Source organism: Corvus moneduloides, chromosome 1 (genome assembly GCF_009650955.1).
Source record: "Corvus moneduloides isolate bCorMon1 chromosome 1, bCorMon1.pri, whole genome shotgun sequence".
Classification (NCBI taxonomy): domain Eukaryota; kingdom Metazoa; phylum Chordata; class Aves; order Passeriformes; family Corvidae; genus Corvus; species Corvus moneduloides.
Window position 1 is genome coordinate 55,285,893 of NC_045476.1, and position 144,179 is coordinate 55,430,071.

At 37.9% G+C, this 144,179-nt stretch overlaps 1 protein-coding gene and 1 long non-coding RNA gene across 10 annotated transcripts in view; both read left to right on the forward strand.

Moving 5' to 3' along the window:
• The first annotated feature begins 549 nt into the window (after positions 1 to 549).
• SNX13 (sorting nexin 13) lies at positions 550 to 67,881 on the forward strand. Of its 8 annotated transcripts, none has more exons than XM_032110389.1 (26): positions 550 to 824; positions 21,697 to 21,809; positions 26,394 to 26,496; positions 31,457 to 31,546; positions 32,005 to 32,126; positions 34,489 to 34,610; positions 34,757 to 34,858; positions 35,525 to 35,613; positions 36,073 to 36,156; positions 38,503 to 38,641; positions 39,099 to 39,187; positions 39,838 to 39,937; positions 41,350 to 41,543; positions 42,586 to 42,690; positions 44,157 to 44,289; positions 45,031 to 45,068; positions 49,414 to 49,483; positions 52,062 to 52,201; positions 54,606 to 54,713; positions 55,447 to 55,557; positions 56,857 to 57,018; positions 58,235 to 58,306; positions 60,573 to 60,718; positions 62,499 to 62,567; positions 63,722 to 63,834; positions 64,315 to 64,618. In XM_032110389.1, the coding sequence occupies exons 1-26, from the start codon at positions 813 to 815 to the stop codon at positions 64,560 to 64,562; spliced, it is 2,874 nt and encodes a 957-aa protein (XP_031966280.1). In that variant the 5' UTR covers positions 550 to 812; the 3' UTR covers positions 64,563 to 64,618. The 8 variants fall into 8 exon arrangements, with proteins under 8 accessions (XP_031966280.1, XP_031966273.1, XP_031966304.1 ...); XM_032110382.1 differs by having other exon boundaries at positions 599 to 824; positions 52,029 to 52,201; XM_032110368.1 differs by lacking the exon at positions 550 to 824 and adding an exon at positions 1,401 to 1,484 and having other exon boundaries at positions 52,029 to 52,201; positions 64,315 to 67,881.
• A 53,909-nt stretch (positions 67,882 to 121,790) lies between these two features.
• Positions 121,791 to 144,179, forward strand: part of LOC116444746 — a 23,509-nt gene continuing 1,120 nt past the window's right edge. The window contains exons 1-3 of one of the 2 annotated variants that reach the window (XR_004240470.1): positions 121,791 to 121,939; positions 142,142 to 142,251; positions 142,692 to 144,179. The exon at positions 142,692 to 144,179 is cut by the window's right edge and continues 1,120 nt beyond it. This is a non-coding gene — a long non-coding RNA (uncharacterized LOC116444746). The other variant, XR_004240472.1, reaches the window with a different exon arrangement.

Consider the following 144,179-nt stretch of genomic DNA (forward strand, 5'->3'; position numbering starts at 1 on the left):
ATATCCAACCCAAACCTCCCCTGGCGCAGCTTAAGACTGTGTCCTCCAGCCCTGTCGCTGGTTGCCCGGGAGAAGAGACTGACTTCACCTGGCTACACCCTCCTCTCAGGGAGTTGTAGTGAGCAGTAAGGTCACCCCTGAGCCTCATTTTCTCCAGGCTAAACAACCCCAGATCTCTCAGCCACTCTACACAGGGCTTGAGCTCCAGATAGGACATGCGCTCTTCCTTAGCATCCAGAACAGGGAAAAACGCGCAGCGTTGCATACGTCACTGGTGGATGAGAGACCTGCTGCTTGGTCAGAAATGTAACAAAATATCTCGATTAGCGTCCGCAGCACAGTTGCCTGACACCGAAGAGCTCTGAGACAGGTCACAGCAAGGGAGACAGGGCAAAAACCCCAACCCGCAGTTTCGAGCTCGGTGCCCTGCGGCCGGACCCCGCCAACGGCCGCCGACACCGATACCGGTGCCGGTGCCGCCGGGCAGGCGCAGCGCGGGCCGGGGCTGGGCGGGGAGCGGAGCGGAGCGCCGGCCCCGGCAGGGGCGGCCCCGCGGCCCCGCTGGGCGGGCGGGGCGCGGCGGCGGCGCACGTAGCCGTCCCAAGATGGCGGCCGCTCCGGACCGGGCTGCGAGGGCGGCGGCGGGGCCGGGGCCGGCGGGCGGGCGCTGAGCGGGGCGGCGGCGGCGGGGGCTGGCGGCGCTCGCCTCGCCTCCCCGCGGGGTGCGGGGTAGTTTTCCGCGCGGCCGCCAGGCTTCACCATGCTGCGGGGCTAGAGCCGCCGAGGCGCCGCCGCAGCGCAGCGGGGTAATAATGTTAACAGAGGTAAGAGCGCTGCCCGCGGCGTGCCGGAGCGCCGGGAGCGGCTCGCTGTCCGCCCGAGCGGGCAGCACTCAGTGCCGCGGCTCAGACCTCCGCCGGGGGCCCGAGTTGTCTCGGCGGCTGGCAGTCTCCCCCTTGGCCGCGGAGGGCGGAGGCGCCGGCCGGCTCGCCCCGGGCACCGCCGGGCCCCTGTTATCAGCCTCTCTCCTCTCCCGGCCGGGCGGGACGGGAGCGGGGCGTTCCGCCGTGCCCGCTCTGTGCGGCGGCTGGGCCCGGTCCCTGTTCCGCCGCGGTCCGCAGGCGGCCGGGCTGTGCTGCCCGGCGAGGGGCCGTGGGGCCGCGCCCCCGCGGCGGGCCCGTGTCTGGAGGAGCGGAGCGCACCTGGTGACGGGAAGCCCGCCTCGGCCCTGGGCCGCGCCGGGGAGATGCCCCCGCCTGGGCCCCGCACGCCCGCTCGGGCTTCAGCCCCTCTGGCCTCCTCCTCCGCGGTGGCTTCGTAAAAGCTCCGTGCTTGCTTTCTTCTTGGAGGGCTTAAGCCGAGCGATTCGGCTGTGCTTGCAGGAGTTTGTGTCAGTAGGTAATCCTTAGAAGTTGGCTGCCCCGGTTCACCTCTGCCTGATGGAGGGTTTCCGTCCCGAAGCAGCCCGGCAGCTCGGCTGTGAGGCAGGTATTTGAGGATCAGCGTGGGCTATAAATGTCTGCTGTGTCCAAAGGCATTCTAAAAGGGGGAATCTGGCAGTGCTGTCTGGCAGTGCTTTCCCGTTGCTGGAAATTAGACTTTACCCTGTATTCTGTTTTGTCTACAAAGAGCAATTGATTTTCTATTTTTAATATGTAAGCAAGGTATCCTGAGTGCAGATATTTCTCCATCACAATGACTGTGTTACCCATGTTTTATAATTTGACATTTTATTCTACAGTGGAGGTTATTCATCCAGAAGTGAGTTGTGTTAAAGCTTGCTTTCCAACACCTGAACATTTCAGCTCTGCTTTCCTGAATGATATTAAACAGTATCTTCCACGTTTCAATTTGCATCAGTTCAAAGTTTTAGGGCATTAAGAAAGCAGTTCTGTAGAGCCATGAGCTCTCAGATTTCCCCAGGAGGGTAAAATTTGCAGAATGAGTTAAACCTGTAAAAATATATGACCTAGTTTTGCATTGAGGGTATTTGGTGGGTGGTCAGGATTAATAAGCTGCATTGAAGAGAGTTGGTGAGTGTGATGCGTAAGCATTAGCCATAGTAATTTAGATTATTTTAAGGGTAGCATAGAACATTCTGGGTCGGTGCCTCCTACTGGACTGTTTGTTCCTTTTGATGGTGGCTGTGTGTGCCTATCCAAGACACTTTATATTGGAACTGAATTTTTTTTTTTTCTAACAGTGCTGAAATTGTGTGAATAGCAGTGTGAATGACACTTAATCCATTGGCTTTTTGAGGTAAAGCTTAGTGATTTTATGTGTTAAGACCAGTTATGACACTTACCCTTGGTGTCAGGAGGAGAGGGTTCTGATGTTCCCTACTTCTAGTTCCTGTACATAAATAGACAAGATGCTTCAAGGTAAAGTATTCCAGCCTTGGTCTCTGCCAAGCAGAGGAATTTAAATTTTAAGGGAGTCTAGCAAAAATGCAGGCTTTGCCTGCCTGAAAAGCAGTTGTGGGGAGTTCTTCAGGTAGTCAGACAGCTCTAGGCTGTCAGTAGTACCCACCTAAGGTGAGCTGGAGGAGTCCTTTCCCGGTGCACTTTTCTGGGTATTCCGATGGTGACAACACCCTGGGGAAACCGCACACAGTCGCACCCATGAACCCTTACCACACTTTGGAGGAATATGCAGACTGTTTCAAGTCTACTGATAGATGCTTTCTTTATATATGAAAATTGAGATTGACTGTATGGTGAACTGGCATTAGAAGCAAAAACTGCACTAGTTTTTGGTGCTTGATATTTGTGGACTTTTCAAGTTTGCTACTGTCTAGAATGGCCAAGATCACTGTAATTTTTTTTTAGCCATTAAAAATTTAGATCAATTTCCCCCACTATAACTGGTAGTTTTATAACTTAAGAATGTAGAAAATATTTTTTCTTAAATATGTTTAAGCATGAAAGAAAAGCAGATCAGGTTTTACATGTATTGTAATCATGCAGTTAAAACATAACGTTGAGTTTCTCAAGGTCAGTTTCCTACATCCTTTGACTGTATCCATATTGCAGACCCCAGCAGATTCATTTCAGTTTTGTGTGAATGCAGTTAAGATTAGGACTTTGTAATCAGTAATTTCAGGGGAAGATCACACTTCCTGTCAGGAAAAAATACTCTGTGTGTTTTTTATTTGACCCTTTCTGCCTGTCTTATTTTAGTTGCATTCAAAACCCATGCTGTTGGATGCCAAGCACATACATTTATTTACCTAGCTAGCAAATGCCATTTCCAAATTTTTCACCGTAAAACTTATTTCTGCAGTAGTGTCAAATACATTCTGTTGGCATGTATTCAGAGTCCTGCTGTGATGATCATTTCCCTAGTCTGTCGTGTTGGCCATTCTGTGCCTTTTCACTTGTTCCCCTTTTCTTGTTCATCGGATCTCTCGTCTGCTTTTCAGGCCGGTGTGGCCTGTCCCCGTGTGACTTACTGTCTGATCGCTTTCTCATCTGGCGAGGCCATGATGGACACGAGTTGCAGTGGTCTTTCTCTTGTCTTTTTGGAAAGCTGGCTTCATCATGCTCGCCTCTTGTGCGGTGGCAACCGCACTGCACTGGCTGCGGGGAAGCAGTTGGTGTTTTACAGCTCTGGCTCTTGGTGGTCAGTAGTGTCTTAAATTCTGATGGAACAAACATTCAGTAGGATTTTGACTTAGTTTTAGATGTTTTAGAAGTTTTAGATGTCTTTAAAACTGATGGCCTGTGCTGCCTACATTTGCAGCCTGTGTTAGCTCTGGAGAAGGCATTTTATCTCAACTGAGAAGTAGATTCCTTTTACTTTTCTCCAGCCACTCATTAAACTGCTTTGAGATGCTTAGGGAGGACTTCCTTCAGAATTTATCAGCAGCTAAATTTTTGACAACTTAATTCTCAGCAAGAGTAACTTGTTGCAGTACTAGTGACAGTTGAGAAGATTTTTGAAATTTGACAAAGTAGGAAAACTTTTTTTCTTACTGACAACTGAAAATGAGCCATACTAAATGAGCTCTGATGTGTTGGTATTTCTTACTGCAACAAGTCAAGATAATTTACTAACTACATGCAATATTTCCATTAAACAATCCACATTTTGTTTATAAGAGAGGTTTAACAACCTTTTTTCTTGTTTTTGGTTAAATTTTGGTAACTACTAGCCGTTGAGAACGGTTTCTGAGCAAAACTAAGCAAATTAGCCTGTTTTTTAAGAATAAAGGTTGACTGAGCAGCTTGTTTTAACTTGCTCTAGAATAATAGTGAATTAGCCTTCCTGCAACAGTAGCACATTGTAAAGTATATTAGGACAGCTCTGAAAGATGCAGAACACAGTTAACTGCTTGATGTACTGTAGCATTAACTTCTTCTGTTCCTTGATACATGGCAGTGGCAGATTGCTCTGGTGCTTTATGTATCTGAACTATGTTCTGCTGGAAGCACCATTTTCAAATGTGTAGACATTTACCAGGGTGCTGAAATAAATTAATTTCTGTCCTTTTGTGAAACTTGTGTGCTGGGACTTTCTTTAGTGCCAGTGTTTTGCTAGATGAGATCTAGCTGGAGCATTAGTTACAAGCCCTTGGGAGGAAAAAAGCCTCTTTCTCCTTTAGTATTTTCTGTCAATGAGGTTTCCCGTACTGCTGGTTTGTGTTGTGTCCCTAATTGTTCCTATTACAGCTCTTTTAATAACTCCATATTTTATGAAGTATCAGTTAAAAGTATGTGAGAAATGCTAAAATTAAGAAAACTAACCTTTTACAAAGAACAGTTATCATGTATTCCTAAGTACTTGTTTTTAAATATTTTGCTGGCTACTAGTAAAACGTAGTGTCTAAACACTCAGGACTATTCTTAGAGTGTACAGTTGGGCCTAAACTGCTGAGACTGAATGCAGAGTTCTGCATCAACTCTAAAATATCAGTCTGGACCATTCCCCAAAACAGTGTGTAAAAAGAAAAGCATGAAGTTCCCTACTTCAACAAAAATAGTAATAGCTTGTCTGGTTAGATAGCTAAAGGAGCTCCACATGATGGTTTCCTCAGTCTGGTTGCACTCTAAGGAATTATCTCTTTTTTAAATATGTTTGTTGTCTTCTCCCCACCCTTACAAACATGACAAAGCATGTTTTCTTTGAACTAGCATTGAGAGAATTTCTATTATTAGAAAAGAGAAGTCATTGGTATTATATCTTAAGTTATTTGCAACACTGGAGGAATTAATATTTAGAAGTCCCACTAGCAGTTTTCCCCATTGCTTGGTTGAGAATACCAGGGCTCAAATGATAGCAAAATCGGTTGCAGTTGGCACTTGCAGTTATGTGAGCAAGAAGCTTCAAGAAGTACAAGGCATTGTAGTCTTGGGCCCAAATGCTTGCTCTTATGCCCCTACCATGTGATGTCTGATTTCTGAACTAATAAAATGAGGCATTATTTCATGATGTAAACATATTGACAAGTTTTAATAAGAGCACTCTAACCTTGTTTACATAATTTCTGTGGAATCACACCTTAAAATGATGATGGCATGATTGTGATTTACAAGTATGGGGTGAAATGGGTGTTTCTTTTTATTGTGAGTAAGCATAGATTATAGGTATGTTCAACTAGGGAAACTCCTTTTATAAATGCCTTTTGTTTTGGACAGGTCAATTCCTACGCTGTCACAAGTTTGGGAGGACCTGTTAAAGATTATTATTGCTCTGAAATGGGAGTAGCTGTAAAATCCTCAGAGGGTGGAGATGGATTTCTGAAGAAGTTGCAATGTTGATTGACTTTGTGTTCTGTGTGGAATGGGATGTGATCTCGGTGTTGCAGTTAAAATAGTGTGAGCCAAATTTATAGCTGTATTCTAACATTGACATTTTACAGACATTTAAAAAGCCCCACAAATTTTTAACTGGTTTTTTTCAAGTGGGATGCCATGAAAAATCTGGGATTTCCCAGGATGGAATACAGAATTTGACCATGGTGGTTAATGCAGGAGTTTATTTTGAAGCTGTTTTACCAGCGACACTGAAATTTTTTCAGTCCTGCTGTTTTGCCTATTTTCTCGGACAGTGAGCACAAGACTAATTTGATTTGAACCTCACCAGTTTGTCAGTCCACCAGTTGCCAGCAGAAGGAGATAAAATCATCTCTGTTGGCTTGCATTCCATTAAATCTTTTCATGCATCAAATGGCCTGTATGATGTCCTTTCTGCAACTTCACTTGGAAGGATTTTGTGATAATCAGAAATACTAAATTTCAAGAACTTTTTCTTTATTTCACAGGTGGAAATAGCACTGTGTTTATTCATGTGAGGGCTAATATGGCCTAATTAAAAGTTCACAGGTACCATTGTTGTCTGAAATGCTTAATTCAGGATCCCATTGTGGTTGGAGTTTTGAGTAGGAGGATGAGTTTTGCACACATTTTCTTTCCAAGAATGCTCGTAAGTTTGGAAATGTACTTTGAAGGATATTAACTGCTTAAATGCACTTGTGCTTTTGTTACAGTGTTGGGTTTTTTTTTAATGTCTGTTCCTTTGCCTTTCTTCCCTTAATCTCATGCTTCTTGGAGGAACGGGGTGATCCCAGTTCTATTTTAATCAAATCTGTTTGTGTCAGAATATTTTTATTTCAGAAATGTCACTATTGTAAGACCATGTATTCTTGTTCTTCAGTATATTTTTGCAATTCTAAGGAATGAGTACTCAGCCCTTCTGGTTGTGCCTCTAAGGCAGTGCAGGTTAGCCTATCTGTTGTGATGTAAGGGAGTGAACTTGAGCCGGAAGTTTGAGTTGCTACATATCCTGTAGGACACCCTGCATTTCTACTCTTCCAGCGCTGTTAGACAAGGCCAAGTAGAAAATAATCTAGAATTGCAACATTCTTGCAGCAGCTGTCCAGCTGATTTTGAAACAGTGCCTCAGACTTGGGATGGTTTCTCACCTGCCTCTTAATTGGTACGGAAAGCAGTGGGGAATGAAAGTGTATGGTGTTCCCAGTCACCCCTTATTCAGGATTTGGCATTCCAGACTGCATGGATGAGTTGAAGATCTGGTGATGTACATACCGTGGGAAACAAGTGTCCAACCTGTGTTACTGCAGAAAGAGTGATTGGTTTAAAGTCTTGCTGATTGTCAGAATGGTCTTGGAATTGTCTGACTTGGAGAGAAATGAGGGAGCCTTGCTTGTTGCCATGCTGCTGTTGTAACAACAGCTGCTGCAGGCTGAGATATCTCTGAGGCTTGAGTGTTTTCTCCTGTGTGAGGCCCACTTAAACCTTTACACTCCATGTCCATTATAATAAATCAAAACTTTGTTTAGGTTGGTTTTCCCCAAAGGTTGTGGTGTTTCATACCATTGTATCAGCTTACTTCTCTGAAGCATATGTAGTGATTTTTTGTGATAGCTTGAAAATAGTAGGATCAGTAAAAATGATAAGTATTCCTTATTCACTGAAGGAACTATTTGTGCTTGAAATCGCATCTGTGTTTTACTGTATGATTTTTATTTTTTTTCTAAAAATCCATGCAAGTGGTTGTGGTTCCATTCTCTTCCCACCCACCCCCCACCAATGTATCTTGGTGTATTTGTTACTGATAGACATCTTAATTTTTCATGAAGCCTATTGGGGATTTAGGTATCCAACCTCTTTTAACATACTTGGAAGAAAAATACCTTTTTTTATTGTTTATATACTCAAATTAATATTTCTGATCACAATGCTAGCAAATGTAAATTTCATTAACTTTGTAAAGTAAAATCATATACTATGGAAGTCTTAAGTCTTGTGATTTAATGCCTGAATTACAAATTTAATTTGATGGTACATATAATGAAGTGGTAATTACTTTTTATGCTTGTTTATTTATTTTGTAAAATTTAAAAATTCTTGTCGAGAATGAATTGTTTTATGTGAATATAATTGTTGTCATTTTGATAAGAAGTTATTTATTTACAACATTAGGCTAGGACAGTAAGGTTTTATCTAAAATTTTCATGCTAAACAAAGTTTTTCTTTTCACAGTCAGCAGTTTTTCTAAATTGAATAGTGTGCAGTAGGTAGGTGTGTTAAAAATAATTTGTTCTTACTTTGTGTATACAAGCACTTTAGTACTGGTACTTTGCTTTATGGTCTTACAACTATGTAGTTCATTGTTTCTTTTGTGCTTTATGCTTGACTTGAATGTGTGCTTAAAACTTTGAAATAAGTTTTATATTTATTTCTTTATGTTGTTTTTTAAGGTCTGGACTTTAAATGGTACTGGTCTTCTGTCTTTCAGTTGGCAGTTGTCCTACTGCAGCTTCTTAAAAATTCTTATGAAGATTATGAATTAGCAGTAGAGAGACCAACAAGGAACAATATTTCTATGAATGTTTCTAAGATCTTCCATTACTTTATTGGATATTTTCCTTTATTGAATTCTCCAATTAATGATGGTTGGCTGTTGCCTATCACTGTTTCTTTTAATTGTGCTTTATTTTACTGGCACCTTTTTTGTTTGAAATATTTTTTCTATTTTAACAATCTCAATATAACATGATGCTTGCTGTCTTCTTAATTTTTCTCTCTAGATTTCTAGATAATTGCCCATAACTCCTATTTCCCTTATTCTCTATTTTTTGATGCATTATGCCAAATGTTTTTTTGTTTTCCAGTGATCAAAGTAGCTGCATTGTGCTGTGTGGAGTTATGTACCTGGGTTGGTCTATGAATACTTCCACCTTGCTGTCTGTGTAGTTCTTATTTTCTTCGTTCTTTGTTTCTCTCATGTGTTGCCCTCCCCTTTATTGTTATTTTCTTTATGTAGTTACCTTTGTTTTCCTGCTGCAGTCACTGGGATGGCCATGTATTTTCCTTTAGATGTCCTTCATGCACAAAGGCTTTAGGATGCTAGGAGTGCCATTTCATGTTTGGCTTCACTGGGTGTAGCTTGGGTGCTACTAAAGAGGTTTTTCTCCCCTCCACCAGACACAAGCTGGTCTGACTGCTTCTTGTTTCAGGTCTAGCAGCTAAGTAGCAACCGCATGAAGAATTCTTTTGCCTTGGTGAATGAGTCTTGTGGAGGGATATGAGGGTGGGAACACAGGATAAGTTGCCAGATCAACAGCTGCATGGTTTGGTGCTAGGGAAGTGCATAGTGCTATTCTGCGTTTCCTTCCGCGTAGATCTAAACCAAGTCAATATCCAAAATAATTCCTGTACTTTGGAAAGCAGGGAATGTCACTATTCCCTCAGTGACTTCTGAATGCATCACTGCTTCCAGAAGAAGTTATGAGTAAGGTTTGTTAGCTCCAGTTAGGTTTCTTTTTTTTGTTCTTGGCCATGTGGCAATAATTGAAGTTTTCAGATATCTTCTCTAAACTTGCCCTGGGAGCTGGATACTCAAATGACTCAATTAGTTTAATCTATAATAAGTTTCAGTCTATAATCTTGAAGTGGGAAGAGTTGATGCACCATTTCTATGGTTTCCTTCCTCTCCGAATTCATTGAAATTTGTTGGAAATATTCCATGCCCTGATGTTTGAGAATGAAGTGTTTCAGCAAGTTCATGGAACTGTCCCTTTATGTAAATGCTATTTGTAGATATTCACATTGCTTTCCCTCTTCTGTTTCTTAATGGGAGAGGTAGTATGTGAACCTGGAGATATCCAGAAAATAGTTGAGGTGCTGATTCTGGGCCCAGATTTAGTATGAGGAAGAAGATGACTACTTGAGGCTAAAAGATTAATTTAGGATACTCAACAGGCTCTTTGCTTTCATAGAGAGGCCAGATGGACAGAGGTTATAGAGCAGTGTCTTGGAAGAAGCTGTAGGAGGCTCCACGCTAGTTACACTTACCTGCAGCGCTGTCAGCAGTGTTCTGTAGCAAACCACTTGATAAAACTTGTGGAGTTTCTCAGGGTTGTGTGGGCAGCAGACAGCAGTTTTCTCAGTAACAGTATTAGGGAAAAGGCAAAAGTGCAGAGAACTGTGAAAGAGATGCACAGAGTGAGCAAGCCTTCCCAAATGCCTTCCCCAAACATCTCTGGAAAGCAAGTGGGTAAAGCACACAGGCAATAAGGACTGTAAGAGGTTTTGGGAAAAGGGGATATTAAATACATGAAGGGGAAAGATTTGATTTGTTTCTGTTGCATTCCTGTTACGTTTGTTCCATTGGAAAAAGACAATAATATTTAAATAATTTCCCCCCCTGTTAAGTAAGGGCTTTTTTTGCTGATTAGAAGCAAAATCAGAGTGCTGATTTTTTGTGTTGGCACTGTCCATTCTGTGAAGGTAGGCATCAGCTGCTTATTAAAGAAGTTGCAGATTTTTTTGTATATTGTGCAGTATTGAAAAACTTGGTGACACTGAACTAATCTCTTTCTCTTGCTTTATTTTGTGCAACTGGATGATGTTATTCTGTCCAGAAAAACAGTTGCAAGGAACAGGAAGTTTTTAGGCTTACTCTAGCTTTGTAAAGGTTTGTGTCATTTTGTATAACAGCTGTTTCCATGGTTATTTTGTCTTAACCCAGTAAGCATGCTTCATATGAAATTTGGCCTTGTTGGAGTTCAGATGTACTCTCAGAGACCACTGGGAATTTGTAGTGAAATAGTGGTTTTATCAGAGTTTCTGTATTTAGTAACTGGAGAAAACCTGTGGTACTCAAAGAACTGCATAAAATTTAAACTTTGGAAGAAAACAGTGGAGTAACATTACAGTCTCCAGAGGAAGGTGCTAGTATTTTGTCAGTGGTTTTAAGTTTCTTTAAAACGTACTATATTTGCAGTTTGGGATCCTACTTATTATTTGTGTACTGACAGCAACTTCTTTGTGGTGCATACTCTGATCTTTGGAGTTTTTATATCCATTTCATTTTCCAGTTTGTTAATTATAATACTGATTAAAAAGCACTACATAGTTTTAAAAACTATTGTGGAACTATCAGTGCATTTTAGACAAGAAATTAGATATAGCGAAGGGTTGACCATTGCAAGCAGGAGTCCAAACTGAAACTGGTTCATGCTGCTGGCACTGGTTGAGGTCTTGGAACTAAAAGAACAAAAAAAATCTGCCAAAATATTAAAATCAGTGAATACAGTGTTGGTAGCTGTTTCTTCAGAATCTGGTGTTTTGGCAGCAGATGCCCTTTATTACTTTGGTGGTAGGTGTGTAGAGACTACGACTCTTGTTTATTTTTGAAGACAAAGGTGAGCACCAGAGAGAGGAGGAGGGGAGTAATACTTTTAAAAATTGTGTTACTTCTCAGTCACATAAAAGAGGGTCAGAATGTTAATTGGGAGCACCAACAAGCTTTCTAAATCTACCCTTCTCTTGGTGGCAAGTGTCACCAGTGGCTTCATAATATGGATATATTTTGTTTCAGCACAAAATCCTTTGTGGTGGAATTGGATATTGTACATTGGTTTCCAGATTGATTTGGATTTTAATGGGAAGGCCAAAACTGGACACAGGACTCCAGGGGTGTCCAAATGGAGAGAAAGATTCACTTTGCTGTCTCTGCTGGTGGCACTTCTGTTGATAGAGAGTAGAATACTGTTGGCCACCTTTGCTGGAAAGGCACACTACTGGCTCGGATTCACCTTACAGCCCACCTCGGGGTCCCTTTCTGCAGAGCTGCTTCCTAGAGAGTGGGCCCCAGACAGTATTGTGGCCCAGGGTTAGTCCACCCCAGATGCAAACTTCTGCTTGTTTTTGTTGAACTTGATGAGGTTCCCGTTTTTCCAGCCTGTTGATACACCTCAGAACCCTCCAGTGTAATGAGCGCTCACCCCACTTGAGGGTTCTGTGCACACTGAGAGTTCACTGTATCATATCACCCACATTGCTAAGGCATCATTGGTCCCATATTGATCCTTGAAGGTTTCCACCTAGTTACTGGCTGCACACTGAACTCTGTACCGCTAGTCACATCTTTGCATCCAGCATTTTTTCACTTACGTTTTAATCTACTCATCCAGCCCATACCTCACCAATTTAGTGATAAGGAAGCTGTGGGATGTTGTGCTAAAGGCAAAGTGCACATCATCTAAGGCCCTGCCCTTGTCCTCAGTATCACTCACCTCACTGTAGAAAGCAGCTGGGTTGCTCAGACACGATTTGCACTTGGTAAATCTCTTGGTTGCTCACAACCTTCTTAGAGACTGAGGTGATTCTGACTGGCATGTATTTTTCCTTCCTCCCTGGCCTGGACCTTCTCTCCTGTTGATGCTCTTCTGCTGCCAATACAGTCTGAATAATCATTTATGTTGGCTTCTGTTAAGCTTTGTGGTTTTGGATTCCATGATAGCAATTACAGTACTGCCTTTAGTCAAGGTGGCCTTTGACATTACAGTTATTGCCTACAGCTTTTCTCCTCCTTTTTAATAAATTAGGAAAAAGAGGAAAAACTTTTTTCAGGGGTTGTAAAAAGGGTAGGGATGTTTTAACCACATTATTTCATTTACCAAAATAATACTACAAACATAGATGGCATTACTGTATTTAGAGACAACAGCCTTGATCACTTGGGACAATATGAAAATTAATTTTTAGTCTTGTTCAGTCTGTTACTGGAGAACTTCTTCTGGCAATTATGATATATAATATGAAATAGCTTCTTCCACTTGTATTCTTTCACATTTGTAACCCAACTTAATAAGGCAAGTAGAGTCAATCTTTATATTTAGTACAGTCCTTGATAAAAATATTCTGAAGTTACGTTTTTAGCATAGTATTTTTAAAGTAACTTTTTCATCTAGATGAGGAATGTTGCTTATTTGGAATCTATTAGATTGAACGTACTATTCAAAGAATAAAAACCCCACAGTAAACCACTATATTGCATCCAAAGCAGTTGCATCTTACATTTAGTGGGATAATGCTGAAAATTGTGATGCAAGTAGCAAATAGCAACATAATATTAGCAGTGGATTAAAGAACTAAACAAAACTCTTGGATGACTAATTTTATAGGCTGAAGAAGCCAGAGTGCTAAAAGGTTGATCAGAATTAATGACTAAATCTTTCTGCAGTAAATTTAAGTACTGGATTTTGTGTGTATATATATAATATTTATGTATATGTGAAATATGTATGAACACATATAATAAATTTAACTCTCAGTAAAAAAAAAATCACACTCCTGCAGATATATATTGAAACATATGGTTTATCAGTCTGTTTAGAAGAAACTACTGGTTTTAAGGAATTTGCTTGAAAACAATTATTTGCTTATGGCTGCTTTCAAGCAAGTCCTCAAGTGGTAGAACAAAAATCTTAGTATTTTTGTCAGTATAAAATTTGAAGGTGTTGTCTGCTGTTTACATGTGATGAGTTGTTTAGGAAAAAGCAAAAAAATAAAGCTCAATAACTGCTGTTGCAGTGTGCAGTTCCAAAATGTTCAAAATTTTATATAATTTATCTTATTTTATACCTCATGTCTCTGACACGTCTGTATTTGCAAAAACTTTGCACTTTCACTTAGTTTCACTTTTTGTTGTAGTGGGGTTGTTGTTTGAAGTTAGCGAGATTTTCCAAAGCAGATACTGTATCTTTGTGCATCTTTTTTATATTTATTCTTTTTTTTAAGCTGATTCTATCAATTCAAGATTGCACAAACTGTTTTGCACACAACCACTGCTGTGAAATTGTGTGGTATCTCCATAGGAAAAAAAATGGATTTATTTTAAGAAAAGTAGTCATTGTTCATCAGACCGCTTATAACCCATCTTTTACCATGTTGTCCTCCCTGTAAAGATCATAGACAATAATGATTTGCCTTTGAACAGAAGACTCTGTCCAAAATAATGTTTATATAAATAATCTCTGTATAAATTTTTTTTGTAATGGTATAAATTGGGGAAGTGTAACGGAGATTTAAGTTCCAGGAATAGGCAGATGCTTATTGCTTGGCAAAAGGGATGCTTAGTTGAAGTTACCACTATGACAGAAGAACAGCATAGAACTAAAGAGATTTCTTCTCTACTTCCCAAAACCACAGCTCTCTAGGTATGAAGAAACCTTTCTAAAAACGTGTCCCAAGCAACTGTTTCTGTAGTATCCGTGAGCTCTGCCTACACGTTTTTATTAGAAACACAGAGAGATGACCACTAGATCTGATTCTTGTGGGGAGAGACTCATTTAATGCATACAGATAAATACTAGGAGCTGGAGTGGTAGAAATTGTTCTCAAAGCAAAGCTCATGATTCTTCAAGTTCATTCAGTGGAATCAGGTTTCTTTAGCAGTGAAAAAAGAAAAAAATGTTGAAAAGAACGTTTAGATAACTCCTTGCTGCCGGAAAATAAAAAGCTTAAGATGCTACTTGAGCAGTAGTCAAAAATGAAATAACAGTTTCTTGACCTAGAGCATGTGACCTCATTATTTTAGCTATATAGGCGAACAGACCTTTTTTTTCACCTGCTAAGGATTCTGGGGGCTTCCCCCTCTGTCCACTTTGCCACTATTTTGCACCAGAAGAACTTGAAATAGATGTAATCTGTTTATCCAGAGGCTGAATGTAGAGCAGTCTAGATTATCTCATTGGCTTGAATTCAAGATAGAGGGATTATTTTATTCTCTCACTGTAGATCACCTTAGGCAATCCTGAAGCCTGGCCCTGTTTCAATCACCTAAGGTGATCCAAGATGCTTTTATCTTTTTGTCTTGCTTTCTGTCCAAATAAATAAATTAGCTTGGATACAAGTCAATATGTATTGTTACAAAGGAAAAAGATCACTTTCTTGGATTTTGTATTAAAGATGAGTTTGATTATGTCACTTTCATATTCAAGAAAGTAGCAGAAAGTGGGACTTGCCTCTTTTATTTCTCATTGCTATCCAAGATGCTCAAGTGCCTCTTTTAAATTTGACCGAAATTTCATATCCTTTAAGTAGAACATGATTCAGACTGGATTTTAATGCAAGCATGTTATCAGAAAGAGTGTGCATCTGTGAAGGTGGCCTCTTTGTTTTTCATAGCAAGATAAGTACTTGGGCGATTCAAGAAAAGGTTACATGAAATGAAGCTTTCTGTCCGTTGATGATAGTTTTGCTATATAATAAAGTAGCTGTTAGCACTGGAAATAAAGGTTAATAAAATGAAGGTCAGTTTAAAATTAAACATTTCACTTCCTAATCTCATGTAATGATCAGCAATGGTGGCAAAGCAAGTGTGAGAGAGGAAGAAAAATAATCTTGACTCTTGACTCCAGGCTGAATTTTACTCTGTTTACTTGAGAAGAAAGTTTGACATTGGAAATATTTACCATTTCTTATAGAACTGTAAGTGATAATCACAAAAACGGTCTTTTTCTTGCAAAAACCCCAGTTGTATCAAAATATGGAACTTCTTAATTTTTAATTATATTACAGATTGTATAGTAATATTCTGTTTATTGCAAACAGTCAAGTTTTAGTAATGGAATTTGTTGCTCTCTGGATAAATACTAAAATTGAAGTAATGTGCACAATAACTTTTAGTCTTTCTAGTTACACACTATAATGTTACATATTTTAAGAAACAGTTAGAATGTATTTTCATTTAAATATTTGCACTTCTAAAAAAGAGTTTCAGGAATAGCCAAAACCGCAGTAATAGTGAATACAGACAAAAAATTACTGCCTATCCATTAGAGCTTAATGCATTACTCCGCCTTGTATAGCTGTAGGGGAGAGTAGGGGGAAACGATCCCAAAAGCTTTACTGTTTCATGCAATGTGAGGAACAGCAGGAAAACCCAAACTCAGTGCAGTTAGACATGATTGTGTTTGAATTAATCCAACTGTTAAATAATTAAGCCATTTGACATGCAAAGTGTGCGTTGAATGGAAGAAGGGGAGGTGAGGTAGAGAGGAGACAGATGGACTCTTGCTTTCAACAGAGAGTTTCCAGCCTCTGTAACCAGGAGGGATCAGCAGGAGTACTGCACTTACCTAGAAGAAACTTCATTGGCCAAACTTCTTAACTCTTAACATTAATTAACATTATCTTTTTTATTTATGTAAAAGATTATTAGTTTATATTTATATGCTTTAGTATTTTAAGCTTTCTTTAGAAAAAAAACCCAATCTAAATGTAGAATGACAAAAGCAAAATAGACTATGTAAAGTTCTTTAAAAATTTTTTTAAAATTTCGAGAGTTTCCTTGGAAGTACTGCAGTAAATTGTTGTATAAATTCACCACAATTATTTTTCCATAGTGTGAAGTAGGAGTGGAGGTTAGGGTGTTGTTTGCCTTTATGGGCTAGGGAAAGAAAAGGGCAATAGGATAAGAAGAAAGAGCTTAAAAAAAGACCTTTAGTGTTGTTAGGATATCATGATATGCAGAACTCAAAACTCTGTTGACATGTCTTTCAGATGACTGCTTTAACTTTGGCAGATAGGAGAACGTAACTAGAAAGCTGCTAATGGTTTATTTCACAATTGTTAAATATTTCCCTGAGTAGTGTAACATAAGAATTTCACTGTGCTGAAATTGGCACTCCAGTTGGTACAGCTTTCCAATTTTACTTGTCATGCTAGTGAAGAGACAGTAATTTGAAACCTAAAATAATGTTTTTAATCACTTGACAAAAGTGACACTCACCTTAATTATAGAAAGGTTTATATGTGAACATGTTCCATTTGCACTCAAAATGGAAGTCAAATTAAAAGGCAGATGTGTGGAATTAACAAAATTAAACTTGACATCTACTGTAAATGCAATCTCTGACAATTTTTTTAATGTGAGCCCAGAGGAGGCATTAAAAAAACCCACCAGCCTAATAATTTAAATTACTCAAATGGCAAAAGGTAGTTTGATTATCAGTGTGTGTTGGGAACAGATCAGCTACTGTTACTTTTTAATGGACAAATGTAATTTGATAAACAGAGTAAAAGTTGAGCAGAGAAACATGTTTTTGTTTTTAAATGTTGCTTTTCTTTCGAAGTTCAGATGATTCTGTTGCAACCGTTAAATCTGAAAATAATCACAAATTATAATCTTCCAAAGTAGTATTGGTCTTTTGGATGCTGCGATAAGACTTACATCTTCTGCTGCAGCTTTAAGATTGACAAGCAGATGATTCCAGAGCCAGGCCTTCCTATATGGGTGTTCTTTATTTCCTCTTGATCTGTGTCTTCAAACCTGAAACCACAATTACTGTGAATGTGTGTGGGAATTGTGAAGAGAGACAAGTGCCTGGAACAGGAGCTTCTTGCTGGAGTAGGAGCATGGTGGCACCCAGAGCCTCATGAGTGGAAACACTTGTCCGTTGTTCACTGGCAGAGGGGGACTAGCAGGAACCTGTCATCTGGACTTGTGGAGTAACACTTGTTTTGCCCTGAACCAGACACACGTGTTACCTTACTGCCAGTTCCAAGCTAAAATTGACAGCACTAGTTTAAATCCAAACAACAAACCTACATTGGTGAATCATTTTTAGAGAAAGATGTGTGAAGACTGAAGATCTTGCTTAAAAATGGGTGTGGGGCAAAGGTCTGAAAGATTGTCAGATGGATTAAGCAAATAAGAAACCTATTGAAGCTACTTCTTAGTAAGACGTAATTGTGTTTGTTTCTGGAATAAGTAATTGCTGTGGATTGTGGATTTCTAGAAACTTCTGTGTGAATGGTCGTGTTAAGTTACATAGTCAGTGTTAGCTCAGCACTATTAGCCGTAACGGTGTGCAGCTTCGACCATCAGAATGTTGCCTTGATTCGGAAGCAGAAACCAAAGAAAAAGCAAATATGCATAAGAAAGCAAATTCTTTAGGTACTATTAGTACTTGACTGTATACTGTGGAAAAATCATTCCATGTGAAAAATGGACAAAACCTAGTCAGAAAACCAAACAAACAGGTCATCGAGGTGATAGTTTTTTTATCTGTTAAAGCTGAATCAAGCACATACGAATATTCACCTTTGTGTGCCTTCTCTCACTTGATGAGCCTCTGCAGCGTGCTGTTGGAGCTTACAGACACCGCTGTACTTCAGCTGCAGTTTATTTTGCTGAAGCAACTCCCAACTCTGGGAAGAAAATTACTGTGTGTGACCACAGTGCTACATTAACCCATCATATATTATATATATGACCTTAGTAATATACTGCAGAAGTCCTTGTAAAATCTTAGACTTGAGAGCTACGGAGTGATGATGGTGAGACAAACATGGAGTATCTGTAGTGGTGATAAGCAAAAGTGGTTAAAACTGGTGAAGTGTGGAGCAGCTGCTGACATGGAATAAACCTCCTTTATCCATGTGTATGCACACGGTGTATACCCGACCATGCCTACTGCAGAACTGAGGCTTGTGTTTCTCTTTAGCCTTTAGGTAACTGTCCCTAATTCCTTGAAAGTCAGTGAACAGCACTATGCCAGCTCAGCTTGGAAGTTTGCTGTGCCAATATAGGGCATGTCAGCTTCTTTTGAAAGGTCTGGATAGCTGTGACTTAAACACTAGCAATTAGACCATTTCTTTAGAAGACTGGTTTGTTCTTTCTGTCAAGAGTGATAAGCATTTGCCCTGCAGCTAACTTTAGTAAGACTAGACAGAGCTTTAGTAAATCTGTGAATCTTCTAAAAAATTACCATTATGAATAAAATTTGGAAATAAGCTGTAAGTGGGGTTTGAATTTAAATACCTGAACTATTTTCATACTGACCAGCTGCATCATATTTGTGTATGTTTGGACATTCTATTCAAAAATAGTTGTTTTTGATGTATATAGAACTTTTAAAGTAAGTTTTCATTTTTTTTCCTAGGAGTTATATTGCTGAAGTCCTGTCAAGAAGTGTGGAGTTAGGGGAAGTTCTGTTTACAGTCAGCAGAAAGGGTACCATCCTGATGATTTAATCCCTTTGAATGTCTCAAAATCCATAATACTATAAACTGCTCATTTAGGATATACAAGAATTGGGTCAGTATCTGTTGTACTTCCTGCAGTGTACCAAGTTGTACAAATTTTAAGAAATCGTATTAAAATACCAAATGAGATTTGAATCTCTGTACCCATGTGCTAAACTGCAAAACTAGAGCATAGGACAAAAGGTCACTGTTTTCTTTATTAGAGTTATAGAGCTTTCTTTGTTAATTATGCATTCATCCAGCTCTGAATATACATCCATCTAGTTTAATTAAGTCATTTAGAGTGCTTATCCCATATTTAGAACTTAAACTTTTTTGAATGATGTGATTAAGCATAATGGGTTTTTGACATAAAAAGACCATCATTAAATGCTATCTTCTGTGTGCATATCTTCCTTATCATGCTTGTAGTGCTCTGCAGAAGTTTTAAAATGTATTTCTGAGGGCATGAATATGCAGAATCTTCTTTTTGTATTGAAATGTAGATGTGCAATGGGATCTCATGTTTTAGTTCTGTTGCATTTGCCAGGTTTTTTTGGTTTCTTTTTTTTGACTGGTGTGTCTCTCCTTTCTATCTTCCAAAGAGTTTATCATAGAATCCTAGAATGGTTTGGGTTGGAAAGGACCTTAAAGATCATCTAGTTCCAACCCCCCTGCTGTGGGCAGGAACACCTTCTGCTAGACCAGGTTGCTTAAAGCCCCAACCAACCTGGCCTTGGACACTGCCAGGATTGGGGCATCCACAGATTTTCTGGACGACCTGTTCCAGTGCCTTGCCACCCTCTTGCCTAGTATCTAATCTAAACTTAGTCTCAGTTTGAAGCCATTCCCCCTTGTTTTGTCACTACATGCCCTTGTAAATAGTTTCTCTCAATCTTTCTGGTAGGCTCTCTTCATGTACTGGAAGGCCACAGTTTACTTACACACATTTACTTACTATGAGTCAACAAAACAACAAAATCTTCTACTCAGTTGTGATTGAGTTTTTTGTTTTTTTGTAGTGCCAATTCAGCATTTTAGTGTTGTGGCTTTTATGGTTTATATTATCTATTAAAGCATTTCCTCAGCTTAAAGAGAATTGAATAACTTGCAATGTGGTTTTTTTAATTGCGGTACTTCAATTGCACTCATCTACATACTAGTATGTTTTCATTTTTCCTAGACTGAAACACTAAGAACAAGGCCAGTACAGCTTTTATCTCTTGCTAAGAAAGTTCAACTAGGAGAAAATAGAATTTCATCTCAATGTTCCATTAAACTTTTAACTAAGAAGAATGAAGTAATTCTGATGACTGCAGTTTAGATCGGCGAAACAGTCTCTCTTCAGAGCTGTGATTTTGCTTTTTGGTCTTGCTCTCAGAAAATAATCAAAGGTGCTTTATATAGGAGTCTTAGTTTGTATTATTTTTTATTGTCTATAGGATTTTTAAAATGTTTTTTGAAAAAGTTGATTTTTTAAAAACCTGTACCTAAGATGAAAAGATGAAATCTAAATAGTCCTTTGAGAGAAATGATCTGTAGCTCCTTCGTATTAAAAGCTAAAAAAGGGCTCTCTGCAAATCTGGTGTTCAATCTCTGTTTGTTTTCTAAATGTCAAACTGCGAGACAAGTTTATTTAAATACTTTCTTAGTGTTACTTGTTGACACAGTTGTCTGAGTTCGCATCAGGGTGTCATTTGATCACTGTTAGGAAAGGCGTAAATTCAACAACAACAACAACAACCAAAAAAAAAAATTGAGAACCTTAGAGCTGGAACAGTTTTGGTGGCCTATAAATACTTGTCATCGTTGTGTTTCACACTCTTGGGACTTGGCTGAAACATGCTTTCCATATTGAACTAGAGACTAGATTGAATTAAATTTATATAAGCTTTGTTGACTGCACTGCAGCATTGTGATGGTGTAAAAACTATTGTCAGTCAGGTTTCCCTGCCTTGCTTTTTTAGATTACCATGCATGTACGTATAGGTATGTACAGACACGTGTGTCTAGATAGATAGATCAAGTATGTGTATACATGTATGTATATAAATGCACTTACACTATAACCTATATTGGCACAATAACTGTAATCTTGCTGCCTTTTTTGTACTACTGGTGGTTACCAGTGCAGGTGGAGTTTTGCCTGCTGCATTTATGTCAGACATCAACCCCAAAATCGTGCCAGGCCCACATGTGCTCTTGTGGCTGACTTTAACCTCGTCATGGGCTTTTCAAACAACCCTCAACTCCCTACCACTGCCCAAGTATCAGTTTCTGAAGTTTCCCTCCCTTTTATTTATGGGGAAGAGTAGAAGTATACTTGTGCCAATTATTTGGTGCACCTGTTGACCCGCCTGTGGCTTGACTGGAGAAAGGGACACCTTTTTAGTCTTGCACCTGCTTTGATCTAGGGAAGAAACAGCATTGCTTGGTTGTAAAAAATAACATGCTTAGATGTGTAAAACAAGGTTCTATTCTGTCTCTTCCTGTTCTGTCTCAAAGCCTGCTTTTTCTGAGGAGGTGGTGGAGAACTTTTCACACGGCAGGGATGGGGGGAGAGGTGTGGGGGAAGGGATCTCAAGAAACAAAGTGTACAGAAAGAGAATAGAGAAGAAAAAAGTGGTGCCTTGAAGGACGATAGTTGCATCTGAAGTGAGAGATGAGGAATAGTATTTGAAAGAAAAATGCTCTAATGTTGGCTAAACTGGATTACTGACCCACAATATAATGGGGGACATATTTGATAGCAATATGCTCTTAAAAACAAAGGTAATTTTTATTTCATCAGGGAGAATTTATATCTGGTTAAAATGTATCAAACATCGTAGAAACTACAAGTATTGCTCTGGAGACTTAAAAGTTGTATGAATATAATATTAATTATTCCTTTTCTATGTGTTCTTATTTACAGACCAGTCTTTCCATTTGGGGATGGGGAAGTCTTGGCCTTGTGCTTTTTCTAGTAACTTTTGGACCCTTCGCTATATTTTACTTTGCATTTTATATCCTCTGCTTTGTGGGTGGGTAAGTACACTGTGTAGTGTTTTGTTTAATTTGCTGTGAAAGAAAAAATTTAATGTGTGTATTAGCAGAGAGCTTGCTCAGAAAATCTGAAGTGGCTTTATGTAATTAATATTCCACATTTGAGCACCTCTTTATGAGCAAGATTTTTGTAATTGAAATCTCAACTTAGCTATTTTTAGTGGGTGTTACGAGGACAAATGCTCACATAAAAATAGTGGTAATTTCAGTTCATACTTTTTATTACTGTGTCAGTTCTTTTCCCAGGTATTTCTAAGTACTTATGTTTCCTTTTCTATCACAATCTCATTTTCCTACCTAAGGCGCTTGATTCATGTGACTGGATGTTGTCCTTGGTGTATGGAAATAATGCTACACTTTGAACAAGTAGATCAATTCAGCAGCCGTAGACTTTTCATGTGTTATCTTACAGGCAGGAAGGGAGCAAACAGGTGAAGTTTAGCACCATTACTACATTGTATATTATGGTGTCTGCATTGTAACCATTAAAACATTTTTAATGGCATGTTAGAATGTCTCAATGGGATATTCTTTTCCCCTTGTTACTTGATACCATACAGAATGTACGTATGTTCCTGTATATTTCATCAAAAATGTAGTAGCGTTTAGTAGCCAGAATTAGAGCTGCTACACTTGGGTTTCAACTGTATTAGGCTTGGTATTTCATCTCTGAGGAATCAGAATAGTCAGTCTGCTAGAAAAGGGATTTAGTTAAACTAAATTGAAATAAATGCTTTTGTCTTGTTAAGTCTTGATACAGGTGTTGTTGGCATATTTTGCTATCTGTTTGTCCAGGGCAAAAGTCAGAGTTCATCCAAAGGGCAAGAGTGAATCTGCTCTTTGTTTTGTCTTACCACTTCCTTAGTACTTGCAGTATGGAAAATAACATGGGATGTAATAATTTCTTAGGAGGTTATCCTTCCTTCATTCTTGCAAAGTTTCAATTGTTTGGCTTTTCAAAGCTAACGGTTAACGCAGTCTCGTAGAGCATGTCTGAAGTCAGCTACAATTTGGCACCATTAAACTGCATGTGGTGCCTGAGCTCATTCATTCTCAAGTCAGCTCTCGTATCTCTTTGCCGTGGTTATTCTGCTGCTTTGGTTCATTTTTGTAGCTAGTCAGTAAACATTGATCTTATTAAGGAAAAATTCATCTAGTGGTAGTGTATCTGCTAAAGCAGAGTGTTTACTTATGTATGTAGATGTGAGGTCTCAGCCCTTGCAGTAGAAAGTCATCACTTCGTTACTTTGACATATACACCTTGGCTAAAGCTGTGATCTGGCCCTTTTTTACACTGTTAATCTTTTTCAGAGTGACTCACTTACTGTAACATTCAGCACACAGAACTGCGAGTGCTAACTAGGCCAAATGGGTTTGTATCTAAATTATTCTTGCCTGCTTTTTTTTTTTTTTTTAATTAATTCCCTTGAAGTTTCACAAAGTGCTTGGTCATGCTTCTGTTAGAAACAAACAGAAATTGTTGTGAAGTAACTTTTGCACTTATGATTAGCAATTATATGTCATAACATCATATATATAAATTTAGAAAACAAAACTTTAGTTTTGGTTCATGATCATAGTAGAAATATAGTTTTAGTTCATGATTGTAGTAGTGTCCGTAATATTTACTGTACCCTTCTCTGGAGCAAAATAACAATTTTGGACATGGATTTTTATGGTTGAATTTTTTGTTGAAACTTGGAGTTCTTGTCCAATTTGTCACACAGTTTTCAAGGTTTTTATATTTCATTCAGAAAAGAAGTGGCCTGTATGAAAAACTTCTGACTTCCACTAGGTGGAAGTCCAGCTTCTGTCCCATTTTGTAGTTTTAGCAAGAGAAAATGATGAATCACAGCTGGTCATATTCTTAGTATCGACCTAAGCATCTACATTATACGCCAGTGAGCTGTGCAGGAAGACAATGGTGATGCTATATCTGTGTCAATGTAATCAATCTGTTTATACTGTTTAACTCCTATTATGTGCTAATGACTTCTTTTTGATTTGCTCTCAACTCTGTGTTTGCACAGATGTCTTGTAGTAAATGTACTATTGTTTTTGGTGGACATGGAAGAATACTGAAACCATTTGTATATATGAATAAAAGTTCAAAATCACAGTTTTTCTTTATTTCATTTTGTTTCATGTCAAGACTCATTTATAAAATGTTAGCCTTTTTCTGTTAAGGATCTGGTAACTCGTTCACTTAGGGAACTGAGCTCAAAAGCAGGACACTAAAGAAAAATATTTTTTAATTAACCTGTGTAGAATATTACAGGGTGTTATTCTTCTTTTTCCCTCTCCTTCAAGTAGTGGTGTAAACCCCTTTATCTGAGTGCTGAGACTGTCTGTTGCCATCTGTCTCTTCTGCTAAGACTGTTTCTTATCTTACTCTCTTTCCTTCCCTCTTTCAGTCCTAAGGAAGTAAAATAAAAATGATGTGAATTGTGGTTTTGCCAAATAAAAAAATTGAAATTTCTTGGATCATCAATTGCTTTGCCATTTAAAAGAATTTGCTCTGTCATCAAACCCCATAATTATTGATACTCAATCACATCCATATGTATATGACTGACTGGCTCCATTAATGATTGTAACTGCTGACCAAATCAGGAATGGTTCTGTAGCTGCTTTTTGACTTTCACAAAGCATTCAGCTGAGACTTACTTTCCAGATTTGAGGGGAAGATGATAAATCTGTGGTCTTCATTTTTCTCTCTCTTTTACCTTTGTTCTGTTGTTAATCTGCCCTTGAAAAAAAGCTGGTCATCCAGTAATCGTTGGAAGAATTTACAAAAAAATTAAGCAAAATACAATCTTTTCGTTTTTGTGCTCTATTCATTTAGGGAAGACTAATATGATTTGTCATTCATGTATTGAGAATCATCTTAATGAATTAAATAAGCATTTACACCAGACAATTCAGGTTAGCTAGCAGATGCCCTGAATGGTCAGACTATGTATCGTTCTCTAATACTCACAAGATTTTACATTAGAGAATAAAATGTATTAGATTCTGCCACAGAAGAAGCTCTTAGCATTTCTAGGATAAAACTGAAAATACTTAAAGGCATCTAAGAAGATGAGCGTATTTTTAAACTGTATCGGTAGTATTAGTATTTTAGAATGAGTCATTAACTTTAAAAGCATGAAAATATTTGAGAGAAAACAGAGATATAATGTATAGGTAGTTATTTCCAAGGCTTCAGTCCTTTTGAATAAAGGAGGAGAAGCAGCTTGCTGATGGATGTTTGAAGTTAAAGTTGATTTTAGACCAAATTTGAGTATACTGTTTCTTTAAAAGACAACTGAGGTTTCTAATAGAAAAGTCATAGAGGATCAAAAGCAAATCCAAACTTTAATAATTAAAAAAAACCCAAAACTTTAGTGAAACATGAAGTTCTTGTCTGTGAACTCTGATTGGTGTTATGATTTTAAAGTGATAAGGAGCAGAAGAGCAATTAAACCTGCTTTTGTTCCTTGCTGTCATATGTCAGGTAAAGATTGCTGCAAGGGAATTAGAGTATCCAGTAAACTCCTCTTATGCATTGTCAAGCCTTTTTTTTTTTTTTTTTTTCTTTCCCTCTTTCATGGAGTTAACCTCCCAGCTTCTGAATTACTGGGCCTCTGGGGGACTTAAAAAGAAAAATTTTAATTCTGGGAATCAAAACCTTTAAATGGCATATTTTAGCTTGGATAAGAATTTTTCTCTAATCTTACAAGTGAGAGAGAGTATCATATATCAACAGCTATGTATATTAAAAGAATGTATTACTTCAGCACATTTCAAGCCTGGAATAGCTTTGTGAGTTCCTGTGGTCACAAATGCTGGTCAGCTGGCCTTTTAATTGAATGCTTTGAAATTTGTGTAAAAAGCTGTCTGTGCTTAGCCATCCCAAGGCTAATCTATTTTCTTTTCCTCTTTGCTTGATATTTCAAAGGCTACATGCTCTGCTTATGCTATAATTGGGAGAGACACTAGGTTTTCATCTATTTCTCAGTAAAACCAGCTTGATGTTCATGTGTTTTTGTCCCCTGGTGTCATAAGCTGTAAATAAATTCTTACTGTTGTAGCAAGGGTGAGCGCAATGTCTAAACATATGCAACGGTTAGTTATGCTTGCTGCATCAGTTTATTCCTGGACTGTGATTTTGTGGCTTATGCTACAGTGAAGTAGCCTACAGAGTTTATTTCTTCATAGTGTTGAAGTAGGAGAATCTTCATGTAAATACAACCAGAGCAACTTCTGTATGTACCCCTCTTCCCACGTGCTAGTATTTATGAACACAGGCAATGTGCCATCAGAGCAGGCACACTGTAGCATAGACAATGCTATGTAGATCTGCTGTGTGGTAAGAATATATCAAGACAGATAATACAAGACTGGGAAACTTCATACTTAAGAGTTCTGTCAGTTATTTTGAGCAGCACGTTACAGTGTGAAAAAGCACAAGAGTAAACAGTGAGAACTGTCATATATTGTCATTTTATAACTTGCTGTTGAATATTTTCTAGAGGTCAGAAAATGTGGCTGTTGTTGCACCTGGTCTTTCTTTTTCCATTTTAGGGGTTTTGTGGTTACTCTTTTATTTGGAAAAAGCAATTCAGAAAAATACCTTGAGCAGTGCGAACATTCGTTTCTCCCTTGTACATCAGTTGGGATCCCTAAGGTAAGGAAAGTTTTCTGGTCTTAACTTCTAGATCAGATTTTATAACTTGGTTAGAAATAATCAGTTTTAATCTAAGAATTATTCCCATTTCTTAAGGTAAAATAGCCTGCTTTTATCTTTTGAGTCAGCTGCAATGTGCAAGTGAAATGCAATATTTTTCCTTTATGAAATACAAGGTTTTTAATAGGTTATGGAAAGTTCGTTTAAAGTATTTTTTCTTCATTATGAGAAATGAGTATGATATGACTGGCTAATATCATCTGTGAGGAAATGACTAAACCATTCTTTTCTAGACTACTCATGTGTGTTGGTTTGTTCTGGGGGGTAGCTCTTCCTTACTTTTTTGTGCAAGATTGTCATCACTATTTAGGTGTCTTCCATCGCTGCATCTGTAGTCTCTCCACTTTTGGTTGTGGTCAGAAAGTTGCTTGCCTATGAAAGTCAAACTGTTACAAAGTCTACATTTGCAGTACTTCAAGGATGTAGAGGTTATCTTTGGCTCTCTTCAAGACCTACCAAAATTCTGGAAAGGCACAGATGAATAAAGAGCAGCAGTGGAATCCACTTTTCAGCTCTTTTCTTTTCTGAGTTCCTAACAGACACGTCATTTTGGTTGATGGATTTAAAGTTCAGGGTTCCTAACTGGATAAATCTGCATCTGTTTAGTACAAGAAAATGTTGTTAATAGCCAAGAGGTAGAATTTCTAGGAATTCCTGGTGTATGAACCAATGCATCTTGTCAGCTGAGAAGTTCATATATATCTCTTGGTCCGATCCATTTGTGCGCATCAGAATTCAGAAAACCCAAAGATTGCTAATTATTTTAAGTTTAATCTCACAGCTATTCTGACTGAAACATCCTGTTTGTTCTTTCTTAGCTATTAGTCACTACACTTCATACTGTCTCTCAAAGGGGGTGAGTGTTCTGCATTATTAGTAACACAGAAATTTACCTTGTGATTCAGCAGTATGTTTTCTAATCACAGAACTTTTTCTGTGTCTGGTTCATAGCTGGTTTGGTAAGTGGCCTTTTAACTTAGGTCTTTGAATCTTTTAAAATAAATCTGAAAGTATATCCTAAAAAATGTAAAGAAAGGTCACTGCTCCAGATGAAAAATACTGAGGTTAAGGCTGAAAAAGGAGAAGTCAGCAGTCAGCTAATGTTTCTGTTCTGTTAATGAAACCTCCTTTTAGATGGCTAAGATTCTTGGTGCTATATAGACTTTAGTGCTTCTGTTATATAGGTTGTGGAGTGTTACTTATGTCCTGTGTTTTGAGAGCGGATTTAGAGAAGTTTTTCTGTCTTTTAAATTTCCTCTGCATGCTGAAACTTTTTTTAATGTTAATGTTACTTTTTTGGGGTTCAGTATATATGTATGCTCTGGTTGCTTTATAAAGGACTAAATTCTTGTGGAGTTTTTTGTGTAATCTTTGCAAATTCAGTAGTTTGACTTCTGATTTGAGTATGGACTATTGACACAGCACTTTTCCTCAACTGACCTGTCTTGACTAATCTCTGGGTTTAAGTCCTGTAATACAAAGGTATTTATTTTTAGCTGACGTATTAATTGCTGTTTGGAGCTGTTCACCAAATAAAATCTGTTTGTCTTCTACAATAGTGTTTTGCATTTCTCTTTTGCCACCGCATTAAAGTAGCGTTAACAAGTGCAGCTGAGCTTTTCAGTAGCAGTGCCAGTAAAGATGAGTCCCAACCAAAACCAAATGTGATGTTTGCTTGTGATTCCTATTTGCTATATCTGTATTAAATTTCTGCTGACTTGTATGGAAAGTAATATTTTTAACTTGAAGTTTTTTCATGTTTAAAACCATTGTGGCCCTAAGTGGTCTTGAACAATGAATATTTTTTCTATGGCTGGTGTGTATAGATTATACTTCTTCTATGAACCAAGTACAAACTGAATTCACCTTAACATTAAATTATTTTCCAGTAGTCTGAGGAGTAATCTGGTGATATTGGTTCTTTATAAGATGGTCTTTTCATCAGAGTTCTGTTGATAGTTTTGGGTTATTTTTGGTACTTAGAGATTTTCTTTAGGCTAAGATAAATGCTCAAATGCTTGATTTTACAGAAATCAGTTGTAATATAGACCATCAAAGTTGTGGCTGGATGTAATGTGTAGAACGTACCATATGTTAGAACACCAGATTTGGTGCTGATTCCATGATTGCTGCAAATTTTACCTATTAGCAAATATATAATGAATACCTCACATTAAGGAGAATACTTAATGTACATTTGATGGAAGATTGTATACCTTTCTGCTATTTTTTCTTTGTTTACATACACATAGGGAGGCTTAAAAATTACACTTAGACTTGTTTTTCTTTTTGCAAGTCATTATATAACTTTTGTGTCAGAAACCTACTGGATGATGCAATAATGTACTGGCTCTGCAAGATACACAGTTGTCTGCAGGCTTGTGTTAAAACAATGTTGAATGAAAGGTAAATTTAGAGCCTTCTGAACTGTTAACTTGAATGCTACTTTCAATTTAACTTGCAGATTCACTCCAGCTTAAACAGAAGTGTGAAATGTTTCGTTCTTGTAGTTGATGTCTCTAAGCTTTACCCAAAAGACAAGGAGTTTCTGTAGGCTGGGTACAATATTGCCAAAGAACAGTAAGATAACAGTGATAACAACTTACAGGCTGTAGTTGCATGTTGGGTCCTTGAATAGTCTCTGAGTCTCTTGAAGTCACTGGGTCATAGCCTATGTCACAGATTTGATGCAGATGTGTAAATATCCTGTGTCTTGTCCATTCATGAAACCCTGTGACTGCAATAAGGGAAATAGTAGCACAGTCCAAACGAGGCATACCTCATATTTGACAGCTACCTAACAGTTTCAAAAGAGGACTTCAAAAATACCCATTAGTGCAGTGAAGCAAAAGTCTGAAGTTACTCAGTCAATGCAGTTAGATGCTTGTGGAGCCTGCATTTGTTTGTGCTGCATCTCACTTTGTGGAGTTTGTGTCTCGCATTCCTCCGAAGTGCTTCCTACCTGCTTAAAATGAAGCAAGGAGGAGTCAAATGTAACAAAAACACGTGATAACCGTTTTTCCTGACTAATAATTTCTTACTGGTAGAGTGCATCAGACTAATTGTGAGTGAAGTGCCGTCAAGTTGGACAGTTGTCATGTGAGTTGGATCCTTCCTTGAAGTCTGTCTTCTGTGTCGGTGTCTGGAAGGCAGATGTAAAACCAGCAATGCTCTCCAAGTGAGACTACAGTCAGCTGTTGTACCTATAGTGAAATAGAAGCACATATTCTAAATTTTAGATGTCTTCAGACATATCAAAAGCAAGTTAAATTATACTGCAGGCACATAAAGATTTCATTGGAGAAAAAGAATATGAAAAAACGGTCTAACCTTGTAGTTGGCTCTGCTTTGAGCAGAAGGTTGGACAAGATGAATTCCTGAAATCCAGGTGAAAACCTGGATTCTATGAGCATATGAACATTCAAATTTTTACCAAGTAACCTTGCATAGTCTCTGTGTCCCTCTCTTTCTTGTGGCTGCTGCTTTTTTTGCTGCTGTATATTCCTCTGTGTTTTCCAAATGTGGTTTTATGCATGCAGTCCTTCAAAAGTCTTTTGACAGTTTTGTCTGGTGATTTGTACTATGCTGTGCTTAGTAAAAATATTTCATTATTTAGTTCTGTATCATTTTGGTGATTTTGACATGATCAGCACAAAAATACTTTGCAAATTCCTTAGTATATGGATGGAATATACTAACTGTTTGGATTTGACCCAGTCTTACTTGTATTAGACAGTTTCCCTGTCTTGAAAGTTAAAGAATATACAGAATTTTGCAACAAAATATTTCTGTGTTGTGATAGAGAGTTGGTTAAGTAGGAGGATGATTTTTTTTCTGGCCTCAGGTATTTCACTGCCTTATCACTGTTAACTGCTTTGAATGAGAGATACTCGGGGCGAGTCACATAGAATAGATTCCCTGGATATATGGTTTATAATTCCTTCATTTATGGTTTTGGCAGTTCTTCTTTGTTTCCAATATAGTCATAGCTTTCTCTCTAGATCAAAGAAATTACTGGTTTATTTGAACAATAGTGTAAGTTGTTGGGTTGTTACTTCTGTGAAAATAGAGGAATTTATTGCCTATTTCATTGAAATTTTGTAGAAAGACACTGCATTAGTCCACTTGAGAGAGGCACTGATAAAGCGAGTTCTTTTTTTCAGTATGTCACTTGCCAAAAGTCACCTCTGATGAGGTCATTCTTGGGGTTAACTGCTCTGAGTTGCAAATCCTTCTATAAGTAATTTCTTTCCCTCCTTAATTACTTTTCAAAGGCTCATTTGTTGAGTAGCAATGGTACAAAAAAGTAATTTCTCTTCTGGCATATAGAATAAACTGAGGTGGATAAAGAAACCAAAAGCCCAACTGAAAATGATCTGCCTGAGATTGCATGATCGAGTTCACAAACGAGTGAGGAACTGGAGTCTTGCACAAAAGCTATCTTGTGCTGTTGTTGTGTCTCCCCCTTCCCTCCTTTTCTAACTATTTGAGTTTTATTTCCTTCTGATCCAGTAATTTAGCAAACACTTACTCCTTTATAATAAGCAAGAAGTAGGTTTTCAGGAGATCCTCATCATTATGTACTATATAGTGAAAAACACAGAAAATATTGTGGTGGATGGATGCCCCATCCCTGGAAACATTCCAGGTCAAGTTGAACAGGACTCTGAGCAACGTGATGTAGTTGAAGATGTCCCTGCTCATTGCAGGGGTGTTGAACTACACCTTCCAACCTATATAATCCTGTGATTCTATGATTATATCTTCTCTATAAATTATAATAATATGGAAAATATATAAGGTCATTACTGGAAGTGTGTATATATATGTCATAAACAGTAGAGCTGTTTTTTAATTAGAGCTAAATCCTACAAAGTTACATTTCCCAATCTCTTTCAAGTGCATAGAAGAAATGAAACGTGAAGCCAGACCTATTAAGATTGACAGAAGACTGACAGGTGCGAACATAATTGATGAGCCTTTGCAACAGGTAAGTTCTAACCAGGACTATTTAACCTACTTTTATTTTCTTTGCAGGTATTGACTATGTAATACAGAAGTAGTTGAGTGACAAATAGAATTTCAAGCTTTTATCATATTTGAGAGTGATAAATGAAAAAACCATGGGAGATGGGCCAGCATATTGGGCAATATTTGAGTATATTTTCAGTATATTATATTTTCTCAGTGTAGTGGTGATAAAAACATTATGTGCAAACCAGTCTGAAAAAGAAGTGATAAAAACAGGGTGTGCAAACCAGTATGAATAAGAAGTTTCAGTGTGTGAATTTTATTGTTTCACTCCCAGTTTCCTAATGGTAAGGGAGTATTGTTCACTCTGGTAACCTTTTAAGATAACTGCTATTGCGTTATCAGGCACAAAAAACTGTTGTATATTTTTTTGTCCTTTGTCATTAGTTCTTTTTTTTTTTTCCTTTCCAATTTCAGGTAATCCAGTTTTCCCTGAGAGACTATGTGCAGTATTGGTATTACACACTAAGTGATGATGAATCCTTTCTTCTGGAAATTAGGCAGGCTCTTCAGTATGCACTTGTTCAGTTTTCTGCCAGGTAAGGTTTATTTTTATTTAAATCAATATACTGTGAATTGTATGGTAGTAGATAAGTGATTAAGTTTATCTACTAGCATAGTTCAGTGCCCTTTACAGTAAGAACATGTAAAAATTTAGGATTAGATTGTGAGAAGTACAGTCTTTTGCTGATCACTTAGGGAAATAGTGGAGATGATGGTACTTGTAGTCACGATCTTTTGCAAAATGGCCATTTCAAAATTTAGATTAATGTCTAAATCACTGAACTGCCTTCTTTTTTTTTTCTTTTTTGCAACTTAAGCATTAAGTTTGTGAATCATGACCTCTTTGTATTGAGGTCTGTTTCATGTACAGAGTAGTGCTACTCCGAGGTAAGTCAATCTGAAAGTCTGAATTCAACACATGTATCACCTCAAATGATTTTTAGAAGTGGTGTGGCTCTTCAATATGTAAGAACAATGGGTGATTTAAGAAGAATAGTAGTCTGTGGAATGAAATGGAATGCCACACATGCAAATACTTTTTTTAACACAGGATTGATTCAGAACAAGTGGGTAGTTTCTTATTTACCCCTTATTTCTACTGCTGTTCCCCGACTTCCTGCTACTTGATTAAGCAGCTTGTCTGGGAAATTCACTTATTTAGCATGGCTGATTTCTCAGCCCAGGTACCACATGTCTTTATGTCCATATACGCATTTATTAAAGTTTTTGTTTCTGGTACTCATCCCACTGTGCTTATTGTTACTTGCTTTCTCTGCACAAGAGGTTGTTCGTCACTTTTAGCAATTTTAAGGTGTTGTTATCCCCTCCTTCTTGAAAATGGAGGTTAGTGTGCTTTTCTGACAGTGAGAGTCAAAGATAGAGAGCTGGGTTTAATAACGAAAAGTTAATTATAATATAATCTTACTAGTAGTAAAATAATGACAATCCTAGGAAACAGTATTGAAATAGTGAAAGCTATGCTAAATAAACTGTGTTACAGCAGCCAAACTTACGATTGCATGAAATGGACCTGGCTACCCAGCTTCAGTGTTTCTTTGTTTAGCAAAGTTACTTCATTGGACAGTGTCAAACACTGAGTTTGTATCAAAGTAGGTCAGGTTCTAGCAAGTTTATTTTTCTTTCCGGCAGTACTATAGCTCTTCAAAAATAGTCACTGCTCCTGTGCAGTTGTGTTCTGCTGTACAAAGCAAATCAATTTCACAGGCCTGCAGCAATTCTTTGTCTGCAGAAAAAATGATGTAGTGTATTTATAATGCCTGTAGTTGGATATAGCTGAGGCAGTTGAGATTAGAACCATCGCCTATAGTTTCATTCAGCCTGTCAGCTTCTGGGGAGAATGAGTACAGTGAGAATTTTTTGTTCCCTGAGGGCTGCAGCTTTGGGAGCCTGGTGTAAGGCTGCCACCCAGTGGTTTTGTGCTGTTCTGTCTTGTGCGGATGGGGGATCTGGATCAAACCATAGGAATGGTTTGATCGACTGCCCTTTGGGATAGCTCTGCTTCTTATTTACACGTCTAGATTTTGCAGTAGCCTTCCCTTTCTTCCAGAGTTCCTTATCTCTTTCCCTCTTCTCGATGAAAGAAGAGTAGGTAAGGGAACAAACACAACAAAAGGAAATGTTGTAGAAGGATTCCTGCTATAAAAAAGTGGGCATCTTGAGAGAGGTCAGGCGATAAAACACTTAATGCAGGATGAGAGCTATTACTAGCATCAATATTCATTGAACCTATAACGCAAAAATCACATTTTTAGTTTGCCTAGTTAGGCCAGATATCATAAAAATTTCTCTATCCTTTTCACACCACTAAGGAAGTCATTTTATGTAAATCTAACAGTGACTATTTTCTAACCTAAACCTATATGTGTTGTTGGAAGAGTATGCTAAGTACCTCATCTAAGCTGTGGAGTCAAATGTTGATAATATTAGAGTGCATTTAGTTTCATGTAAAATGTGTGTTTTCTCAGTGGTACATTTTCTTCAAATTCAGAGGAAAATTATTTTGATTAGATGCCTTCCAAAATGGTAGGAAGTATGGCTGAAAAAGACCTGGAGAGTATTTTAGTTTTACATTGTAAACTGGTTATGTCAGGACTTCTCACAGGTATTTGACAATGTCATGAATCAGAACACTATTCCAGATGCAAGTGTTGACTTTCAGCTAAATCAAACATTAATATTAATATGGTGCAGGAGTGATATTTTACAATATCTGTTTTTTCAGTGGATAGGCAATTAGGAGACTGATTTATTTCTTTGCTTTTGCATGTTTACTATCAGTGTGGCTCTTGGCAGGAAGGAAGGAGAAGCAGAAATTTATTATTGTTCTTTGTGTTCAGAATAAAATAATTCATTTCCGTGGATGTCCTTTACTAATAGGTCAAAGGAAACAGACTGGCAGCCTTATTTCACTACACGACTTGTTGATGACTTTGGCACTCATCTTCGAGTTTTCAGAAAAGCTCAGCAAAGGATAGCAGAGAAAGGTGATCAGATGAAAGGTAAAGTGAAATATTTTTTATTTGAGTCTGAGTAGGCTGGTATCTTCTGTGTGTGAAATACAGTTAGCCTTATTTTATAATTCAAGTTTGCTCTCAAGTTTTCAGTCTTGACAAAAACATGGTTTTTTTAATCTTCTTTTGCATAGATCAAGCTGAGGAACTTGTAGATACATTCTTTGAGGTTGAAGTTGAAATGGAAAAAGAAGTCTGTCGTGATCTAGTCTGCACTTCTCCCAAAGATGAAGAAGGTCTCTCAATATTATCTTCTGAGTAAATATTTTAGTATGGGAGACTAAACTAAAATACTAACAGTTGTGTTCATAATATGAAATGCATTAAATCTTAGCTTGTGACTTTCAGAGTGTGGTTATTTACCATACATATATATTTCCTCTGGTTTGTACATAGTAATGCTATAATTAAAACAAAGCACGTACATATGTAAGTCTTCCTCCTTTCATTGGATGAATTTTAAGATAGAAATATTTTTTCCTGGGAGGGAGGGGATGGTTTTGCAGATTCTTACTGCTCTTTGTTAGATATGCCTTCCTTACCCACTATTCTGTAGTCTTCCTTCAAAAAACACTATCTCTTTTGGCAAAGTGTTGAAGGAGGGGGGGGAAAAAAGCGGTGTGTGTTATGTAAGGAAAATGCATTAGAGTTAGGTTGTTGGGGGTTTTTTTTATCTTGGAATTTGACTTTTGTTGTCTTGGGTTTGAGGTAGATCTTTCTCATCAGTGATGCTTATATTCCATCTGAAAGTTGCTACTGTGATGCTTGGACTGTAAGAGATAAATGATTATATACTTGAATTCAAAATTAAGGATTTATCTATGGGATTTGATAATATTAGGTAAGATATGAAGTAAAAGAATATGAAATTGTGCTGAGGGGTTTTTGTTTTCCTTCTCTAGGATTCCTAAGGGATCTGTGTGAGGTTTTACTGTATATATTGCTACCTCCTGGAGACTTCCAGAACAAGATCATGCGATACTTTGTCAGGGTAAGTACAGACTTTAAAAGCCATCCCAATTCTTTGGTTTAATGTCAAAAAAATTTTTTTAGATCTAAACTGCTGCTCTTATTTTCTAAAATTGATCTAATTTAATATTAGGGTATTTTAAAAGCTGTAGAGTCTTGATAAGTATTTAATAGCAGTGAACAGTTTGTGCGAAATGTTTTTGGAGGTTCTTTCAGCTCTACTAACATGAGAAAAGCATTAGAAAATGGATGTTGTTTTTCTTGAGGTTGTTTTTTCTTGGGGAGGTTTTTCTTGTAATTTGTTGTAATTACAAATTGCATTTGTAATGTTAATTGGAAGAGAATGTGGTAGTGCCTATTAAATTTTTTCTGTAATTACACTTTTGTGTTTTAAGCTCTACGCAGTGATGTTTAAATTGTTGCAGTTATACTAGCTTTATGAGTAAGTGTATAAAATAATCTATTATCTTTTGTTTTTTAGGAAATCCTCTCCCGAGGAATTCTTCTTCCATTAATAAACCAGCTCAGTGATCCTGATTATATTAATCAGTATGTCATATGGATGGTAAGATTTAAAATGTTTAAAATTAATTATATTTCCAGAACATTTTCTTATAAAGCTTTACTTGTGTTCCCTATAATCATGATGGACAGATGTTTGGTATTAGCATTACCACTGGTTATGTTGGCAGAGACAGTGAACTTTATATTACATTTTATACACACATAAACACACAGAATCTATATTATCCACACTCCTCATTTTGACTGTTCAGTAGAAGCTGCCTGACTGAGGACAAATGTATGACAGAATGTAAAGTTCACTCCTCTGACTGTTTTGCTTGGCTGTTCGGGAAGTATGGTAACAGTGGAAGTGTTTTCCCCTGACTGTGTTTACAGTTTGTCCTTTCAAGCTTAAGAGGCCTCAAGAATGAAAACTAGTAAGATTTACTTTCTGCTAAGGAATTGCAGGGCAATTGTTTTAGGACTGTTTGTATTAACCCTAAATAATTCAACTGAATGGGAAGAAACAAATTTTTTACTTTGATAACTCTCTAATGCACCCGCAAGAAAAGCCCCATAACTTTTAAAAGTCATATTGTATAGTAAAGCTAACATAAATAGAATAATTGTGCTTTAACTAACATTACTGATTCTTTGCAGAGCAAGTTAATATTTACTCTTATACTTTATTATCCTTTATAGTTCATGAATCAATTTTAATTTTCCCCCCTAACTTCTCTCTTTTTATTTGTAGATTTTAATCTTATAGTGTACATTCAAATGCTGTACTGAAAATACCGTTCCATTTCAAAGTTCTTGTTATGTATGGAATATGGAATGGATTCAAGTGCACGTGTACAATGTTTCCTTCACTCCAGCCTCCTCTATTTCATGTAAAAGTTTGCATGCTGCTATTCTACAGGAACTTAGCTTTAATAAGAAAAAATATTGCTCATCTGGACCAGAATTCTCAATTTTTGATTCCCTTTTCCTTCTACGCATGTTCTTTATTTATTTACCGAGCACTGCCCCCGGCTGCGTCCAGTGATAGGATTCTGAGTTTTTTATAAAGCTTTCTGTTGTGATGGTGATGTCCCAAATAAGTAATTTTCAAAATTGCTTTCTGAGATGAAGAAGCAAATGTTCTGGGCAAAAGATAAGGAAAAAATTTAATACAAGTCTTATGAAATGGAGATTGTTGCAGAAATTAAGGTCAGAAGCAGAGATGACTGAAATAAATCCTGGCTCCTTTTGGAACCTTTGACATAAAGTCAGACTTGAATGAAAAAATCAGTTTCTGAAAAAGAGAAGTTTAATTCCAGGTTTCTAGGCATACCACAGTTCAATACTAATTCTGTTGCAATAAAATATAAAGCTTCCGTATAAAATTAGAAGTTAATTCAAACTTCTCTCTTCACTGTGAAATTAATATTTTTACAAAATGTTTGAAGTTCAAGTATTCCTTGTACTCTTACTTATAAAAGGAGATTTCTAGGGAGATTTTTCCATTAACTTTGATCAATGGTATCCAGTCTTCATTCTTTCTGCTTCGTGCAACTCATGTCAATGCACTTCTGTGGTACAGACCAAGTATTACATTTCCGTATCAAAGTAAGCATTTTTAAGAGATGTAGGTGAAGTGACTTTTTTGGCTTCAGATGGTAAAGACAGCATTAGAACTCAACCCTAAGCACCTGCGTGCACGTGTTGTAAAGCTGCCAGCCTTCCCCTGATCTCCATGCTGCATTCACAGCACAGTTTCCAGTGATCTTGGCAGCACAGCAGGCTTTCTTCACTTGCACAAATTCCTTTGAGTCCCTAGAGCAGGTTCACTCTCTGCCAATACTGGTAAAATAGTATGTATTTAATTAGCTTTGTAGCATTTGCCAGGGTATCCGAATTAGGGTTCCAGAGCAGAGTCATTTAATTTTTTTTCCCCTCAGTAGGTTATGATTACATTGTAGAATGTTTTAACTCTTTTTGTAATTTTGTATCTTAAGAAGCCATTACTCTGGGAGTGTGTATACTTGCATGGGATCTTGGTAAAGCCGAACCCTTTCAGTGGCCTCACCGTTTTCTGCCCACTTAGCTTAGGAGATAATAGAAGAAGAAGATGGATTGGATTTTGGAGAAGATCTTAATTAAGAACATTGATGGACTTTCCATGTGTCATTGTTGTACTTCTTGAGAACAGAAAGTGATGGTGTGAAATAGGTTTTGACTGTGCATACTTTTTCTTTCTTAGTTCATGTAAAATTTCAGTACCAAAAGGAAGATTTAGAAACATCAAAGAATTTTCAAAATGCCACTTTGCAGTGCTGTATCAAACTAGTTCACATGAAGAAAAATCATGTCTTGTGCTTTTAGCTGTTTTGCATTACTTACACTGTAAAACTTTGTGTTTCAGATTCGTGATTCCAACTGTAACTATGAGGCCTTTATGAATATTATTAAATTAAGTGATAATATAGGAGAGTTGGAAGCAGTGAAAGATAAAGCAAGTGAAGAGCTGCAGTATCTTCGATCTCTAGATACAGCGGGAGATGGTTAGTGCTGCATGGTTTTGCAAAATATTAAACGCATTTACCAGCATGATCTCTGTAGAATATTGCAACAATTAGAAAATAAAAGCTCTGATGCAGCATAGTATAAAGTATTTTATTTAAAAAAAATAAATTGCGTAAGAAGTGTTAAAACACAAATTTTCATTTTTGTAAGTGTTTTGTTGGTTGGCGTGTGTTTGATTACTTTTTGTAAGTATAGAGTATTTGGTTAGCTAAATGCATTTTAGTTAAATCAAAACTGCCTGACTGGTGGTTCTGAATTTCAGTAATATTTAAGGTATTAATCAAACCTGGTAGTCAGTTAACCATTAATCTGAAAAAGGGAAGAGAAAAATATTTCTTCTTGTTCACTTCCATCAGTGAGGTATTTAAACTGAAAAAATCTCCAAGCCTTCATTTAGTTATCTGCATTGCTTAATTGTCTTTTTTTTGCTTTCAGATATCAACACTATAAAAAATCAAATAAACAGTTTATTATATGTTATTAAAGTATGTGATTCAAGAATTCAGAGGTTGCAGTCAGGAAAAGTAAGTGTTTTAAATTTTTTTTAGTTTCGAAAGAGTGAGGTTGCAAATGACTGACTAGTTGTTTGATTTCCATGTTTGATAGCTCTGTCTGTTTGATAGAGTTGGTATGTTTGGCTTTACTTTTTGACTCTCTTAATTTGGCCTGGGTGTGGTTCCAAGATAATGTGATATTCTGCATATATTGACTATTAAAATGATTAAGCATTCTATAGGTGGACCTGAAGGCATTATTGTAACAGCAAGAAATGTCATATTGGCAGAAGAAAGTGTGGCAGACATGAATTTAAGTTGTGGTGAGCTGCAGCCCATCAAAAGCTGAAATTAATTCTTGTTAATTAATTCTCTGCCGCTGTCTCTGTTGATGAGGGATTTGGGGTTAATTTGACCTGTAGAGCATTACATGAACAGCAGTTTTAAAATCCACCTTATCATGTAGCTGAATAGCTGCAGCCCGTTTTGAAGACAAATAATTATGGGAACATGACCTTCTAATCTAGACCTTCATTTATTAGTGATTGTGAAAATAGCTAATCATTGAGATGCTACTTTATTATATGTAATTTTTCTTATCCTATCTGTTTTGTGGTAAGTACAGGTTTTAAAAGTTAATGTAAAAGAAGCCTATGAACACACTGAACTGTGTCTTACAGGAAATAGATACTGTGAAACTGGCAGCAAACTTTGGAAAACTTTGCACAGTCCCTCTGGACCATATTCTGGTAGACAATGTTGCACTACAGTTTTTTATGGGTAAGTGTTAATTTGTCTGATGTATTTTATTTATAAAGAATATGCTAACTCACAGGACTGTGTACTTGGAATTGCTAAATGTCAGTAGTGAGAATATCCATCAGTTTTGTCGGTGGTTATAGTCCTTTTAATGCAGTAGATGGAAACGGTCCAGGAAGTTCCTGGAGCTCATGGAAGATACTTCCTGACACAATTGGTGAGTCAGCCAACCTAGAAAGGCACCTGTCTGAACCTGTTGTTTGCAGACAGGGTGATGTGATAGTTGGAGGCTGTCTTGGGCATGAAATGAACACCCTCGGTCAGTTTGCCGATCATACTTCAGCTGGGCAGGAGTCTGCTGGAGGGCAGAAAGGCTCTCTAGAGGGAAGAAGGCTGGAGTGATGGTCCAAGATCAATTGTATGGGATTCAAGGCCAAGTGCCAGGTCCTGCACTTCTGTCAACCCCAGGCAACGCTACAGGCTAGGGGCAGGGTGTCTGGAAAACTGCCTGGCAGAAAAGCACCTGGGGGTGCTGGTTGACAGCAGCTAAACATGAGCCAGAAGTGAGCCCAGGTGGCCAAGAAGGCCAATGGCATCCTGGCTTGGATCAGCAGTAGTGTGGCCAGCAGGACCAGGGCAGTGGTGAGGCCACACCTCAAATCCTGTGTTGAATTTTTGGGACCTTCACTACAAGAAAGACATTGAGGTGCTGAAGCACAGGTCTTAGGCAGAGTGGTTGAGGGAGCTGGGGTTGTTTAGGCTGGAGAAACGGATGCTCAGGAGGGACCTTATTACTTTCTACAACTACCTGAAACGAGGCCATAGTGAGGTGGAGACTGGTCTCTTCTCCTAGGCAGCTAGCAACAGGGTAAGAGGAAACTGCTTCAAGATGTGCCAGATGAGGTTTAGATTGAGTATTAGAAAACATTTCTTCACCAAAAAGGTGAAGCATTAACTTGACAGGCTGCCCAGGGAAGTAGTTAAGTCACCATGCCTGGAGGTATTTAAAAGACATGTAGATGTAGTGCTTAGGAGCGTGGTTTAGTGGTGGACTTGGAAGTGGTAGATTGGCAGTCTTGAACATCTTTTCCAACCTAAATGATCCTATGATTCTAAGAACCTGCTTTTTAAAAATTCGGTTTGAACTTCATTTGTATCATGCTGTACAAACCTGTTATATTCTCATGGTAACAGTGGATTCTCTTCTTACATGTGCATGTGAGGATTCAGTGCTTAGTTCCTAGACTTTGCTCTCACATTTTTTTAGTGATTATTGCCAATGCGTATATAGTATGTTTTTAATTGACTGTATATGGTAAGTATTCCAGATGTATAACCAGCTCTTGGTGTTCATTTGTAGTCAACATCACAGAGAATTCCTATTCCAGGATGTACCACAGTAACCAGGGTCGTGTGGTGTCTGTTTTCTGTAGATTACATGCAGCAGATTGGTGGCCAAGCACATCTGTTTTTCTGGATGACAGTGGAAGGATACAGGGTTACAGCACAGCAACAGCTGGAGGTACTTCAAAGCCGGCAGAAAGATGGAAAACATCAGACTAATCAGACCAAGGGTCTATTAAGAGCAGCTGCATTTGGAGTTTATGAGCAATATTTATCAGAAAAGGTAGGAATAACTTAATTCTGAAATATTTGGTGTTTATTCTTTGTTCAGATACTTCTTTGTAGTTATGACTAAGTTAATATAAAATGGTTGTTATATAGCACAAGTTGCTTACATGTTGACATGTACACTATTACTTGTGTATCTTCTCTCTCTCCTTATGTCAAGCAGTAAGAAAGTCTTCCTCTTTTGTGTTCCCCCCATTTTAAAGGCTCATATTGCCACTGACTGTCCTGTCAAAAGCACTGAACGTGTTCCTGAGAAGTTGACTTTTTAGAATAGACAAACTAGAGACAATGCAAAGACAGAATAAAAGTGTCTCTCTGCATATGCTGTCCTTTTCCTTCCTTTTATTCTGCCCTCCACCCTTGCCTTGCCCCCTTAAGAAGTGTTTATACAAAAATGGAACCGAATATTTGTCCAAAATTGGATTAAGATTGAGTTATCAAATGAAATCGCTTCCCGTGCCTCTCTACAACTGTTTGTGTAAATTGCTCAAATATCACCATTGGATGTCTTGCAATAGGCAGTAATGGATTCTCTGTGAAAGAAACCACTCGTCAACTTGTATTCACAAAACATCTTTCTTCTTAATTTGTGTGTGCAGAAAATTCACCTCTCACTCAGAAATGGGCAGAGTTAACAAACTGTTAGCCTTTCCTCAGATGTTTCAGGACTTTATCCTGTTACTTTTTTATTGGCTTGTTCTTAATTTCTGAATCTAAATCTTTTTTCAAAAATAAAAGCTGTTTTTAAGTCTGAGTAAATCTCATTTAGGTACTGCTTCAAAATGTTTACATAATTTTTTTTGAGGCAATTCCTAGTGTTTAATTGTGAAACTTCGAAGTTTTAATACAAACTCTGAACTTAATTTGGGGCTGGAGGGGATCTGACTCCTGTTGTATGTTCTAGACAGTTATAGAGATATTTGTGAAGAAGAAATTTAGTTTACTTAGAGAGTTGCAGCATTGCATTGGATTTTATTTGTGAAAGTAGAACTTTCTTAATTTTATGCTGCAAAAGTTGATTTAGATCTCTATGACAGGCATCTCCAAGAGTTAATATTGATGACAACTTAGTAGCAAAACTTGCAGAAACACTGAACCATGAGGATCCAACACCTGAAATCTTTGATGACATTCAGAGAAAGGTATACTCTATTGTCCTTTATTTCATAAGAACTGTTAATGCTATAGAGTATAAAACATAATTACAGATACTAAAAAAGAAGGAAGTAAAATACCTAAAACCTGTGTTACCATTTTTCTATTCTATGGAAAACACACTCTAAATTGTCAGCTTTTGCTTTACTGTTTGTTAGCCCATAGTTTTCAAAGCAGTAGACAGGAGTAGGTGTCCTGTATGAACCTAAATATGAAGCACAGTTTAGAACTATCATATTTTTATTTGTGTTAATGCAGCAATTTAAGAAAAACATTATGAGTAGACTAAATAAGACGTACCATTTTCGTCCAGTTTTACTTCTCTTTTCCAAAGGTGAATGTAATGGTCCCATATTAAATTCTATAGTTGTTCCCAGAAATTATTTTGGCTGGTCTATTTCTGCAAACTTGGACAGTGAAGCAGCAAGTACGGATGAAAAAACCAGTATTTTTACTACCTGCATATGTAGACTTTATCACTCAAGTCTAATATATGTATTTTAAAAGGAAAAGTAAATGATTGATATTCTGGCAGTAACTTACATACCCAGTCTGAAATATTTTTTTTTTTTTTTAGATCATTACTTTAATGTTCTCATTCATGCTAAAAATTAGTGATATGAGCTGTAGAACTTAGAATCACGCTGTTGTATTTGAGGCTCACATTTAAGACTAATGAACACCTTGTGAAATCTGTGTTGCTCAAAGTAAGTTAAGGGCCTTGCTTGTGAATTCTGCTGAAGAGTATAAATTTCCCATGTGTTACAAAAGAAATGAACTTCCTCAAACATGGCTGAATTGGGTTTCTTTTCTATTTGTACCAGATGATAGTACTTGAACAGTGATGCATGAAAAAAAAATCATTAAAATATTTTAGAGTTGACAGGAGTATCCAAACATCATGAATTAATTCCTGCTGTGTATAGATACGTGTATGTTTATGTATATACGTTGTATAGGCTGTGAAGGTAAATTGAGCTGGTGTGGTTAAATCTTTGAGAGTTAGGGCTATATTGTATTGGCTAAACTGGAAATTGTCGCAAAGGTCACATATGGTATCTTCCTTCCCTTTCTTTCCCTCTTCTCACCTCCTGCCCTAAGTATTTGCAGGTCTATGTTTATGGTTTATCCACAAGGAAGGACTGAGATAACCTTTTATTAAATGGATAAAGACCAGATAGGTTTATAGTGCAATTGGAAGGGTTAAGAGCAGAGGACAGAAGCATTTGCAGCTGTTGTGCTATTTCCCTTCCTAGATGTGCACGACTGAGTAGTTAGATATTTTCTGAGACTGTGTTATACTTCTGGCACAATGAGTTCTCAGAACCTTTTCGTTAAGTCAGAGACACGTATGCACAGATACTTCTTGTTCAAGTAAAATTTATGAAAACTAGTCTGGTCAATTGAAAAATGGAAAAAGTGTTTCTGAAGTTAGCGTTTTTGTTTCAATAAGGTGTATGAGTTGATGCTGCGAGATGAGAGGTTCTACCCTTCGTTCAAGCAGAATGTGTTGTATGTGCGTATGTTAGCCGAGCTGGATATGCTGAAGGATCCCAGTTTCAGAGGATCAGATGATGGTGAAGGAGGTGAGCTCTGTATCTCTAAAGGGTATTTCCTGGGACCATTCTTTTCTCTGCTTTAAAACGAAAATAAAATAATTATCCACACTGTTTTTAGAAAATTAAATACTTCCTATGGTGTCTCTGATATTTAAATTAATGTTTCTTACTTGTGCTTTTGTGTGTAAATTGTTTTAGGACTCACACAGGGTTTTCCTTGTAGTAAGTTTATTAATCTCATAGAAATTCTTGTCAGGTCTTGGTAACAAGTTTGTCATTTAAACAAATAGGCAATTCTTCCATTCTACTTTCTTCTTTTAAAGTATTTAAAGCTCTTCAATATATTGTGGTCTTTTAATACATAACTCTACTCCTCTCTGGAAATAGAAATGGAAAGTATACATAGGAGATGCATCTTTCTAAAGCAAGTAAAATCATTGTTCTTGTTAACTGAAGTACAAATCCAGTGGAAATTTTTCACTATTAAACAAGCTCCTTAATGAAGCAGTATCAGTGGAGATATAAACTTAAAAAAATGTTATTTGAAGTATTTATTTAGGATCTGTATCTTTATAAACTTATATTTCTTTAGGTATCTTTATTGGAAATTTGAAATGCTTGCATGTTGCGTGCAGCATTTGTCCAGTGCCAAAGTTGTCCTTCCTTTTTCCATAATGTTTTGTGGATGCATTTTATTTATGTGTGGCCCTACAATGGGGGAAAATCTTCTAACCTGTTTTTTCCTTTTCTTTTCCTCACTGCTCCCAGAATCTTTTAATGGGTCTCCTACTGGCAGCATAAATCTGGTAAGTGCTTGGATTTTTTTTTAATTATTTTTTTCTCCTCAACAGTAGAGAAAGAGTGATAAAACAGATTAACTTATGTACATTACAGTTTTACTTCACTGCAGTTGAATTTCTGAAAAAGTTCTTGAATCAAATTGAAACACACAGGTTATTAATTACTCTGTAAGATAAAACTTCTCCTTTTGTCTTTTCCCATGTTTGATGAAATTTTACATTGTTTCTCACAGAAACAGTTAATTTATGGAAAGCGTCAGTTTATATCCCTGTTTGGTTTTATTAAATAGATATAAATTTGGGGTTACATAGTAATAGGTGAAAACAAATCCTTGAAGGATTAAATTCAAATAGACTGTAAAATGTGCAATTTATTACATTTTTGTTGGTTGATTTTTTTTTTTTTCTCATTAAGGCTTGATTTGGAAACATTAAAGTATCTGGAGTTCATTCCAGCCATGAGTCTTTGTTTTTTAATCTGACCAATTTCAAGTTCAATTTTGTAAGTGGTTCTTGACCTGTGTCAGTTTGTCAAAACCTTTCCTTCGTTAAATGAGCGTACCTAAACCAAAAATGCAAATACAGTTACTTAAAAAGGAAAAATCACGAAAAGTTTGATATCTATCCTCCCCATGTTTCTGTAGACAGTGTGTAGCTGAGCCACAAGGTGCAGAAGGTTCAGTTGAGCATATCAGAGTATGTTTCCAAACTTTTTAGTTTTGTGAAGGTTTACATAGAGATTTACAATCTACATGCAATTTCCTGACTTGCATGATGCCTGGGCCCTTCTAGTTTGTTCTTGGAAGGTGCTATAGCTCCTTAGGAGTTTTACTGCATTTGATAAGATCCTGCTTGCGTGCAAAAGGAATGAAGGATTCTGAAGGAATACACGTAACATTAATGTAAATGTATTTCGGTGTGGGGGTTGGTTGTTTATGGGGTTTGGTTTTTTGTGGGTTTTGGGTGTGTTTTCATTTAAATTGGGATTTTCTTTCCTACTATTTTCCTGTTGTTTACATTTTGAAATGCAAAGAAAAAGGGAGGTGTTTAGCTGATACAATTTATGCAAACTCCTGGTAGATGCAGAAGAAAAACTTAATTTAGCCATGTTTTTTATGAATTTACATACAATTCTGGTAACTTTTCACAAGAGTCTTTTAACTGACTAATCTCTTTAAAAGATCTTTCAAATATCTTTCTAAGTACTCTTTCTAATAATGTTGTGACATATCAGAGTTAATTTTATGGATTTGTCATTGTGGTGGCTCATCTGGCTGGTGGTTATCTGCTGCTTCATTTCATGTGACTTTCCAAGCTAAGTTAGAAAGTCCTAAAGTCTTCATCAAGCACTGTTACAATACAAATAGGTATTTTCATGGGACTCTTCAAAGTCTTGACTTTTGTTTTTGTTGTGACAAGGGTATTTATAGAATACTACATTTATTCAAAAGAGTTAAGAACATTCTAGCAGAAATACATAAGTAAATTTCTCTTTATGCAGAACTACTTTTGCTTTTCTGTAGTCCATATTGTTCAGAAAAGAACAATATGAGCTACACAAAAGTAGTCCAGGTGTTCAGTGCTTTTACAGGTGTTTGAATACTGGTAGATTAGTTTTTGCTGGCTGAATTCCATGTCAAGTGTAAATTTCTGTACACATAGTTTGACTCCTTGTGTTAGTCCGTTACATAAGAAAAATAGACCTTGGAGAGGTTACTTCAAAGGTCAAGGAATTTCTGTACTTGTAGCTAATGACAATGTATTAAATAAGATTGAGTTGTGATATGATGTGATATTTTTAGGTTTTTAACTTGTGCTCCTGTGAATGTATTTAATGGCAGAGATACTAGCTCATATTAAATGTCTGTCTGTTTTGTTATCTGTTCAGGTTTCAACATTTTAATTTACTTGTATTAATTGTTGCTGTATAGTGCCTTGCCACAGCAGTTGAGTGTTTCCTAAAGTTCGTATTATACAATAAATTGCCTGCAGTTCATACTTCCACTGGAAGAATTTGGAAGACAGGCTCAAAACTGTTTTGAGGAAAAGTTGTTGTACCAAAATATCTTAATTTCTGCCTTTTGATTTGATACATTACTATATTAAATCAGTAGGTCACATTTTGGGAGTATAAAACCACTGTTAATATTTATAGACTTGCAGATTTTCTCTAAAGGATCCATAATGGGAGCTTTGCACTGAGTAAATAGAAGAAGTTACACCGGTGTTACCTATCCAAGACCTTAAAGGGCAGCAGAAGTGGCTGGGTTGAACTTCTGGCAGTCATTAGCTTGAACCCCAGTCAGTAATCACAAAGAAATCTGAGCTTGAGTGACAGTGAAGGGAAGCAGGAAAACAAGAAGTAATTATGCCTTTAAAAAAATACAACCGTACCTTAATGTCCGTATTTTGTAGCAAACAAAACGCTTGAGCAGTTGACAGTTACTTGTCTTCTTTTATAACATCACATCCCTTCTATCTTATTGATAATCAAATCTTAGAGCTTTCAGAATATGAAGTACTTACTTTATTCAAGCTTCCACAAATGCCTGCTGTTAGCCAGTCTCAGGTGATATTCTGCTTCTAAACTGGACACTGCAATATAGAGCAGCACACTTTGCAGGGTCATTGCTGTCCAAGGGACTTGCTCAAGAATGGCCTAAGTCAGAGTCCTGTGTCCAACAATTGACTGAAAGCAAGTGTAAAGATTAAAGGAACAGCCTACTTATGGTGCTACTTTACCAGAATACTCTCTAGCATCCAGTAACTTAAAGATTGGGAAGTTCTTGAGGTAAAGATGATGTCTACTGTCAAAATATTTCTGCATAAATTCATCTGTTCTGCCATTCGACAGACATAAACTTTTAGCACTATAGAATGTAGTGGCAAAACAGATTTCCCAAAAGGGCTTTTCTTTCTTCTACCTTCTCTCAGTCTGGGACCTTAGTACTTTAAGTCTACAAGCTGTGTGATAAAGATATTCAGGAGACTCCCTACTGTAACATGTATTCAGACACTTTAAAGCTGCCTTCTATTCGGTATCTAGACTTTATCACAGAAATGTTATTTCCCTTGCCTTCTGTAGTAGACATTTAGGCAGAGACTGGCTGAGGTGGTTGAGGCAGAGAAGAGCCATTCCTTGTAGAGAACTAGAGGAGGACGGAGTGGAGTATTATGTTGGGATATTGTGGAGTTGATGAAGAAGGAGCAAGAGCAGAGTCTTTAAATAAGTCATGTTTTCAAGTCCAGCGTATCTTTTGGTTATAATCTCATATATTGTTCTATGTTTAAGAATACAGAGTAGATTTAGAAACTGAATTGATGTAGGTAGAGTTTTAGTTTGATATGGGTATGGCACTGCTAATCGGTAAGTCCCATTCTAGGTAACTTTTTGTGGTAAGTCACTATTGAACCGGCTTGGTTAAATTATACAAGATAGCAGATAGCTATATTTATTCTGAATGTGTTTCTTTGAAGAATTTTAGAATTCTGGAGAAAAATACATAAAGTAACTGGGATCCCAGTGCCTGTGAATTCTACTTAGGTAGCTCCAACTCTTTTTTTTTTAACCTGGTAATTTAAGATTAGGATGCGTAATGGCCCATCCTCTGTTTTTTCAGTTGAGTCTGCAAGTCTTTCAACAGTCTTGATTATGTTAAATCTTAGTAATCAGATGTATTAATTTTAACTAAAAGCAAAGCTTCTCTAAAAGACCCATTAGGCTTCTTTTGATCCCAGTAATTATTAGATATCGAGACAGAGCATTAACTAGCTGAGGATGTACCTGTTCATTTTTTACGATGGAAAGTATTCCTGAGAAAAATGTTGGCTGGTTTTTTTTACATAAAGCAGAAAAACTTCTTGTTTCTACTGCTGTGTAACATCTGTGCAGTGTGTAAAGACATTTGAAAGAAAACAGAATGATGTGACGGTAAAAACTAAAAGACCTGTTAAACAACATCTGTATCTCCTCAGTTGCTGGGGAGATTTTCTGCTTTAGGTCTATTTTTTTTTTTTCTTTCCTAATGCTCAGTAAAAGACCATTTGTAGCTGTACTTCCATTAGAGTTGAGATATCAAACCAAAGTGGCAAATATGTTTGATCAAATATGAGTGGTCACAAAACTATGTGTGAAAATGATGGGGGAAATGAAAGGCCCTATATTGTGCAAAAGAACAGCTTTGGTAACCAGGTAGTACAAACACCTGCATTGTTACAGTGCACCAAGCTTTTAGTGTAGTGAACTGGAAGTTTGAAAATTAGATTAATCAAAACACTTCTCAAATACAATGTATTTCTGATCATATTTTTTCCCATTTTTTCCTCCTCCATTATGTCCCCCACTCTGCAGTCCTTAGATGACCTTTCAAATGTCCCTTCTGATGAGACAGTTCAGCTCCATGCATACATCTCAGATACTGGTAAGTGAATCTGTTATGTCTGCTTACTTTTTTCCCACCATTTACTTTGAGTTTTGTAATATTACAGGTCCTTGAAATCCTGATTTTCTCTTTTTTTGACCTCATAAAACATTTGAATTCATATTTTCCATTAAGTCCTTGTGGAAATCTTTACACTATTTCTTCTGTAGGTCACAGACTATGTATCTGTAGTTAAAAAGTCATTTAATTTTTATGGTTTATGGTATTATTATTATTTTTACTGCTTTTATTGCTGGAGAATCATTCATTAAACTTAATACTGAGTAGGATTTATTTTAGCAATTATTTAAAAAAATTCTGAAAGCCATCTCTCTTTCTAGTCACAGAGTTATAATGTTTGACTGTTTGATTTTCTTAGTATAATATTTTTCCCTTATTCTTTGTGCTTCCTGACTTAGTTTAAGGAAGTGACTTCTGTCCTTATGGTGATGGCATTTTTGGTTATCTTTTAAAAAACTTTGTCTAGAAAGAAATTACTTTTCTTTATTACATGAGAGTAAATAAAAAAATCTCAGCTATTATTTGCAAATACTCTAGTTAAATGAGATTGCATTGGGTAATTAAATAGTGATCTTCAGATACTTTTTTTAGTAGATTTTACTATGCAACACACTTTTAAATCTATGCATTTATATGGTGGACACATGCTGTCAGCAAGCATTCAGCTACTTTACATTTTAATTAAACTTATTCCAACTCAGTGTGAGAGCAGTGTGCAATCCAAGTGTCATGGTAGTCAGTCCTCGGGGAAAGGGGAAAATAAGAATCGAATTCTGCTTTTTTGTTAAAATGACATGTGATACTTCTTTTCTGAATTAAATGTAGAAGTTTCATCTTTTTGACTTAAGAAAAAAAGGTAAACTTAGAACCACACGAACTGTAAAATTTATAGATGGCAGTCTGTATGGATAACTATCAGCCTGACTCTGTGAATACATAATGCTCCAGGTGTAACAGGAGATATGTACAGGTTTGTATTGCAAGATAGTATTAAACTGCATCTGTGAGCAGGTTCTTTTTCTCTGCCAGTTAATATCCTTTACTGTGCTTGAAGGTTGTATACAAGCAGGATTATCTCTGTGTGTTGCAGAATTCACATTGTCTTGGGTTGCAAAATAAATACTAATTAAGAGGCTAAGACATAAGGGGCAGCAGAACTTCTTTCTTTTTCTGCCTGAAGTCGTTCTCCTAAGGGTGCCACTTAGCAGTGCCCCTGAGATGTAGTCTGGTGGCTGCAGGGCCAAGTGGTCAATGTGAACGTAGAGGACAGGGCTTGTGCAGCATCTGTGGGGCTGGGCGTTTCTGGTTCCACTCTCTGGGCAGTCTTCTGGCACCATCCTGACTGCCTGCTCTTTCCCTTGGGGGTTCAGCACTCAGCATTGTTTTTTAGAGGGTAGATCACAAAGACAAGATGCTCTGTGCCCACTCTTCACCTTTCTAGTGTGTAATTCTTGCATTGGCAGCAGCTGCCACTACCCTACAGGTGCTCCCTGGCTGCTTAGACAAAAGCGTTATAATTCAGAGAAATCAAGACTGAAAGTACTACAGAGAATGAAATTGATTTTCCAAGAGAATTGTATTTTATGGTGTGTGAGTGCATAGAAAACTTCAGAGACCTGGGTTAGAAATACTTTCATCTAGCCACTGGAAAACTGTAGGTTTCCCAACTGAGTATTGGCTTACTACTTAGAGATGCAACATGTTGCCAATTTAAATGGTGTGCAGTGTAGACAGTATTGGATCAAGGTTATTCTCTAAATAAAATGGAAGGATTTGAAACAAGCTATACTGGGGAAATTCTGTGAGGGAGGAATGTCCAAGAAGACTTAAATATTTAATGGAGATCAAAAAGATGTTTGCTTCTATTTTGGATAGCCTGTATGTGTTCATTTCATTTATGAATTGACTTCTCCATACAAAGTGTATATGCACACACAGAGAATGCATTATATATATGTACACACACGTCTGTATATATAGTTTCTGTTGACTAAAATAGCATGGGGAGTTTATCTTACAGTTAATAAAAATCTGATGATTTAATAACAAACTACTGATGCCAGTAACAAAACTGAATGCTTGCAGCTTGCTATCATTGTCTTGTATTTATAGACTTTTTTGATGGGCAGACTTTTGCAATATGATTAGACTACTTTGCAGACCAGAATTTCTTCTGGTTTCACAGTTGTCTTTCACCCCCATCTTGAGTTCTTCAGGTTAAAATTTTTTTTTTTTAAAGATCTATTTACTATTTAAAAGTTGAAAATTTTTCTGTTTATGTTTTGCATGTCATTGAAACTTGCCTAACTTTAAAGCTGCTTAATCTCTATTTAAGTTTACGTAGTAAGTTTTGGAGGGTATCATACAGTGTTCAGGATAAAGGGATAGCTTAGTCTTCTTGCTTGCATGTCCATTTTTGTCTTTCAAGTCTGTCATTCCAGACATTTCTTCACTTCACATTTGTGTCCTTTCGTCTTCCTTCTTTCTGTTTGTTCCTTTTTTGTTTTGTTTTTGAAACTACTAGTCTATGCTGACTCTGACCCATATGCCGTGGCAGGAGTGTGTAATGACCACGGCAAGACATACGCCCTGTATGCCATCACCGTCCACCGACGAAATGCAAACGGTGAGGAGATGTGGAAGACATATCGGCGCTACAGTGACTTCCATGACTTCCACATGAGGATCACTGAGCAGGTAACCAAGCTCATGAAAATCTTTATAGGTGCCCGTTTCTATACTTTAATAACTGATGACTATATGATTGCTCTGTGAAAAAGAGATGGAAAGTCTTCCCCCTCTTCCCACACTGCTTAATTTTACTTAAATCTTTGTATGGAAGTGCTGTCGGTCTCAAACAGTGGTGTTTTAGTTACATTTGTCACAGAGATTAAGAAATAAAAGCTGAGGTTGGGAAATAGGTATTTGGGTTTTAAGTGAATGTTAAGAATTGGTGGGGTCCCAAAAGGGAGAGCTGGTAGCACTTCACTATACTACTAGCAATCTGCCTTTTACTGCTGTACTTGTATTCTCAGACTCTTAACCCTCCTAAAATGAAAGAAGGAAGAAATAGAGAGTTGTAATTCAGCAGCTGGTACAAAGTAGAACCTGCTGACATGAAAAAATGATGAAAACGCAGTGCTTTTAAAAGGAGGCTGAAGTGCTTTTAAACCAAGCCTTTGGAGAAGTCAGATTTGACTGCATAACCTTCGAACTAGTCAGAAGTGTCGGTTTATATCCCTTTGATCTGTTATTAATTTAGAGTCATAGAGAACAAATTCTGTGCAGGTAAGTTAGCATTTTAAAGTTACAGCAGCAATAAAAATTGAAAAGGCTTTATTAAAAAAGCAAATGTGTTGAATATTTGGATTAATTATAAATGAAGTCTGACTTCCCTTTGAATTTCTGATGATCTTAGTGTGTTGTCAATAAATTTGAAATACCAATTTTTGTACTCCTTTAAATTGATTTTTTTTTAAATTAATTCAGTGTTCTGAAGAATCCTGGATCTTACCGTGAATTAGGGTTCTGCTGATATGGGGCAGTCATTTAAAACCAACATAGCTCTACATGAGTAGAAATGTATAGCAAAAGCAAAGATGTTCACAATATGAAAGCTCAACATTTCTGATGGCTAAATCTGAGTAAATTTACAGAGAATAGAAATGTTATCCGAGAACACTAAGATTGCAAAAAGTAAACAGATTTCTGTGATTCACTGTGGCATCTCAGATGCTCCCTACTTTTGCTTTGTCTTGGCAATAAAATAGACATTCTTACTGTCTTGTGTGCTTGTCTGAGACATTTTTATTGACATGTTAAGGGTAAAAAGTTAGAGTAATTGATTTAAAATGAATAGGAAAGGCAGGGACTGTTTGTTTTTCAGAGAAAATAGATAGTTGATCCGAAATGGAATTGAAGTTAGCAGTTTGAAATATTTACATGAGTTTTTTTTCCTTAGAGTACTGAATAGATTCACACCAGTTCCTTTAGTCAGTCATATAATAAATGTCATTTAAAGTAAATTCCTATATTTAAAATAGAGGCTGTTAGTTGCTTACATTGCTTCTGCTTAGATATAAGAGCCCAAATGAAAACTAGACCATCTTCTGTTCAGTTATTTTCCCATGTGGCCTACTTGCAAGGGAATGGGATTTATAAAGTTGTAAAGAGCTACTTTTTGGTTCTTCCTACAGACCATAAATTTTATATGATCTTCGTGGCCTTCCAAAGTTTAATGATGCAAGAAGAGATCTTGCAGGGGCTGAACGGAATCCATATCTTTAAATCTGTAGTGTTGTGGTCTTTTCTAGAGAGAAAAGGATGCAGCCTGTTTCCAGGTTGTTTCTTAAAGCCTAGAATACTGTATGTTTCTTTATCACCTTAAGGTTATTTTTTACAGGTAGTCTAGATTCTGTATGGGGATAGTCCTGATTTTTCAAGTTTTGTTCTTGTCACTTTTTCATTTTTGTGCATTTTACCAAATATATTCAGCCTTGTTGAGTGTTAGGGCCTCTTTCCCTTCTGGTTCCCTGGGACTGCCATTCTCCTTGCAATACTAGAACAGTGGAATACATGTCAACCAGTGCCAATACTGTCCTTACTTGGAGAAAAGGCACAGGTGATGACATATAGAGCGAGCATATTTTGATAACCTGTGTGTACACTGAGTGCTGCCATCTCTCCAGGGATAAAAGCTTAATTTCCTTGATAGGCTTGATCACGGTAGGAAAGGAAAAAAATTTTAGAATGATACACAAGTTCTCTTGAAAATCTTTATATAGTCTCATAATCCTAGTAACTTCATCCCAAGTAATAAGCCTTTTGCACACTCTATTGGTCTATATTTCAAAAGTGAGTATTGTGTGCAAGTTCAGAAATTAAATTCTACCTTTGATAGTCTCTTGGGAATTTTCACGCATTTGTTCTTGACAGTGTACCTTTCCCTTTGGCTTCTCCAAGGATTCTGAGTCCCAGGCATGATGCAGAATTTTTTTGTCAGGTGTTAGATGGTATATAAGAATAGGTGAATATAATGTCCTTATATGAAGACTTGAAACTCTTTAAAACAGAACAAAAAAATCTTCTCTTTTTTTTCCAGTTTGAAAACCTTGCAAATATACTAAAACTTCCTGGCAAAAAAACATTTAACAATATGGACAGAGAGTTTTTGGAAAAGAGGAAAAAAGATTTAAATGCTTATTTGCAGGTAAGCTGTTACAGGTTTTTTTAGCTCTGTGCTTGGTATTATTTTTTCAGAGGTAGCATGCCTTTGTGTTTTTTTTCTTTTGGAAAAAAAAAGCTGTGTTGTTAGTGGTACACAAAACTAAATAATATATCATAAGAACTATCTCTTAAGTTTGCATTTTCTTTGGTGTTTGGTTTATTCTCAGCCAGTTCTGTCACAGCTTTTCTGAGCTGATGAGGTTCCAGCTATGTTGGTTTTGAGCTTTATGCCATTGACCTTCTCGTGTTGACACATGTTTGTGGTCACTTTCTCTTGTGCTGTTGCATAAGGATTTCCGTGGCACTCACTCCAGCAGTGTAGCAAACCGCACAGTTCCTCTGTTCAGATAAGGCCTGTATCAGCCCACACAAAAGAATTCTGTTGTCTTCTTTCCTAAGGACTTTCTGGTCATTTAGCACTAAAATATGTTGATCAAGTCAGTGAACATGTTAACAATGAATAATGAAGATGAGTAAAACACTGTGAACTGACAGTTTGAGTGGTCATAAAGGTGTATCTTTTTCTATGAGTTGCTATAATTAGCATAGTGGTTAAAATTATGGGAATTACTAAGAGGCCCCTTGTTTCCATCTCGAGACAAGTGGAATGTTGGAATAAAATTCAGGAATGAAAAGATACATTGCTAGATGTGATGTCTTTGGTTGTGTCTTGTTCGTTATTTATTAAAATAACTTTTAAAAATTATTTTACTCAGCTCTTGTTAAATCCTGAAGTGATGAAAGCTTCTCCAGCTTTAGCCCATTATGTGTATGACTTCCTGGAGAATAAAGCCTACAGCAAAGGGAAGGGGGATTTTGCACGGAAGGTAAGAATGTTTTGTACTGTCAAGGGAACTTCAGAGCATTCAGTCATGCAATGATTGCATTAAACAGAGATGTTGAACAGATATTAAGGAGCTGTGTAGCACTTTAAAAACAGCTTGTAAATGAGTTGCTTTAATATTTTGAGTGGCAAAGTATCTGAGGGCATACGAAACAAAAAAATTACCATTTTTATAATGGGTCAATTTGTTTGTATGACCAAAAAATAAAGTTTTGAAATAGGGCACAGTGAATTGCGCTGTTCTAAAAGTGTGTTTGTTGCAAGTTGCTTTCTGTGAGACATCTGTGATTTTTTTTTTTTTGGTGGTCTTATTCCTTCTGATTTCTTTTTTCAGTTCTTTCCTCTGTATTTGCTGCTGTTACCATGCTTTCCACTTTTCAGCCCAAAACATGATATGCGTTTCCCTTCAAAAGCACCTGTTAAGTATTTAGGTGTAACCCTCCAGAGTCATTGGTCAAATTCAGAGCTCTGTGCTCTGCATCCTTTTTGTTAAGCCTCCAGCACTGTGTTCAGACAAGTGGTTCTTTGTTCAGTTGACCAGTTTGTGTGAGCATCTGCTTTGCCAATGCAGCCATTTCAAAAGTTTTAGTGATTTTGATACAAAAACCATCTGCAACTCTATTGTCACTTCAAGTTACTGTCCTGCCTATGTTCCTTAAATATTTAACAGTGAAATAGTTAAATATTTATCAAGGTTTATATAATGACTAAGATGTATTTTCCAGCTTATGAGATGCTTTATAAGCATAACTTTTTAAAGGGCATCACGCTAGTATTTGTGCCTCTGTTTGGACTGAATTTAGAGTATATACTGAAAGAAAAATCGTAACAGTTTCTTTATAACTATTCTATGTTTTTAATTATACCTACCATGATACATACTATTCCAGTGCTGTTTAAAAGAGGCATGTTTCAAAGATGAAGAGTTGAAAGCAGAAGTGAAACATCTGGAAGTAGAAAGCTTGGAAGGGAGAAATGGTATTGAATGGAGAAGAAAAGGAAAATAAATTCAAGCTAAGAAAAACCAAGGGATGGGAAATGGAAATGACTCAGGAAAACATCTGTTGAAAGATGTAAATAGCTGCAGTAGGGCTGTAATGAATGAGAAATATAAATGGAAGTAAAATTAAAACTGTATTCTGCATTCTGTAATGAAGTTAAGTAATTTGAGTTGTTATTTTATATTATTGTTCTCTGGAACAGTGCCATACTTCTCATAGTGTATTAATATGCTGGTGTCCTCATAGATTATACAATTTTGGTTAAACATCTTCCCCCTCAGATGGACACATTTGTAAATCCACTGCGTAACTCTATGAGAAATGTATCAAATGCAGTCAAGTCTATCCCTGACAGCCTGGCAGAGGGAATGACTAAAATGTCAGACAACATGGGTAAAATGTCAGAGAGATTGGGACAAGACATAAAGCAATCATTTTTCAAGGTAAGAAAATACTGGTGGTTAATACATACTAGTAGATTAATAGAGGAGTCACTATTGACTCACTTAAGCTCATGTTATCTAGAATAGTCAAGTCGTTAAACAGAAGACCAATCTGTTTTGTACCTGCACCCTTTTAATAAGGTCCAGCAGTCATTACAGGACAAAAATGGAGATCTTTGCTGTTAAGTAACGTTTTTAAGATGGCGTCTACAGACTGTTACAGCTATCCTTCACTTAACTCAATGCAGGAACTTGAGAAGAACATGAGATTCACTGATGTTCTTATTTTTTAACCAGGCATTCTCATACAGCTAATTTCCTGCATCTGCTGTTTTCATTCGGGAAAAAACCCTATATATTTTGAAACTCAGAATAAGGAGATAGCCTCTTTTCTGCTTATTCCTTGCTGAATTCTGGTTTAAATTAAATTTTCTTTGTCTCTCCTGCCATCTTTCATCATCTCTTACATTCATAAAATATAGTACTTTAGAGGTGGGAATGGTAGTATGACATGCAATAAGGAAGTCCTGTGAAAATAGTAATCTTCAGAATATGCTCATCTTCACTGTTTCTCTGGTCCTCCTCTTCCTGTGTGTAGCTGTAAGGTCTGTGATAAGGGATTGTTCCATTTTGTGCTACCAAAGCAGTTATATATGGCAGATGTAGAACAGCAGCTGAGATGAGTGAATTAACCCTTAAACCATGAAAGGGAATAATAAATTGGGTCCGGGGGGGATTGGTGGGTTTTTTAATTACTTGCAGAGTAAAATGACTGTCTCTGGGCTTTCTCATTGCTAGTAACTTCCCTTTCCCTGTGTGTGACTAATAATATATTTACACTTGTACTCACTGGGACTAGGTAGGACTTAAGATCAAGAGGAAATACCTGAGGAAATACCAGTCTCATAAGAGTTTTTAGGTGATTTTCATTTGAAGCATTAGGCACTTGATGAATTATATGGTTTGTCTTAATGGTAAGGTTTGTCATAATGATAATTGTGTTGATTATTTTGGTAGCTACACAAGAATATATGCAGACTTGATTTTTGGTTTTGGAAGGTGAAAGGACCACTGTGTCTTTGCATTAGTTTGCAATTGACTTTTGACCAAATGTTGTTTTATATTTTCATAACCAAATTGCTGATGAAATTTTTTCTGATTTATTCATACTCTAACATACTTTTTCCGTCATAAACATAACCTTTTTTTATTGTAGGTGCCGCCTCTGATGCAGAAAACCTATTCAGATCCAGACCATTGCCGTGTTGCAGCACCAATTGATGACAACGTGAGTCTGACATTGTCCTTTCAAAGTTGACACCTCTAAAACAAAACAAATGAGTTGCTTATTCTGCATTGAGCTACACTTTTATTGTTTTCTGACACTACACCAGGCACTTCAAAACAGTTCTAAGCTTTTTAAAAAGAAACCTGCATACTTCCTTTTAAAGTTAGCATTTTTGCTAGCACTGAAACGGTTTGCACAACATTGATATAACGGGGAGAGTGCATGTACTACTGCTTCTGTGTTTTATGGCTGGGGGTTTCATTTTCTTGGTTTTTTTCCTCTTCTCCCTCCAATTTCTGTCTGTTCAAAGATAGTGTGGTACCAAACTGCCAGCATCATTTCAATTGGCATTTTATGGATTTGATTTCTGATGTGACCTTTTAAGGACCATTTGTTTAATGGATCAAAACAAGCGTTTGCTATTTTGTTGTGGAAGAACCCTTCAGAAAGTGTTCCGAAATAAAAAATTTCTATTATGTGGACACCTAAAATGTGTAAAGTAGTAATATTAAAAACTTGAAAGTGAAGTTTAAGCTCCTGACGGTATCATAAGCTGTGGTATTTTACCATTGTTTTGATTGAAACATTGATCATATATGTGCAAACAATTGGAAAAAACCCATTTATCTCTAGGTAGGACAGAAAAGCCTAAGATTACTCATCAGTATATGCATTTTGCTATGCACCTGTTCTGCCCTTCATGTTTCAGGCTTTTTGGTCACATAAAAGCATTTCAGTTTGTTTCCCTGTACACAACTGCTGTGGTCACTTTGTTAGATGTATTTTTACTCAGCTAATTTCTCCTTGAATTCTTCTGGATTTTCTTTTTCCCCATTACTTTTCACTATATAAGACTGAATCCCCAAGTTTGTAATTACAATTGTAATTACAAATATATTTGGTACTCCTGAAGCTTCTGTTTTGCACAGGGAAAACAAAATAATATAATTCAAGTACATGAGCAGCTTCTCTGTAGGTATTTCATTGATCTTCTCTAAAATGATTAGATGTTGCAGTTCTTGATAACTTTAAGTTAACATATCAAGTGTTAAAGGCAGATTTCAGATATTTGAAAACCTTTCAGCTCTCAACTGCTCATATAAGATTAATTGCTCACAACTTACAATCACTAAGACAAAGAGAAGGCAGTTTGAATGGAGCTATTCTTGGAGAAGCAGTACTGTAAAAGTGAGCCATGGATCTGTACAATCTCCAACTGGATTATGAACCCACTGTCTGTGTTCCAGTTGAATCTAAAGTCCACCAAAAGAATAATACTAACGTGTTTTTTGTGGGCCAATCTGTGTAATATTATCTGTTAAAAAATAAAATTATGATCCTTTTCTTAATCTTCAAGCATAAAAGCACTGCATAGTTTTTGAAAAAGTTCGATGACTTCGAGGGGGGAAGACATTGCAGAACAACCAATATGATTGATAAAAGCAAGCTCCGTTTATTAGCAATCCAGAGGCACTTACGTAGTATATCAGCTTGTTAACTCTTAATTGGCTTAAACCTATCACAGCGCATTTCTGCTCCTACATAATTAGACTACACTGGCAAGCTTCTACTAGTTATGTTATGATTAAAAAGAATTCAGAGCTCACCCTCCCTTCTCATGGCCAGTACATCTTATCTGCACAGCTGCACATCCTCAAAACTCCCTTTTTGTTCTCAGGCCTGTTTCTCACACAAACCTTTGCTTGCAGGCCTTTTGCTTGTACAGTTCTTTTATTGATTTGTTCCCTTTATCAATAATCCATGTCCCTGATCCTCTAATCATTTTGCAACACATAGTCATGCAGGTTACAAAGATGTCTAAATGAAAGGCACTTCATTGCAATGAAATGTCACTGTTTTTAGCATCCATAAGAAAATGGAAAAAGCTCCTTCCAGAAGTTTTTGTGTAAGGCAGTTGGAAGCACAGCAACCAAGGAAGAGGTCAGGGATCAGGTCTATCTTAAGGACATATTTACGTGTATTATTCAACTTCAGTAGTAACTGTTGACTTTTGAAATAGCTGTTTCTTCTTGTCCTATTTTAAAAATTCAATGTATCTGGTTTTATATTTAATTTTTAGTTTTTCTTTGCTACTAATAGTGTTATAGAAGATTTAGGGAAGATTTCATATTATAGTAAAATACAGAGCAAAGTGTTTGTCATTGTGCTTATACTGAAGCATTTGATGCATAAAGTAGCTACTGAATCTGTAGCTTTCTTGAACTGAACTAAAAGTTTGCTGTTTATTCTTTTACTTTGTGGTCAGGCGGATGACAATATTCCCCTGAGAGTAATGCTCCTACTTATGGATGAAGTCTTCGATTTAAAGGAGAGAAATCAGTGGTTAAGAAGAAATATAAAAAATCTGCTTCAGCAACTTATTAGAGCAACATATGGCGACACAATTAATAGGTACTGTTTTTGTTATATAGAGCAGTCATGTCAGTGACACTGTACTCTACCTATGCATCCTTCTTGGTATTACTGAATTATTGTGGTTTAAATCTGCATGCATTCGTCTTTGAAGAAAATCAATAAACTGAGTACAAATGTGGTGTAAAGTGGAGATAAATGCAGCACATTACTGAAAAATACCAGTAACTCTTAGATGTCAGAGAACTTACAAAAGAGCTTTCACGTACAAGAGTTCACATTTCTGTGAATGTAACTTCATATTGATGCTTTTTGCCCTGTTTTACACGATACCTTTTTTTATTAGTATTATTTATTACTTCCTGCACTATTTCTGCTTACATCTCTTTCATGCCACAAATGATCCCCTGGAACTAGCAAATTATGTGAACTTTACTAAGTTGCAGTGTTAATGTTAAGTTTATGCTCTCATACTTTAAAAGATGGAAATGGGAAAGGAAAAGGACTCTTACGGGGTCTGTTTTGCCCTCTCCATATTCTTTGTAATTCACATGTACCTTTATTCATGCAAATGCGAAGCCAGTTAATCGTGCTAATGAAGTAGTGTTTCTTGCCCTCAGCTTAGAAATACACAGTTTCCAGGTTTTCCTTCTAGTAATTTGTTTCTGAAATGTAAACAAAAATCAACAACAACAACAACAACAAATTCTAGATACAGGTTTAGAACTGCATGATTACTTTCGATTTAGTGCCATGAATCAAAACCCTAATATCTAGCAGGTGAGAAGTAGCTCCCTATTACTTTTTTTTCAGGACATTCCTCACTGTATCATTTCTTTTTACCCTTCAAAAGAATATCTGTGATGTTTTCATCTTCACTGTTAAACATACAGACTTGTGGTAGCAGTAATGAAGTAACCATATAATAAAATAGCACTGGGTCTTTCTCAAGTGATTCCTTGTGGCCAGTTGAAAACTGTCTTGAGAACTGTGCTTCCAAGAACATGCTGTACTGTTAAACAGCTCTGAATACTTTTTACTGTTTCCAGATTGTTGTATAAGCAGCAGAGTTGGTGTGCAGGCTGTTGCTTCCTTCTTGCAGAGATGGCTGTGTAGTACTAGTTTGCTTCTGCATTTAGAGCCATTCCAGACACTCATGGCTTCCTGTGATCACCAGTCATACCTTGTCCTGGCAAGTTCTTGGAGTTTAATGGCATTCAGCAGAAAAATTGTCGTCTTCTGTTTCTTAGAAAACTAAATTCAAATTGTGGTTAGGGAAACAGTCCTGGGATTATGGTATACAGGGATGCATATATCATTTCTGTAAGCATTCTAGATTTGGATATAGAGCTGTGTATATGGTTGGTGAATGAAGGCCTGATGAATGATCAGTCTGTATCTCCTGTTAAGGATTGTGAAGTAACTGTACACACTGCAGCAAGTATTTTGAGATTCTGAGTAGGTCCTTTGCTTACAGAAGCAGAACTTAGAGTGCTCCATGAAGAGGCGTGCTCTGCAAGCAAACCAGTTTTTTAATGCTGATGGGAGATGCAACAGCAGTTTTGCAGCCAACTTCATTATCATATATTCACCCAAAAAAAAGAAATCTTTAGCTTTAGGGAGTGATCAGTGAACTTAGATTTCTATCTTGAGAATCAGTACTTGCCTTCCTATTGTGCAGTATTATAGAACCTACTTACGGAGTTGGAAAAAGTTGAAATTATGCTTTGTTTGCCCTAGAATGCTCTTTAAAATGATTCTTCACTTATGGGCTCTCTACTTTAAAAATTAAATGAGAGACCTTTTGCTTTGATTTTAGAAAAATAGTTGATCATGTTGATTGGATGACATCTCCCGAGCAAGTAGCAGATGCAGTGAAACGCTTCAGGTATGTCTTTTATCATAATTATTAGATATGAAGTACTCACCAGTTGATGTCTAATATCTATCTATATGTCTTCCTATTCTTCTTACGTGAGGAAATTATTATCACTCTCCAGAATACCAGTTGGATCATACACTGCTTTTTACATACATTAAGTGACAGAAAGCAATTGTCACACAGAGAAGACTATTTTGGAGTTTTCTCCTCTACCTTACAAAACTTCTCTGTTAACCAGTCTAGAAGAGCTAGAGTACAGATATACTTAGAAATGTCTTATCACTGTAGTGATGTAGTGTCTTGGTTGCCTTGATGAAGGCCGGTACGTGCCTTGCTTTTAAAGGCAAACAAATTAGTGCTGCAAGAGCCTGAGCTCTGAGATACTGTTTCACTTTGAATGGATACAATGGAAATGAAGTCTGAATTTGAAACTATCAAAGACTCTGTCTTTCAATTTCCGTGAAGTTTTAATGGCTTCTACATTGTTGTTGAGAAAGTGTTACCCACCTTGGTTTTTTTCCCCTATAGTTTGGGGTTTTTTTTGTTGGGGTGAAAGTCAAAGTAGGGTAATGTGTTCTCCAAGGGGTCATAATTTACAAGTATTCTGTTATTCTTTGATTAAACTGTGGGAATGTGTATGTTTTATTCAAAAAAAAGATTGTCTTTCACTGGAGGAAAAATAGTTACTAGACAGAGGCTTGTCTTTTGCATTGGGCTTTCTACTACACTGAAAATATTTCTTCTCAGCTTTAGCTTGTTGAAAGGCTAACTGCTAGTGTCAAAATTCTGATAAAACAATTAATAGACCTAAGCCTAGAGTCTCAGTAGCAATAATCTGATTGGGAAAAGCAAGGCTTAGGTTTTTTTTATGTAAAAACTGTGTGGTATTTGAATGGTTTTGATTTGCATTGTTTTATTAAAATTTTATTTAATCTGATTCCTGTACTAAAAAATTATAGCTACTGATAGATTGAGTGTATTGCACTACTTGCTTTTGATTTCTTCAGTTTTTTTTTTCTCTTCTAATATTTGAAGTGTGTGTTAGGTTTTGTGCAATTTACTTTCTTGTATTTATTTTATGAGATAACCTTAAAAGATTTAAAAGAGCTTTTCACTTGATAAAATGTTAATGTATTTTGACAGATTTGCTTTTGTTACAGAGATGCTTTTTGGCCCAATGGCATTTTAGCAGAGACTGTTCCACGAAGGGACAAAGCTATTAGAATGAGAACAAGAGTGGCAGGGAAGACCAAATTACTGGAGGTGATGCCAGGTGAGTGAGTCTGGGATTAAACCATAATAATCCTTACCATATGTTGTTATTGAAATTAATGTCAGTATTCTTGTTGATTGTACTAAGTACTGAAATGAAATGCTGATGTATGAACTGTATTTAAATAAAAAGGTTTCTAATTATTAAAGCATTGGACATTTTCACGTGTTCTGTCAGTAATTCTTTTAGAGCCAAGCCAGTATTTAGCTTCTAGATGATTTAAGTTGTGCCCGAAGTAGGTATAATCCCAAACAGTATGATTTCTTGCAAACATGGTTTCCACATATATAGGTTAAGAGTGAAGTAATTTTCAGAAATACTCTTCTGTAAGAGAACTTTTTGTTTAGTCATGTTGTGTAGAGGCACTGTTACTTCAAGTTTCAGGCTACATAGTTTGAAAGACTTACATTCAGTTTAAGTTTGTTGTTAACATGGAAGTAGAATTTAGCTTAAACTTCTTTGTAACTTCTGTTTTTGTAGATGAACTGAAGCACATCATAGGCGCTGAGACTACGCGGAAAGGCATCCTTCGGGTCTTTGAAATGTTCCAGCATAGTCAGCTGAATAAGAGAATGGTGTATGTGTTTCTGGAGAGATTCCTAGAAACCTTATTTCCACAAAATAAGTTTCCTGAGCTCTTCAACAAACTGCATTCAAGGTCAAAGCAAATGCAGAGATATAAGCAGAGACTACACTCTACTCAAGCGCCTTCCTTACAGAAAAGGTGACACTTCAAATCTATTAAGCTGGTGTTTGTTTGTCCAGGATTAATTACTTGGGCAGATTCTCTGGGGCTTCAAACTCACATGCTGTCATTTCTGCACCAGTCTTCTAGTGTCACATATTAGATTATTAATGCATCTGTAAGACCTGTGGATCTTCTCATCTTCACTTGTAATTCAACCACTACCAGAATGGTTTGTGTGTCTTAAATGATTTGGTGCATCTTCATGCAACATTGAGAAGAAAACTGGCCCAGTATATCAGAATGCTGTTCCCTTCCGTTCTGAGTCGATGTTTTGCCAGCAACGAAAAGTGCCAGACTGTTCAAGTAAAGCACAACTATGGTGATACAATTGAAGAAAAGGCTGTTTTGGCACTGGGAGATAGTGCAATGTGTGACAGTCAGGTGGAATTGTTCTATGTTACAACTGTTGAGGCTCTGTAGGGCTATTTTAACATTCCTGTAAAGGCTGAGTTAACCAGAAAAGCAGTCTCTGGAATAGCAGGTTCATAGGAGAGAGGAGAAATAGCTATAGCCCCATCATAAAAGTACATTCATTGAATAAAAGTTGAGGTAAGGTGGCTTTTATGCCACATTTGCATCATCTTTCATATTTTGAAAATTAAACTAACCTTATATCTAATGGGGGTTTTAGTAAAAGCAGAGGTGCAGTAGAAACAAACCCTTTATTCTGATTATTGTGTAGCTTTAAGGGCCATATGCTGCTCTTACAGCGCCTGGCATACATTTTGCATGTTACTTCAGTGGAGAAGGAGCATCATATTTGTGTTCAATTGGTCTATTGGAACATAAGTCAAGTTGATAGTTGTAGAAGGAAAGGGATATATATTTCAAAGAGGATAGGTATTGTGTTAGAAGATGAGGAAATTGCACTAAGACACAGTTTACACACTACTCCCCACTAAAATCTGGAACTTTTTTGGGATGTAAAAGACTATGTCCTATTTAATTGAAAGATTCCTTACCTTTTAGTGTGTAAGCCTCATGTGGAAAAATGTTAGAATTACTTGGTTCCTTGCAGGTAAAAGATTTCATTAGTCATATGCAAACACTTGGAAATTTCTGAATGCATCTCAGTGTATATATGAAAATAAAAAGGAAATAAAACTACGATATTTTTTTAAATAATTTTTTTATTTTTTGCATAGTGTAAAATTTTAATAAAAATTTGACATCAAGGCCCCACATCCATCTGTTTAGTTTCATTGAAGAAGTTCTGTCCAATTAAAAATACAGTAACATCTGAATAATCCTGTTTGGCCACAGCATATCTCAGTTTGTGTTTTCTTTTCCATAGTCCCCAACTGTTTGAGCATTACTATCTTGAGTGAATAGAGGGTAATCTTTTAGAGTCCCTTTTTTTCTGAATGCTAAACACAGGGTAAGATACAGCTATGGATCAAGGATCCCAAGGATCCTTGTAGTAATTTGTGTCGTAATGGGAACAAATGGTCCTTTTATGCAAGTGAGACACAGACCTTTGATGAAAGCATTCTGAGACAAGATAGAAAGCTCTCAAAGGACCTCGTTAAATTGACTGACACCTCTATATAGATAATTTTTCTCATGGACTCTATTAATGAAATGTAGCCTTTTATCATACTGCTTAATGATGATCATATTGTACTGTTAACGTTCTCATACAGTATGCATGGGCTCAAGTGCACTTGTTTTTTTCTTTATTGCAGAACTAAATGCTGTAAATTAAATCCCTTTCTTTTGTAATCCCTATGAAGACAACTTGGTAAATGTAGAAGAAGCCCTCTCCCTTCCTCTCTGCAGGTTCTCTGGAAGTGTGATGGTTAAATGCTTTTGAATTTAACAAAACTCCTGAGTTCTGTGTGAAGTAATCAACATAGCCAGCTCCTATTGTTTACATGCCTGTATCTTCCTCTGATGTCAGGGTGCTCAACCATAACTGATATCTGACTGATGAAAGATCATTCAGCAGTTGTTCTTGGTGATACAGTAAATATCTCATTAATCCTACCAAATCTAATTTATGTCTTTTAAGTCACTGAATTTGTTAAGCAGTATGAAAGTTGGAAGTTCACATACTGTTTCGTCAAATCTGTGGAACCTTTTAACTATCTGTAGGTACCATGAAAAATTTCAAGAGGATAGTGATAATATACAAATTTGGCTTTTTTTTTTTTTTTAAGTTATCTGGTACATTTCTGTACAAAAATAAAATAATATCTCTAGGAATGTGAACTGAACATAATACACCGTGTTTATTAGTCGTTTTACTTAATGAATTTATTACATATACCTATACACACATTTATATACGCATGTGTGCATATGTATATATGTATTGAAATTTTGTCTTCTGTATTTAATTACAGAATGTGGCTTCCTAATTCAGTGGTCCCTGTTGGCTGGCAAGAACCATCAGAAATGAGTACTTTTTGTTAAAGTGAATTTGTATGTCTCTTGATTTAAAAGGTTTTCCTGTCAACGATTTAAAGTACCCACCCTGTAAACCCATGCAGCCTAGTATCCTAGGAAGTTTCCAAAACTGAATGTTAATACACAGCAGTCTGGGTGTTTCTTCTGGCCTTTAGGTGCTGTGACTGGCCGCTGAAAATTGTGCCATTGTCAATAAATGCACTTGTTTTAGCCTTAATTATTTTTAAGAGAAAATGAGCAATTGAATTTTTCATTTGGTCCATCCTCAAGCTTGTGCTGCTGGTGTTTGCTAGAACTAAACAGTAAATTTTAAGTGCTACCAGAATGTGTACCAAAATGAAACTATATAAATTCCACAATCTAAATTTTAATTTTGTGCAATATTTTCATTTAATGCATGTGTATTTGAATAGCTGTAAAATAAATGAATTTTTAATGTTCTGAAGTCTAGGTTAAAAATGTCTTCTCAGCTGAACAATTCTGCATTCTGTTGTTATGTTAGTTTATTTAAGGACTTGTTTTAAAAGTCTTACTTGTTACTCCTTTGTTAATTCCTTTGTTCTCAATGATCCTTGCTCTCCTGAGCAAAGTTCATATATTACAAGGGAAGAATCTGAAGAACACATCTCATAAACTCATAGAGCTGTTCTAAATTACTTGTGCATATCATTGTACAGTAAGTGTCAGCTGTGTGCCTAATTGTTCTGTTGATGCTTTTTCCCTCCCTTCCCCCTTCTCTCGTTTCTGTAACAAAGAATGAACATGAAACGGGCTGCCATGGTCACTTCTACTGAATGGCAGAGGACTCTGAATTTTTTTTTGGAGTTTGCATTTATGTTCTGTCCAATAGAAAGCTAAAAAATTACACTAATAAAGTATTAACAGGATTACTATGAGTCTCCATTTATTTTTCAAATAACTGTCTCACTAGCAGGTACAAAAGGTCACTAAAGATAAAACTACTGCTATTTAAATAAAGCAACCATTTTTTGATTATTTTTTGACATATAAACTGGGTTTGCTTCTAACAAATTAATCTCTACATTCATTTTTGACCAGTGTTTGCAGAGAGTCCTGTATTTTAAAAAGAAGCAGAAATAATGGGATTGTATGATGGGGGGGGGGGGGGGGGGGGGGTTTATTGGTGTGGATTTTTTTACTCTTTGGCTTTTTCCCCAGGGTTTATTTTTGCAGCAGCTGGATCTACCATGGGATCACAATTGTTACCCTTGATATATTTATTCCAGCTGTTTCACATTCATCAAAAAAATGTCCTGAGCTACAGAGATGTTAGTTCTTTGACCCTTGAGTAAAGTGTTTACCGCTTTGTCTTGCTACAGGATATAGAGACATACCAGGAATTTTACTAGCTGATTGGAAGTTCTTATTTGTTGAACCTGTTATCCTAGGGTAATTTCATGGCAAAAATACACTCCATAATAAGCTTATTTTTCAAAAAGTTTCTAAAATGTCTGCCCTTTGCTCACTGAGGGTTATATGTGTCTGTGGTTTATTTAAATCTTCAGTCTATCAGATTACTTAATTTTGGTTTTGATGTCTAGTGCAGTGTGATTGCTAAAGTTTTCATGGAGTTCAGTAGTCAGCATCAGTCTTCCTTGACTTAGCTACAAATTCCATAATTTATCTCTTGAAAGAAAGGAAATTGTATCATGAAAAGAATTAGTTCACTTTTGTTATGTATTTCAGAAGAAATTAAGCTTTAATAAACACTTCAAACATGTATGCCACTACAGTGTGTCCTTCCCCAAAATACGTTTGACTACTTTTGTATTCAGATATCTCAAACAACTGTTTCCCAGTTATTTGAGATATTTGCCATGTCTCTGAATTACTATGGTATGTTGGGCTTGGGATAATCTGCACGGGTCTGTTAAATAATTTTATCCTGGTTCAGCAAGGGCTACCTGGAATTCTCATTTGGCATTTTAGAATTGGACTAGTACATAAATTAATTCTGAGGTTGGGCTTAAGTAGTGAACAAGATTATATTGAATTTGTTGGCAATCAAGACCTACTAAATGGAAATAAGGAATGTAGATTTCAAAAACTGTATTGTTCTTTCTGACCATAACACTTTTAAACACGAGTCCAAAGTAGTCTGTTGAGGTTTTGTGCTGCATTTTCTCAACTTGAGCTCTGGAAACATGTTAATTCTGAATTAAATTGAGAGATAATGATGAAATTTTTCTGTTACCAACTTTTGGGAGTTTGAGGTAAGAGATTCTAAAAATTATTGAGAAATGGGAATCTTCTTCTTCATTTAGAACACGTGAAAGATGGTTCTGTGAGTTACCTGGTAATTCCACGTACAGAACAGCCAGAACTTTCACTTCTTTTTGTTCTTGTTCTTAAAATAGCCAGCCTGTATTAGGGTAAATACAAAACTCTGCAGATGTCAGCTCCCCTCAGCAAGCTACAGGTTTGTTATTTTTCAGTGTGATGGTAAGGCTGGAATTTGATTATCAAAGGCAATGTTTTTGTTACCAAGAACTTCATACAAAACATTCCTTTATAGTCTGTTTAAAAAATTGTTTTAACATCTTACTCAATTGTATGTTATCTATGTTGATTTAAAACACTGGCTTCCCCATTAATCCTGAACATCATTTCTGCAAACATGATGCCTTTCCGTGCTGGGTCCTAAAGTCCTGGTCACAGTCTTAGATTGTTGCTCCGGCCCCCCTGTAATTTGCCAGCAAAGAGAGGGGCAAAGCAAGATGTGTTCCAACCCAAGACTGCGAGTTTCAAGGTCTTTAGGGTCCCTTCGTGGTCGCCAGCAACTGATGCCTTTTCCTGGTCTTAAAATCAAGAGGCATACACGGTTAGAAGGGGAAAAGGGATTTTACCTTGGTATTTATTCTTAAGGATCCTTAGGTGTACACGTCCAGGTCATATGCATCGAGGTGTACCCCACCAAGTCTTTCCCTGTGTCTCTGTGTCTCTCCTCTTGTGTCTTCCCCCCCCAACACTGGGTATAATATTATAGGCTTTACTAATTAGCATATCTATCAAAGATTCCCCAATGAGAGGTTCAAGTGAACCCCCCCCCTCCCCAAGGAACCTTCCCCTGGATGATTCTATCTTGGTTTACAGAATATGTTCTGGAGAGGACCTTGGGGTCTGGGGCACACTGATCCTTAGCTACGAAGCTTCTAAAATGTTTAGTCTCTTAGCTTAACAAACAAGTCCAAGAATGTAGGCAAAAAGCACTAGGAATACAGAAGCTGTAAAAAGGTATAACAGGGGTATAAGGGGTATAAAAGAAAAGGCAAAAATCTTCATGGCATCACAGACAAGACCTATTTATATCTAAGGTAAAAATGCGGGTATCTGAGCGGGAAAAGGATAGGAGCTCCACGCAATGTTCTTCCGTCTTGGGGAATTGGATCACTGCAAAAGTGAAAGTGGGATGTCATGCATTTGGAAATTCACCAATTTTGCTGCCTTTGTGCAGTGCCATGTCATGGAAGCATGGGCTCATGGTTCTGTGGACCTCATGGAAAATATGTTAGTTTTTATTACATGTGGATTCTAAGTGTTGCTGAGGCTAGCGGCGAGTAGTTGTAGTAAATGCCTCTGAATGGGTTGGAGTCTCGCCGTTCCCTCTAAGGAGGGAAGTGTAGCCCCTAGAAATGTGAGTGTTACTGACAAGGTTCTGTAGACCCAACACATGGGGTGTCACCGCTGAAAGAACCTCCTGAAGCACCTGAGTGATGCCGAGTGATTTCACATAGAAACACCTGTGCTGTTCCACTTGCTGTAGAATCCATCCTTTTTTACTTTCTGTCAGTGGTATTGCTATTGCCAAGGATATCGTGGTCTCTAGAGGGTGTGTCGTCCTGAGCCTGAAGAGTGTAGTAATACTGGATAGATGGCTGTGTAGGAGGACTCTTGGCTTGACAGTCATAATATTTTTCTTCTAGTATAGTGGACTACAACTGAAAAGAATCCGTAGGAAGCAATAACAAGAATAAGAGGAATTTTAAATAATAATTAAGATTAATTATTAAGAATAATAACTTTAAAAGTTATTTTAACTAGAAACTTTTGTACTGATGATTTATTTATTTGATACCAAGTCAAGTGATCCCTTACTAAACTGAGAGAGATGTGGCTCTCATAGTGGGTCTATTAACCCATTTCTTAGAAAACCAACAGTAAAATTTTGTACTCACTTAGCAACAGCATGTGAAGTACAATATTCTCAGTTCATTGACTTGAGAGAGAATTGGATACACTGAAAAGAAAACACTGCAGAAGAAAAATTGAGGTGGGTCAGAAATTCCTCTCAATTTCATATTCATTTTGAAAACTTAAATAAAACCTCTATCAACATCCCATTCCAATACTTTAAGCTTTTACACTATTTATACAAATTAGACAGTAAATAGTTGAATTTTGCAGCATAATTGATTCTTTGTGCATGTGTACTTCTGAGACTTACACATTTTGTATTGAGCATTTCACCTCAGAGAAATACTATTTCACATGCAATACTTTTCTTTCCTATTAGCTATTTGTAGGTTTTATCACAAATGAAGAGAAGCACTCTCCAAATAAACTGCCTAGTCTTTGCAAACTGCTTTGGTTGATCACATCAAAATAAGTTAAATTTGCTCAGCTAGAAAATACTTCTCTTTTTGTTAAAAGACATAAAAGACTAAGTGCCAGCACTAGGAATTGCCAGAGGTAATGTTTGCTGCTTCTGATTATTTCTTTTAACAATCAGCAAATCTCATGTTCTTTCTTCCAAGGAAATCTAAACCAAGGAAGTCTAACACATAACATTAAGTTATATATATGTACATAAGTGTATGTTGTGTGTTGCAAAGTATAGAATTAAGTACAATCCTCCTGACCATTTCTGGGGGAAATGTGCAGTTTTAAAATCAAATATGGGGAAATGAAGAATTATGCTCTTGATTTTTAAAAAAACATAAAATATGCCAATCTTAACACCTTTTTTTAAGAATCCTTTTTGGTTGATTATTTTCTTTTTTTTAATCTAATCACTACTTTTATACTTGTAATAATCCCTAATGTCAAAAATACTCCCCCGCCCCCAAAAAAAAAAAAAGAGAGGACTGGCATACATTTGCATGTCCCTTTGGCTACACAGAGTGTTTTCAGCTACTTGGAATGTTTTTCATGAACCTGCTCTTAAAATATGGACAAATGTAAATATGTTTATGGTAAGTGATGCCATGCATCCATGCATTGCTTAAACAGCAGTGGGACTAGCTTAAAGGCAGAGGGGTTGTCTCTATAGAGGCAATGTGGGCGAACAACTGTGTTTTGTGGGCATTACGGATGTTCAGAGCATGGGAGCACCAGAGTTGTTAAAGAATTCTTTCAAAGCAGAGGGGGACACAGTGAACTCTTGGCTAGCAGAGGCTGATTACAAAACAGTAATGCACATACTGGTCGAGCACAGGAATGGGCTCCCCAGGGAATGGTCACAGCACCGAGTCTGTCTGAGATCAAGGAGTGTCTGGACAGCACTCAGGCACATGGCGTGATTTTTGGTGGTGTCCTGGGCTCCAGGACTTGGACTCACTGATCCTTTTGAGTCTCTTCCAGCTCAGGATACTCTGTTGTATGATTCATGAATCGCTGTCTGAGCCTCTTTTGACCATCTATGCTTTTGCCTTCTATGTGGTGGCCATCCCTTTAAGTTAAATGAGAAGGAAACCACAGTAAAGACTTCTGTTTATGTGCCTGTTTTTTATGGGCCTGGAATAATTTCATTTAAATGAATCTTATCTTTCCTATTAACAATTCCACATATAAGCTAAATTCCATTCTAACAGCCTGCTGCATCTTTTAAGTAATTTCATTTCACAAGTCCTAAGGAAAAAATATTCTAAGGATAATTGCCTGGGATTTTGCATGCTTGCATAGTGTATTACCGTAACACATCAAGTTACAAAAATTCTACTCTTGCTTTTTTATTTAATTATGTTTGAAGTAAACCAGACAATTCTAGTATTGTTTGTGCTCAGTAGGTTTTACAGCAACAACTATTTACTCAGTGTAGGAATAAGTTTGAAAGACTGTTTTTAGTAAAACTAACTTAAACTTACAAAAAAATGTAAAATATTTCCAAATACAATTAAATCTGATAAAAAATTTGCTCTTTTTCAACTCTGTAGTCAAAATCTAACATTTGTTGTTGTTGTTGTTCCTCAAGTTGCTTTGTTGTAGGTACAAGCAGGGGATAGCATGTTTCTAAAAGCAGATGTATTTTGAAGGAGATTGCATAGTGCACATGTGGAGTCGAATGATGCTCGTGACAAGGTACTCGTGGACAGGCAGTGATGTTACTGAGCGCTGTTAGGAAGAAGTGGAGTAGAGGAGCTGAAACCCTCTTGAACTGTAGAGGTTAAAAAGAGGTCAGGCACTGGAGTTCTTGAATCTACACCCCTTCCTCTTGTCCGTCCTTCCCACTCCCTGCAGAGTGTTTTGGTTATGCTTTATGGCTTCAAAATTCAAGAAGCTTGTCTCCTGGCGTGATTTGCTGCTGACATTTCATAAGAATAATTGGTTGTATGAGATGAAAATAAATACTTCAGAAATATTTATGGATTTTCATCCAAAGCTTCATGGCAGCTAGTTCCAGGCCTCTGTTCTCATTTATTCTAACCCTGAGCCATGTTCCTGGTCTACATTCCTCTCTCTTTGCACAGTGTTTTATGTTCTGTGTTTTTTATCAGTGTGTGATGGTCCAGTAGTGCCTGAGATCTGCTTGGTATAAAGGCAGTGATTGTGTGTGTCAGTATGATCAGTGCATGCAGTAAAGGAGCTCCACTGGGGGAAAACTGACACACAGCAGGTGTGCAAGGAATAAGCAAAAACATTTTACTATGATAAAGATCATGAAACTGAAGGCCAGAGAATGTCAACTATTTCTAAGACCCCTGACATTTTCATAAAGTGGTCTTATGGTACATGCTTGCCATCATCTGTTCAGCTGTGGAGGGTTTTGAGAAAAAAAAGTTAATTCAATGCTGCTGTCCTTGACAAAGTCCCAAAACTTCATGTTATGCACAAAAGTCAGTAAGCATAAAAATTAGTGGAAGGTGTAGTTTGAAATATTTTCTCCCAAAGCACTTGGTCTTTGTGCACTGTAGCACATTTGGGGTTGTTTGAGGATGGGATGCTTTGCAGTTTGGTTTCAGGGGTGCAGGAGTTTCTGTTTCTGAGCCCCACAGGACAGGGCTGAATATTTGCTACAGCCAGGTGTGATGCAAGATGGGCACAACCTTGCACAGAGAGAGGTAAGCTCCACCAAAGGCGTTTGCTCTGATAATTCTGGTGCTTTTGGGAAGAGAGAAAGGTCTGTTTTGAAAGCTACACTTCTGAAGTTCTCTGTTCCCACAGACCTGCTGATCCTTTTGTGTCAGAAGAGACTTTTCTGAAATTACGAAGGCTGTGGGTGTACAAGGAGGTTGCCCTGGATTTAGCAGTTGGATCTGGTATATGTTCTTTTCAAAATTACCTACCGAAAGTCAGGGATCTCCTTGGCATCTGAGTCAGATCAAGAGAGATGACTGGTGTGTTTGCAGATCGATTTCCTGAAAATCTGCCCTAGTTTCCCTCCTAGGAAAGAAGCTTCAAGTAGGAATAGATTGTGTGGAGCCTGCACTGAAGCCTTGAGGAACCTCTGGTGAGTCCCCCAGCTGAGAGTGGGCCAGGCTCAATGCTGAGCCCATGGGAGCCTCCATGTCTGAACAGAGAGACTGCCCAGGCAGTGGAAGAAGAGTTTTGTATCCCAGCATGTGGAGGAATGACGTTCAGGTCTAGCGGTATCTGGGTGATCTCCTGCACCTTTCTTCCGTGGAGCCCCAAATGGAGGCTGTAGGAAATCATGGCTCTGCTTTCAGGGGCACAGAAAGAGCACAAGGCTCTGCAGGGAACAATTTGGTCCGTCGCTTTTCATTTTAGTCCTCACCAGGAACTTCAGGATGGTGCTCACGGGTTGCAGCTTATTCTCTGAACAATAACTAGTAAGATAGCCTTGAATGATAGAGATTAATAAATCCATGACTTTTCCAGGCTGGTGCTACTTTGAAGCCCTGTCTTTAGTGCTCTTTTTTAAAAGAACAGAATTTAACTGTTTGTGTCACCATATTTTTGCTTTGGTGTATCGGTCGGGCCAGCCCAGCTTCACAGTAGTTGGCACTTTTACCCTCTTGGAAAAAAAGCCTCGCTACAGGTGTTTTTCTTTTTCTATAAGGGGGTTCTAGAAGGTCACAGAAGCATGAAATCTATCCTAATTCAGCTTAGCTGCTAATCACAGAGAGAGAAAGGAAAGTGTGACTGAGTATTGAGTAAATGTCAGTTGGCACCTGTTTTCACAATCTCAATTTGTTTTTCTTCTCACACCATATTACACCTCTTAATTTAATTTGTGACTAGCCTTTTCTCCTTCCAGCTGTCCAGGGCCGCAGGGCACACGTTCCAGCTGGTGTTATCGGGGGCTTTGCTCAGCCTGAGGACTGAGCTGAGCAAATCACCGAAGTCCTGCAGCCGCCCAGGATCTGGGTACTCTCTTGCTGCCTTATCTCACTTACAGGCTGGTAACTTGATTCCCTGGACCTGAAATGGAATATGCATATTTCAAATACCTTTAAAAAGTCTTTCCCATCCTAACTATGTTGTTTTGGGATTAAAATGGACTTTAGGTAACAGAGTGGCCCATTCATCAGCTTTGCAATAATTATGGTGCTAATGTTGATTTAAGTTTGTTTTTTTGAAGAGAAAGGTTCCTAATGGCATTTGCAGAAGGGTAGGCTGTCTGGCAGTTGTGCTCTGAGAGTGTCACGTGTAAGGGCTGCATTCTCCTTCTCTCCCGTGTGAAAGCACATGAAAAACAGCAGGGTGGGAGAAATCCAACATCCCAGCCCCGTGCCCCAGAAAAGTTTAAGGCAGTCCCAGAGTGACGTTCAGAGAAGTAGCAAATTTAATTTCTTGGACCTCAAGATATGATAGCTTAATCCTTCCTCTCCAGAACAGCTATCTTCAAAAATAAGATGCAATACTGTCTGGCAAAATTAATAGACAGACTGAGAGATGATGAATTTTTAAGATACAGAAGCCAGTGTTATCGCCAGAGCTTCTCTTTGTGTAGATCTTGGCATTCCAGGTCAAGAGAGAAGGAAATTGCCCAGCCCTGTTCTCCCTAAGCAAATGCTTCTTGTCTTCTCTCAACTCTCTGAATTTCTAAAAATTACAGTGTGTGTATGTTGCAGTGCATATTATTAAATAGGCTGTTAATTTGCTGTACAGAAGCTAATCTGTTACCAGCTGTGACTACCAGTGGAACTTGCTAGCTAAGGATACTTCCATCCCGATCAGCTCATTTTTTTACAAAAATCACTGTCACAATTTCTCTGACTGCTGTTAGCAATTTCTCCCATTTTAATTGTGGAAAAGTCCTTTATAGTGGTATGGTCCCTATATTAAATGATGCTGCTTCTTTTCCTCTCCATAAGTGGTTCCAGAGAGTGAATATGTTAGCAGTTGTCTTTCAATAAGTAGTCAGATTGAAAATGTGTTTCTGAAAATGGGTTCTATACTGAAGAACTGTATGAAGGGTTTTTTGTTGACAGTTTTTGTTTGTTTGTTTAGTTTGTTTGTTGTTGTTTTTTTGGGAGGGCTTGGTGGCTTTGGATGGAAAAAAATTGAAAAACATTTCATTTAGAAGCAATTTTGGTCAGCACAGGCTGTGGTTATGGATGGTATTGGCAGGGCAGGCATCAGACACATGGTCTTGGAGGTGGAAAGGGCAAAGACCTAGGTGGGAGTGACTGTCAGCCCTGCCAGCTCACAGAGGCTGTTTAAGGAAGCTCTAGAAAGTCTCTCATTTTCCCAAACCCTAAACAATTGCATTGTTTGTATTAAGGATGACCCAATATTGTATTTCATTTCGGCAGGTCATCCTCTGTTGCCCTTCTCTATCATTTTCTTGGCTTTATGTAAAAGCTCCTGGTGGGCAAAGGATCTGACATCTATTGAAATGTTACTCCCATTCTGCATGTATTTCATGGATGTGGGATGGATATTTGAGAAGAAACAACCTTTCAGTCTTCAGGTTTTGATTTTTAGTAAGTCTCTGCTTGCACATGATGACTAAAGAGGAATTTTTAGAAAAGTCACTCTTGTCACAGCTGGTGACTGCTTGAAGCCTGAAACTTAACACATGTTGAGGCTATCATCATATAGGTTATTGCAGTTTGCTGTGTCCCCCAGCCTTGGCAAGGGCAGTCTTATCTCTGCAGAGTACTGCCACAAAGACTGTATTTTTAACTGCATAATTTTCTGCTTTTCTTGCTGTAGTTGTTTTCATATCTTTTTAGTCGCCCAGAACCTGTAGAAGCAGTAACAGGAAAAATTAATCTGCAGAGAGATCCCATAACAAAGTCAGAAAAGTACACTTTGGCAGTTTTTGGCAAATGATATTTATAAAAACCGCCACATGCTCATTTTGATTTGCAATAGTCCTTTTTTTTCCCCAAGAAACCGTCCCAGCTGTACTACTTTATAGTTCTCTTAGACCTGCTTCCTGTGTGCAGCAAATGCACTTTGAGCAAATGTGAAGAGTCTGGTGCCCAGGTGCAGTGTGGTAGCTGCTTCTGCAGCTGGTGGGAGACCTGGGTCTGCTCACAGCATCAACTTCCTAATCACCCTGGTGCAATGCATGAGATAGATACATCCACCGAGTGACAAAGATTAATTTTTCTTCATTTTTATGATGTTTTCTGCTCTCCTTATAGTGCCTGATATTTGGCAAAATTATGCCATAAAAATTGGAAGATTCCCTGTTTTGAATTTCTTTTTCATCTCTCCTAGTCTTGCAGGTTTGCCATAACAGAATTATTAGGCTGGTTTTTGTTTTTTGTTTGCCTATATTTACTTATATTTTGTACTGATTGACACTACTTTGAATCAAAAATGTGCAGATGGTAGCACCTGATTTTCACAGATTTCCAGCTAAACTTAGAAAGCAGAAGGTTTGTATAAAATGCTGAAAGAGATTTATGGCTTGCTGGCAGTCTTCCCTCCCTCTTGCCTCACTTTTCCATCTTTATTTTAACCCTTACATTGAACGCTGCCCTTTCAAAAAGGTATTATGGGTCTGATACGGCAAATAATTTTACTTGTGTGCCCATTGCTGATGACAGAAATGTCAGGTAAAACTTCAGTGTGTGCAGGTTAATCTGTAGAGGCTGCTGAATTTCTCTTGCATTCTCTCTAATGAGGGATGCTGCTGCCCAAGATTGTCGCACTGAGATAGAGAAAAGTGAAGCTTGGACGAGAAGGAAACACTAGGATTCAACTTCCAAAGATCCTTATGTGTCCTGATGAACTTTTATTTTTCTAAGTGCAGAGAAATTCCCTAACAAAAAACCACTGGCTTTAAAGTAGGACCACTTAAAAATAAGTGTTCCTCTTTTCTTGCAGTAAAAGTTGCTATTCTGAGTATTTCAGGCCCAGCACATTTTGAAAAGTTATGAGGAGTTACACAAAACAAAGGCTGTGAGGAGAAGTGGTGCATCCTTTTCCTGCAAGGAGGAAGAGGCTTCTCTTGAAAGGAGCCATGTATTCAGTTAAGAGAAGCGAGGTTTCCTGGTTGAAAGTGCAGCAAGATTCTCTACAGAAGAAAATACAGAGATTTAGTTTATCAGCTCTGAATAATTGATTCAAATCTATGAAATGAGACCTCCAAAATAATTACCCGTTTTAGAAGGTCCCTATTATATGGATACTGTAGTGTCTGTATGACTTTTCTGTCAGACCTGAACACCTCTTGTCCTGTGTGTCTTAAATTACTCACACTGAGCTCTACTCTCTGCCCAGCATGGTGGAGGAAGAAGGCAGTAAACCTGTTACTGTGTGGCAAAAGAAGATCTGCGGAGCTGGGGAAAGGCCTGCAGCACAAATCTTATGAGGAGGGAGCTGGGATTGTTTACCCTGGAGAAAAGGAGACTCAGGGAAGACCTTATGGCTCTCCACAAGTGCCTGAAAGGAGGCTGTAGCAAGGTGGGGCCCAGTCTTTTCTTCCAGGTAACAAGTGACAGGACAAGGGGAAATGGCCTCAAGTTGCACCAGAGGAGGTTTAGATTGGATATTAGGAAAAAATCATTATCTGAACATGTTGCCAAGTACTGGCACAGGATGCCCAGGGAAGTGGTGGAATGGCCACCCCTGCAGGTATTTAAGAGATGTGTAGATGTAGCACCCAGGGGCACGGTTTAGTGGTGAATTTGGTTAATGGTTGAACATAATGGTTTATGTTAAAGATCATTTTCAACCTAAATAATTCCATGATTCTCTGAAATTTGTCTGAAGCCTCTGTTGCTGGAAGGACGTGGCCTGAGCTCTCCCTCGCTGGTCTCTGCCTGAAGGACTCCAGTCCTGCATTATTCACTGCTTCAGCCATCTGTGTTCACCTGGATCTTTTTGCATGGCTGAGAATTAGAATTGGTGTTTAAGGTCTTTGATGGCAATACCTAATAACTGAGAGCTGCTGTTTGTTCAAGCTACCTTTGTTAATTGTGTCCCCCTGCCTCTTTCTGTTTGGGTTTTGTGAACACGCATTTTTAGGTTAGACATGCTTCACTACCAAATCTACTCGTTAAAGGAAACTCTGCTGCCTCAGGTTTTTATGGCTGATTACCCTAGCTTAAACATAGATGCAGGTTTCCCTGAAAGAACATCTTTTCCAGGGCAATTACGACTTTGCTTTTGGCTGCTGACTCCTGTACCAGTATCATGGTGTATAACTAAGGCAGGAAGTACATGACTGTAGTTGTTGCCTGTCTTGTACTTGCCCTTGTTACTGGCAAGCTCTCAGACAAATGAAATGTTCAGAGCAGTATGTTTCTCCCAGTGTTCATTGCCAAATCAGGGTTTCATAACTGGTAATATTTGGGTGCCTTTAGACAGAAATATTTTCTGTCTCTGTTCAACTAAAAGTGCAATTAATAACTGTTACTGCATTTATTTTAAAAGTTAATCTTTTATGTAAAAAACTTCTAAAGTAATACTTAAAGTGAAGGATATCAAGCATTTATTGAAGGATGACCTAGACTTTTCATGTGCCTAATCAAAGCACACTGAAATATAACATCATCTAAGTTCAAGGGGAGAATTTGTATTGGGTTTTTTGCAAAGTTTAGCACAATGGTGGTGCCCCCCCCAACATTTCCCCTCACAGAGGGAGGGCTGCAACGCTTTCTGGCAATGAAGAAAGAAGTATGCTGCTGCTTTTTTCTTTTCCTGTATTTGCCGAGAAGGAGGGGTGCTATCAGCAACCGTAACAAACTTGAGCAGAGAGGACTTCCCAATGACCTGATGACTGACTGGTTTTAATGACCCTCAGCTTTCCTCTGGTTCATTAACTCTCCTAGGTAGTCATTAATCCCCAGGAAACATCCTGCGCCTCAATGTTCAGTGTTTAAAGACATGACAGTCTTTTGCAGATATTTTTCCTACAAAGCATCCAAAACACATATTCAACTAAATTTTTCTTCTTTCCAGATGTTACAGTGTTTTTCAGTCTCCAGGAGGAATCTTCTCTTATCTTAGTGATTTATTTTGGCCTTATGTTGTGTTGGTATGCAGCTAGTGTATGTCTGTGATTTGAAGGTTTCCACACCCTCTGGTCTTGGGGCCTTTACTCTCATTTTGTTAAATGAAATGCAAACGTCTCTGCACAACATAATGATTGCTGTGCTTTGAAACACATAATTTATTGACCTAATTCTTGATTTCTGTCCTTTACAGTCACTTTTCTGTACTGATGCCCAGAACAAGAGCCTCTTGCAGAGGATGGAGGGATTGATGCTGTAACTGGCCCAAACCCATCCATTAACTATCGGAGCCAGGGATGAAGAACCCTGGGCCTCAGCAGCCACAGCATGGCTTGAATAGATGGTGCCTCAAAGGACCAGAAATACTTTGATTCTACTCTCATGTGCACTTATTTCCTTTAATATAGGGCTGTTTAGAGTTATCAGGATGATTCTTTGAAAAAATTTACATGATGATGCAAAAGCATCTGCTGCAAGGCACAGCTGAGTCCCAGAGAAAACAGCCCATTTTGGGGTTTGTGCTGTTTTGGGAGGTGCATTGGTGTGCCAAACACTTGATTTGGCAGTGGTGGGGAATGCTGACACTGAGCATGTCATGGCACTGCTGAGAAGCCTCTGCTGCTGGTTCGGTTTGTGGACAAGCTCCTCCTTTAGTGTTAAATGTTTTGGAATCTGCAACATCTGAAATGAAATGGTTTGTTACTAATGGTAGACCTCTGTAGAGACTGACCTCTTGGTTTTACACACAGCCTGCAAGAGGGAGTTCTTTTCTCCAAACACAGAACTTCTTGAAACATTTCTGGGGTACAAAATATCAAGTTCTGTCAAATGTTGCCTGTGTTACAGTAATCCCTCCGGAGAGCAGAAGCACAGCTGTAATGGCTGTGAAAGTTCCCAATAAAACTCTTCTCTGTGGATACCCTTCTGTCTCTTGGTGTGTCTCTGCCTACGCACAGGACCCTGAAAGGCAGAATGGCCGAACTTTCCCAAAAATGCACAGAAATCCTGTGGCAGAAGAGTAGAGTTTGGTGAGTGAAAAATCATCCCAAACTTGTGTTTCCTCCTCTTCAATAGGGGTCACAGAGTTTGTTGTGGTAAATCTCCCATTTCCTTCACTGGGTAAGGTGTTGTGAGTGGGAGCAGGTCCTGTGTAAGAAGTAGCTCCTTCCCCTTTATTTGTAGGAAATGATTTTCATTTCTTCTGTAAACCAGGGCTGAATTACTTTGTACTGTATGTGGGTTTTTTTCCTGCGTACCTATTCAAATAGCCTTTTTGTGTGTTCAGACACCTATTAATTTTTTATTTTACTCCAGGTTCTTCCAGAAAGCAAAATTTACAGCATCTTTCCCATACAGAGCTTCTCTGGGTTCATTCTGTGTGAAAGGCAAATCCCACCTCCTGTAAAGGAAGCAGAGGTTTCCATTGAACCTACTTCTACTTTAAAAGTTCTCATGATCAGTTTCTCAGACATAAATGTAATTATAAATAAAGGTCCTGTTGCAAAATAATTCTACTTACCAAGAAACAACTTTTAAAAACTATATTATTTTCAGTTGGAATGCTTAATTTTAAGCTTATCTTTATTTCTAGAGATGAGGGGTTTTTTTCTATTTTGACGTTGTGTCTATTTAAAATAGAGTTGGTTTTCATTATTTGTTCTGCAGGCATGCACAGGTCAAAGTCCTGCTGCTGGAGTCTGGCTGAAAACAGCACAAACATGAAACAAGATTGCCACCTCTTGGTTGGAATGGGCTGAATTGGATGTATTGCAACATATTTAAACAGATTTTAGATGACAATATGGACGCCTGCTTTTCTGGCTCTGTGCTAGCTAACTGCATGCCTGATCAAAGACTGACTGTGATGAGTCGGGATCCCTGGGAGAGGGTGTCAGGCAGGGAAGCCACCACAATCATGTTTATTGCCTTTAGTCAGCTCTGTGGTCCCTTTTAAGCCCCAGAATCCAGGGGGCATACATAATGAGAAATTTAAAGATATTAAGTAATTGTAGCTGTGGGAAATTCAACCAGTTAGAGCTGTATTTTCTGCATTAAAAATGGAAAAATAATTGTAGTGCCTAAAATATTCCTGTGGTGTTAAGACAAGGTAAATATTTAAATATTAGATGCCTTTAAACTATCCCTTGGAGAAAACAGTGGTGGGCAATGTAGATGTTTACCAGAAGCACTTTGCTTTCAGAATTTAGTACTAAGTCCCCAATTTAATGTCTGGAAACGAAGCTAACAAATATTGGTTTAAGCACTGTGACAATATCTCCATATTCAATGTATGGTGGTATGGGTAAGATTTTGCAGTCCTATTCAGCTCCAAACCAAGGGTGACTTCCTTAACAAGTAGGAAGTGCAGTATCAGAACTGAATCACTTAATTGATCTGGTATTTTTCTAGTAGAACAAGCAATCTTATATTTACCTTCCTACTGCAGATACTATTTTCTAAGGACATATACTTAACTGTTAGCATAACTCAGTATAATGGAAGAGAAGCTACAGACCTTAAACCACAGTATTTTATAAACAAACTATATCCCTAATGATTTTAAAGGGAGTATTTTACAAAACTGTCTGGCTGGGACCACTGTGGGTGGTCAGCCTTGCTGTGGGTCCCCTGTCTTGGCAGGTGCCTTTGCCTTGTCCACATGCAGGAGTGGCAGTGGCCAGTCCTCTCCCCAGCTGCCCAGTTATGCATGTACTCTTTCTTGGCTACTGGTTCTCCCTGTGACTGGTGTCTCTCTCTGGACACTGATAACAGGGACAAGCAACACATTTGGTTCTTTGCACCATTTTCATTAAAACATAACTTGTCTTCTTGTGCTGTCATCTCAAAGGGCCACACTTACTGTCAGCTGTTTTCTGCCACAAAAATGGCATCTGAAATGGCACTTTTGCTAGAACATCTTAATTAAAAATTATTTATGGAGGCTGAAGTTACTTCCTTGACGTTTTCTCAACTGTAAGAGAAGAACAGACAGACTGTATGGAAGACATACATCCAAACTAAGGATGAATCCACTTATCCAAAATGTATGAGCAGTGGTTAAATGCTTTATCATCCAAACAAAAATAGTTAAACTCCATTTACCGTAACCACCTTCTAAATATGTTAGTGTGCTGTATTTTACCTCATGCATTTAATTTGAACTAGTACAAATAATGATATATGGCTGTAGGTTAAAACACCTCTTTTCAGATGGACTGAGCTTGTCTCTACTACCTACAGCCTACTGAAATCCTCTTACACTGTTACCTGGCCACAAGGAAAAGCAGCAGAAGAAAACCTACGCATGAAAGAAACTTTTTCAGTGTGCACTTTGTTAATGGAGTCCAGAAAATGAACACAGAAATAACACTGAGGGAGCTATTTACTTATTGTTGCTTCTTGCTGAAACAAAGAATAAGAAAATTCCCAAGCTTTTGAAAACTGGACCCTTCCAGTGCTCAGATGTGACTCTCTCTTTGTCCAGCATTTTTTCTGGAAACTCACAATGTGTGAGGTGCCAGGTAATGTGCTGTCTGAAAGAACCCTTGGTATTGAGGAGACTGAGCATAACACTCTAAAATGTGTTTAAACTGATGGATGTTGGAGGCTGTTAATGCTCTCGGGTAGTTTGTGTGACAGGAATATTGAGTCACAGTGTGGCTGCAAGGTCTCAGTTGCAGGGTTAACCTCACACTCGCTCACTGGGGTACAGCTGGTTGTGTGCAGCTACAGCAGGACAAGGCTCACATGCCCCGTTTCCTTCCGAAGCCTGGGTAAATAGCTGAAGGGGAGATAGGTGGTGTTATTTGCTGCTGGGAGTTGGACTGAACCAACTGACTCACTTAGCAAAGCTCATGACTTGGAGCTTTGCAGCTGTCTCAGTCACATTGCTGAGAGGAAGACTTTAGACTCTCAGCCATGAAGCACTTGCTAAGTAATGCATTAACTCCTATTAAATTCAGCACTTGTTCTTCCTTTTTCAAGGTTTGCTTGGTGAAACAGCAAAATGAAAGTGTATGTCTGGAGACAGAACTATAGCACTAAGCATTACTGCCGAAAATTTGAGGAGAGCTGCCAACTAATTAACACATCCAAGCAGCTTAGCTTTCCTGCTGAGTTACAGCTGCCAAGGGACTATTCAAGGAGCTGGTTGGGAGCACAGTGGTGCTCTGTGCCTTTTTCTGAACTTTTGATATGTGAGCAAGTGACAAACTGGAAGAAGAAAAACATTCAAATAAATACTTTTAAAGGACCTCAGGAATTACTCCTAAGCACACATTCCTGTGAATAGTAATATATGATTTTTAAAAAATGTCCTGCATGGAAACAGTGAAAGTATGCTTAATAGCAAAGGGTTGATTTAGGAGGGATTTTCATCACTCATATTTATGATTCTGACACCTTAGAGTCAGATTTGTCCCATCTCCTATTTCATCACCTGAGATCCAGATTTTCAGAAGTAGTCAAACTGGTAAGTGTACTTGAAAACATAATTCTAAAGGGCTCTTGGCCATTTGGAAATCCAGTGCATGATTTACTTTCGGAGCAAGGCTGGAGTTTGTCCTGTGGGAAGGCTGGGACACACATGTGAATGGGCCTTTCTTTTCTGTGACACACAAACTAAATATGAATAAATAAGGCCTTGGAAGAGGCTGTGCACCTCTCCCCTGGGTGTTGGGTACCTGTCAGACCTGCCCTGGCATCTTGGCCTCTCCTTTTCATGCCTCACATACAGCAGTGTCTGCCATTAGCTCTATTTTGTAGCTAGACCACAGACCACTTAAAAACTGTTGCTCATGATGTACATGACTTTTACATCAGGAAAAAGACCCCAAGGTGAGTGGGCTCCGGCCTTTCATGGGCAACCATTGGGTCTTCACTTTGACCAAGCAGTTTTGGCTTTACTTTGCTTTTTCTCTCCATGGGCTGGTACTGGATACAGACCATGCCAGCTCCTGGCTGCACCCACTGTGTCCACAGCCCATGGACAGACAAGTTGGAGGGGTCTTTGTGAAAAGTTACCCACTGAGAGCGCTGGAGAACCAGCACAAGCATACAGCAGGGCCTGCTGCTTTCCTCTGCTATCGAAACAAAATCAGCTTTTCTTTCCACCTTCCTCTTTGTAATCAGGATTGTGAATCATTGGCTTGCTGGCCAAACCAGGGTTAGAGATCAGACCAGGTTTCAGTGTATTTTGCTGTACCATCAATCTTGCCACAAGCTTTTGTGAGAAACCCTTGGCCCTCACTGAAAATGTGTCATCTTCAGTGGAAAGCACTGGATATTGTGTGCCAAGTTATTAGCTCCACAGGTTAAGAAAAGTCAGGCTCTTCCTTCAGTTCCCCTAATTTTGACATTTTTTTCTCAATAAAGATCAACCAACCTACTACATGAGCTGTTACTTTTAGTAATCAGTGAGTAAATAGATACAAACAGAATAAGTACCATTTATTATTACTATTATTGCAGCTGAGATTCTCTATCTAAACATTAAGAAATGTCAAGTTTAAGGCATAAATTTGTTGTTTCTTCCTCCTCCCGTGCTGGATTTTTCAGTTTATGAAGTTTTATCACCATTCAGAGCAATGTATATATATATAAAGCGATATATCTACATGCTACATTTTGTGGATTTAATTTCATTTGGAAAAATTGCTTTTCTGCTTAACGTGACAAAACATGTCAAGTTAAACCCCAGAAGAGCTCTTAAAGAAGGCGTGAAAAGATAACATTGCTTTTTCAGACAGCCGTCTGCACAACAGCGGTAGAAAATACTGATGAGCTTTAAATTCACTTGTGGACTCATGGTGCCACCTAGTGAGTAAGGAAGAATTAGCCACCTTATACAACCCCCTACTAAAAGAATTTATTTTATACAATTATGTCATAGAGTTTGAAAGAGTACCTTTGAGTACTTTCATTGGATTTCAAGCTTGAAATGCTTGGACATTAAATAACAGGTTGCACTTAGCCTTGTGAAAAGGCTTGTCTACGTGATAAAGTATTGCCACAGGGTGATATATATCATGTCATGGACTTTTTTCCCAGATACGCAATTTCCCAGAAAGCCTGTGCAAGTTATGTTTTTGTGGCCTCTTGAAAATTTTTCCATTCTGTGTCTTTGTAAACTTGTTTTATGCTCAATCCTGATCACAGGGGTAGCTTGTACATTTAATATTGTTCCTAAGTGACATTTTCACTGGTGGGATTTAAGAATATGACATCAGGAAATCAAGAACAGGTGGGATATTTTTCTGTTTATTTGGCTGGGGTTTTTTGTTTGTTTGTTGTTTTTGTTTTTGGGTTTGTTTTGGTTTTGTTTTCTTTTTTTTTTTTTGTGGTATAGGTTTGGTTGTTTCTTTGGGATTTTTTTTGAAAAAGGAACTCTCAGATGTCAGATTTTGATTTGTGACACTAATCCATATTTTGTGTCTGTCATCTCCATGGTGATTTCTTTCTGCTTTTTGTAATTTTGCACAGAGATATGTGCTGTAAATATTTGGTCTTACACACAGAGAAGACATATATGATACATAGTGTTTTGCTTTTCTTGTATATCACAACTTGGGTGAATGCACAAGGTTTTTAAAGGTATTTGCTTTAAAATATACAAACAAAAAAAGGAGCAAGTCAAGTAACATGGAAGGAAAAGCACGAAAAAAAATTGCCTCTTTGTATTTGGCAGAAGTATTTTTATATTTTTTTACTTCCATTTAAGCCATCTGAAACACACTGAATTTTTACTGGAAACAAGAACACTTACCATCAATAACCTTGATGCGTCACAGTTTTCTCCCTGCTTTGAAGTATTTGTCTTTTGCAAGAAGAGAGATTCTTTAAGAAGAAAATTTTTTTGGTAGTTTTCATCCACTTGTTTGAATTATCCAGGGAAAAAGAGTCTGTATTTCGTTCTTGCAGTTTTTGTTTATTTTGGTAATAATTACTATCATTTCCCTTCTTATACGGTTGTCTGTACGCTAGGAGCTCTCTGCCTGTAGCTGACTGCAAATAAAATTCCCTTGTGGCTCCCTTGTGTCTCTCTCTTGAGGGATATCTCTGATTTAGTTGTATATTATTTTTGGTTTTTTCCCTCTCCCCTTCTCCAAATAGATCCCTTTGGGTGGTTTTACTGGGACATGAAGGTTTGTGATTGCTCTGCTTGGCAGTTCTTCCTCAGCCAGAAATAATGGAGTGTACCCTGTCCCCAGGTGCCTCAAAAAGCACTTCCAGGTTGGATTAACCCCTTTTTGAATGGGGCCATGGCAAATTGTTGTAGAAAGGAAATGCAATTAGGGAAACATCAGCCCAAGCTCTTAGATATGAGTCTACAGGAAAACCAACCAACAACAGATGCACAGTCTATTGCTGACCTCCAAGGTCAAAAACTAGCACATTTAAGAGAAAAATGCTTTGGTGACTAATGGAACCCTTGCAGCAACATCCTTTCCCAGCCCAGGAGAGTGGCTGTTTCAGCTTCGTCAGAAAACTGCCTCTGAATTGTATCACAGCTCTGATAACTAACTCTTTCAAGGCAGAAACAAATTCTGAAGCATTCAAAAGCATCTCTGATCTTTTGTCTTTATCCATACTGTGGTGAAAAGAGTGTGTGCACTCTGGGCACACTATGAATAGGGATGAAACAAGCCTGCTGCCAGGTACTTTTTTCAAGGAAGCCATTCTATTCAATGCACTGAATCTTACTCCTGTAAGGTTAAATTTCAGATATAAAACTAAAAAGTGGAATTTAGAGTTCAGGTGGCTTATTGTTACTTTAATAACTCCCTTGTGAATAATGTGCATTTGTTTTAATGTCAGAATCTTTCGTGACATAATCATGTAATACTGACTAGCCTCACCTACTTATATATCAAAATATATTTGATGATACTGATCATCATATAATCTTTCTTCTTCTGTGTGTGTATTTTTAGGGTGTAATGGGAAGACAGTGGGTTCAAATTCTTAAGATTTTTTGAGAGTTTCAAAATTAATGTAGCATTTTTCTTTAATATTTTAGCAATGCATTACTAAAATCTAAGGTTCTCGTCCCCAGACGATGCCAGAAAAAAGCAAAGTAGAAAATGGTGAAGAACCCAGGCTGGGGAAAGGTTCTGGCACTCAGTGTGTATACACACAGCATGGAAGAGGCAGCTCCAATGGGATGGAGCTTTCGAGCCTGTTCTTACTGAGAACCAGCACAGGCCTTGGCGTGGGATCACACAGCTCAGACGCTCAGAGAGGCTGTGTTTGCTTGGCTGCATAGTCAGAAAAAAGACATTTGCTTGTCCACTGGTGAGTCAAACCAATGGCTTTCCAGATGTTTTTGAGTTAATGACAGGTTCCCAGAGCTGGGAAGACAACCTTGTGTTATATCCCTGTTCTTAAACGCCCCTTGTATGCTCCCATTCCTAACCTACCAACCATCAAGAAAAGTGGTGTTTGAGCAGCTTCTCATCATGGCTGCATAGAGACCTCACTTGGCGAATACAAGCCCCTTCATGATTCCCCCACCCAAAATGGTGGCACTTTTTTCTTTCCCTGCTTGCTGGTCTGGGTCCATCCTGAAGGAACAGGTTCACCAGAACAGCAGCTTGGCTTTTAACATCAGCTCTGCAATAAGTCCACTTCACACCCACATAACTAAATCAATCAATTAACAAATAAAGTTAAGTTAGTAGGTTTGAAGTGCTCTGCTGTGTTTTGCTAGTTTTGCTACTTTTGGTGCTAGCAGTAGCTTCAGAGGCACTTTAGCTTTCTGTGCACTCTGTCAACTTCTGTTGGTTAGCTGTGTGGGGGATGTCTTCTTGGAAGACAAAGGAAAGAGACGGTCAGTAAGATTTCAAGGCCATTTAATTTTTTGTCCTTTCCATCTGAGATAGCTACCTTTGGTCCTAAAAAACTGTAGTCAGATGGCCACTAGGGACTGAAATAATTTTTCCTGTGAAAAATACACTGAGGGTAATGTATATTCACCACTGGTTTCAGGCTACTGTAGGCAGCTTGCTTCAGTATCTTCAGAGGGTCACAATTTGAAGCCTAGAATTTTAAATGCAATGCCAATGGATATAGATATTAACTATGCATAGTCACAAAGAATCACTAGTGCTGATGCGACTCCAGGGAAAATTTTTCTTGATTCCTTCACTTTGACTTTCATGCCATCTAGAGCTGAGATTTCTGTGTGTCTTTCTTGTTTATATGCACTCTGTGTTTCTATTCTGAGTGAAGGAACAGGATTATGTTTTGTAGTCCTGCATTTGTTTGCTCTGCTGAAGCTGGAGCTGCTAGTGGTGGAAGCATGTAAAATTTAGATTGACTTTCCTGAGCTGCTCTTATCAAGCACTGCTTATGCTTTGGCATCTGGTAAGTGCCTTCATACATGGCTTTCATAATAATTATCAGTGACTCTTGCTGAGAGACTCTCAAGAGGTATTACTACTGGACAAGGATTTGCAGAGAGATGTTGGGCTGATGCCATTATCCCATGGGTGCCTTGTCTGTGCATGCCTATGCTAGCTGATGGCTAGATAACTTCTAGATAACTTCTTTTCCACTGCTAGATGACATTGTGTCTTAGGGCAGAAAATTCTGCACAACTCTATGCTCAGTTTTACCAGTGATGCCTTTTCCTTGGTCCTAAAATTAAGAGCCAGACACGGTTAAGAGATACAGGGTTTTTACCTCAGTATTTAATAAGGATCCTTGTGGTGCAGCAGTTCATCAAGGTGGAATATGCCGTAATGCACCAGCATGGTTGATCACAGATATAATTTTGTAGACCTTGCAAATTAACATATCTAACAGAGATGCCCTAATGAGAGGCTTGAATAAATAGTGTAACATCTCCCCATCCTAAAGTATTCCCCCCCATATGGCCCTAACCTTAGTTTACAGGATATGTTCTAGAGGGGCCTTGGTTTCTCAAGATAGCGTAAGGCTTTCCAGCCCCCAGCTGTGAGGCCTTTAGGATGTTTGTTCTTCTGACTTAGCAGAATACCAGGATGATGCTAAGATATCAGACTTAATGAGTTACAAATATGCATGCTAAGGATACTGAGAATACATAAAAGGTATATAAAAAGAAAAGGCAAAATGTCATCATGGCAACACCAGAATATCTTTTCACTTTGTTTTAGCTGCTGGTTTTTTGTCGTTGTTGTAGATTTGTTTTTTTCCCAAACTGGAACATGTTTTTGTATTCTGACTTAAAATACCTATTCAGTTAAAGATGTCTTATTACTATGGTTCACAATATGGGGGTGTCATAGGTTAGCAAGCATAGTCCCGGAAGGGGCGTCCTTGCTAAGGGGTGCTTACAGTTTCCTCTGGGAACTGATAGAACCTATCAGCTGGCCAGTTTGAATATGGACAATTCTCTAAGCCACTTAAAGTTGTGATCACCTCTGTGATCCACATTTAAGAATAGGCAAATGCCCCCTCCAAGCTCTCTCTCGTTTCCGGCGCTGGGACAGGTGGCTGCGGGCCCCGTGTGGGGGCCAGCGGGCTCGGCCAGGCCCTGCTTGGGCCAGGCCGGGCCGGGCCACGGCCATCCTGGAGCCGATGGACCTGTTCCAGCCATGGAACCCCCCCCCACTGCCTTGCCATGGGCAGCCGGAGCGGCTCGGCTCTCCCCCCTCTCCACTGCGATAAGAAAAATTCAACATTCCAGCTGCAAAGCTGCAAGGCCGAGGTGAGATTAACCCTTTTTATTGCTGTGAAGAGCTGAAAACCTGAGGGAAGAGAGAGAGGAGATGCTTAAAGCTGAAATTCTGTTGTGAAGCTATGATATATCAGAGTATCCCGTTGTAATTTCATGAAGATATGGGGGGTGGAGTGTTCAACTCGTAAGCAAAAGCACCTGCGCTGAGATAGGCAGATGCTGACGCAGCTGTAATTTCATGAGAAGTTTGGACAGGGAGAGATGGACCAGATGAGGACTTTTGCTCCAAACGGGAAAGGAGAAACCTCAGTCCGTAGAGATGAACCAGATGAGGACTTTTGCTCCAAATGGGAAAGGAGAAAACCTCAGTTCCTAGAGATGCTCCCAGAGATAGTCCTAACAATGAAGATGATGAAGACCCTTTGCTCCCAGGGAAGGAGAAGGGCCTCTGTTTTTGTTTCTGAATGGCTCAACCTTAAAATTGTACCCCAAAAAACTTCAAGAGTGGACCCTCGAAAGCAGTTGCGGGAAAAGCTGCAAGTCGGGGGAAGGGACTCACATGCAGGCAGAGAGACTCCTCTTCCTAAATGGACTGAACAATATTTGGAAGTGGGCGGCTGTCTCGTTGTGATACTGTTTTCATAGCATGAGCAAGAAGAGACTTCTCTTTCTAAATGGACTGAACAAGGTTATTATGGAAGTGGTAAACAGACTGAACATCTTAAGGGTTGTCTTTTCACATTGTCAGTGGGAGAAGGGAGGAAGGTGGGGGGAGGAGGAGAGTTCTGAAGGTGGTATAATTTTTTTTCCTTTCTCCCTTCTTTTAGGTCTGTTAATAAACTTCTTTATATTCTTTCAAGTTTGGTGCCTGCTTTGCATTTCTCCTAATTCTTATCTCACAGCAGATAAACAGTAATGAGTATTTTGGACCAAACCACTACACTAAATTGGTGTTTCCGCCCGGTTACAAACCGAACCCGCGACAGGGGGAAACCATATCTCAGATGCTTTATTTATAATCACTACTTTCCAAAGGTAACTCACAGCCTTAGGCTTGCAACTTGGCTATGTAACAATGTGCTGATGGGCAGAGTTGTACTTTTGGAAAGTTTTCATTCTGTTGCAGAACAATTCAAAAAGGATGCCTGTTAGAGAAGTTTACTGGGTGGAAAAGATGACTTGGGTACCAGAACAAGTACCTTCAAATTGAAGTCCTCCATTCACACATCTCATATGCTTTGGCAGGCTAATATAGAAATGCATCTAGCTCAAATCTAACCTTGCCTCATTGAGGGCCGGGGTGGGGAGAGAAAGGAAAAGTTACACAAGGAGCAAAGCAGAAAATTTATGGCTTCAGCTGACAGAGGCTTGGCACAATAGGCTAACTTCAAAGTGTACTAATACTCTGCAGAGATCAGTAAACATGATTAATATATAGTCTGTGGGATATTATTTTCTGTGTGTGTGAAGTTATATAAAAACAAAAACAGCTTTTATATTTAATGTATTCCATATGAGGGAGTGTGTGTCAATATGTTCCTACTAAGGGACAGATTGGGGACAAAGTGCACATGCTGAGTAGTAACTTAGTCTGCAAATAGTGCAACAGCACTCTTCTAATGAGAAAATAATTAGCATACGAGTTTAAGTCTCCCATATCAATATGTTTAGAAAACCAGCAACATGCTTGTCCAAATTTTCTCCTATTGGTCTCCTATACTGGTTTTCCATGTATTTTCTCTCTGGGGTCTCCTATTGCTCCCCTTTAACAGGCAGCCTGGAGAACCATGTAGCTCTGATACTAATTTTTATTCTGTGGTGGGTCTGCTGTGTCAGACTATGTGGTCTGTGCTACTCATGCCGGTGTGGCTTTACTGGAAATTCTTTCCCAGAGCCCATTCTTCCTTTGTGCCTCTTTTTTTAGCTAAATGGGTGATACATCTTCTCATCAGTGGATGCTATGAGCCTAGAGGAATGCACTGGTGGCTCTTGTGTCTCACATGGTAATCATGCTCTGATTCAGGTGTCCTGAGTCATCTCTTCATTTCCATTTGCTTTCTTTAAACGTAAAAATTTATGGGGTTTTTGTATGTGTATTTTGTAGACTTTAAAGGGTCTCTGTTAGATATTTGTAGAGAAGTTAAACTCCAGACTTTCTCCTACCTAGCTAAGGGTGTAATCTGTGCTGTTCTGTTATCATTGGTCTTTCAGCTGGTACAGAAATTTGGTGTCTGAATGTGCATGTCATTTCCCTGCAATTCTCTTACTTCCTTTTAAAATGGTGGGGGCAAGGGGGAGAAAGTATGTTTAATGTGTTTGCTTTCTTCTTCCATTTTTCCTTGAAATTATTTGTAACAAAGCTATATACTGTTAAATTGTGAAATATCCCTGTTTCTCCTCCTTTCCTCTGCAGCTGCTGAACAGTTGTCAGCCAGCTGTAGCTTAAAAGGAGAATTTTGAGGGCGTTTGTGATTTTCTGCTGGCATCGAGGCCAGCTCTGCCTGCAGCCCCACTTGCCGGGCTTTGTGCAGCATATGTGCGCTCCCTGTGCCCTAATTGCTGTAATTACTGTGAGCCTGGGGAACACAACCTTTTCCTACTCCTATCTAAACTACCTTGGCCAGCCTGTGTCAGCTGTCCTTTCATCCCCAGGCATTGCTTGCCATGGCCTGCCAGTGAATGCAGTGAAATGTGCTATACTTTTCTTCATTCAACTTTTGTAAAAAGCTGCTATCAAGTGTTAGACATTAACTTGTGAAAACTAAACACTGAAATACTGTAGATCCCAAACTGAAGCCCACAAAATGCTTCTATGCAATGTGCAAAGAACTTTCCAGTTGTGCAGTATGAATTATACCCTTCTTCTCAAAAGGCAGGGTAAATTTCCATTCTTTCTAATAGGAATGTGGCAAAACTAATGTTTATAACAGCAACAAGCAAAAGATCTTTTCCTTTTTGGGACTATTATTTAAAACAAAGCATTTTGAGGTGTATATCTACTGCTGTGGGTGTCCAAGAGAAACCAAACAGGTGGGTTTTGTGTTGGCTTCCCCTGTACACTGCTCTGGCTAGGGTGGCAAGACTGGGATGTGACCCTATGTTGTTACATCCTGCCACTGCTGAAGAGATTCCACTGTCTGAACTTCACCTGTCCATTTAGAGATGGACCATGGGTATCCTGGATGATGGAGCTCTCCCATTCTGACTTTCATGCTAATGTTGACAAGGGAAGACATCCAGGGGTGAGCTTCTGGCGGAAGACCCTTCTTTATTAGGCTGAAGTCTGGGATTGCTGTGGAGCATGGCTTTCTTGCAAGATGGAGAGAAGTGACTTAGGGTGTTTCCAATGCTGAGGAGATACCACTATTTGTGAGGATTTAACTGATGCTAGTGAGGCATTATGTAGGGCTTTTTATTTCTGATCCATGACATGAAGTTAGAATAACAAAAGCAGTATGGTCTTGCAAGGATTTGGGTTTGCTAGAGTTGTTTTCATTTTGTGTCAATTACTGAAATTTGTAACTACAATTTTTAAATGGATTTTTACTGTCCTGTAATTTGACCATGGATCAAAAGAATTATACCTATTACACCATGTGCTTGACAGCATGTTTGCACTGGAAATCTGTTTAAGATACATTCAGTATGCTAAAATCTTATAACAGTAGGGTGCTTTGCTCAATAACAATATTCAATTAAGCCAGAAATTTAATATATGCAACTTTTTCAATGGAGTTTCTTTGCTTGTGCAAGCAGCAGCATGCATCAGGCTTTGACAAAACACATTGATCAGCAGAAAGTGAATATATGAGGTTTCTGCTGGGGAAAGGGACCTCTGGGAGGGAAATATTAACCATATTCCATCCAAGTCAAAGTGATTAGACATACAGTATTAATGTGAGAAAGATCTCCTTGCTCAATGAAGTAGTTGCTTGTTCAGTGGAAGTCTTTTGAAGATGAAATTAAAAGGCTCATGGCATTGGATGGGGAGAGATCAGGCAGTGAAGTTTTCCACAAGCTGCAGGAATCTTAAAGAATGAAATCCATTCACCTTTGCTGTTTGTTATACCAATCTTGATTGAAAAGACTTAAATGATCCCAGGTTGCAATGAGTTAAATATTAAGATGTTTTAATTAAGGATTTCAATGCTCTGGATTTCACAGTACTCTATCAAAGAGAAATACCACAATGAACTAAATATTTTGGAAGATATTTCTCCTCTGGGAGAAAGACATTTACAGAAATTCCGTACATGAAAATGTCAAATGTTACTCATCCTCTCTGTGGCTTTTTTTTTTTTCCTTTTTGAAGTATATTTACTTCCAGTTGGTAGCTGAGGGTGTCACTGCTTGTTATTTGATACGTGGAACTGGGGCACACAAAAGGATGACTAATCCCATTTACTGGAATTTTACAGTTTTCTTCAAGGCCACAGTTTCCATTTCAAGCTTTATAGTAAAAGCAAAACATCTACTGGCAAACTGATTTCTGGTTATTGTTGTAGTAAATTAATATGGATTACTATTAAAGTAAAAGGGTTCTTTTTGAAGGTTGTTTCCTGAATTGAAAAGAAACTTACATTTAAATATTTTCTCAGGGGCAGTTTATAGTAGCTACATTGACAGTACAGAAGGCTCCCTGTCCTTCACCCAGCAATAGCAGGCAGCACATTGTGTCCTTTTGCAAATACACAAGCTCTCTCTTTCTGTGTCTCAGTCTCCTTCTCTCTTTCTCTCTTTCATTTCATGGTTTCAAGACCGGTGGTTTGCATCCAGGCTGAAATAAACTTCTTGTTTATAGCTATGTTACTCTCATAGTTATCAATGAAAAATGCATGCATCCCTTGTATCTTGAATAGTTTTTACTTATAATTCAGCAGATCTTGAGGAAAAAGAAAACCTCATAGTCACTGTCTTAAGCTGTTCCTTCAAAAGCTTTTTCTTCTTGCAGTTTCTCATGCTTCTATTGCAGTGGTGTGTCTAGAGCCTCAGTAGGGACAGCTATTGCAAGCCTTCAAAAACTGGTCTGAACTTATTGTGACAAATTTTACTCCCCTTTTTAAAAAAAAGAAATCAAACTTTGAGATAGCCACCAGTTTGCATTCCAGCATTAGGTCACTTCCACTTACACCACTGTGGTGAACTCTCTTCACTAGACACAGATCACACCTGCTGCTACTCCTTCTTTCCCTTTTGCTCCCATGAGTTCCAGTGAGTCCATGTTTTGTTTGCTTCCATCTTGCTCTCTCCAGACTACACCTATTGTGCACAACTTTGTGACCTCCTTTGTAGTCGATTGCTACAAAAGAGCACAGGCTTTGGAATAACAAGACAGACAAAAAGAGATTAGATTTATATAGAAATATAATCGGAGTTGACTAATTCTTTGCTTTTTTGAAAATCCTACAGTAGTACATGGTATTTTCTAAACCCCCAGCTGCTGTGGGTTTGTCTACCTAAAGACCTCATCTGGGGGAAGCTGGAGGACTTAACTAAATCAATTCTAAGGGCTGGTAATCACAAGTTTGGGAACTTCATGGGTTTTAAACCAAATCTGTGATCAATCCTGAATATATGACATCTTTTTTTTATTGCTCAGTGGATTTTTCTCCTCTTTTCCTCTGAAACTGTGTCTGCGTAGCAAAGTCTCCTTTTTGTGCTGTTAGATACAATTTATTTTTGGGAATGGTAAAGTGCTCTTTCTGATGTAATCAGATAAAGGAATTACCAGCGCACAAAGGATAACAGAAATCTTTGGAAAGAAATGAAAAATTGGGCTAATCTACCATGGAAAAATATCTGTTGTAAAGTCCTCAGACTCCTGAAGACTGAAGTCCTCTCTTGTTGGCAGCACTGGGACGATATTCTTTTTCTTGAATGCTGGCTTTGGCCACATGCTGGTACCACATTGGGAGCAGACAAATGAATTGTGCAGCCTGACTTTCTTTGGAGGTGGAAAATGTTGCATGTCCCCCTATCAGGTCCATCAGGTACAGCCTGCTTGCGTGGATGGCAGGTCCCACCACACTGCCAGCCTGCCCCATCTCCCAGGGCTGAGAGCTTGGCCACAGCAGCACCCAGAGTGTGTTTTGCTCTGGGCTGAGTCAGTGCCAGCCAAGCCTGGTGGCTTTGGGCACAAGGGTCAATCCCCTGTGAGTACAGCTGAGCTCACCTGACTAATGCTTTATTTTGACAGTGGTAATGACTCCTTCCCATGTAATACAATTTCCTCTCCCACATGATCCTGTGTCCAAATTAAAGGTCAACCCTCATCTGTTTTAAATCATCATGGCTGTGCTGATTTCATGCTTGCATATACTAACTAATGAGCTGGAAATTTACAGCTAGCACTGTTATACAAATGGATGAAGACTCATGGCACAAGGGTCATCAGTGACAACATGAGTAAGGATGTTGAGACATTTTGGAGTTGGTTCTTGTGACGTCAGTAGTTGCGAATTTGGAAAATCACCCTGCCATACTCTTTGTGGGGGCCTAACAGCTCTGTTTTCAGTTAGATTTCAGCTTTTTGTAATAAACAGTCTCTACTCCTACACCATTCCTGCACAAGCTGTTCATCAACGTAACTCTGCTAATGAACTGAACATGGCCATCCTCAGATCCCAGACCTTCCTTGTAAAACTTTCATTTGCTTCAATGGCAGTCAGCCTCAAAGCCTTCCTTTTTTGTAAGTCTGGTGAGACATGACAGAGCCACTCTCGTGACAGTGTATTGCGAGGGGTCTCAGGAACTGCTGTTGATGCTGGTGTAACTCCTTTGTGTGTTAAACATTGAGGGAGCCTCCCAGAAACCGGGAGCTCTGCCATGACAGTAGGTTGTCAGCAGCTGAACTGCTCTCTAGAAATGGAAACTGTGTTTTCACATCTTCTGCTGTTCTTCTCTAATGAATTTTGAGGGTTTTTCCCCTCTTTTGCTTGCCTGATCAAGCAAGTTGCGTCTACTATTGTCCTTTAACAACTTAGTATTAACACAAATGTCTCTCTCAGCATATAGCAATATTTTTAGACGGTATTTCAAACAGAATAAATGTTAATCCAGCAAAAATAACTACTTCTGGTTTTATTTTTTTTTATCTCTGTGAGATGCTAAGAAGAGTGATACTACGACTACCCTACACCATTTTATGGAAGAAAACAAACACAACCAGATTAATGACACAGCAATAGATTTGTTTTCTTAGAGAGAGCTGAACAGTAGGGTGTCTGTAACAGCACTGTATATGTATTTGAACATTGAAAGTTTGCCAGGAATGAGTGCTCCAAAGCTGATCTCTGTTGATTCACATCTGTCCCCTAGACACTCTCTTCCTTTATGAGCAGCTTTCCCTCTCCTCCTAGATTTTCCAGAAGGTGTCACTGTAAGGCAGTGATGGCCAAAAGTCTGTAGATTTAAAATTAAATGAGTGAAAAGCAATTAATAGCTCTAATTTTCTTGCAATGATGATTTAACTCCTAATAAATCAACAAGAACAGTTCAAAACATTAGAGTAAGAACAAGAATTGGGAGTATAAAAGTTTCTTCATAGTTTGAATTTACAGCCTGTCTGAAAACATGTGATCCCAAACAAAATTCAGCTGCTCAGGCCATTAGTTCAATAGCTGAGAGTGCAAAACTACCAAAATGACTGAGCAGTTTTAAAGCCTGCTCTTTTAATGCTCATATTATGTGTGTGCACACTCAGGGGTACACACTTCTGAGAAGCACACGTGCATGCCAAGGAAAAGCTGAAGACAAAAAAAGGTATTTTTCCAGGTATTCAGTGAGATATGATTTGTTTGCAGATTTCAGCTTGTGCTGGGCTTGGGGGCTCAGCACAACACCCTGGGGCCCTCATAGAATGAGTCGGTGACACAGACTTGGAAATGATGCTGTTGTGGGTAGAAGGATTGGAGGGTAGCACTGCAAGGGTGGATGACCATGAGCGTTCCAGCCATCTGAAGGGGATACACATATTATAACAATGCAAAGGCTCAGACTTAGGAAGAATAAGCCAAAAGTTTGTAGGCAACAAGTGAATAGATGAGAAGAAGGCTCAAGTCACAGTGGTATCTAATGGGCTCCTGATATAATCTGTCATGAAAAGTAAGTATGGCGTAGAATCAAGGAGAAGAGTTTCCAGGGAAGCCAGAGGAGCTTTAGCACCTCTGACCTGAGGCTGGCTGAGCACTCACCTAGAATGTTGCATCCAGCTCCAGTCCTTTGCCTTGGGAGGCAGTGAGTGTGGGCTGAAATGGGAAAGCAGTGGCATGCCTGGGGAGCCAACTGTAGCATGCCAGAAACACAACTGAGGGTGCAGCAAAGTGGCAGCACAGACTAGTAGGGGGATAGTGGCCATTTGAGCTATAAAGTAGAGAGAAAAATAGATTTTGTGGACAGCACCCTTTGATTACTGTAAAACTAATTATAGACTATATGATATCTATATTATTATTACTCAAGACTAAAGTTAACAGTTCTGGGTGGCCTGTGTCCTTCCTGTTTCCTCATGAGATAATAACATGCAAATGCTGGATCATTCATTCCTCTTCCTCCCTGCAGGGGGTGGGTGCAGTTCCAGAAGTGATGCTATATGACCTATCATCTGTGTTGTGCTATCCCAAGAACAAACTTCTAAGGACTGTTCTTGGGGAGGAGGAAGAGGAGAGCAGCCTTTCTGTGCATGTCCTGCGCTGATATTGGTGCTGTGATAGTTTATCAGCAAGAAGATGAGCCCTCCAGACTTCTGCCAGTCTCCTTCACTGGTTGCTTATTTAAAATGGAATCCATTTTAATCCATTAAGATAGGACAGCCACTTTGTTCTGGTCATGGTTGTTTTCCTGGAGGAGCTCTGTCTTGTGAAAAAATCCTGTGGCAGGAGCAGTTTTGGGGCAGGGATGGATGGGTGAACTCCTGTGTCTTCATTGAGTGGGAAGGGGATCCCTGCAAAGACCCCCTAATGGAAACCACAACAGTCCTGGTTGCACTGTATGCAGACTTGGTTTGTGGGTCCTTTGGAGTAAAAAGCTGACCTGAAAGGTGGGCATGAAGCCATAATGCTCCTGTGATTTCTGCTTCCCCAGGACAGCCATCAGAGCAGAGACAGAAAGGAGGGTGCGGGGAGAAACAAGGGGAACATTGGAGTTATGTCCCTGAAGGACCCTACTGGGGCAGACTTTCAAGCACTCATTGTTACAGCACATTCTTTAGCAACAAATTTTCTATTTAACCAGTGTGTTGACAAATAAATCCTGATTTGAATTTGTACATTGCTTTGATTCTTCAGGCAACTTTTGGATACATAGCCAGATTCTTAATATAGAAGCAACTGGAAGTAGGTCATTTCCGCCCTTCAAATACCATTTAAAAGTTCTCCCTGTTATGGAAGAGAGGGAAAAGTTTTCCCTGTCTTTTCATCTTCCTAGGTTTCTGCTGTGCAAAGCAGCCTATGAAAATAAATTGGCAACAAATAAAAGTTGCTATTTCCTTTTTCCTTCAATTTTGGTCTTCATCAGGACAGTTTTAATGAAATCCATCTATTTAGTTTGCGGGATTCTAGTAACATACCTTCTCATTATACCATAAATAATGGCGAAGTAAGAATCTTATGACTATTACTTTTAAATCAAAATTATGAGTTTCTTAATGGATTCCATAATACAGATTTCAAAGTTTACAGTAGTTTAACCATACACAAACATTGTATCCTCCCCTCCTTTGTAATTCAGCTGCTCTTTATTTTCTTCTGCAGTTTCATATGGTTTAAACATCTGGGCTTTCGGAGCTGTTCCATGCCTGCTCGCCTTCTTAGAGGGTTTGGTGCTGGAGCCTCCAACTGAATGCCAGAGTCCTTCCCTTTGTGTTCCTCAGTGACGTACACAAGAACTTTGAGGTGGTGTAAGAACAGAAGGATTCATGGCTAGTAAATACTTCATCTAAATGGGTGAGTGTTTGAGCTGGGCTGTTAGCTTAATTCTAACCATAAGGAGAAATAACCACAGCATACTTTGGGTGGGAGAAGATATCAATCACTGTCACTTTTCAGCAGAGGAAAATGAGCAGAGAGGGAAGAAGCTGGCGTAGATTTTAGCTTTTGGAAACTGGGATGTAAGCTTCTCATCCAGGCTAATTCTCTTCTGGGTTATTGCTGTTCCTAATGTTTTATTTCAGTAGCAACATATCTCCTGTTACTAGGTAAAATAAGATGAGTATTATGTGTATTATGACTAAGGCTGGCTACAGATACATTATTCAATTGTGCTGGATTTTAGGAAGACCATATTGGTGCCTGGGTGTGTACAGAGGTTTTCAAAGTAACTCCCTTGACACACCAGAACCGATATACCTCTGTTGTACTCTGAAGTCTATTCAAAATTATTCAGCCTTGGGAGAAGTCTTGTGAATCTTGTCACAACTTAACATGCTGCCGTATCAAGGATTCAATAATTTCAGAAGCTTCTTTCTCATGGTCATTTTAATCTTAATTTACATCACCATTAGTACGCAATGTAAAGATTTGCTTTTAAATCACCATGGTATGTTTATCAGGAGGCATGATTCCCTAACAGAATTCTTTCTGAGGTGAAAATTATTTATTCCCTTTAATAAGTTTTGCATTCACTGTTTTACACGCAGAGGATGTACTCCTGGCGCTGCAGATGCCAGGAAAAGTTTTGCCTTTGACTCCAGAATTTCAAGACATCACCGTCAGTCTTCAGTACAGTCTGTCTCCTCCTCGTTTACCTGACAATCTCCTCAGCATTCCTGTGATTAATAAAAAACCCACTGACACTGTCCCTTTCTATTTGGTTTTTGGACACTATGTGCACCCAGGGAAATCTCATTTTCGTCAGCAGCATCACTGCTGTCACTGGCATGGGGAGAGGGGCAGCTGTGACACTGCATCGCTGTCTGTGCCCATTACCAGCAGAGGAAAGAGATCTCCTATATGTCTTATTCATTTAGAAGGGAGCCTTTTTCAATTGCAAAACTTCAGTCTCTTAACTATAATCACCATAGATGTTTTTTCTCGCAGACATATTCTGCCACGTTGAAGCAGCTGAGTTTTTGTAAAGAAAATGAATTTTCCTCTTTCTTCTGGAAAACTGCTGGCATTCAGATGAATTGCTACTTCTCTTAAACCTCTCCCTCTGCCCAGTTTGAGAGCCAGTTGAGTAACATAACAATACATAAATGAGAATTAAATGAGAAGCTTTTGCTCTATATTTTTCCCTAATTATTATTACTCTATCCATGTCAGCTTCAGATTTACACCAGATTAAATTCTGAATAGAAGGAAAGCTGACACAATCCAGCAGGGTCTCCTAATTAAACTCTTTAAATAGGTTGTATTTTTTTTCCTTTTTATCGTGACTTTTCAAGTTTAGTGGCCTGATCAGGCTGGAAATTCTCTGCTTGTATCTTTTGTAAAATCATGGATGACATTTCTGTACTTAAATGGTCATATACAGTTTTTCTGTTCAGTGAAGCTAAGAATTTTCTTGCATTAACAGAAATACTGTAACACCCATTGATAAAGGTAAAAGAAAAACTTATTGCTTTTTAAGTGCAATGAAGTTTAATAATGAATTCTTTTGTTCTTTGTATCTCTCCATTATTGGAAGTCTATATTCCCTTCCCTCCCCTATCATCTTTCTTGTCTATGCTTCTGCTCCTTCATACTGAGGAAGCGACTGGAACCTCAAAATACTTTTAAGATCATAATTTTACTCCTCTCATTTGAAAAACTGAGTTTCTTACCACCTCCATCTATCAGGCAGCTGCTAAGGAAGAAAGGTAATTCACCAGACAGCTGGGGACCAACAGTAATATCTATAAAAAGGAAATGGACAGTGTAAAGCACAATTCCTGAGCTGGTGTTAATAATGTGAGTGTCAGAGAAGAGAAGACCACCAATCATTGTTCTTGGCCTCAGTTGTGGAGAGACTCAGCATAAGGCAGAACTCCAATGGGCACCTGGGGCATGGAAATCCAGCAGAAGCCTGGGAGGGTATTGAATGGTTTTACTGGGCCTTTCTGAGCACATCTGTGCATGCAGAAACTCGTAATTTGCTTTGATAACTTCAAAGCTGTGGATAAATACATGGCAAGCAAGATTTGCAGTAGTAGGAAAGTTGCAATTTTGGTGCATTTGATGGAGGGCTAGAAATAGGATGCAGCTCCTGAGAGCATACCTGGTGCAACAGCTCCCAGAAAGGACTGGCAAAAGACAATCTCAGTCTCTTGAGATGGTGACTGGAGTGTGCACCAGAAGCTCATCTGGTTTGAATAAATTCCTGTCAGTAGCCTGCCTTCTGCTTAATGAGGTTTGGGGTCAAGAAATTAGACTTCCTCTTGCCTTAGCTTGAAAGTTTTGTTTCTAGTTGTGCGATTTCTGGGGCTCCTAATACATAATGTTCACACAGGATTCATCTTAACACATTGGGGTGTGTGTGTTGAGCAGTCTTTTAAATAATAGCCAGAGATCAGAGTGCTTTTTCAGAGAGTGGGAGACTTAGATTTCAACTTTAAGAGTGCTCTAGTGATCTTGTCTAAGTATCCTGATAAAGTCTGACCCATTTTATCAGTGGGGTTTTGCTTTATGTAAGTTATCTGAATATTTTTTGGAGCACAGAAAAAAAATCACTTTCCGGCCTCATAATTCACCTTTAAGGTGAATAAGGTCCATTGCCTTTGTGGATTGGAAAGCAAATTTCATCCCTGTAATTATTTCCAATTATTGTCTTGAGTTTTAATATGAAATGAGGAAAAGTAATAGGAGTTTGAGGGTACCCCCAAAACTAGTCTATGACCCGGGTGTTCAGACATTTATTCAGGAACTAGATTGCTTTGATTTTAAACTCCTTAATAAATGGAATCAAAGTCCCTATAGTTGTAAACATTATTTTACGTTATTTTTTTGGCTATTAGGAGAAAGCCTTAGTAATTTTTAAATGTAGTTTTTTTGTTTCTCAGACTCTTGCTATACACTTTGGAGAGTGTACTCTCTAAATCAAAATTTTTTTTCAGTCTATGACACCTTCTTTGAAAATATTTTTTTTTCTTTAAGCCAAAACAGTATTTTTATTTCTAATCATTCCATTCTGTTTTGCCTCATTCAAATCAGTTATAAAACTTTTCTGACTACTTGCTTAAATAATTCACTTTGTGGACATAACAAGTGAAACAAAGACTGACTGCTCTGAAAAAATCTGTTCCTTTCTTCTGGTACACAAAATACAAGTGGTTGACCAGACAGAGTCTGCTCTTATTCTTGAAATAGTTCTCAACTGGGAACATTCAGCAGCATGGCTGATGTGTCAATGTGTTTGCCACTGAAGAATAAACATCTCCATGCCTACACTGTAAATAAAACACTCTTCCTCCCCCAAATACCCAGGTCCCCTCTGGAACTTCCTTACTGACCAGACACAGAAAAAGCATGTCAGCACTGAGAGATGGAGCTGATTATGTCAAAGGGAGAATCCAAACCACGTACCTAAAAGTTGTCTGGAAAGAGTTTTGATATGTCACTAAACCTAAAGACTTTGAATATCTTTGAATATCTCCCATACATGACCACCCCTCATCCCTTCCAACTCATTTGTTACAAATATTTGGCAGTATAATCTTGACAGTCTTTCAATTCATTAGTTTCGGAAGGATAAGCTCTCTTACAATAATGAGGAAATTGATCTTGGCATCCAAATTACTTCTGCTTATTCCACACTGGATCTCTTCAAATGACTACTGCCACTAATGCTCTTGTAATTCATGTGAATTACTACATATCTTTTAATCCTGTTAAGAAGAGAATAGTGATTATTTAGTTAAGGAGCTCACTGTAAAAATGATCTAAATTGTGCTCTGAATCATTAAACAATCCCATAATTGAATTTTGTAACACTGCAGAAAAACTTCTGTGATTATTTCAGTGGGTCAGCAATGAATATCAGTTTCAAATGTATTTAACTTTGAATACAAGTACGAAGAAGGATGTTATTCTCTGTCAGTGTTTCTTATTTTTACCCTTTTCACTATTTAATTAATTTAAAAATTTAGGATTGGATGGGTTCTAAAAAAAATATTCTCACCCAGTTGTAATTCTTCTGAGCAAACAGAAGCATCTGCCAACTCAGCTGGATGACAACGCTATTATTCACCTGCTCATAGATGTAGTTCAGTTCTTAGTGCATTCAAAAACTCGACTTTAATTGTATTTTTCTTTCAAATATATAAAATTTATTGGTTTTTAATATGGAAACTGCTGTATTGTTGCTCTCTGAAACCCCATTCCCCCCAATTCCATAAAGAGGTTGGTTGTTCTACTGAAAAGCGTGTATCCCTCTTCACCAATCATCCAGCAAAAGTCAAGACACTTGAGGAACATTTCAGAGGAATGATGAAAATCTGAAGTGCAGTGGTGAGTGTGTCTCTTGAGAAGATCTGACCAGTCTTGCAGGAAGAATATTTATCTACTTATCTGGTACCAAATGATGAATCAAACATTGCTTTTAACTTTGCTCTTCTAAGAATATTGCAGCACCAAGTAACAGAACAGACCATGACAACTGGTTCTTTAAACAACTACTTTCAACATTATAAAAGTTAAAGGAATTTCTTTTTACCTGTTTCTTAAATATGAAAATGTTTCTGGAACACTGAGCCTGCTACTGACCCTACCTTGTTAGGTAAAGACGAATTTCAAACTCAGCGTTAATGCTATTGTTAATGTTTAGCCATACTTCTTCAGCAAAATTGTATTAGGCATATGAAAGCAAAAGAGTGTTCAAACTAGCAAAAAATGTAAAAAACAACTTCACATTCCCCTTCTCTTAATGCTTTGAAAGAGTAGTTTCATAAAGCTGAAAACAATTAAGAGCTAAATCTTTTGGGAAAAAGCTTTTAAACAGAAAAATGTGAATGATAATTGGGAGCTGCTTAGGAATATTTTACTAAACGCTTCAAAAACCACAAATGAGAGAGAAGGCCATATTAGTTTAAAAAAAAATACCACCCAAACAAAACAAAACAAAATGAAACCCTGGCTCAAAGGGAAAGTGGAAACAGATATGAAACAAACATGCAAAAAAAACCCCAGGAAAAATGAAAATTTATATAAAAATGGAAGAAAGGTGAATTTGATAGTGGTACAAGTCAGAATCGTAGTCATACAATGGTTTGGGTTGGAAAGGACCTTGAAGAAGGTAGGAATTATTCAACAGTTGTTAAGGGGAAAAAACACCCCAGAGATAGAACATGTAGAGTGTAAGAGGGAAGTTTTAAAACATATTAAGAAAAGTTGCAATTATATTGTTCCACTGCTAAAAGAAAGTGCTATTATTGTCTGAATGACCCAGAGAGGCAGAACTGCTCTGAAAGTAATCATGTCATCCAGTATTTAAGAAGGATGTCAAACACATACTGTTCAAAGTAGATATTTTAAAATAAGTTAGTTTGATAAGCCTCCCTGTAAATATTTATTCTAATCTAGAGCTGGGGAAAATTAATACTGTATTAATGTTTTAAAGGAACAAGAGGGTGACCACAGTAGCTGGAGGATTTGTGGGAAGCTGCTGAAGAACTTCTACATGAAGAATGAAGGGAAGGTCCTAGTGTCAGCATCAATTGACATAGGTTTGCAGCAAACCGCTTTTAATATCTTGTTTTTAATAGATTGAGATGAGTTTGGTTGATAAAGACAACAGCATTGAAGTGTTTTTTCCTTTGGCATTCTGGTTAAGATATGAAGAGGGCAATTGGTAATATAGCATAGACTAAAACCTCATCGTGATAGTTCACATTTTAATCATTTCTGGCAGCTGTCAGAGGACAGGTGGTTCCTGTCTGATGGATTGATGCAGAAAGAAAGAGAATAATTTATTTTTGTGTGGGGAGGTTATTCATCAAAGTATAAAACATTGCAGCAATGCAACAAAGGAGATAATGACTGAGGGAAAGTGGTGACAATCCTGTGAGAAGGATCAGAGGATGCCTCTCCTGAGACCTTTGGTTTCTGCTTTTCTGTCTATCTACAAAAAATTCATTCATATGGCTAGCAAGTATTGTCATAGTTTGTCTATTGCTGCAATTCAAGGCAAGTTTTTTTAGGACTTAACTGTGAGAAGTCCTGTAGCCTGTGAGAGGGTCAGGCTAGATGGTCCCTTACAATCTATGAAGTTGCAAAGGAAGAAAAGACCATCCAAACCAGGAAACCCACAGCGGGAAGGGGAGAGAACTACCCAGGTTTGAAAATATTGCTGCAGATGTCACAACTCACAGAACATTTGGGGAGTTTTACGCTAATGTAATCCATCTCCTTAAAAATGACACATCTGTTTCCACTTTCTGTTTCTTATATTATCTTTGTAACATCACTGTAGACTCCATCTGGAACTGAAATTCTCTTTAATTTTTTTAAAGCAGCGTTCCTGATAAAATCTGGCATTGTAATGATTTGAAGGCAAGGATAAGCTTGGAAAACGGAACATTTTCTGTTTCCTGCCCATGTAACTATGGTCCTTCCCTCTCTGCAGGCACACATGGTAAAGATATACAGAAATATGAGTGCATTTACACTGCATGTATACTGTGAAGGGAAAACCAACACAATTAGACTAAGAAGATAGATCCTTGCTAATCCTAATTCTACTAATCCTAAAGACAATAAATCCTAAATTAAAATGTGTATTTGGAGAAGTTTTTTAAATATTAAAAGGCATGATTTATAATTTCTTAGTATTAATAATAGTTGTACTGTTCCTTCTTCTTATTACTCAAGTTTTAAAATCACCCTTGGCTTTGTAGTCAATCCAGGCTGCTGGGGTTTGTTCTTGTGTTACTGCAGTTTAAAGGAATTTTGTCACTGATTCAGTAAGGGCCAGCTCTAAATTTACTTTTGCTTTGCAGCCTCTTTTAATTTCCTTTACTGTACACATTAGCCCAGAGGTAATATTCCCAATCCTGTTATCAAAAGATCCATTTTAAATTTCAGCATTTAACTATTTCAGTGGAAGCGTGAATAATATCTTTGTGTGTGTGTGTGTGTTTTGATGATTAATACTGAGGGGAAAACTATTAAACTCTATCCTCAAGCTGTTTATCTATGCATTTAACAGCACAGAATACACTGGGAAATCTAAAAATATTCTTGGTTAATATGGAGTAACTCTGGATGTACCTTATTACACTAGGAAGAATGAATAAATGTCATTATTGAAAAACCTGCTTAGTCTCATATTATATTTTCCCTAGAGGTCCCAGTACAAAGCCTCCTGGAGTCAATGAAGGCTTGGAGTGCAAGCATTCCTCCAGTGGCTCTGATTTAGCAATAACAGTGACTTATTAATCTTCAGTTGCTAGACTAGAGCAGATATCTTTCCAGGAAAAAATGAACAGTAATATTTTGCTCAGGGAAAAGGAGGAAAAGAGAAGCAATTTAAAAAAAAGATTATATTTTTAAGCAATAAATCTATTGAATCCCCTTTAAACTGAGAGGGAGTAAATCAAGAGGGTTTTCTGGTAACTTAGCAGTCTCTCTGTGTCTTTTTTCCTGGCTGACTGGTCAGGCACTTTAAACGTTTTGCTGGGCAGGAAAGGAAAGAATAACTAATGCCAACCATGTGACAAAAATTGAACATGGAGTAAAAGAGAGCACCTTCAAGGAGGACTGAAGACCACTTCTTGTCCAGTTTCATAGCTTAGTTTAATTTAGCTGTTTTTTTATGGAGGAAAGGAAAGGAAGTATTTTGCAGCGTCACATGTGGTTATAATGGAACTCTCTCTGGACTTCTCTTTCTTCTTTTGTTTCCTTGCACTCCCCTTTCCTGCCTCAGGTTTGGGAAGGAAACGCACTGCAGCCCCAACATAATGACTTAGTCCTTCACAGCATGCGGGAAAGGTCTGAGAACTTGTTAATGGTGGTGAACTGGCAATATGTTTCTCTCCTTATGAGAGTTGGCACGACATAACTCATCCTTATGACTTCACTCCTGCTTTTTCCCAGCAGCTTATCTATGTGACAGCAACATTCAAAAGGCATTTCATCTGGTAAGAGTCAAGCAGCATCTTGAAGCTGTGCACATTCTTCAACTTTTCCATCAAAGACAGAGAGGGTTTTGAAGTGTTTTTCCTGTGCCCCAGATAAACAGTTATCCAGTAATGATGCCATCAATGCACTCTATCCATGCAGAGCTGGTAGTTTTACTCTCTCCCTCCCTCTGTCCTAGGTACGTACTTGTCTAATCTGGGTAGTTATCTATCAGTCTAACCTAGTGTGTGCTTTGATAGGTGCAAGTAACCAAGGCCACTGCTGAAGTGCAAAGAGTAGATTTATTCCATCCCCTTGCTGGCTGGAGGATTCCAAAAACAAGAGGGGACACATGCACTGGTAAGCTCAGTCCATGTTAGCAGGGGCAAAAAGCTGGGAGCATGTTCCTGCCCTCAGCATCTCCAAGGGCCTGGGGCATGCACAGGACTTCACAGTGCTGTGCTTTCTATAACTCCCAGCTCCTTATTTCTCTTCCTCCAAGCCTGTCCAGGGAGAAGGCCTTTTAAGTCTTTGACGGCTTTCTGTTATCCTCTACAAAACTCCACTTCTCAAGACATGCAGAAAACAACCCAAAGCAAGCACAATACATGAAAATTTCCACACTGGATATTCTTAGCACCTCCCAGCTGAAAGGTCATCTTGAGTGAAGACAACTCTACCCCATTGCCAAATCATCTGCTTTCAACCCTTTCCCCTCAACATCTAGATAGATAGATAGATTGACAGATAACTAAGAAAATGAAGGAGTTATTCTAGCAGCTTTTAAAACATCCCAGACGGAAGTCCATGTTACAGTTTGTGAGGCTATTTAACCCTTTAAAATTCTGTCTAAAATGAAGACTAAGCACAGAAAATGAAGTTCCAAATACTTCACAAAGAAAAAAAGAAATCAAGAAGTAAGTGTTCAAAGAGTGGGAAGATTTCTCTTGACTGTAGAGGAGACTAGATCAGCTCTCTGGCCACATCATGCAGTCTAGACTGTCAAGTGATACTGATAAATATTCATAATAGTGTTGAGGATTACACAAGGCAAACTGGGCATAAATGCATACATGCCTTTTGAAATTTTTAAAAATCTTGGTTGGAAAAAAATTAAATATCCAATGGTCTAATTTTTGTAAGTAATTCAAATCAGGCTTAGACTGAAAAGCTCTGAAAGTTGTCAACACTGAATAAAAAAGTTGAGTTTGAAGTAGTAAAGCAGTCACAGAGAGGGACCCATCACAAAACCTGCCCTGATAGCTAACACAGTTTTCAGTAGAGGCATCTGCTTCTGTTCTGGAGTAGAGAAGAGGCATTGTCATTCCAACTCACAAGGAGCTAGCTCAAGGATTGCCATTTTCACTCCCTTTTGGCCAGATGTGAAATATTAGGTAGTGTCAAAGCTGGGGCCAATGTGGTCTGGCTGAGTTCTCTGAACTCTATTTGCTACAAAACAATCATTACCATATTATTGAAAGAAATTTTATGTCAGTATAACTTAGATTTACAGTTTATGCTAAAACCCTTTAGAACCTTTCCAGGAGGGACACGGAAAATTAAAGTGAAGATAAATTGGAATGAACTAAATTGGAACGAACTAAATTGGAATTGCTACTTTTTTTCAAGCAGTGAAAAGAGTACTCACTGCAAATGGGAATTGGTTGTCTTCAGGCAGGACTCGGGGGTGTGAATTTTCTATAAAGCTCCTTGTCATTTCCTCTGTTAAATGTGAGAAATCCTTAAGGAATTGATCAACTTTTCTGGAGACCATTACTGATCTGTAATGAAGCAGTCTGAAAATTTTCATTGATTTTAGGGTTCTAGCAAAATTGACCCGTGGAAGGACAGTGCATTATTACTTTTTGTATTGCCGCATGTTGAATTCACTTGTGTGCTATATTAAACCGATAATTCATAAACTAAATATATAAAACGATTTGCCTTTATTTTTTTTTCACCACAGAAATGGAACTGACAACTTCATGTAAGATTTTCCCATTTGCAGAAAGGACAAAAAATAACCCAAAAATTTTAAATTTCCTTTTGATTTATTTAACTCTTCTTTATGTTAAGAAAATTTAGTTTCAAAATGAAAATAATTTCTCATAAAAATGCCAAAATTACTTTCCTGTTGGAAATGTTTGATCAGGCTAAACACAAATTTGCAAAGGCCTTGGGTTTCTCAGAAGCTTTCATACAGCTTCTGCAGCTTGTCACAAAAACTAATCCAGAGTTAGTCTTAATTTGCTCGGATATCAGTGTGAGAGGAGAGTTAGGCCACATGTTTCCATTTGCTCATTCTAAGCCCTTTTATGAGGTGTCCAGTTTCAGTACAATCATATCAGATTTGAGATATCCACAGATATACTGTGACATCAGCAAGCTAGAAACATTCTGAAAGGTGCTGATACATGTGTGTGTGCATGCACGTGTGCCTTTGGAGGTTTCCTTTGAGGCTACGAGTTGTGATTTTATCTAATTTTACATAAACGACTTAGTTTTAATGGAAGCTTTGATCTCTGATAGAAGAAAATAGTTTTCATTACTCAAATTTCGAATGCAGAGAATGACTTAACAGTGAAGTGTGTGCTTAATGCTCATACCCCTGCTTCAGCCCCAGTATGCAGTGTGCTGTTTCCCCATGCTTTTCCTCTCAACCCGAGAACATCACGTTCTGTTCTAAAGATTGAAGTCGATAAGACAATAAGACATGTGTTTCAGTGGCCATTGAACCCAAAAGTTCACTGTGTTTGTTTTTTAATCATACTTTGGAAATTTTCAGAAGTATCAGTTATGGAAATGATCAAAAGCAAGAGCTGTGACATTACAGAGAAAGATTTCTTGTTTAAAATGAATGAGAATGGTCATTCATGGATTGCCTTAGTCACATTCAGCTCTGAAGGGCCAGGGAACCATGATACAATTTCATAGACAATGCAAAATGGATTTTTGCAAAAGTAATAATTACAATAATAATAAATAGGTCCTCTTAAAATTAAGAATTTTATGATAATGAATCTCGTGCTAGTTAAAGCATATTAGACACTAGCAACAGAGTCAAATAGCAAGATATTGGCACAACAAGATAGAAAGAAAATACTAAAAGAAAGGCCCAGTCTCATTCCCTGCTCTGCTGTTGGACCAGTGGGTAATCTCAGCTCCAGCAAAATCAATGTGGTTTCCTATAAATTCATATTAATTCAGTTGATCCTTGTTTTATTTCTTTCCCTATTTTTTTACCCCCAGTGTGTGATGCATGAAGAGTTAAACTTGTCTTTTCATGCGTTCATTTCAGTGAAGAAATTATGACAGTAGCAAATCCCCTGATCTTTGTTAGTCTGACTGGAAGAAAAAATTAGTCAAAAATTAAATTAAAAATACCTGTTAACTGTAGGAGTTTGTTCAATAGGGAAATGCAGGTTTAAATGGATTTGTTATCTTTAACTGGTCCACATATTCCTAAATATATAAACATCCCTGTCTTTTCGCAGAAGTCTTTGAGTATGACTGTATGAGTTGATGCTGGAGTTTCAGCCATAATTCTTGGTTTCTTCTTCCTGTATATATACAAGAAAGAACATTGACATTGGATTTTGTAACATTTCTGTGTCTTTGACTGTGTTTTGTACAACATGTAGTCGAACAGCCAGGTCAGAATATAAGAAGATCAGCCTCTCTCCTTTTCGTTTCATGTATGGCATGTGTCAGCAGAATGGGCACTATGTGCGTGTTGCCAAGTTGTTTTCTCATATTTCTTCCAAAAAGCACTGCTTCTCCTGTAGTCTTCTGAAGATAAATCACTTGCGATTCCAAAGGTTTGTGCTTATTACTGTGTAACAGTACTTAGAAGACGCTATTGCATATAGGCATTTTCTTCTCAGTAGTCTTTCTGAACTCTTCAAAGCATTTCCTTGTGAGCCTGCTGCTAACCCAGAGGAAGCCAGGCAGCCAACCAAGAGCTGATTCAGTATCATTCAGCTACCTTGTGCAACCAAGAGTTGTTCACTATGCTTGTGCTACTACATTGCTCTGAAAAAGAACAAAAAGAGTGCTCACCAGCTCTGAACACGATATTCTTGTCTGGCTAAAATTTTTTCAGCATTTTTTGTTAAGAAACTTCAGAAAGCTTTTAAAGGTGATGGATAGGAGAGCCTTTCAAGGGAGATTTATCCTGTGGTTAAACTATATAGTCTCTCACACAGGTGGTTTTGGTTGTAATGGAGAGCTTGTGTTATGCTGCAGCTGCTTGAGTATTCTCAGCAGTAGATCTGCTGTGATCTCAGAACTCCTGACCAGAAGTCATCCTCCTGATGTGACTCCAGGGGGAGTGATAGGATCTGTCCTTCCAAGGGTCATTGCTGGTAACTCCTTTCCATCTCCTTTCTGATTGTTATCAGGATGTTGATCTCACAAGTCATTCACTAGTGAAGCAGAGGAAAACCAGCTGCTATAAGACTGCTTCTGAAACAAGTCTCCTGTTATGCCCACTTCTTGCAGTTTGTTCACTCCAAGACAACGTAACGCTGTTGACCAAACTGGAGAGCTTTCAACGAGAAGAGATCCAGCTGGCTCCTCATGTGCTTACACCCCTTCTGACCAATTGGGCCAGATTAGAACTAATCTGCTGTAAAATCCTCTCTACTGAGCAAAGTGAAGTACTGGCTCCTCAGGTGCAACTTTGACTCTCTTTGCTCCTATTACATTCCACCACTTGCCAAGGCAGACACAGACAGGATCTCCATTTCTTGTCCTGAACACAGATACACATTGGTGTTTGCTGTAAACTGATGACTGAGCAGCTTTGCTTGATAGCATTTTCTATGCACAACTTTCCTCCAGATCTTGACCCTGCCACATCCACCATCTAAGCATGGATGTTTCCCTCCTTGGCTGCTTCTCGTGACTCAAAGTGAAGGCTACGGCTTCCTTCCTTCAAGACAGCAGACTGACCAGGTGCCACACCTCTCTGCTGATGGATTTTCAGGCCTGACCTTGCATTCCCTCCAGCTGCTACTATGTATACAATTTTTACTAGGCAAGAATAAAGGGATTTAAGGGAAGAAGGAATAAAAGTGAATTTTCAAAGGAAATCCTGCTATTGGTTTCCACTATTTCCTTCTATTGTTGAATGTCGCAGATGCTGAAGTAAATGTCTACTGAGATGGGAATCCTACATTAACTATTGTCATCCAAGCTTGGTTTATGGCCAGCAGTTAAATCATTCTTCCTTCTCATTTGAACAGCTGGAGTCTACAACGGTATTTCAGATATTTTTCTGAGTAAGCATGCATAATGTTTCCCACAGGTCACTGTCCTCTGAAATGGGCCAAAAGGACTGAAATAAAAATGTTGAACCTTCCATAAACTCTCTGGCAGCTTCTATGGAATTGCACAGAGAAGGATGCTTGCCAAAACAAACTATTTAAAAGTGCCATTTTTTTTCTTTTTTTCTTTTTTTCTTTTTTTTCTTTCTCTTCCTTATATTTTTAGCTTAATTTATATGGAACACAATTGAATCCCTCTGTGATACTGTTAATTTTCTCCCTGATGACATGGCTGGGAAATTTCCGAGAATACCTTCCAATCCTAAAATGCTCAAATCACTATCCCTTGAAGGCATAAATCCGGTGTGTGGGGCAATCTCTGTTTTTACATGCAGTGCTTAAAAGAGGATTTAGAAACCTCATTGTGCATCACTTCTAACAGGGCTATGACTGTAAGGGGAGTGCATGGGTCTCCTCAACCGACCAGACATGACATTATCTTTGCAGACTTGATTGTGTTTTCTCTCCTTCAACATGAATACCCTTTACTGGGGAACGTGGGTTACAAGTATTCACTCTAGTCTGCAGTTCTGTTCACAAAAGACACAAAAATAATCCCGGTGAGAAATCACCCAAGAAAAGAATCCAAGCAATAGGATTAGCCATTAATGCTTGTCAAAACCTATTAGTTATTAATCTTGTTAATACTGAAGATGCAAAGAATGGAAGAGCAAAAAGACAAGCAGCAACCCACCTTGCAAAGTGATATAACAGGCAGTGTATTTAATAACCATTTTACTTGGAAGAGGGTAAGAATTTAAAAACTGTCTGAACATGGCCTGTAGATGTTTCCTTCAGGGAAAGCTATGTTAAATCTGCTGATTCTCTTCTTCCCACCTCTCCCTCCCCTACAGTAGTCAGCAGCACAGGGACTGAAGGGGACCCAGCTGTGCCAGGACATGCTGTGAGCACAGGCTCCATCTATGCCAATTACTGTGAAGTTACTCAAGACACTGGCACTGCTGGAAAGGTTGGTTTTAGAAGTTTCCAGTCACCCCCTCTGTCCTGGTGCCTTGCATCCTCCATGTTGGCATTTACTATGCCCTCAGGTTGAACTTCTGTGACAAATTAAAAAAAGCTGAGTCAGCGCAGCCATGGTCCCTTCTGCACACTTTTCTCTGTGTCTCTCCCCACCTCTCTTGTACTACTCCTGGCATGAGACTGCCAGGCTACAGAAATCGTTAGTAGCCTTCTGTTAAGCCCTTTGAACCAGCTCTGAGCCACTGGGAACTGTCAGTGCCAGCAGCAGCAGGGTGGAAATCGCAAGGGAAAGACAGGGATGTTGGTGGCAAAGTTGGTTTAAGCTGTTGAGAAACCTCATCCTCATTGCACAAGAATAGCAGCATATGGGGCTACTCAATTAGCTGAATTACTGAAATGAACAAAGCAAAACAACCCCCCCTCACAAAAAAACCAAAGCAAAATCCCCCTTCTCATAAAGGGCTGTATTGGTGTGGCTGAAGGGGCAGTGAATACTGCAGAAGTCCTTTGGGGTTACTGAGGCTCTCATTTCATCCCATCAATTTCATCCCATAAATTACCCTCAGAACTAAGAAGATCTTAAAAAAAGAAAGTTAAAAGGCATTTTTTAAACTGGAAATGGTAGATTCTGATTTGGATTGGAAGTGCTTAATTAGAATACTCAATTTAAACAGCCTGTTCAAAGTTATTGAATATATATGTTGATATTCTGCACCCAGGTTGAATCAACGAAAACCTGTTGTGCCTTCCAGAAAAGATAATTGACTCCCTTAAATGTGTTTGCCAGAAATAAATCATCCCAACAGAGTGGTTTGAACAAATTAAAACCAGTCTGTTAGAGTGACAACATGCTTACTTAACTCAAGATACAGTAATAAGCTCTTTGATGTTTTTCTGGAAGCGGATTCCCAAAATTATTTTCATTTTAATGTCTTTAATTATATTTCTGTGTCTCATTGAAATAAAATCACACGTGTTTTGTATCTTTAGGTGTAACACCACCTGTTTTGAAACATTTTTGGATAAAATATTGAAAATTTTGTCAGAATTTTAGGTGGTGGATCATTATGTTTATTTATTTATTTGAAGGATGGCAGACCTTTCTTCCTTTTCAAGTATACAGATAATCTGAGTGGCTGAACAAATGCTCTCTTCATCTTTGATTTTGGACATCTCTAGGTAAGGATAACACCTTGTGTTAAGAAGCTTTGTTTATAGTTACGTGGATCTTTTAACATTGTACACTTCCACTTCCCAGGACAGGCAACATAGCAGGACTGTCCTTAGTAATGTGCTGCATCTTGTTCCTTTGCTGTTTGTGACATACCACCTGGCTTGCTGGGTGCCTAATTATGGCTTTTAGGCTGCTTGTTCAAGGGTCTGTGCATCTCTCCCTGTCTCATTTATTCTGTTCCATTAGTACCCATATCATGAGATGTTTTATTTTCCACAGGAATTTTCAAGTGAATTTCCAGAAGATGGAAATGCTGTATGGTACCAGTTGTTTAACTATGCTGATTTGGTTTGACTGTATGTCATTTTTTCTTTAGTACAGCTGTGCCTTTGTGTTCCTGTATCTTGATATTAAAGCAGAGTTGCCTGTCTTTTATAGCACTGTGTGGTTAAGATAGCTCCACTCCCATCAGAGATGACAGCGGCACTGTATAATAAGGTGTGGACATCAAAATTCAGGTAATTTCACACCTCATACCTTTTTCTTTAGGAAGAATAATAGATGACCAAGATGTTAGTAGCATCTTTAAAAGAAATAGCACCATCTGAAATGAACGGAAGAGTGGTGTGCCTGGTTCTCACGCTCTGTGAGGAAACCTTCAGAGCTCTGAAAAAATGGGATTCATCACAGGCCACAGCTATGTCCAAATTGCTTGTCTCATCTGCTCAGATGATTTCAAAGAAATGAATGAAATGCAAAAACCAGCCTTGTGGCACAGTGAGCTGGAACCCATGCCTTCTACTGAGATTTGTATTTATATCTGGGTAAAAAGTCTTTCTGTTCTCTGTCCTCAAAGAAACAACAGCTACACTTACAGACAGGCTGTAGGTGCTGGCTCCAGAGTGCTGCTTTCTTGGGGGGGGGAAAAAACAAAGAAGAAACCCTTAGTGGAGGTGAGAGAGAATGTGAGCATTTTAGTCCTTTGTATTATATACTTCTGTTTAATCTCCAACAATCCTCTTCATGTTCTATTTATAGACTACTTTGCAGAAAACAAACTGTAATAGTATCTGAGAAATCCACAGGCAAAATAGACTTTCAAGGCTTTTTTGAGCCGAACCACGAAACATACAATTTATCATGTTAATTTGAATTAATGCACTTTGACAACAAGATTCAGAGTTGCAACACTCTAAGTGGAATAAATAACAGAGGCTTTTTTTCACTGTGTCTGAACTTCTGCTGGTCCCAGTAAATTCAGCAAGAAAACGGAGCACTAAAGAAGGAAAGGTTTTCCCCATACTTATCCCCAGTTCACACTTCAGAGCAAAAATCTCCCCAAGATAATTCACAGTCTGTGCTTCAACTAAATATACAAAAAAACTCACACTGGATAAGCTAAACTACCAAAGGCTCAGGACAAGAGTTTAAGGTGCTGTTGGCTAGATGCCAAACCAGGGAATTTATTTTGCAGGTGTCAGAAGTTGGTACTTGTGCTCTCCCATGTTCCATTGAGGTAGTTTGTCAGATGACAAAGAAGGTGTTTTTCTGTAGAATTATGCTATGGAAAGACAATGCCTGTCCAGAATCAATGGAGAGTCACTGGTTTACTTTATCTTCTCTTTTTACAGGTTCTTCATTATTTCTTTAATGTGTATTTTCTGTGGCAAGTATGGCATCTCTAGAGCTGCTGCAGAGGTGTCAGTTACTCAAATGCATATATGTCCTGGGAATTATCTTTCACCTATTTGACGTAAAATTGTCATTTCTAATCTTCATTTTTGATCTTTTTATGATTATAGTTATGAATTATTAAGATTATGAATAATATATTTTTCATAAGCTGCTGCCATCCTAAGGCATAGAGGAGCATTAAAAAATTTACGGATGGAAAGTTACCTTAAGGCACAGTAAAACACACTTCATGTCCTTTTATATCATTGCTTTTTTATATTTTGTTTTTAAATTGTACTTGCTGGCAGTTTTTTGAGATTTATTCTGAGAATTTCTTGATTTGAAGCAACCAAGACAAGATTGTAGCACTCAGCCTTACAGTGCAGAGCCAAAACTCTTCCAGGCACAGCTGCATGAGCCTTTCTGAATTTAATTTTTAAAGGGCTTTAGAATAGGCAGAGAATGGAGTCTCTGAAGTTCAGCAAAACAGGCAGTTGCCTGAATCAAGATTCTTTATGCTGTTTGTGAAATCTGAGGTTAAGATGCTGTTCTCTAATTTACCAGAAGTGTCAGTAAGGATCTTTTTTCCTTAAGTAAACTGTCTTTGATTTGACTGAACTGAAATCTGAAAAAAAATAATAAAGGTGTTCCAAATAGAAGGAGATTTGCAGAAGGAGCCTTTGAGTCTGTGTATCACTGCACACAGGCATGCAGCTGTGTGCAAACATATGCCTGCCTGTCCCATGAAATACGGAAGAATTTGGAAACAATCCTCAGGTGTAGCACCTTTTATGATGCTCAAATATTAATGCAAAGTGTGGCTGGCAGTGTTTTCCACCTGCAGTTATAACACAGCCAGGTTACAGGGTAAAAAACATGATAGCAATTTATTTTCCATGGTGCTTTGACCCATGGGCCTCTGTTGGCTGCTGCAGCTTTCACCAACACTGACTAAACCTCACTGAGAATTCTGACTGTTAGCTTGAGTACAGGGGTCAAAATCTCACCCCTAAAGACTAAAAGATAAAACTCGTAGACTGGACTGCTCTGTTTTTTATGGAACTTGAGCTGTAGTGATATTTTTCTAAAAAAATCTTTGCCAAAGTATGTATACATGAAAATGTATGCATACATATGTCACTTCCTGAATATTGTTCTCCAAAGAATGGCATATTTTTGCTCCAACAGCAAAGTAATTGATGAAGTTTAGATGTTTAGAAGATTAGCTGCCAAAGCCTGTTTTTAGTTAAACTGCTAATAAAGAAAATAGTTCTAGGTCTTCCATGCAAGAGTTTTGGTGTGGGTGCCCAGAAGGTACAGTGATGTATTTTTTTTTTCCTTTTTTTTTTCAAATAAACAATCTTCTTCCCTTGAAACTGCAAAACCTGACAGCTGCTATTCAAAGATAATATGAAACAACGCTTCACATTCAGGGAAATATTCTTAGCACCAAAATAGCTCTTGTTAACATTAGTACTGTCTGTGTGAAAGATCAAGACAGCAGGGACATTCCACCTATTAAAAAAATCACTGTTACTCAAAAACAGGTATGTGAATCTCATGAACGCTCATCTCAAATTTGGGAAAAAAAATACATGGTGTTGAGAAGCTTTAACTGAAAATTATAATTAGTTTGATGTCTGAGTCCTGAATATAATGTCTATATTTTCAACATATGATTTTTTGCATTTTATTGGGCAATTATCTGCTTTTTTACACATAATACTGTATCCCTTGTTTCAGGGAGTGGTGTTTAGCCGTATAAATAGCTGGGATTAACTGCATGCCTAAATACTGAAGTGGAACTACTTGCATAAGGAGCTACCACTCAGTGAGAATAAAACAGAATTGGGTGTAGAATTATTTGTTTATTACTCATCAGACAGAATTACTTGACCACCCAAATGGAGTCCCTGAGGCTGTATCTGAAAGCCAGCAGTTAAAAAACCCAACCAGATTACATTCTAATAAGTGTTCTGTACAGTGGATTTTTAATTTAGTTTTGTTCTGGAGAGTTTTTTTACAGTTTATTAATGACGGGGTTGAGAAAAGAACATTTGAACTTAATTAGTGATGTAAGATAATTCATATAGTTACAGTATGAAGAGAAGCTAAAATATCACAGTACATACAGTGGCTGTATTTATTCCCACAGTAATTAGCCCACATATAAAAGGACTTTTCAGACCAAATTCTTGAAGTTAGTGACAAATTTGGATAGCTTTCTAAAGCTATGAGAACCTCACTGGCGCCATCCGACTTCCTCTGAAGTCAATGGAAATTTTGCCTGCAACTTCATTTGAAGTAAACAATGAGATAGTTTGGAAAACAAGATGAAAATGTTGCCATTAGTGAGTAATGCAATCTGGAATCAAACTGTTAGAGAGTCTCCATGTTCTTCAATCTCCATGTAAGTATACAAAACAGAACTTCTAAATTCTTTCTTTTCTAGGAGTGCTAAGACAGCAGTGTGTAGTACATTCACATATGGGAATCATTAAGCAAAGGCCCATGCTGTTGTACCCAAATCTCTTATTCTGCATTGCAGCCTTTTTGAGCCTGATGTGTCTCATACATGGCCACAGATGTGGCTATTCAAAGCCTAGAACTGTGCAGCGATCTGGTAAAACTATGGTTGCGTAAATTGATTTCTCCTGTGTTAAAAGAACTAGAAACAAAAGTCATAGGTTTTATGATCTTAAATGTTTTCCTAGGTAGCTTTGCAGTAACCTGAACAAAGAAAAGCTATGGTCCACAAAATTTTGAGAGTATTCCTTGGAATAAGCATACACATAGAACATGGGATTAATGCAATTAACAACACAATTTTTCAGAGTGAAAGGACTTTTCTTTGTAAGGTATAAAGGGAAAACATTTTCCCACACAAGATCCCTTGTTACTCAGAGAGTGAAAAATGCTCACGTCAGGATAGAAGACAGGCAAAAACATGACTGGCATGGAGTTAAATCCCCTGCGAAAGTACTTTGGGAAAGGCCACTTCAATAAGTGCACAATTGTGCAAGTAAGGATTTCATCCACTAGTCTGCCATGGTTTCTCTGAATACAACAGTGGTTCAGTTTGAATCTATTGTGCATATATCTGAGTTCTGCACACTGGATGTCAAGGCTTTCTCTTCAGACAAAGCTTTATTGTTTATTAAAATGTTTCATAAGTCCTCGTTGTGGGAGCAACAAACCTCTCCTCCCCACCAAAGCCAGATCCCGTTCAGAGCATGATTTGGAATGCATGTCCTTGTTAATTTAAAGTACAGAATAGCCTCTCTGTGGTCTGTGCTAAAATCCATCTGAATGCAGTATCTTTCCCCTAAGTTTAAATGGGCCATGATGTTTTGTGTCAAAATAAAAGCGTACACTGACCCTGACACTCTGCTCTGGCCAAACCATTTTCTGCCTAAAAGTGGAGGAAGATTTAGAAGGAAAGAATATTCTTGTCTACTTCTTAGTCTACCTTTTTTTGCCCATCGTATAGGTAAGTACAACCTTATTCAGGGCTCTGCTAAATTTTGCTTCTCTGTGTTTTCTCCAGAAGACATTGAAGCAGAGGAATCTCCCCACACATTGGATCTACTGTAAGCATCATTAGTGCAGGCCTTCTATACTGGGTCTGTCAAGTGGACAAAACAGAGGTATTGTGCTCCTTCTTCTTTGTCTGGGATTTTGCTTCTTCACAGCACCAGAAATGCTACAGAAGCTGTAGTATAGCAGATTTAACCCTCACATTTTCTCAGTTTTAATCTTTTAAGTAGAAATGTGAAGCATTCGGTAGAGATATGATTTCATCATAAATCTCCTGTAATTACTTAACAGTGATTCTTAAGACTATTTTCATTGTTCTGGTAGCCTAAAATCTGTTATGATGTTTTTACTTACAGTACTTAGATATATTAACTCATGAGTTTTAGATTTAAATTCTTGTTTCCACTGGTAAATGAAATTTATTTATGGATAAAATTATTTCACAGGGAATCAGAAGCTGTAGAGTGGCTAAGAAGGCTTTTATTTATTGTAGATACACAATATCACACATTTGTATTGAATCACAGTCTACTGACTCCCTTACTACTTACTAAGAGAACTGCAATTAACACTGCAGCCCACGGGTTAAACAGGTCCCTTACTGCTGGAGAAGTGGGATGTATAACCTCTTGGGTAAATGGCATTATAATTTTAAATGTTACAAACATTTTCATGGTATTTAAAATAACTTACTTTACCTAAAAAAATTATTAGGAATCTTGATTTCGCCGTTTTCCAGTCTTTTGATCCAAACCAATTCTGTATGTGGCTGGGGCTTTATCATATTATCCTGTCACCAGGACCCTTACTCAAGACAAAATAATTTCCATTTTTATTTATTTGGCAGGGGGCACAAGAGCAGCAGAAGGTGAGGTAGGAAAAGGTAGGAAAAATGCAGGAAAAGGACAAATAGACTCCCTCAGTGGCCCATTCCATATGTTTTAGGTCAAAAACTTAAACAAAAAGATATAGGAGAGCAGGATAAGAAACTAAAAATTTAACAGTAAAGTGCATCTTGGATAAATGTATGAAACAAAGGATCCTACTCTTTCTTCCTCAGAAGTGTACTTTAAACATAAATATAAACCAGCATTTTTCATCTGAAAAACCTCAAACCCCATTGCAAGCACATTCCAAAATAACTCCTGGAGTGAACAGCTCAACATAAACAACAATGGCCCACAAAAAGCATTTTTGGACCATTGATGAACTTTCCATTTTTCTTCAAACTGACAGCTCAGGAGAGCTTCCAAGCATGTTGGTATGTGCAGCTTATCAGCTAGAGAAGGAATGCTGCCATGTATCCTATCAAAATGAGAATGCATCAGCCTCAGCTCCCCAAAGTCACTGATGGGATGTATGGAAACTGTCCATCCCTGAAAGCTTGCACACCAGCACAGATTGCTGCCTCTCTGGCAGTGCTGTGTGACCTTCCAGTTCAGCAAATGTGTGAGGCACTACTCGCTAGTGTGGGAAAGCAACGTGCTGTGCTCTCTCCTGAGCTGCCACATGGCAAAAGGGAAGATTACTTACAGGATATCTTTTCATTTTTTAATTTCCCATATCTCAGCTGTAGGATCACTCTCTCATGTTTGTTTTTATCCCAAGAATTACATGGGTTTTGATTGAAATTAATAGTTTTCACCAAAACCTTTTCCTTGTGCCTTGCAGGAGGCTGTTCATATCACCTGTTTTATTTTGATGGCTTAATCACTTGAGTGTTAAACACTTGCTGCTTTGCTAGACTGGGATTTGTCTGGCTCTCTGTTTTTTTCATCCTTCTATTATCTAATAACATCACAGGACAGACATGAATGTGTATGTGTATGAGTAAGTACGTGGGCAACCTGGGTGTGGGAATGACGCACTCTCCTGGTGTCAGTGGGAAAATGGTGTTTTACTTTTAGTAGTTGTTTCCTTGGACGTGAATAAACTTCTTAGTGAAATATGTGCCCTTTCTGCCCTGCAAACCATGGGTGGATAACACTCCTCATGCTCTTAGCATGGAGGGTGCTGAGGAAGCATATCTGAGGGGGAGTTGACTTTGTTTTGGGCTTTTGAGTAGTGTTTCTGCCTTTGTTTGGGAATCCAGCTGATACTGCCACAGTTCCTTCTTCCTCTACATGCCTGATTTCCTTCTGTCCTTTGCCTGGCCATAGGAAGGAGAGGAAGGGAGTGGCAAGAGAACTTCATACCCAGAAAACATTTAATAAATCACCACAGCTTTCTTTTCTTCATTGCGTCCATGGAAACATCCACAAAATGAGAATCTGCTCAGTACAAACATCACAGGAATCTCCTCCTCCTGTACAGTGTATATAAAGTGGGTGTTTTAAAGGAAAATTAAGGGTCCATAAAAAGACTGTTTAACAATCACTTAACATCTTCCCCTGAAAAATTCAAGATGATATGCTTTTTACCTTTTTAGTAAGGCATAAGATATTTGATGAACAAAGGAAGATTTTGTGCAGGTGTGATTTAAAACCCTTTTTGTAAGCATTTTCAATCAAATTCCTTGTATTTAAGAAGGCTTAAGAAAATACAATAAGAAATTAATATTTACTGTGGGATTTATTAAATGAAATGCATTCAGGAAAGCTTCAGCCTAAAAAGTGTTGGAGATTATAAAGCTGAGATTCCAATCTGAGCATAACTTTAACTGATGTACTGAAAGAGCCATGTGCGTGTCCAAAACACACAGCATAAAAAGCCTTCATGCTGCCTCTTCTCCCTTCCACTCACCAGCTCTTTCCTGATGACTGACATATTGCAACATTCCCGTTTTGCCCTGCCAGGTATCAGCCACCCCCCTTCCTGTCAGGGACTGCACCCGTTCAAACAGAGCTCCAAGTGCTCCACCGTAATTAATGATGACAGATTTTAAAGAGAAGGAGGGCCTGGAGGATAGGCTCTGACTCTTAAGCCTTTTGGCTTATTTATGCAGGACGTTCTTCCTCACCTACTTCTCTGACAGAAGTGTGAGTCATGCTCATATTTATGTCCATAACATTGCCTAGCTAAGCTGCCTCATTAGGTTCAGTATGGCAACACACATACAGACATTTTGAGACTGTAGACAGAGCACTGCAAGCCTTGACTATGATGTAAATATCCTTTTCAACATCTAATTATATGTCTTGATCTAGAGTGAGACTCCTGTGTTATTTGGGGCTTCTAAGTGTAACTACAAATACCTCCAGACAGTAAAGAACATGGATATCTCCTGGTCTGGCAAAATAAAAAAAGGAAAGAGAACAACTCACCGCTCTACCAATTCAGAGTTAATCTCATATTTCTGGGAAGTAAAGATGGCTAAATATGAACCGTCAAGGCCATATGCTCCTAACACATGTGTTGCTTCTCCATCTAGCTGCCAAAAAACATGTCTGTGTTTGACTCTAATAGGTGCTGGAATAGTTTCTTCAAAGACTGAAGCATCTCTTATGAAGTCTTGAGGATAACAGTTTTGCCAGATCTCAAGATAATAGAGAATCAAGTCAGGACAGCTGGACTCTTCCTCCCTCAGAACCACTGGGATAGCAATTTCTGATTCTGGTAACAGGGGAGTAAGTTGAAAATTTGCCATCTCTCTCTAAACCAGAGAATTTCACCCTGGTGACACTACATTAGGTACACATAACATTTAACTTATCTCAGCAACAGTGCCTTTGTATTCTGGTTTGAAGCTTGAGGTTGCCAAGGTTTTGTGTGTTGTACAAAGCTGTGGGAAGGGAGTTAAAGAACACTGCAAATATTTACTATAGGCTTTTCCAGCAATTAAACTTTATATTAGTCCCTCCTTCCTGAGCAGTGTCAGATTATAAAGGGCCTGAAGTTACATACTAGCACTGCAAAAGGCAGAGCATGGGTCTTTCAGCCATACATACAGGCTAGGACTTAGATAGAGGTGGTGAAACCAGATAGAAGGAATACTTTTTTTGGTCAGGAATATTATCCTGTATGGCAATGCCTGCCTTACAGCGAGCCTTTCTGCTTCAAGAGTTAAATTCCTATCGCAAAAATGAAAGCAGAAAGAAAGCTCCCCTTTATACAATGGCCTTTCTAAAAGTCTGGCATCCCAAACTAAACAGTGCAGCATCTCTCAAGGACTGGAACCAAAACCAGAAACAAAACCTGGGAAATTTTGTAATATATTTAATTATACCATACTAGCATTAAGATAACTGTGTTCAAGACTATTTTTTCCTTTATATTTTTATATTTTAGATTTAATAAATTGAATTGTTTTTAATCAGATTTTATATGGACTCTTGAGGCGTAAGGGGGAAAGTGAATAGTTTCTTGAGTGAGATCGTGTTATGAGATTATGTTCATCATCTCTGAGAACACAAAGCAGATCTTTATTATATTCGCTGATTAGGATGAGGAAGGGAACAAAACATGGAAGAAATGAGATTATTTCTAAGCTATTTGTACAAGGAATGGAAATGAAGGGCAAAGGAGTTCTTGCTGGCCCATCACACCACAAAGCCAGGTCCAGAGCACTCCTGGCTCCACTGCTCTGATGTCAGAGGCAAATAGATTTGAACAGGCTATGACCACAGCAGGCAATAACAGAGAGTGCTTGTACAGGAGAACATGCTACCCTTCCCTCCACACTGCTCTGGCACAACACAATCCCAATGCCTCTATGTCTCTGCCTTGTAAGCAAACTTAGGCATCATCTCCCCTATTCATTTCCCAATAAACCCACAGTTTTTCTCCAAAAAATACTGTTACAGAAGATGCAGTGTCACTATTTACAATATTCAGAACATTTAAACTAAGAATAGTCAGGGTGGCAAAGGTTTTGCCCTAGCCAAAAAAATCAGTGTATTTTTCATGTCATCTTAATCAGCTTAATTCTACCCTTTCCACCACAAAAATACATTTGTTGAAGAACAGCTTGTGTATTTACTTTCTTTAGAATTACTCTCAGCTATCAGTGACACCAAACCTAAATTATTTTTTGCCTAATGAAGTTAAAGCTACTGCCTAAGGCGTTAGTATACAGATGGCTTGACCGTTCAGAACTGAAATGCCACATCAGCTGCTGAGAGATTTTACTGCATATATATATTTTTTAACAAATTGTCTGTAAAAAGAAGCCATATGAAAGAGGAATGTTATTTTTAATTTTTACTATGGTTTCTTTACTTAGAATCAGACTTGATAGAATCTTGCTTTATGATACATACAAAAATTTCTTGTGATACCTGCAATGGGATGAAAAAAACCTTCTCTCAGAAACCTCTCAGGACTAGCCTCTAGGCTCTAGGACTACCTTTCTAGGACTTCTGTTTACAGGTCTGGCAAACACCTCTACTTATTCTGCTTTGCTTGCTTGTGTAGAGAACCTCAGAGAAGGAACTTTGTGTTGGTAATTAGGATTTGCTGTGTCCAACAAGAGGAGAATATTGTACAGTAGCATTAACACAACCTGGTCATAGTGGTTGCTCACAGTTCTTCCTCCATTACAGCTTTAGGGCTGATGTTTTCCATGCTCTTTCTCTTCTGCTTTTCAACACACATATCTTCTTGAACTCACTACTGGCATTCTTTATGTGGTGCTGCATCCTCACAGTAGAAGCTAAAATTTTAATATTGTCGATGGTATGCCATATACTCACAGTTTTCAGGATTTTAAAACCAGTGACTTGAAACATGAAAGTTCCTGACAGAACAGTGTGCTTCCAAAGAGTGCTCTCTCTGTAAAAGAGGTTCTTTCCACTTAGCCTGGTCCCATCCTCTCCCTGTTGTTCCAAAATCTCTTTCTCCTCATGAGATCTGTCCTCACTTATGCTTACATTCTCTATTATATCTAATTATAATAATATAACCACGTAATATAATAATATCTAGCTACAGTTGTACATAAAACAGAAAGCTTTTTGTAAAAGAATACAAATTTTCAGTGCAATAGAGAAATGAAAACACAAGCTCACTTGAAAGAAAGTAATATTTTTGCTTTGTTAGCTATGCTTATCTACTAGTACATTTAATGACTTATTTTTTATAGTCTGGCATTAGATTGAGCTGTTTAGCAAGCAAGTTTTAGTTTCCAAAGTTCAACCAAAGTTATACCAAAGTTAGTTAAAAGAACACTGCACACTCTAGTATTGAATAGAAAAGTTGAAAGTACTTAATCACAGATACATCTTGGCTGAGAAAAAAAATTATTTGAATAAATATCTATTTGTTGCATTCCTTCTCCTTGTTCTGGATTAAAAAAAAAATATTAGTATGCTCAAGGACAAAATCATATAGGTTTGGTGAAATCAAAAGGAAAAAAAATTACAAAAATTTTCACCTAAAAATTATAGGGTGAGAAAATAAAAAAGTTTAACTCAAATAGGGGTTTTTTTTGGTGAATGAGAGTTTTCAATCTAAATTTAGCATTTTATTCAGAAGCATCCTGCTCTTCTATAAATGACTGAGACTGTATACACACAGGCCTTCCTGAATGTGATGTTTACTTGCAGATGCCAAGAGGTCCTTCAGACAAATATCTAACACAATATTATAGAAAGTGGATGCAAAACTAACTGTTGTTGTCAAGGACAGCCAGCTGGCCCCCATGTGTCCAAGCCAGAGAGAGATTCAGACTTGAGGGAAGCTGATGGGAGGTCCATCCTTCCCAAACTGCTAAGGCTGTGAACATCTTAAAAATTCCTCTGAGAGTGGTTTTGTTTAGAAATTCAAGAGTTTAAGATTTGTGCTCTTAATATGTCCATGAAGTAACTGAGCCCAGAGTGTCAGCACAGAGTGTAAGCCCTCTGTGGAAGCCAAATTAGATTTAAGTGGTTATTAAGCACAAAAGCTAGAAGCTGTTTCTTGAGTGGTGACAACACAAAGCAGTAAAGGAAATTAGGTCACAGAGAGCTGAGATAAGGTTTTGACTTGGAAGATTCTCTATTCAAGGCATAAAAAATAGATCTGTTTTTGGGAGTGGCTGAGAACCTGGAACTGCAGCTCCAGGAAACAGCAGGGCAGCCCTTGAGGAGGTCGGACCCATAAAGTACCACACATTTTGCTGTTATGCTTTGCTTCAGTAGTAGCAGAAGTTTAAAAATATCTTTGTCTGTATTTTTGTCATTGAAGTTTTCTGCAAACAGAACTAATTAAATCTCTATTTCTCACGTTCCAATGCAAAAACAGAAGCACCAAACTTTTAAGGCACAGAGATACCAAGCTTGGTTGTAAATGCTACAATATACGTTAGAGAGCATTTTGTTGAGACCTTACCAAACAAGAGGCATCTGAGAAAGTATAAGGTGGCAGAGATGTTCAGACCTTAGAATTCATTTGCTTCTCCTGTGAGAAAACTTTCTTTCCCCTTTCAGAGCTCTAAATGTGAGGTGAAATTTAGCAAGATACAAACAGTATTTTTAAAAATGAGATATCTGTGTATAAATCCTTGTCAGTATCACTATCTTATCACTAGCATTTTGTAGAGATTTTTAAAACATAACAACTTAAGTGTAGTTCTTGTCCTATGTTATTTACTTTATTTCCCTGACTAAATTTACTGCATTTTTATTTTTTAGTTTATTTTTATTTCCCCATTTAATTTTTTTTTTTATAGCAGGGTATTCTGCTTCAAATTAGAACTCCAAAATCACTTGGAATTGTCAATGGTATTGAGAACAAGCCACTGAACAAACCAAAACTGTTATGGACCTACTTAGCTAGATGGCATTGCATGGTCTGGATGTAAATGTTTCTGTCCCTGGTGGAAGTGCAGGAAAAGGAATGTCCATCATGTTACTATTTTTAATAGAGAAATTTTACAGCTGCAAAGAGAACCTTGGAAAGCAAACCCCCAGTGTCTTGGATCTGGATGTCAGAAATAACCTGACCGTAATCTCACCCACTGAATCTAAATATTTCTTGGTGATGATCTCCTTAAAGAGCTCTTCTGTAGTATCTGATCCTGTTACTATAAACTCCAGAAACAGTCAACATTTCAGTCAACAAATAGCTATTAAAACATAGAAATGTAGTGTTTCATCTTCATGCAGTTATCTTACGTTTGAAATCATTGCTTCTGTGTCAAAGTAATTAAATTTTTTACTGGAAGTATGTTTGCATTTGATGCTCCCAGTTTTTATTTAATGTTTCACTTATATTCTTAATAGTTATTATAGTAATAATCATTAACATGTTAATTGTGTCTTTCCTTTTTGAAATTTGCATGTTTTCAAAACTTCTGTGACTTTTAAAAAAAATAGAAGTAAAAAAATCCTCCCCAAATGGGGAGGGAACTATCTTCTGTTACAATGGCAATATTATATTATAGTTTTTTATATACTGTATTGCATACAGTAAGCTGAAACCGGCTTTTTATGTTCTGTTACAGCTAACTGTCTTTAGACTTCAGCTTTTCTCTTCCCTTCTTACAAATCTCTCTCTATTTCTTCTTTTTAAATTGCACCTTTTACATGCCTAGTGAGATGGAGGTGGTTTGTGTCTGACTCATCTTCTTCATACACATCCTTCAAAGCAAGGGGTAATTGCTTCTCTTGCTTCTCCATCACCTTCAGCTAGCTCTCTGCCTTCTAGGATTACTCTTCCTCCAAGCTGCTGTTCTGAATATTCTCTCCATTTCTAACATTAGCCTTACCCCCATTCCTGATTTACATAGTTTTCTTTGGGCTCCTGCATGCCGTTCTAATTTTGTGCTACATGCCATCTGCTCACTTTCCCTCTGTCTGCAAAGCCAGGTTTAGTGAGCTTTGTGAGATCAGTTTAATCATCACTAAAAAAACTGTGTAGTCCAGCAGTAAATGTAATATGTATTCCAGAAGACCTACAAACAAGTTTTGCTTGGCACTCACAGCAATGAGGTAAGAGGATAAAAGGAGTTTGTGGTCACATTACCAGACCACCAGCAGAGAGTTATGAGAAAGCTAGACCCATTTTAATTAGGAAAAATATAAAAAGTTTACATGATAGTCATCGTACTGGTCTACTATGAACCACAAGCTGTAATTATAAACTCTTAAGTATGAATTTTCTTAGCTTTATTCCTGGATTTTAATATCACTGTGTGAAACAAAAGTTGAATTTCTTTAGGTTGTTCAAAGTATGCCTTTATTAAAAAAACATTTTTTCCAAAAAACCCTGCTGGAGGTTAGACTTGATAATCTGCATGGTCTCCTTTAACTCTAAAATTGCTCCATAGCATGATATACATCTGTGCAGTATAGATTTTTAAGGCTGATTTCTATGTAAGTAGAACTGTACATCTTAAAAATTGAACCCTTTGTCTTCTGTAAGGGGTGAATTTGAAAATTCAGCATTTCTCTGAAACAGTTATGTCCTGAGAAGTAGTTTCATATTTGATTTTTACAGTGATCTTATGATAGGATGCACTGTTGCTTATTCTGATTGAAGGTGATTTCTTATGATGCAGGAGTTAAAAGAAATTTTTTAGCCATGTAGTCCAGTATTGCAATGACAGGATCAAACTTTTGCTTTGGGGACTTGCTCAAAAGATGATGAATTTGATAAAAATAACCTCAAATAGCACGGTCTTGAAAACACAGCTTTAGAAAGCTGAAACTATCACGTAACTAGCTGGTATGATTCTGTGGCGTGGTGCCACACCTTGCTCAGTCATTAGTAACCAGCTTGGGTTCCAGTAGGAATGTATCTCAATAAACATGATGCGGTACATGAACTAATTAGCCTCAAAACTGGGCTTTCTGACAACAGTGGATCTGCCTTTGCTTTCTTTGAAACAATAACCATTTGGCCATCTTCTACTTAGCAAAAGCATGGACCTATGTTTTCTAAGAGATGTACCATCTCTTCACCAAGTACATCTACACCATAATCTAGAGGAAAATATAAAGGAAAATCCAAAGCATTATTACTTTGGTAGATATAACACCGGAAACAGCGGAACTGGAGTAAACTTGGAGTGGAAAACTGGCTATTATATGTAGGAGAAAACTCCCCTGAAGGTGAGGGAAATGCCTTGCTGGGGCATCACTATTGGATAGCCTTTCTCATGTACCTGTTTCTCATGCAGTGGCTGTCATGATACTACACTGCCCATCTTTAATTCAATCATTCAGTGATTTGGCCACTCATGCGAATGTGAGATAACCAAACTCATTTCCTCCTACTGCTTGCTGAATTTCGAGTCTTTTCTATCTTCTAAGCAAATGCACTGAGCTTGTGATAATTCTATCAGTGTATATAACTGCAGAGGAAGGGACAGGTAATGGCTGAAAGGAATAGAACTCTTTCATGGAGGCTGTTTTATTTCAATTAGACATTCGTGGTCTCAGAAAAGCGACTTCTATAAAGATGCTCAATGTCAGAAAATTCAGAGAACGAGGAAATCTGAATTTCCTTCTGCCAAAAATCACTTAGGTTATTTTACAAGATGGCACAGGTTCAAGAACAGGGACTGAGAACCATGTGAGGAAGGCTTTTATTCAGGATGCTCCAGTCCTTGCTCAGAAAGTATGCCTGTATGTACTCAGTCTTCTGTACTGGGTGTCCTGAAAAAGCAAGGCTCTGGATGACCTGCTTAGTCTGGTGCCATCAGCACTTTCCATTGGTACTGCATTTCTCCTGTGGCTTTTCCCACTGGTGCTTTCTCTGCTGTTGATGGGTAGGATTCTTTAAAGTAACCTGGGCTGTTCCTCAGTCTGACTGGGAACTTAATAAAGCCCTAGGTGCACAAAAGGAAAAAATGGATTTTTTCTGAATGATGTTTCAAAGTAAGATTTTTTTGGTTTTGCTCATGTACATTCATTTCTGCTCACAACCAAGATAAACTGCTAAAAGCTAAGCTACTGGTTTAAATTGCTTTTCTTGAAGGAACAGAAAAATGAATTGTCTAAGGTAAAGAAATTGAATCCTAAGACTTACTGTTTAAAAATTTCATCCTTGTCATGACTAATAATTAATTTCAATGACCTGTCCGGCAGACAAGACCAGTAATTCTGAAAATGTGTGGTAATCCAATGGCTGTCTCTTTCTTTAATGTTTTTCTCTGCTTCAGGTTAAGGAATTAACATTTATTTTGAAAATAGATCTTGCTTCCTTGAGTTGTCCTTGGAAGACAGTCCCAGGAAGAATTAGTGTTTTACATGCTTAAAGTATTTCTTAAATCTTTAATTGTTTCCTTACGCTTCTGGTCCCATATGTGATCTGTGGTTTTACCTCTCTTATTTACATTAGCCAGAGAACAGATCTTATTTTCTGAGTTCATTCGTTTATGTAGCTTTGGACAAATTTAGCTGGATAGCTGTAGTCTGACCGTAGGAAACACCATGGAAATTATTAGTCTAAAATTCACTAGTCCTGATCCCCTCATTGAAAGATTAGGGAGTAATCTCATCAAAGTCCAAAAGCTAAATGTTGTTGGAAACATTACTTATAGGAGTAAAGTTTGCTGGTTCCTTATCTTAATTTCTGAAGGTGGCATTTTCTCTTCACCCCTTTTTAAAAAATTTCTTAATATTACAGCTCTGATCTCATCTGGTCCAAACTGAAATCCTTCTATAAAGTCAGTTAGACTGATTTAGACCAGCTGAGCCACTCACCTCTTCTAATGTCCAGACTTTGTGCTTGCTCTCTATGTTTCCATCTGTGTGCTCCTGTGTATGACAGCCTCCAACAGCTCACTAAAAAATACTTAATTTTTTGTGCTTTACTCGCATAAAAATCCTTGTGGATGAATTTCATTAACATAATGTAGAAAATTCTGAGACTTTCCGACTAGAAGAACCACCTTTGCATCAAGTTTCAAGCAGAGCATTGTATATCAAACTTGTGTCCACCTTGTAAACTCATGGGGTCTACCAATGATCTTGGTTTCTACCAGACCATAATTCTGTGGTCCGTAACACGAACTTTTATTCTTTTGGATTGCTTATTATTATAAATTTGATAAAGACATGTCAGAAAAAAATTCCAGATTCTACTGGCCCTCCTGGCAAACATTGGGATGTCCACTCTGTCATACCATGGGGCTATTTTGGAATGGCTTACCTAAGACTTACCCTGATGTTAGGAACCTCAGCTGCTTTCCTGCATGGAGTCCAAAATATTTGTGAAAAAGGAGTTAGTGCACATTTTCAATAATTATGGAGAGGTTTATGTGCAATATCTATCTATCTATCTATCTATCTATCTATCTATGTATCTATCTATCTTTCTATCTATCTACCTACCCATCTTTCTCCCTAGAAGAGAAAATCATATGTTGATATCTATATATATCTCATGAGCTATATTATAAAGATACATATTACTGTATTTGTAAAACACTTTACTTTGAATTATACATCCATACATAGTTTTGGGACAGAAACCAACGCTGAATAATTTTCTGGTAGATTTAATACTCTTGTAATTTAGAGAATGCAGAAAATGCACCTACTTTGTGTGCTTTATGTGTAATATTTCAGGAATAGTCAAATTGTGTAGTTTGTCACTTTGCCAACATTCTCATTCCTTGTATGTGCTCTAGGTAACAGTTTATGGATTCCTTACCCATATAACTTCCCAGCCTTACACAATGTTGTTTCCTGTGTTTGTGGGCCAGCTAACCCTTGATTAGAGAGACTTACAGAGTGGTTTTATGGCCCAGAAGGTATGATTTAGCATAACTAGAGGCAAAATGATTACTAAAATTTTGCTTGTCAGCATTTCTCTCTTTCAATCCATTTGTTAGATGCTTAAAAACAGTAGCAATTTTAATATTAAATGTCTTTGCCAAAAATCTCTGTAAAAAGAAGGTTTGTTGACTGGTTATCAGTTCAAGATATCTTAAAGAATTCAGAAATATTTTCATAAACATAAGCAATTATTATATTTTGGTTGGATTTTTATATCTTATAATTGCAGTTTATGAATAGTTTGATGGCTCTTAATTGCTCATTAAAAACACCATGAACACTGAAAGTACGGCGAACATTAATAAAAATTCTCTAAGTTTTTATGGTGTGCTGGTAACTTCCTAATTCTGTTGCTCTAAGGGCCCATGCTGTTTCTCAGTCCTATTAACTCTTTTATCTAGAAATTTTTTCTTCATGATATGCACAAGAGTGAATTCTCATATGCATGCTTCCTCCCTGCTGAAACTACTTCTATAAAACAAGCCCAGAGAAATCCCAATTAACTCTGCAGCTAAATTTAGTAATAAAATACTTTAAAAAACCCTCTTACGTGCAGAGAAATCTAGATCAGTCAGGTAGTAATTGATAGTCCAAAGAAATATCAAAGTGTGTTGGGTAAATTATTCATGTCTCTGAGTATAAAATGGGAAATGCTGGTTTGTGGTAATGCAACTATGAGCAGCTGCCTTGGCTTGTCAGAAATGCCTCTAATCTGCCTTCTTGAAGTCTATCTATGCTTTTCTTCCCCAAAAATGAGGCTTGAGAAACAGATAAACTTTAAAGCACTTTACAGGAAAGAACTTCTGATCATTAGCAGCAGCCATACCTAGTTTAAAGAAGGACAAAGACTTTTAGAACTGGAATATATCTTGTCCTGTATGGAGATGGAATACCTTTAGCCTTTTGCTATATAACTTTTGCTCTTATCAGTTTGAAAAACCACAGCCACAGGGGAGATGATTGTTTCTAAACTACATATCTCTTTCTTGCAGCTGTACATATACAAGCTCTGAAACTTCTCACTCATCGTGATAGTTTCTTCTGTGGGAAACAACAAGCAAGCTAGACACTGGACACTAGAAATAAAATTTACTGGACACTAGAAATAAATATGCCTTGTTGTGGCCAGATTTCAGAATAATTTAGATGCTTTTCAAAATTTTATCCATAGTCCTTCTCCCAGAATTTATCGAAGTCTCAGCCCTTAAAAACCAAACTAGTCCATTATCTCCTGCAAGGGTAAACAGCCAGAGTGAATCACATGCCCTGTTACATCCTTTAATGTCTGCTGACATGAGGCATAGTATCAAATAAGTCAGAGAGGCATTTTTATGTCATTTAACTGGATTTATGTACTTAAATAAAGGGGTTTGTTTCATCTCACTTTGGGTGTCCAGAAGCTGGGTGTTCTGAACTACACATCTGGGTGTCCCATCTATGTAGTCACTGGAGAAAAGAGTAGGATGACTTTGCTTCTGGAACTAGTGATTTATGGCTCCTGCCTTGAGATTAAATCAATCCTTTAAGGGTAAGAAACTCTTAAGGAATTAGGACAGTGACTTTAGCTATAAGTTAATTTTTAAATAGTGAAAATTACGTAAGATAAATCCTGTTCTCTGTGGCAAGCTCTGAAAGCAGAAGCTGTGCAAGAATTGTTTTCTATGAAAAAAATATTAACGGAATTGTAATCCCAGAACACCACATCTTAAGTCTTTGCTCTCATAGACCATTTGCATTTTTGTCCCTGACCATGGCATTTCACATTCTGAAATTATAATAACAGCATATGTAAAAGTATCTTGTGATAATTTGATTAAATGTACTATTCAATTAATCCTATACTGTTAATGTGACCTTTCACGAGACAGGGATGTAGAAGAAAAATAAGGTTACATAGTACCCTAGAAATTCAAAAGATCAGAGAGGAAAAAGAGGACTATTCTAAATATTTACTTGAAACACTCGAAAGCTTAGTTTTAACATTTAGATGGGCTATTTTATAATCATACTCAAAGGCTGGCTGCTTCCTCTCATTTCTTACCACTGATGCACAGTCCCCTCTCTTCTGTGCTGAGGACAAGCTATGCAGACAGGCATGGCAAGTCTACTGTACTTTTGACCTGCTAGTTGCCTTTGTTTCCTGTCTACCTGCATTAATTTTGGTTCATTTGTACAAGTCTTCATGTACAGCAAAATAAATACAATCTCACAGTGTAGCTTCTGCCTGCAATTAAGTTGAATAATTAACAAATATTTCTCCTTCATTTCTTTATACAGCTTTTGCATGGAGAATAGATATAAAAAGCAAGAATAATGCCAGAGGTCTCACTGTTGTAGGTCATTTGGCTTTCAGACTCTGAAGCTGGCCTCTCTTGGGAAGGTCTGAAGTCTTCCAGTGGAAGGCAGGAGGAAATGAAAACAACCCTGTGGAAAAAGAAGAGAGGAATATTTTTCCTTCCTTGCTGGATTATATTCCCTTAGGGCTCAGCAAAACTCTGTGCTGCACTGAATACGCAATAGATGGTTTTGCTATTGCTAATTCTGTGGTAATAACCCAGAAAGATAAAAAGCTGCCCATGTGTTTAAAATAGTCTTCCAAAAACACGTTTTAAAAATAAATGTATTCCAGAAGATGAACTGGAAAAAGACATTTTTTATATCCTAATTATAAAAAAAAATGTCAAAGCCTACATTAAAATTGATGTGAGTTTCTCTACTGAATTCAGTTAGAGTAGAATTTTAAGAAGCAGTTCTTGAAAACTGTGCAGGAAATGTCTAACATTAATGCAGAAGCAGGTTCATGGCAAATCCAATTACCTGTGGACTATCTGCTTTTTCACAAGTGTGACAGAACCTAATGAATAACTACTGAATAATACATGCTTACATAATTCTGTTTGTCAACTTCATTACATCTGAATGTAGTAAAAGCTTTGATGGGTTTTCTACGTAAAAATCCTGGTATTGGTAGGTCTTTTGCTAACTGTCTATATCAACAAATATCAGTGGTACTATCTTCTCCTTTGGCTGTTTCCATTTACTTCTGTGATATCAGCTGTTATAACTTCTTCAGCAGTTTCTGCATTCCTTCTGTGTTTTGCTTTCCCTACAATCCATATGTGCATTGTAAATGCTTCTGTTAGTTTTCCCTTGATGCCTTCTTCTTGTGGTTTCATGTGGCAACACATAGACAACTCCCTGTTCTAACTTTCAGTAACAAATATCTCTAACTTCCCTTACTACTAAAGTCCTTCCACTCCTCTGCCTGCAGTATGTAAAGGTGTTTTCTTTCCTTTTTTTCTCTGTAGACCTCACTTACCACGTTTTTTAGTGTGCAAGACATTGTGTACAACAAAACCGCTAATTATGGTTGGCTAAATATAATCCACCATCTGTGGAATTTCTGTCAAAAAGACGGGCTAAGCAATGACAAGCATAAAGGTGTTTAATAGTTATGTAAAAGGCATTAAAACAAAGGCGTTGTCTGGGTGTCTGTTCAGTCATGGTTATTTTAGAAAGTATTTTAGAAAGTATTTTAGATTTACATGCATAAACAAGGGGGAAGCCATCCACCATTGTTCATGGTTGATGGAAATGCATCCACAGTTAGCATTTTTGCACATCAATCACTCTCTCTTTTGTATCCTTTTGTTATCAGTATTTTTTTCTGTTACTCTTCATTTTCTTATTTCATTGCTGTTTCCAGAAATTTGTTCTTATCTCAGCCCATGATCTTCACCTTTTGTGCCTTCAATTCTCAATTCCATCCCACTGCAGCAGGAAGGGGGAGTGAGAGACCAGTGTGTGGTTTGGGAGAGTCTTGGTAGGGGCACTGATTTGGGGCGCACAGTTCCTAGACCACAACACCTGACTGCATAAGCTGATGATAGTTTTATATGTAAGCAACAAAACTTGCAGCTGATGTTATTCTGTGATCAATTTATCATAATATTTGAGTGACTTTGGGATATACCAAAAGCTGAAAGTTGCTATTAATCAATATATTAAAACCAGATCTTTGTAAATACACCTATATTTTCAAAGGCTTTTTGTCATGTCATTAGTCTGTATTAATTACAATCACATGACTAGTGATCGCATCCCAGTTCAACAAATGAATATGATTTAATTTTAATTTGAACCATTCTAACATTTTGTTTTAAATAACAGCTTTTTGATCTCTGAGTACATTCATAGCATGCTAACAAAAAGAAAACTGTTACTCTAGAAAAATGAAATGTGGTTAGCTTTTCTCATATGGATGCAATAAAGACCACTTCTGGTGCCTTGACATTGCACAGCTGAATAGTTTTTGACAGGGCAAATAACTATAGTTTAGTCTGAGCTTTCGCAGTACTACAAGTTATTAAATATTTGCAGTAATCCAGTAAGTGAAACTTTATTATAGGCAGGTTGCTTCAAAGTGTATTATCTCCATAGTTACAGACATTTTCATCATGTTGGCCTTTTTCTATATGGAGGCACTCTTTGATTCTTTATTTTTATATTGTTTCATGGACTGATCAATGGTCTTTTGGAAGCTTTCAGTTTTCCTTATTTCTCCTCTTTTATAAGTAGGTTGAAGTTTTTCTGAAATATTCAGAACGGAACAGTCTGGCAAACAAAAAAACCCAAAGCTCAGAGCTGCTGTTCAAATCAAGCATATTGAAGCTCACTTGTGTTGGTTTTTTTTTCAATATTGAGTTTTATCAAGTTCTTTCATGACTTTATTTCACAAAAATAGTATCACTATGCATATGTTACCTTAGCTGTCCTTTGGGCTTCCACTACCACGCATGATAGTTCATCAATCTTAATGCACTTCTCTCCTGCTGCAGTTGGGAATCTGCCTCAAAGTGCAGATATGGAAACTGGGACACCTGTGTGGGAGCACATGGAACCCAGCGCAGATGTGGGGACACCCGAGGGCAGTCCAGACACACGGGAGAGCTCGGGCACTGCCATGGGAATGGCCATATCAGAGCTGTTCTACCACATATAGGATCTCAGGGAACATCCCTGCTGAGGGTTGTATGGTGTCCTGCAGGTGCACCATCTGCTCCAAGTGCTGCTTTGCACTCTACCTCCATGTTGGTAAACCCTATCTCCTGGCTGACAAGCACAGCCTCTGTTGCATCCCTTCATGACCTGCAAATCACCTGAGCTGAAGGTCACTAAAACACATGAAAGGAACCTTTGGTGTTGACCAATATTTGTTCAGGCCTGATTCAGTAAATCTTACAGGGTGGTCTCGACTAGGTGAGCTCTACTCTTGCTCCAGGCTCACATCTCAGGATTTGAAACAAATGCCTTCACACTTTGTAGAGGGAAAAATGACTTGTTCTTCGGATTGATTGCACAGATAATGTGAGAAAGGAAAGAGGAAAGGTCTCACATGATGGGACTATCTTGTTAAAGGAGGAGAAATCTGTGAATGAAGGTGAGACAACTGTGATTGATGTACATACATGATAAGAGCGACGAAGCATATTAAATGTGAAATGTCCAAATCATGGTGCTAACATATTTTACCAGGTTCTTCCCCATATAACCATATGTGTTTCCTAAATAACATTATTATCATTAATGTCTCTTTGTAGTGATGATCAATAGACTAATTCACTTGTAGAAGGATTTTTTTTCAATAGACATTTTTTCATTAGTAATTGCAGTTATTTTCTGTCATACATAAATGTAATATGAGGTGTTATTGAAGGTTAAAGAAGGAAAAGGTGAGGAATGATTAACTTAAAATTCCAGCAATGTTAGGTGAAAAGTGGGAAACAGACTAGAGAGTGATGGAACATTTTTCAGAATAATATTATTTTTCAGAAACAGAAAATACGTTCCACCATTAGGTATTTTCCTCATGTTTCATAGAAGCTGATTTATTTTATACTAGAGAGAAGTATCTTCTGTATAAAAAAAGTAATGGAAAAAAAAATTAATAAATTGGACTGTATGCAGTGAAATAACCAATGCTGAAAAAGTTACTGACAGCCACAAAATTACTGTGTCATCTTATAAATATAATGAGTTAAATATGAGAAGTTATGTCATCTTATAAATGGCAAGTTTTATAAGGTAATTCTATATAATATTTTAAAATAATACACAAATAATCCATTCTGTTTCTTATGATAAGAAATTTGTTTCTTGAACCACATTAGTTTTTAGATTTATTCACATTGCCATGGACATGACTGGCATTTTTCACAATTATCTATGAAATAGATAATTTAAAACTTTCTATTTATTAGAATAATTAAATATTTTTCATACAGTGGACTGTTTTGTATAAGCCCAGTCTAAGTATCCTATTGTAAAAAAGACCATGTAATTTTATGCAGTCTACTGGGGCTTTTTAAAATTAGTTATCATGCTTACGATGCAAACTTACTCTTTTTCTTGGTAGTCAAGAGGGGTCAATATTAGCTTTCCAGAGTGGAGCCAAAAGAGTTTTTATTTGGTTGCAATTGTCACAATTTTGCAAAAGTCAATTAGATATTCAGTAGAGGTGCAGAAAATTTTACAACTGTGTCTAAATTTTAAGGCAGTTGTTTATGTTTTCTGTTATTTTTAACAAATATTCATAAGAAAAATACTTAATAGTTTTGTAAATCCTTAAAGGATTTGATGAGGGTACTAAGCACTACTCATAATACCACAAATCTAAGGTTTGAGTATTACTAAGGAAGGCACCACAGCAAGTAACACTTCTGTCAGATAGCTGGTAGGTGATAAATTGAGGGACTGGTTAGAAGAGGACGGGGCTAATTTTTATGGCAGTCATGATCGGATTTGAGGGATGCTGATCTCAGTCGTGCAGAGGAGCATGAGGGAGGGAAAGGTGAACCTTTGTACTGAGCTGTGAGACTGGTGCCAGGTTACAAAGGTCAAACGTTTAATAGCACTCTTTCATTTTACAGCTCTATTCCATGTGTGAAGGCAGGCTAGGAATCCAGCTTTGATAAGGAAAAGGCAGAAACATACTTTGCTGTGCTTTGATTTTGGATGTTTTATGTTTCTTGAGTATAATACTATAGCCTCAAGAAGTGTCATGTTCCTCACTCAACAACCTAACATAGAACTGTGACCTAAACATCCATACTGCAGTCCACTGTGCTGAGGGAAAAAAGGAGGAATCAATTCCAGCTATTACAGTTGCTCTGGACTCCCTGGTGGTGGGCTCAGAGACATTTTTCTATTCTGATTAGAAAAATTGCTTGAATCTACAGGAATTTCAGTGCTCTGTAGGGACTCTTCCGCACATTCAGATAATGTTCAGTTATAAAAACATAGCTCTCCATCAAACTTTATTTAACTAATACCATAATTAACTGTATAGGGTTTGGCTGAGGTGGAGTTAATTTTCCCCATATCAGCCCTCACAGTGCTGTGCTTGTAGCTAGTATTTGTACCTAAAAAGACGTTGACAACACACCAGTGTTTTAGCTGTTGTTGAGAAGAGCTCACAGAGCATCAACACGGTCTCTTCAACCTTTTCCCCTCAGCAGTCAGCAGGTAGTAGGCACAATTTTTGGAGGCAACATATCCAGGACAGCTGACCCAAACTGCCCACACGGATATTCCATACCATGTGATGTCAGCTCAGCAACAGAAGGTAAGGGAAAGGGGGAGAGGGAGGCATTTTTTATTAAGACATTTGTCTTCCAGAGAAATTGCTACATGTACTGAGGCCCTGCTTCCCAGGGAATGGCTGGACATTGCCTGCTGATTGGAAGTAGAAAATAAATCCTTTGGTTTTCTTTGCTTCTGCATGTGCAGTTTTTTCTTTTGCTTTATTAAGCTGCCTTTTATCTTGACCCATAAGTTTTCTTCCATCTTGCTTTCTCCTGCCCTGTCCTAATGAGGAGGGGAGTGACAGAGCAGTTTGGTGGGCAGCTGGTGTCCAGTCAAGGTCAACCCAACACACGATCTAAAATTGTGTTACGTATGTTTATGAACTTCTACCCACTTCACTCCAGCTAAGACAAAAGCCACCCATAAAAGTTGCATCAAGACTAGAGAAAGGAAGTAAATATTGAAATCCTCAACTTACAGGTAGTAAACAGAATACCATGACAGGTGATGCTTCTTTGAAGGTCAGCCCAAATGATGGAATATATGAGCACAGCATGGAGCAGAAAAAAACCCACACAGAAGTTTTGTCCTTGGAATTGTAGCAAAACCCTGTTGGCTGCGGCAGCACCTACATTTTCTTTTTGAAGCTCCTCAGCAGTAGATTGGTGTTCCTATGGAAGACGTATACCCTGAAATCTGGATAGTCTCACCTTGAAATTAAGAAAAGATGTATGGGCTCTTGTTCTGCATCATCCTGTAGGAGACCTCATCTCCACTCGCACAGTGAATCCCATGAGATTAGCCCCTGACTTCAAGACTTCTACTGATTTTTTTTAAATGGAATTACCATGAAAACCCCAAATGCTGCAGTCACCCTCCATCCCCCCCAGTGGAATTACAATGGTCCCATCATATAAAGATAGATCACATGTTCATATGGGCCACAACCAACAATTCCTTTGTATTTTTTACGTTACCTAGCTCAATGGAGCTCCATGCTAGCTGATACTTCTCCAGATTAATGAAATATAAATATTTAGTCACAAGTAAAATAACTCTAGCATGTTATGATGTTCAATCGCATGTGCTTTTTTATCAGTTTCTCAAAAAAATGACAACTTGTGATCTGTATCATGGGTCACATCTATAAGCAACAGGACATAGCTCTGTGAAAGTATTCAACACTTGTGCAAATAAGAAAAACTGGGAGCCTTTATGTTATATGAATGAATATTACTAACCCATATTTCCAATTAATTTACATTTTTTCCCCATAAGTTTATGAACACGTTATATAACCACAGTTAGTTTTCTACACTGACCTAATCTGTGACAATAGATTTACTCAGAGAAATGAATCCTTGCTCAATCTTACCATAGATCAGCCTGTTTATGGAAAAGAGAGGGAGAAAAGGAGAGAGGAAAGTGCAGCTGTCTTTGTGGCTGAGGACTCCCTTTGCTGTTATTGAAGTTGGCGCCACGTACTTTTATTTGCTAAAAGCTCTTTGACCTGCAGACTAAAACATGACTGTTAATAAAAGGTCATGAAACACATCTGAAATGGTAATAAAACAAGTGAGAAGAAACTGCAAATAAAACACTTTGTGAGAATCCTTTTTTCCCTCGATAAGAATGGACTGCTCTGGAAAAACTAAAACTGAGAAATATAATCATGTGAAAGAAGCACATATTTTAATGCAAAAGCTTGTTCACTGACTAAATTTCCATGTCTCAAATCTTGACTAGATTTAAACTTTCTCAGGGGTCTACAGAAACAAGTAATTTTTGTTTATGTAAAGAGGAAGGGATTCTTTGCATAAGCACAGTGGTAATAGCTCTGGTATGTACTTCGAGGTCTGCAAAATTGCTCTTCCTGGGGAAAGTAGTTTATGAAATTTCCATAGCTAAGGCCAATTTGCACAATCCAAGTAAATGTCTTGGGTTATTCTCTGAGGTCTAAAGGGCTGA

Bases quoted from the DNA above. Each gene is read 5' to 3' on its own strand.
- SNX13 (XM_032110368.1), top strand. From the start codon at position 1,440: ATGGAGGGTTTCCGTCCCGAAGCAGCCCGGCAGCTCGGCTGTGAG. The intron at 39,938-41,349 runs GTAAGTGTTAAT...TGTTTTCTGTAG, and splicing joins TGCACTACAGTTTTTTATGG to ATTACATGCAGCAGATTGGT. The intron at 45,069-49,413 runs GTAAGTGCTTGG...CCCACTCTGCAG, and splicing joins CTACTGGCAGCATAAATCTG to TCCTTAGATGACCTTTCAAA.